General features: G+C 41.8%; 10 protein-coding genes across 12 annotated transcripts; 4 read left to right on the forward strand and 6 right to left on the reverse strand.

Moving 5' to 3' along the window:
- The first annotated feature begins 1,342 nt into the window (after positions 1-1,342).
- Positions 1,343-10,127, forward strand: LOC143322225 (muscarinic acetylcholine receptor M2-like). Of its 2 annotated transcripts, none has more exons than XM_076733267.1 (4): positions 1,343-1,454; positions 7,180-7,409; positions 7,594-8,454; positions 9,051-10,127. In XM_076733267.1, exons 2-4 carry the CDS (start codon positions 7,239-7,241, stop codon positions 9,360-9,362), a joined length of 1,344 nt encoding a protein of 447 aa, XP_076589382.1. In that variant the 5' UTR covers positions 1,343-1,454; positions 7,180-7,238; the 3' UTR covers positions 9,363-10,127. The 2 variants fall into 2 exon arrangements, with proteins under 2 accessions (XP_076589382.1, XP_076589383.1); XM_076733268.1 differs by lacking the exon at positions 1,343-1,454 and adding an exon at positions 5,803-5,839.
- A 2,397-nt stretch (positions 10,128-12,524) lies between these two features.
- LOC143322056 (S-adenosylhomocysteine hydrolase-like protein 1) lies at positions 12,525-21,458 on the forward strand. Its single transcript, XM_076732944.1, has 17 exons — positions 12,525-12,873; positions 16,853-16,964; positions 17,413-17,550; positions 17,735-17,835; positions 17,992-18,094; positions 18,192-18,286; positions 18,606-18,712; positions 18,801-18,917; positions 19,002-19,065; positions 19,160-19,248; positions 19,362-19,432; positions 19,520-19,614; positions 19,721-19,819; positions 20,541-20,609; positions 20,754-20,832; positions 20,934-21,054; positions 21,136-21,458. The coding sequence occupies exons 1-17, from the start codon at positions 12,583-12,585 to the stop codon at positions 21,140-21,142; spliced, it is 1,758 nt and encodes a 585-aa protein (XP_076589059.1). The 5' UTR covers positions 12,525-12,582; the 3' UTR covers positions 21,143-21,458.
- A 1,476-nt stretch (positions 21,459-22,934) lies between these two features.
- fbxo31 (F-box protein 31) lies at positions 22,935-30,972 on the forward strand. 2 transcript variants are annotated; one of them, XM_076732931.1, is made up of 10 exons: positions 22,935-23,456; positions 25,031-25,102; positions 26,040-26,116; positions 26,292-26,459; positions 26,557-26,631; positions 26,803-26,912; positions 27,117-27,270; positions 27,854-28,227; positions 29,148-29,404; positions 29,448-29,584. In XM_076732931.1, exons 1-9 carry the CDS (start codon positions 23,039-23,041, stop codon positions 29,368-29,370), a joined length of 1,671 nt encoding a protein of 556 aa, XP_076589046.1. In that variant the 5' UTR covers positions 22,935-23,038; the 3' UTR covers positions 29,371-29,404; positions 29,448-29,584. The 2 variants fall into 2 exon arrangements, with proteins under 2 accessions (XP_076589046.1, XP_076589045.1); XM_076732930.1 differs by having other exon boundaries at positions 29,148-30,972.
- A 662-nt stretch (positions 30,973-31,634) lies between these two features.
- LOC143321882 (cocaine esterase-like) lies at positions 31,635-35,769 on the reverse strand. Its single transcript, XM_076732589.1, has 13 exons — positions 35,689-35,769; positions 34,330-34,522; positions 34,101-34,242; positions 33,699-33,832; positions 33,405-33,558; positions 33,202-33,306; positions 33,003-33,101; positions 32,744-32,887; positions 32,571-32,648; positions 32,335-32,482; positions 32,100-32,249; positions 31,923-31,998; positions 31,635-31,818 (listed from the first exon to the last, which is right to left on the reverse strand). Exons 1-13 carry the CDS (start codon positions 35,762-35,764, stop codon positions 31,635-31,637), a joined length of 1,683 nt encoding a protein of 560 aa, XP_076588704.1. The 5' UTR covers positions 35,765-35,769.
- A 2,528-nt stretch (positions 35,770-38,297) lies between these two features.
- Positions 38,298-42,410, reverse strand: LOC143321880 (fatty acyl-CoA hydrolase precursor, medium chain-like). Its single transcript, XM_076732586.1, has 13 exons — positions 42,332-42,410; positions 40,972-41,164; positions 40,743-40,884; positions 40,344-40,477; positions 40,050-40,203; positions 39,854-39,952; positions 39,655-39,753; positions 39,397-39,540; positions 39,224-39,301; positions 38,988-39,135; positions 38,753-38,902; positions 38,576-38,651; positions 38,298-38,481 (listed from the first exon to the last, which is right to left on the reverse strand). Exons 1-13 carry the CDS (start codon positions 42,405-42,407, stop codon positions 38,298-38,300), a joined length of 1,677 nt encoding a protein of 558 aa, XP_076588701.1. The 5' UTR covers positions 42,408-42,410.
- A 2,907-nt stretch (positions 42,411-45,317) lies between these two features.
- Positions 45,318-49,544, reverse strand: LOC143321883 (cocaine esterase-like). The gene is made up of 13 exons (XM_076732590.1): positions 49,469-49,544; positions 48,201-48,393; positions 47,972-48,113; positions 47,570-47,703; positions 47,276-47,429; positions 47,073-47,177; positions 46,876-46,974; positions 46,617-46,760; positions 46,444-46,521; positions 46,208-46,355; positions 45,973-46,122; positions 45,796-45,871; positions 45,318-45,677 (listed from the first exon to the last, which is right to left on the reverse strand). Exons 1-13 carry the CDS (start codon positions 49,542-49,544, stop codon positions 45,494-45,496), a joined length of 1,683 nt encoding a protein of 560 aa, XP_076588705.1. The 3' UTR covers positions 45,318-45,493.
- A 4,105-nt stretch (positions 49,545-53,649) lies between these two features.
- Positions 53,650-73,975, reverse strand: ces2b (carboxylesterase 2b). The gene is made up of 29 exons (XM_076732585.1): positions 73,926-73,975; positions 73,690-73,837; positions 73,455-73,604; positions 73,278-73,350; positions 72,995-73,167; positions 70,466-70,658; positions 70,237-70,378; positions 69,842-69,975; positions 69,548-69,701; positions 69,345-69,449; positions 69,139-69,237; positions 68,880-69,023; positions 68,707-68,784; positions 68,471-68,618; positions 68,236-68,385; positions 68,057-68,129; positions 67,774-67,946; positions 56,505-56,697; positions 56,276-56,417; positions 55,881-56,014; positions 55,587-55,740; positions 55,384-55,488; positions 55,192-55,290; positions 54,933-55,076; positions 54,760-54,837; positions 54,524-54,671; positions 54,289-54,438; positions 54,112-54,187; positions 53,650-54,005 (listed from the first exon to the last, which is right to left on the reverse strand). Exons 1-29 carry the CDS (start codon positions 73,971-73,973, stop codon positions 53,822-53,824), a joined length of 3,792 nt encoding a protein of 1,263 aa, XP_076588700.1. The 5' UTR covers positions 73,974-73,975; the 3' UTR covers positions 53,650-53,821.
- Positions 73,976-74,059: 84 nt separating this feature from the next.
- Positions 74,060-76,097, reverse strand: LOC143321815 (pyrethroid hydrolase Ces2e-like). The gene is made up of 7 exons (XM_076732474.1): positions 75,685-76,097; positions 75,456-75,597; positions 75,061-75,194; positions 74,767-74,920; positions 74,564-74,668; positions 74,358-74,456; positions 74,060-74,071 (listed from the first exon to the last, which is right to left on the reverse strand). The coding sequence occupies exons 1-7, from the start codon at positions 75,711-75,713 to the stop codon at positions 74,060-74,062; spliced, it is 675 nt and encodes a 224-aa protein (XP_076588589.1). The 5' UTR covers positions 75,714-76,097.
- A 2,109-nt stretch (positions 76,098-78,206) lies between these two features.
- LOC143321816 (cocaine esterase-like) lies at positions 78,207-82,252 on the reverse strand. The gene is given in 13 exon segments (XM_076732476.1): positions 78,207-78,390; positions 78,471-78,546; positions 78,648-78,797; positions 78,883-79,030; positions 79,119-79,196; positions 79,292-79,435; positions 79,551-79,649; positions 79,750-79,848; positions 79,947-80,100; positions 80,241-80,374; positions 80,642-80,783; positions 80,871-81,063; positions 82,168-82,252. Coding segments are annotated over 13 exon segments (1,686 nt in total).
- Positions 82,253-86,977: 4,725 nt separating this feature from the next.
- Positions 86,978-124,141, forward strand: banp (BTG3 associated nuclear protein). The gene is made up of 13 exons (XM_076732588.1): positions 86,978-87,333; positions 89,701-89,779; positions 90,146-90,255; positions 90,377-90,576; positions 90,810-90,899; positions 91,089-91,261; positions 92,922-93,161; positions 95,218-95,376; positions 97,855-97,976; positions 99,780-99,851; positions 103,185-103,229; positions 118,766-118,906; positions 122,621-124,141. Exons 2-13 carry the CDS (start codon positions 89,710-89,712, stop codon positions 122,723-122,725), a joined length of 1,527 nt encoding a protein of 508 aa, XP_076588703.1. The 5' UTR covers positions 86,978-87,333; positions 89,701-89,709; the 3' UTR covers positions 122,726-124,141.
- Positions 124,142-142,309: the final 18,168 nt, after the last annotated feature.

The following is a 142,309-nucleotide window of genomic DNA, read 5'->3' on the forward strand; positions in this document are numbered from 1 at the left end:
TACTTCTCAATACTGAGTCTCCATTATACAGTGAGGAGCAAATGAGTGAACAAAGGAGTGATTTTGGCCACAGCCTGTTTCGTGGCTGGGTGCAGTGACTTACAGCAGTTTCCCTTGTTTTCAGTCTTTATGCTAAACTAAGCTAACTGGCTGCCTGCTATACAATAATATTTACTTTACAATAATGAAAGTGGTATCAATCTTCTCTTGACAAGAATGCAAATAAGTATATTGAACTATTTAACCATTAACTATTTTAAAATACTTATCCTTATAATTCAATCTAGTAATACTGTAACTAATCATTGATTATTATTATTTATTTATTAAATATTTAGAATTACTACAAGTAACAAGACTTGCCTGAGGGTTTCCGGATATTGGAAAAAGGAGCTTCTAGGGGACAGGAAACCAAAGACATACAAAGCCAAACACATGTAGTGGAGACAAAACCTCATATTGATTTATACTCATGACAAATGAGCAAACAGCAGAAGTGAAGCTTGTGGACGTGGATGCACCAGTAGAGTTTTCTATGGCATAACTGACTCCACATCAAGCTAATAAAATCATAATATTTATGTGATGTTCAATCACGATGATTACACAGAATCTAAATGTGCAGAAGACTTATACAATTTACATTATATCCAAGCAAATCAACTAACAGACCAATACTGATGTGATCAGTGGGCCATAAGTCTGGACCAGGACAAGCACAATAAATCATGTCATATTTTCTCATATCAAATCATGTTTACATGCCCGGCTTGTGCCTGCTTGCTGGCACTCTCCTCGTTTCATTTGCGATGCTGTTTTTCATTTGCAATATTGTTTAATGGAGAGGGACTATTATTCTTTGTGGTAATTCCATCAAAGTAAGGTCATCCACCAACTGGGGCACACTGCGTCACCGGTTTGGTTAAAAGGTCAAAACAACAGAGTCTTAAAGGTTAACGTCCCGCAGCAACAAAACAGCAGTGCGACCCTCTCCTTTTGTCCTCTTTTTAATAGTGCTTTACCATTTTATTTCATGCCACAGTCACTGAAATGACTCTTCATACAATCGCCCACAGCTTTGTAATGCAGGAGAATATGACGCCTTTGTGCTGGAGAGGCCAGTGCTTTCCATGGTCCTGAAACAAACATCTCTCTCTGTCTCCGTCTGTCTCCGTCCCTTGTTTGTTCAAATTTGCGACCCTAGCTTAAGGAACACCACACAGCAGTCACTAATAGCCCCCATAACCCCTCCCTGCTCTGTCTGTCAGTCTCTCTTTCTGTCTCTCTATCACACAAACACTCTCACACTCACACACACTGGTTCTCGTCAGAGGAGGAGCGACATCAGCGCAGGGTTACTATCTGCTTCTGTCTATGCTGCACTGTGTCGACAGAGGTGAGAGTAACATGGACCAAACTAATGCAGCTCATCCGTGTCACTCCCAGCAGACAAGGTAAGTTCACAGTTCTTTGTGGATTTCTGCCAAACTGCTGCAGGTAAGGACACTTTTTAGAAAATTACCATCACATGTGGAAAAGCTAACAGATTTTAATATCTGAGGCACTTTTAAAGTCAAAAAAATCTTTCTCCTGTGTTTGGATTTTCCCATTTGGTGTGATTTTTTAGGATCATGTGCAGCTTTCATGTCCTGTGAAGTTTAAGCAATGCTAAATCAAATAGACAAATACAACAAAAATCTACACTATAGAAATATAAAGTATTTATGTTGTGGAGACATAATGATGAAAATATCACTCACAGACAAACCAAAAGGAAAATTCCAGGAAAATGTGATACCTTATATATTGATCTTGTATTGACTGAAACTTTACCGTCCATATACAGTTTCAGCTTCCTGAGGAGGTTTCTATTTATTGTAGAGTATATCTGGCTTTCATTGTTCCCCTAAGGCTGCTGTAGAAAGGTTTATCTTCATTTCTGTCCTGAGCTGAAAGGTTTCAATCAGCCAGCAGCATCAGATCCTGACTGGATTCCCCAGTCTCCCTGCTCCCGAGGAATCCCCTATGCTCTATGTTTGTGTTTAAGAGGGAAATTAGATTTCAAACAGGCAGCTCCTCCCTGAAAACTGTGGGCCTACAAGATGAAATCAAGTTAGTTTTTTTAATCTTTGCTCATTAGCCCTCCTACTCCCTTCACTTGCACTGCAGTCGTCTCCCTTAAAAATACCCACAGCTTTTAGAAATGATTTCCCTCCTTTCCCTCCTTTGTGTATTATCTCCCCTGTACCTTCTTATTTCACTTTTATCCTTCCTTCCCACTCTGGTCACTCTGGTCTTCTCTGCAATTTTCTGCTCCATCGCGGTGCTGCGTTGGACGTTCAGTGGTTTTCTCTTCTCTCCGTTACACTGCTGTGCGAGGCCAAAGCTCAGGTTGATGTGAAATTTCCCACTCTTCAGATTCAGGACACTCTTCTCCGAAATCACAGCAAACTTGTGTGTGGCAAATCTGACCGCTATAACATCAGAAACCTTCAAAATGCTGTCTTTAAGAAACAATGTCAAATCTGTCGAATGCTGCTTTTATGAATCAAACAGTGTGTCACTCCAAACGATGCCTGGAACTATTTGCATTACTCTATTTATTTTTTTGAGCATTTTATCTCATATGCATGCATGTTGTGTTGCAGTTGCTTGCTTGAGGTGAATTCCCATCTGCACAAACATCCAAGTCGATTACAGGTTTCCAGTTAGCACCACGCTTGCCCTGACAAAATACAGCAAACAATAAAATACGTTTACGAGATAGAATCTATTTTGCAATGAAATAATTAAAACCTACAACACTTTGATCCCTGTAGTCGTTAAAATGATCCTTTTGATGAACTGTGTGCTCCTGTGTTTCCACACCTGCTCTTGTCTCTGCAAACATGCCCCTTGTTTCACTGTCCCATCTGCTCGTAACTACTGACTCTGACTCTTATTGTTCATGATATCAAAGACACATTTTTAAAAGCTGAGCTCACCCTGCCAAATGAGTCCTACTTTATCCTAGAAGCATATTACCGGTACAGCTGTTGCAGGCTGGATCTAATTACTATGTTTCTGTGGCTGTCAAAGAAATGCTGTTTGCCTCTGTGACTCTCTCCAGTAGCCCTGAATACAAATTAGGGAGGTCTTGTAATGTAGGTCTTATTAGTGTGAATGAAGAGGTGAGGACGGCCTCGTGAGCAGGCCGTGACCTCCTGCTCTAACCCATTCCGCATCATTCACACCAGCTTATCAGACAGCTTGCTAACATATATATATATATATATGTATACACACATATGTAGCAAATTCATTTGTACACCTTTCAACACCAAAGCCATTCAAAGTGCTTTATATAAGACAAAAAGGCATTAAAACAAGATATAAAGGAAGCAATATAAAGGCAATATAAAATGATAATATGAGTAAGATTTACTGTAAAAGGATCACAAGTAAAATAGAAGATTTCTAAGCTCCTAGTTAAAAATGCAGTAGCATCAGAAAGGTATTAATCCATTCTTTTAAAGGACTGAGAGTTTTAGCAGATCTCAAGTTTTCTGGGAGTTTGTTCCAGATAAATGTCGCATAAAAACTGAACGCTGGTCCTCTGTGTTTTGCCTCTGGGGACAGAAAGCAGACCTGTCCCACACCATCTGAGAGATCTGGATGGTTCTTAACGGAGCAGCAGATCAGAAATGTATTTTGGCACTAAACCATTCAGTGTTCTATAAGCCAACAGAATAACTTTAAATCAATCATTAGACAAACAGGAAGACCGTGTTAACAGGAGAACCGGACTCTGCTGGTCTGAGTGAGGACTTGTGAATCAGCTGCAGCTGTCTGATCAGCCTTTTAAAAAGACTTGTAAAGCGAGTGTGATAGAGGTCCAGCCTGCTGATGACAAACTGAAGATCATTTTTTTCTAAATCCTGCAGAGACATAAGCTCTTCAATTCTTAATATAGAAAAGATAATCTTTTGGCACATACACTTTACTATAAACTGAGTGGCGGCATGTTGATGTTGTGTATAAGGGGCCCAATAATGGAGCCTTGGGGAACTCCACATGTCAGTTTTGTCTGCTCAGATATGAAATTACCAGTTAGCACAAAGCGGCTCCTTCATATAGGATCCTAACCAGTTTAGGACTGTGTCAGAAAGGCCCACCCAGTTTTCCCGTATGTGGAGTAATATATTGTGGTCGATTGGGTCGATCGCAGCGCTGATATCCAATAACACCAAGACCTTTCCACTGTCTGTTTATAAGTGGATGTCATTCAAGACCCTAACAAAAGCAGTCTCTGTGCTGTGATGTGGACTGGAAAACATCAGAACAACTCTTCAGGGCCAAGAGGATGTTAGGCTGATAAAAAAAAACAGCCCTTTCAACAATTTTGTTTTGGTTTGATATGGTTATGTAGTTATTCAGTAGTGTGCTGTTTTTCAATTCACAGCATCATTTAGTAGATAGAGGTTCAGGTGCAACTTACACAGGAAGGTTTATTGTTAGAGATGTAACTAAGAGGGAGGTGGGGGGAGACGGAGGAGGCAAACCTTTGGTGGCCTTGATCAGTCTCTTCAGGTGTACGTTTATCAGCTGAAGAATTTTCTCTTCTCTACCACAGACGATAGCGCCTGGAAAGCAGCCGGTTTTAGCTGTCTTACCACTTATGTTTCTGATAAGCATCTCCCACATCCCAGTTACAGGTTGAATTGTCTCTTTAGATGCAGTTTTTTTTCTCTTGTGCGTCACTTTTTTATCTTTTCCTGTCAGCTGCCACCCTTCATATTACTCCCATGTCCAAACTTATCTGCAGCCAATTCCACTTCTGTCTCAAGGACATATTTTAACCTGTTTTGTGGTTATAATGATGGGGTTGACTGATCTGTTGATATGGTCTGGCGTTTATGTCTACCCTTGGCTGTCTGCCAGATGTTTGGGTCGAAGCTGGCTGAGCTGAATCTATAAATTCTGCTCTCTCTGTGGAAATACAGTCTTAGATTCATCTTAAGGTTTTACGCATAGATTAGCCCAGCAGGTAGAAATCCCATTAGTAACACATGAATTCACAGGTTGCATTTTGATGAGTGAGAATGGTGTTATTTAGAGACAGATACCCATTTAAATCTTGTCAAGTTGAGGTCTGATAAGCTAGCACACTGGCAGGAGACACTGGCAGAGTGTTGACAGGGCTTACAGGGGTTTAACATTAATCTCACTGTTCTGATGGTTTCTAAAAACAACAGTTTGTAGAATGTGATATTCTGATAACAGGTCTGTACGTTCAAAATGATGACTTTTACTTGATGTTGGTGCTTTTACTGAGTAGGACCTGGACTCTGCTTAGGAGGACACTGCATTGACTCACATTAATTCCCAGAACCATTACTGCCACATGCCCTAAAGTATGACATCTATTAAGAGAGACTCTGCATTTATTACCATGAAATTTAATAGTTTACCTTGTGGGGACCTGCTTTTTGTCCCAAAATGAGAGGTGAGTCCCTTCGTGTGTGTATGTGAACAGACTGTTGTCCTCACACAAGCAACATCAATACTAATCTTACCCAGCAACTCTAAATTCACTGAGACCTTTCTTTTTGTCTCTCTCTCTCTCTCTCTCTCTCTCTCTCTCTCTCTCTCTCTCTCTCTCTCTCTCTCTCACACACACACACACACACACACACACACACACACACACACACACACACACACACACACACACACAGAGCTCTTTCTCATCTGCGACAGAAAAGGCCCAAAATGGGTCTTTGATGAGTAAGTGATAGAGTTAGAGATGCTGTAATGAAGTTTCATCTGGCTATAAGAGCAGGAAGGAAACATCTCTCAGGTACAGTATGATGTTATCATGTGGCCTAATGGAGTCACTTACAGGGTTTTAGTAGTAAGCAACAGCCCTCGTGGTCTCAACTAAGTGTCTTTATATTGATTTTCTGATCACAAGGCATCAGTTAATCACATTGTTTTGTTGTGTATATTTTAGGTCTACTGCTGGTCTTTCTTGATCTTTAACATAATAGTAACTGTAATGATGCTTTACCTTAATTGCGGTGTTTTGCCAGTTGTTTTGCTTGTCTGTTTCCTGTGGCCATCTTGAACATGTTACCCATTATAAATTCAAAAGAAAAGGTATCCTCACATGCACAGCATATATTGTTTTGTAGATGCTTTTATCCAAAACACCAAACAGCATCATGAGTGCCTGGATTTTTAGTGTGGGTGGCCCCAGTAGAGATCTGTCCGTACACTCGCTGAAACACTCTTTCATAACTCACAGAACAGGTAGTTGCAGAGCCAAAAAACAGTCACCCCCCTTTTCTCTCACTCAGAAAATTATTCTGCAAATAAAGCGTCTGTAGCCTCAGAAAACCTGCCCTGTCTTGTCATTAAAACCATGGCTTCTGCCTGGACATCTGTCTCAAAGAGCACACAGAGGCACATCCATGCACACGTTCATACCTTCCTGAATGAAAATCCAATTTTCAAACCAGGGAGTACCTATTTCATGTCAAGGGGCAGTAATGTCGTGAGGAAATGACTCATCTATGCCTGTAGGATCAAGATAACATATTGACATTTTTGAATTGGCTATCGTGCACAGATTAGATACTCTCAAAGGGCATTTTGTGACTTTCAGATGATGTAAATGGGCTCTCTAAAGGTGTAGGTGACCTCGATAGATGATCCTGTTCAACCTGTCGGGTCAGCTTTAATCACAGTTAAGACTTCTGAGTTATTTAAAATGTGGATGAAGAGAGCAGCTCAGCCAAAAAAAAGAAAAAGAAAAAAGAAATTAAAATTAAGTAGTAAAATAACACAAACCAGTTTTACAGATATAAGATCAGACCTGCAGATTTCAAACCTTTTTCAAGCCCGTTTCAACGTGTTGTTCGTGATATGAATATGTGGGACACTGCTGTGTACTTTTAAACACAGCTGCTGCAGCCTGTATTTGCTCACCTGTCCATCTTTCACACGTGGGCCAAGCCGTAAGCTCAAAAACATTGAAGCACCTGCCAAGTGTTTACTCGCTCACAGTCACGCATGACTTTGCATCTGTAACTGTGCAGACAGATAAATGCACACACACAAACAGGAAAGAACTGGCATCGCAAACAGGCAAAATAGTTGCAAAGAGGCTTACTGTGTCATAATCTTTGTGTTCACCAGGTACAGATATCATTTGAGCCTGAAGCATCTGTGAGGAGGATATCCCAAACCCAGACAGCATGGAGGTTCTGAATTCATCCCACAGTAACAACACCGGCAGTGGTGATAATGCCATCCTCTTCTCTGGAAGTCCGTACACGACTGTGGAGATTGTACTCATCATCCTGGTGGCTGGATCTCTGAGTCTGATCACTGTAATTGGAAACATCCTGGTTATGCTCTCTATAAAGGTTTGGGTTTTCTTTTTTCACCATTTATAATTAATGAGCGTGTTTCAAACCTCCACCTCTTACACCTAGACTTAGAGATTGGAATGCGGCCTGTGCATCCCTGTGCAGAGTGGTAATTAAATAGAAATGAGAAAAGGCACATCACATGGCATCTGACAGCTTGCTCCATATTGTTTCTCTAAAGGTAAACAGGAACCTGCAGACTGTCAACAACTACTTCCTGTTCAGCTTGGCCTGCGCAGATCTCATTATTGGCATCTGCTCCATGAACCTCTACACGGTCTATATTGTGATTGGCTACTGGCCCCTGGGACCCGTGGTGTGTGACCTGTGGTTGGCTGTTGATTATGTTGTCAGCAACGCCTCAGTCATGAACCTCCTCATCATTAGTTTTGACCGTTACTTCTGTGTCACCAAACCGCTCAGCTACCCAGCACGCCGCAGCACCAAGATGGCAGGCCTGATGATCGCCGCGGCCTGGGTCTTGTCCTTCATCCTGTGGGCTCCTGCCATTTTGTTCTGGCAGTTCATTGTGGGCGGGAGAACCGTGCCGCCAGGTGAGTGCTACATCCAGTTCTTCTCGAACCCAGCGGTGACATTTGGGACAGCCATAGCAGCTTTTTACCTACCAGTGGCCATCATGATCCACCTCTACTGGCGCATCTCCAAGGCCAGCCGCAGCCGAGTGAGGAGGGACAGCAGGAAGACTTCAGGTACCAGTCTGGGAGAAGGCCCCTATCACAGCCAGGAGGACGGATGTGGGAGCCAGAACAACTGCATATCGGCAAGAGAAGCTCAGGAGGAGGCTGGAGATGGGAAAGAGAAAGAGCAGCAGAATGGAAGCGGACCCCGCAAAGAAGAAAGAACCGACCAGGTGGACTCCACAGCAGACAGAATCCACGTGTCAACATCTAAGGACACTGCTGTCCCTGCGTCATCACAGAAGGACTCAGACGGTGGGAAAAAGACAAATCAAACACAGCCACCTTCCCCGGAGAACTCAGCCGCTGACAGACAGAGTTTGGTCACGAGGACACTGTTTAAGGTAAATTTGATTGCTGTATAAAAGCCTGTACGTTATGATTCAAATAACAAAATCACAAATTGGCCCAGATTTACATCTATCAGTTTTTTTTTTTGTTTTTTTTTTAGCATTGCAGGTGGTGTATCACTGGGGATGCAACATCTGTTGGTTGGTCCACCAGTTTGGTCCAGACTGAAATATTTAAACTATTGGATGGATTGTCATAAAGTTTTGTAGAGACGTTCATGAGCCCCAAAAGATGACGCCTGATGATTTTAGTGATCCCCTGACTTTTCCTCTAGCACCACCATGAGGTTGACATCTGTAGTTTGAGTTTGAGTGAAATGTCTATTGTAATATTTGCCATAAATTCACTTCACACATTTGTGTTCCCCTCAGGATGAACATGGTAAGATGTTGATGTGAGCATTCAGTTTAAAGTAACGCGATGTGTAGGCTGCAGACTGATTCCCATATCAACTCTGTAAGGTGATAATACATCAAAGGTGTGTTTCTAGCTTGTTCTGCTGCCCCCAGGTTGCCAAAAAAAAGGTCAATTAATGTTGCTTTAAAAATTCTGAATGTAAATTTCCTCGCCTCCTACTCTGATTTTGCAGGTAACAAAGCAGAGTGCTGTAGCAAAGTGGAAAAAGAAGGGCATTTCTTCCAGAGAGAAAAAGGTGACGCGCACCATCATGGCCATCCTGGTTGCTTTTGTCGCTACATGGACACCGTACAATGTGATGGTCCTGATCAACACCTTCTGCTCCATCTGCATCCCAAACTCCCTCTGGACCATTGGCTACTGGCTCTGCTACATCAACAGCACCATCAACCCGGCTTGCTATGCCCTCTGCAACGCCACCTTCAAAAACACCTTCAAGCATCTGCTTCTGTGCCAGTACAAGAACATACGCACAGCACGATGAGGGCGAAAGATACAGACTCATGTTTGTGACAGAGTCAAAATAATGTGATATATCTTGCAAACTGAGATGACACAAATATTAGAGTGGACGTATTATTAAAATCAACTCAGTGTTCTTAGTGTGCACATTTATTTTTCAATGGTAGAACATATTTCCACTGCCACTGAATATGAAACTGTGTTGGTAAAATTGTAAAACTGTACATTTATAATTCTACCACACCCCTAACTTTTATTGATTAAAGAAATATACATGCATTGCATAATAATTCTCAAGGCAATGTATTCAGTGGGAATGCAGTTTATTGTGAAAAAGGCACATTTGACTGGGTGTCAGCTGGGGTTTTGCTTTGACAGGATGCTTTCCTCTTTGCTGCTCCCTCCCATAAGCTTGTGCAGTATGTTCTTTGATATGCAACCTGTTTTTACCCCAGTGGTGATGGTTTTGTAACCAAAACAGTGATTTTAACTCTAGAATAAATGTATAGTCTAGTCTAAGAAGAAGTTAAAATACTATAGAAAAAGACACTGTATTAATAACATGTCATTCCATAAAGTGTTATGGCCAGCAAAGAGCTGTGAAACCAGTCAAATCAGCCAAACTGGAACATTCTTCTCTTTGAACTGTTTCAAAAAAAGAGATAATAAAAAATAAAAGAGTATTAGCTGCTGTAAATGGATGTGTGTGTGTGTGTGTGTGTGTGTGTGTGTGTGTGTGTGTGTGTGTGTGTGTGTGCGTGCGTGCGTGTGTGCATGTTTCCTCTCTGGTTAGATTTACTCGTATTAAGCGAATGACATCTGTAATCCATGTTGTGAAATGAACCCAAATGTGATATTCGTCCATATCTTCATATCTTCCCTTCTTTCCTCATACGTTAATACATGTTTTCCGTAAATAAAAGCCATAATGACAGAACATTTTGTGTGGTTCTCTTTATCATGAGATGCCGTAAATGTGCTCAGAATTAAACTGCCTAAGTGCACAGAGTAAATGCACAGAGCCTGATTTATTGGCTTTAGCTGGACATCACAACCTTTGCCCAGTAGCTGCTGGGCTGCTGCCTGATGGGAGGAACTACTCACTGCACCACTAAAAACACAAAGTGCAGCACTGCAGCAGTGTGCACACTGGAAGAAACAGGGGAAACCCTCAGGAGCACAGCAGCATGTCTGAAAACAGAGCTGCTGTTCAGTTAGTTTGCAGCGTTGTTACTAACACTGCTGAACTGAAGATGGCTGACACAAGCTGACATGTATCACTGCAAAGTGTGCCACAGGAGCAAAAGAGGACATGAATCAGAGCTCTGCTTTCATTCTGCCAAGTTTGAATGAGGCAAATGACTGTAGTGTGCAAATATGAGAATATATTTGTTGCTAAAATTTAGCTAATTATCTAACTAAGCTATGCTATTTCTGTCCTTTGCTGACTGACACTCACTATGTTTGTCTAGAATGTTCCCTCAATCAGGAACGAGAACTAGAGATCATATTACGATGATGTTGACGCTTTGACCCATGAGTAGTCAGTTTCATGACTGTATCATGCATGGCGGTGATGCAGTTGGCAAAATGTGCAGCTGAGAGTAGAGATGCTTCACAGCAAAATGTGAAAGAAAGCAGTTTTATTTAATGCTAAGAACACATATTTAGTACAATCAGCATGTCTTTTCTCCAGATGCCTCTCTGGTTTCCTTCCTCCCTTCTTTTTTCTGCAGGCGTCTCTACATCTGTTCTTGCCCCATGAGAAACTCACTTGACTCAATGATTTCTGCTCAACATTTAATGGGACATGCTGAACAGAAACTGAATAGTAAGTAATAAGTACTAAGAAAGTGGAAACTACAAACAAAACCAACCAAATCAGCACTAAAGGCAACCAAAAACAGTCACTCAGTTCAAAACAGTACAGCTTTCTTTAAAATGAGCGTAAAAGTTGTTACCTGACCACAACACCTAATTGAAAGTCGTAGTGAACACCTCACTGGAACCTAACAGGGACATTTTTATAGCCTTACCACTTTAACACCGGAGTCTGAAATTCCTGCACTGAATAGAAATGGGGAACAGAGAAAGATTTAGAGATGACTTGATACAGTATTAACTCCCCCTCCTGTTGCTCCTCCCTGTGGACTGAGTGCCATAATCCTCTGCTGCTTCCTGTCAGACACAGAGAAGGAATCAAGCTGAAATCCTCCCACAGTCTTCACACGGTGGAAAGAAAGGACAGAGGGCTTCTCTGTCTCAGCTGTGGGAAACGTCTGTGGAAAGCTGTGGAACTGTTGCGCCCTCTACTGGAGCAAATGAATGACTCCTATTGATACTGGAAGAAACCTGAAATGTTAAACTATGCCCAGTTTGCACTATTGCAACATGCAGTTGTTAAACCTTTGAGATGTGTCAGGAACTGTGAACGTTGCAAAGTGTGACGTTCTGTGTGTTTTTACTGCAAGCTGTGCAGGAAATGAACAGATAGAAATTACAACAACAAAGTCCTAAATTTAAAGAACAGGTGCACAGTTTTTCATGACTGTCTTAAAACAATAGTCAGGTACATTACACAGCTTTTGCTCTCTGTAATCATTCCTCCTGTTCATACAGGATATTAATAGATCCCTTCTCAGTGTGATTTCAATGGGCCTCTCGTCTTACAGTCTGTCAACAGACGAGCAAAGGGACGTCACCAGTCACCATGGGGCCACTATTGATGCTGGTCAGGTTTAATGTAAACATGTAACCATGCTGCTTGTTTATTATGTAAGCCTCTGTTTGCGTTGCACTTGTGGTCTTGTGTTCATTGTGATTTCAACCGGTGTTATCAAAGACAACACAGAAGTGGCTCCACAGGTCTGAATGCCTGAGGTCTGGAGTGCTTCTTTGTAACATAAACAGGAGACATACTGGCACAAAAGACTGTATGAGGGCATATTTTGACATCCACCTACATGGCACCTGAAGTGAGTTACAATCCTACTTTTCCAGGTTACATTTCCCTCTGTCAAAAAGCAATGCTCACATCAGTGTTTACCCTGTACACACCGCATCCCAGACTAATTATCCACTTTACATTTGGGCAAAGTAACCCAAGGACTGATGCTGTTTAGTGTAAACAGACAGCTTGCAGGAGGAAATATTAGACATATGTGGGCAGAGTATGGCTGAGCCGCCACCTGGTCCACTGTCAGATCACCTAATTCACTTCATTACCAGCTTTCAGTGGAGTCATGGCAGAAGAAAAGGACCAGACAGGAGCCTCCTGGGAGGACCTGCCACTGCCTGATGAGTATCCTGAACCACATACGGAGGAGAGAGTTGCGGTGAATGGAGAGGCAGAAGAGGACGTTTCTGCTTCCGCCGCAGAGGACAGCACCAAGGATCAGCCAGCGAAATGCAGCCCGAACCTGCTGCTGATGCTAAAAGCAGCAGAGAGCAGGTGGACTCCTCAGAGTCAGGACAGAGACGGGGAAGAGTCTGGGGCAGGAGAGTTGGTGGCTGAAGCTCCGAAGACTGACATGGTGAGCAAAGACACTGATCAAGATATTCCATATAATATGTGCATCTGTAAGCGTGCCCCACAGGAAGCGTGCATCTGCATACACTCAGGCTGTTAATGATTTAGTTGCCTGTATGAATGTTTGACCAGCAGTCCTGCACATATATTGCACTTGTTCTATCTCTTTGGAAAGACACAGCAGACTTAAAGGTAAAGTATGCTGATTTTACACTGTCTGTAAGTCCAGTGCAGAGTCTCAAGTCCTCTCACAAGTCTTGGGAAGTATAGCTGCCTAAGTAAGTAAAAAGTTGTATAAATCTGTCTGTGGCTCCAGAGGGAGCTGCGTAAACTTGAGTCAGTGTTAGCTGTGGCTGAAGACTAAAAGGCTGAAAATGAAATAAATCTTGATGTGTGGAGTTAGAAAGAGATGAGCTTACCAGACCTCCTCACATCCTCTTGATCCCAGGAGATTGAGGCAACATTAGCATAGCACACCTGAACCTCCAACCATCGTATTGTAGATAATGCAAGAACCGGGAAGAAGATGTGTGGAATAACAATATTTCTGGTTCTGCTGCATCAGTTTTTTGTTGCGTACGATGCCAAATTTGTGGAGAGCTCTTGTAAACAGATAGTGGGGTGATTTATTATTGCACTTCAGTGTAAGAGACTGGCCAAAATCAAAGCGGCAGAGGCCAGTATATCCCAACTTTGTGTTCCTAATATGGGTCAAGGTCCAAAAACACCATATCTCACATTTCCCATAATGTAGCCAGACAGTATATTTTATTAGACCCTCGCTGGCTTCTTTAAAACTCCGTGCCCACAGTTTGTAACACAGACTTTCTGTTATAAATCTGACTTTCCAAGCTGAATCTGAGGTCACCCTGATGACATCATGATGATATCATGTTTTTTGTGTTTTGTTTTTTTTCTCTGACTATAGAAAGCTCCTCTAGGAGATAAACGCAACTGTTTACAGATTGTGCTGTACTTGGATGAATCAGCATGTGTAAAACGTGTGGAGTGACTCTTTAAGAGACTTTCTGCGACACTGCAGAGCTGCTTAAGTCATTTAATGGACAGAAAACAATGACAGCATACAGTATAGTGCAACCGTCTGATTTATTTTAAGAAACAGAAATATAAGACCGTCCCTGAATGCTTGTGCTTTTTCACTTTGCTACTTCTTCTGTCTCGACAGCTGCTCTCTTCTTTCTCTCTTTCACTCCCGAACTCTGTCATGAATGTAGGTCTGTGTATCCCTTTAAAGTCTGTTTAATGTATACCCTGAGAGCAGAGTGCACTTCACCATATATATATACTCACATTCATCTGTGGACTCTACGAACACTTGACTGAGCTTCTCTTTCCTCACAGCTCTTTTTATCCTTTCTCTGAATCTCAAACCTGTTCTTCTGTATTTTCCCAGAGTTCCCCTCTGCAAGCCTCACAAAGCAGCTGTTTGTTTCCACCTTCTGCTCTCTCTGTCTTCTCTCCACCTGTCACCTGGGCCTGTTGAGCGAGGGTGTGACATAAAGTGTCGCTCTGTGAACTCTCTGATCAGTCCAACAACATCAGCCTGCAGCTCTGCAGAGTTACTGTGTTGTGTCAGTTCAACAGCGATCTGCCAGCATGAAGAAAGTGTACAGTCTAGTGAACATAACTAAAGCCAAGGACCAGGAGGCAGTGCAGTCCATCTGCATCAAGGTATCACTGCTTTTGTTTTGCAAGTGCTGTTACTCTCTTACTCTCTATCTTTCCAGCTTTCTCTTGGAAGCCATCGATCAGGTCTTCATGTTGAATTAGGTGGATATGCTTGAAGTCACTAAAACTGAGAATTTTCTTGAGTTTTATTGATTCCAAGAACAGAGAAGAATAATTTTAAAACATAATCAGACATTTTAAGGCTTTTTCAGGCTACAATCAAAGCACAGATTTTATACCAAGGAGACTTTTTTAAATGTTAAGATCCACTGCCACTATAATAATTATTGGCTTTCATTGCACTTTCACAGCGGCTGAATTCAAAGTCGTTTTGTAAGATTGAGATTGCTTTGTGATCATAAAGTTAACTTTCACTCTGCTCCAAGTCACAGCTTAATACCTTTGTGTTAATGATTAAGCAGCTGCTTGAGTAAGTGCCTCCTGTATTCAAAAGATTGTATTCAAGTGATCGAATAGAGTTAAATATTTGACAGTCTGTCCTTGAACAGGCAACGGTGCTTGAAAATGTTGGGGTGTGAATCTTGTTTTTCACTGATTCATCTGAAATTCAGGATTCATTGTTTTCAGATGAAATCAACCAGGTGAGTGAAATGGATCAACTTAGATTTTACTAGCCAATCAGAGTGGAGCTTGTTAAAGGACAGTTATGAAGAAAATGAAAAAATGCTTTGTGGTCAAGTCACTAAGGCACAAAAAGTGTACAAACTATACAAATTGAATCACTTTTGCAGTGTATTTTTGTTTGTTTTGTTGCCTTTAAGTATGTGCAGTAACACCTTTGTGATGTCATATAATATGAAACAAATCTAATTAAAATCAGAGGGAAGCAGAACGTTGAGAAACTCCCACAGAGATCTTTATTACATCGTTCATGAGCATCTCAGGTTTAATTGCGCCTAACGAGGATTTAAGGACTCACACACTTAATCCTTATTGATAATGAGGCCTTTGCCTAATTAAACTGTGATGAATGTTATTAGTTATGAGTAGAAGATTCAATATGGAGACTTTTACAATAGCCACATGGAAACAAAGCTTAAATTTATCATCGTTATTTATCGTAACGTTGGGAGAGGCTGCTGCTTTTATGACAGGTACCAGTGGGGCGTAGTGGGTGGAGGTGTTATCCTCGAGTGCATTATATTGAAAGGTGTTCCTAATATTCTGGCCCTGTCATGTATGGAAATGGCGTGGACAAAATATGAGATCTCACTGAAATGCAGTCCAGTTTAACACTGTAAACTATAACCTCTGCCACAACTTATACATACAGTATATTTCACGTGTCAGAATCTGTGGAGAGATGTCCAGATTTTTAGGGCCTAGTATGGGTCAAAACTCCCCCCAAAAAAAACAAACTTATTCCTACATCATTCCATTGGAAAGCATCTTTTGTTAGATCTCACTGGAAAAAAATCCACATGCTCAAACTCCACCCTCAGTTTGTAAATAAAACAATGACATCACTGTGGTATAATCAGGGTTATTTTCTGATGACAAAGTTAATCCAGAGCCACAGATGCTGTTTTCACCAAGTGGGTTGTGCTCCCTGTGATTAAACCGATCTGTATGTGTAACATTATGTGTGTAAACGCCTGATCCAGCAGTGTGTATAATAGTAATAATAGACTTGCAGCAGTTCCATATGAAAATCCTTTCTGGGTGTAGATCTGCAAACTAAACCCTGCAATAATCCCATCAAAAGCTCCAAACGCTCGATGCATATGTTTATTGTTTGGAGGAGGGGTCAGTGTCGGGGTGTGTCTGCGCTGGTCGGTGTGTGCGTCCGTCTGCCCATGTGGGTAAGGGAAAGAACAAAAGCAGAAAAATCCCCCATAATAAAACCAGGAGATCGTAGTAGGAGGGAATAAGCCCACAGTTAAGCTTGCAGCAGTTTTTTGGAGCTGGACATGAAGCTCGGGCTCAGGCAGCAGTGTCAGGCGAGCAGCCAGCGAGCAGACATGGCCAAGTGGGATTCCTGTGGCAGCAGCCCGGCCTTCCAACAGCCACACTGGATGGTGAGACAGCAGCAGATACAGGGATGAGTCAAGCGAAGAGATGGAGATCTGTGATAGTGACAGACTGTGAGCAGAGAGCTAGTGGTTTACAGCAAAATCTGCTGTGAAGGGCGGTGCTCGTCTGCAATTTTGGCTGCAATGACTGCATGAAATTGATGAGACTTGATGCATGTGACCTGCAGCAAAGCAGCAACTAATATATTTGGTACTTTTGATCTTTTCTTTTGTTTGTGTCTCCTTTTTTTTGCTCCACAGCAAATACAGTTCTCTGACCAGAAGCAAGAATTCAACAAACGTCCCACCAAGACCGCTCGTCGCTCTCTGTCTCGGTCCATCTCCCAGTCGTCCACAGATAGCTACAGTTCAGGTTAGGAAACACAAAAAAACACACACACACACGCTCATAAGTCCGATCACATGTCTTTGATATATAAACTGAGCTGGTTCTGATCCCTGCAGCACGAGAACTACAGGCCCAGAGGATTAGCCTCTGTGCTTTCTCCCTCAGCTGAACCTTAATTAAAAGGAAAAGTCTTCTGAAGAATTAAGTCTCTTTAATTTGGTCCTAATCGGCTCTGTAAGCCTTTCTCAAACATGTCAATCACTGCCAGACTTCATAGAGCCTTCAAAGGCTCAGAGAAAAGCCTCACCTAGCTAGAGTCTGACTCCTGAAGCAACAATTAAGGCCGGAAAACTGGAGCCAATTCATAGCTGTCAAGCTTGCCAACAAGTCATGTGACTCCGCGTTTGCTTTTGGACATTACATCATATCTTCTGATTGTTTTCATACACAATTCCTAATTTCTGTGTTCTAGTGTGCAGCGACAGCTCTGAGGATGAGTCTTCTCCAAGAGACAAGCTTCAGAAGACCTCCGAGGGCCTCTCTGACTTCTGCATCAAAAACATCAAACAGGCCGATTTTGGACGTAAAGAAATAGACATTGCAGAGCAAGGTAAAGAGGACGAGTCATCGAACCGGTGCTTATGTCCTCACTGAGAACTATCATTCACAGCACTCATCCCAAAAAACTCTAGAGAAAAGAAGTTAGGCACAAGAAGAAGAGATAAAATGAGAATACTTAGCCTTGAATAAATGAATGTGTGCGTTCATGATTGGTTGGTCTTTGTGATATTTAGAAATGCCAGCACTGATGGTCCTGAGGAAAAAAGCAGGTGGGGAGAAACCTCTGGCCGGGGCCAAAGTACTGGGCTGCACACACATCACCGCACAGACAGCGGTGAGTTCAACACACACTGGAAACACAAGGTCTTATCAGGGTGTGTTATTATAAGCTGCATTATCATTCTCCCTTCTGCTTTAGAAATAAAACAGTTATTAATAAGAGCATGGAATTGGCAGGAGGTTAACGTGTTTTGTTGTGGGTCTCCTGTAGGTGTTGATTGAGACTCTGTCTGTGCTGGGGGCTCAGTGTCGCTGGGCGGCCTGTAACATCTTCTCCACCCAGAACGCCGTGGCTGCTGCTCTGGCTGAACGAGGTGCGACCGCAGTCTGTGCAACCTGACGCATCTGTTTGTTTGTTTTTTTTGTGCTTCCTTACTTCCTCTTTTCACCATCACCTGCTCTTTATCTCAGGCATCTCAGTGTTTGCATGGAGAGGAGAATCAGAGGACGACTTCTGGTGGTGTATTGACCGATGCGTCAGTGCAGACACCTGGCAACCCAACATGGTACTGAGATTAAAGCATATTTTTTCTTCTCTCAGGTTTCTTTCTGAATGTAATGACACTTAATTTTGAGGTATGTGGATTTCTGAGTAAATAAGTCATTACATGTGAAAAGATATCTTGTTACTTTTGTTATTAAATGCAACTTTTTGGCACTGAACGACAGCCTATAGCTCTAAAAATCAGCATTCCCCAAAGCGACTGGATGGATAAGGTTAAAGGTTTACTCTGTCTTTGGGTGAACTGCATCCATTGTGTTTAACATCCACCACTGGAAAAGGTTTCACCGATGAAGAGCTTAGCTTGTGTTCCCACTCTTCAGATTCTGGATGACGGAGGCGACTTAACTCACTGGGTCTATAAGAAACACCCAAACCTGTTCAAGAAGCTGAAAGGCATCGTGGAGGAAAGTGTCACAGGCATCTATCGGTTAGTGTCACGCAAAAATTGAGTGATGTTCTCACAGGTTCACAAAGTCTTTCTCCTGCTCAGGTGTGTGTCTTCGGCTGTGTTTCAGGTTATATCAGCTGTCAAAGGCAGGCAGACTGTGTGTCCCGGCCATGAACGTCAACGACTCGGTGACCAAGCAGAAATTTGACAACCTTTATTGCTGCAAAGAGTCCATACTGGACGGGTAATGCATCATGTGGTGAGCGTTAACAGGTAACACTGCTGCAGTACAGATCAATGGCCTGACTGTATTGAACTCCTCTGTCAGGTTGAAGCGAACCACTGACGTCATGTTTGGAGGAAAACAGGTGGTGGTGTGTGGATATGGTGAGGTCAGTGAGAAAATCAATGTTTCCGGTGCTGCTGTGCACATGTTAGGTATCGAAGAATTGCAGCTCTTCCAAGCTCTTTTCTCTCTTCTTGCAGGTTGGCAAAGGATGCTGTGCTGCCCTGAAAGCACTGGGTGCTGTTGTGTACGTCACAGAAGTGGATCCCATTTGTGCCCTTCAGGCCTGGTATGAGTGGAAGCTTTTATCATCACAGACGTGACGTGTGTCTCTTTCAATGGCACGTCGTGACAAAACCTTGCGACACATTGTAAAAACCTACTTTTCTCCTCTTCTTTTAGCATGGATGGCTTCAGAGTGATTAAACTGAGTGAAGTGGTCAGACAGGCGGACATGGTCATCACCTGCACAGGTAACTGCTGTCCTCTACAAAGCAGTATGAGCTTGTATTAAGAATATAAGTACAATAATATGATTGCGTGTGATTAATCTCTGTTAGGCAATAAAAACGTGGTGGGGAGGGAACATCTGGAAAAAATGAAGAATGGCTGCATAGTCTGCAACATGGGACACTCCAGCACTGAGATAGAGTTGGTATGAACATTAACCATGTGTGTGTGTGTGCGTGTGTGTTATGCACGTTTTTATGTGTGTACACCTCGACGCTTGTGTGTGTAAAACATGGACTCTTGCCTCTCAGGCGAGTCTGCGGACTGCAGAGCTGAGGTGGGAGCGCGTGAGGCCTCAGGTGGACCATGTTATCTGGCCTGATGGCAGGAGGATCGTCCTGCTGGCTGAGGTGACGATAGTGTGGTTATTGTTATTATTACTATTATACACCAGCACCAAGAGATAATACACAGAAACCTAATTAGTGTAAAGTAGCGTGCCATGAAGTCTGAATTCTTACGCTCTTGGCACAAAGCTTTAGCTAAATTTCAGGCTGTCGTCAGCTTGCACTGGCTAACTGAACGAATGCCACAGTTTAATCTCAGACTAGCAAAAGTTTCACATTCTCTGAGTTAAATATAATCTCAGGAGGAAAATGGTACACATATCTGAACAAGCTGTCACTGGTTAACTTTACAGACTTCAGAAAAGGTTGCTAGACTCATTAAGCGCAGACTGACAAATGTTCTGCAAGTCTGTATGTATTTCTTCATGATCTTTAGCCTGTCTCATTTGGCCTTGAGGATGTCGCCACGTCATAAAAACTGCACTTCTGCGCTGCTTTTGTCACATCAGAACTGAGTTTTCCAAACTGTTTCACAGTGCAGCCCTGCAGCTCTACTCATGCATGTCTGATCCAAGATGAGTTGAGCACAGAGAACATTTACCTGATCATTGTTAAAGGGTCTGCTGTGCTGCAGTAGAGACAGAGAGACATTTGAGGACTATTCTACATAATTATTTGACATAATACACTTTCCTTTCATGTCTTTTAGGTCATTATCTGTGGCTGCTGTCACATCACAGTATGCTACTTCAGTTTTTGAGAGCTTTTTTTAATGCTCCCTCAGGGTCGTTTGCTGAATCTGAGCTGCTCCACGGTGCCGTCACTTGTTCTCTCAATCACCGCTACAACTCAGGTATCATCATGAGTTATATTCAGCAAAATACTGCAGCATCTCTTTTTAATACTTTTCTAAATGTACCACAAAGGAAGTGTCAGTTTGAGGTTAGTGCCAGCCACCTGTAGTCGTAACAGAGACTTCCACTGTAATGTATGTCAGGCACTGGCTCTCATAGAGCTCTACAGCGCTCCAGAGGGACGCTACAAACAGGACGTCTACCTGCTGCCAAAGAAGATGGGCAAGTGCTCAGCTTCAATATCCCAAAAATATTAGACCTGCCTTGTATTTCATGTTGTTATATTCAAAACTCATAAAGCCCTGAATGATTTATAATTTCAGATGAATTTGTGGCCAGTCTTCACCTGCCGATGTTTGACGCTCACGTCACAGAGCTGACTGACGAACAGGCCAAGTACCTGGGCATCAGCAAACATGGACCCTTCAAATCCACCTACTACAGGTGAGGGTTTTTCTTACACACAAACAACACACACATACGATTTATTTATGTATTATTTATCAGAAATCATTTTTCAAACAGGTATTAACCCTCTGGAGATAAAGCTGAAAGTCAGACGCTTCGGATGTGCTGTTGTGGATTTTACTGTGGAAAAGCCCTCACAGTCGTGCAGACACTGACACCCTCTACAGGCTGAATCTTCCTCAGTATCATGGAGACACAGTGGATGAGGACTTCAAACTCTTAATTTAGTTCACTATGTTTCCAGTGATGTGCAGTTTCATGTCTCGTTGCCTATAATCCTGATTAAAATCTAACATTACCAAACTTCATATTAACCTCACATGAATCCTCTAGTGAAGCTCACACAAGATAATAAAAAGATCAGTTTTGCTCTCACAGCACTTTCATGTGTCTCTGTCTCGTCATTTTAATATAACAAAAACAGGAAAGAATTGTACATTTGTACCCCTCAACTGTATAAAATGTTAACATTTTTTACTTTGTTGTCAGAAAGAACATCAAATTGTCTGTGGGAAATGTATTTGTTTGTTGTCATGCTACCTGCGTTGATCATCACACATTCATGTGGCTCCGATGACAAGTTTAGAGCTTCACAGGGAACTAATGAATCTGCTGCTCTCTCGGTCGCTTGACCCCTGGATCACAAAACAGGCCCCACCCGAAATCAAGAACGGCATTAATGGGAAATTAAGTGATATGTAGACAAAGTGACGACAGTATCTGGTGGGCCTCGTGTTGGTCCCCACTGACTCAAACTCCCACATTCCAAGATGAGGAGTGGAAGTTTTCAGCCCACAGTGCAAGAGACAAAGGACAAAGAAGACACTGACTTTGCCATTCTCAGTTAAAATGGATATTAATCAATATGCTACAACAAAGTAACATGACGGCTGGTGATGATAATGCTCTGTCCGGTCATTAGTCAAGTGACCTAAATTTCTCCATAGTAATCGGAGCAATTTACACCCCTGGTTGAGTATTCCCACCGTTACCCAAACGTTATGTCAACTTTAGGCATTTGAAATTTCATACATTTCTTCCACATGTGCTGTTATTTCATTATTGTGCACCCTAAAAAATATTACAATGGAAAGTAACTTATACTTTTTTTTTTTTTTTTTTTTTAACTTTTACTTGAGTGGGTTTCTCTAATGGGTTTCTAACTTTCACTTTTACCGGAGTCATTTTTATGGGACTAATTGTACTTTTACTTGAGTAGAGATTTTCTGTACCACCACTGTATTTACTCATTAGTGAAATGCAATTATGAGGTACTTGTTCTTGGGTATTTCAATTTCATGCAATATTACAGCCTACTTTTACTCCTGTACAGGTAAATATTACTTTTGACTATCAGTCTTATGATTATATATTTATTATGCTTTCATTGTTTTTTTATAGAAAGTTTTTTCATGTCTTAATTGAGGTATACACTTGTGGATTCTATTGCCATTCTGTGGCTCATCTTTGTCATTTATATGGCCTAATACTGCCACCTAGTGGCACTGTGGCTAATATTCAGACATTTTCACAATTGTAATTAGTATTTTTATTAAACATTTTGATTTTTATTTTATTTTTTCCACTTAACCGGAGTTTTTATGGTGCCACTAGTTACCACAGTTTTTTTTGTGTGAAAAAAAGTTTGCAAAAAAGGAGGACTTTATTTCGCACATATATTTAATAATATATTCTGTTAACTGATATATATTCCATGTGATGGTCTCCTGTGGCAGCTAATGGGCCCCTTCTGGTAAATTTTTAGATATTTTTTACAATAGTGAATAGCATTACGATTTTAATATCTTACACCACGTACGCTGCTCCGCGCTGTACGTGCGCAGACGTGACGTCGGACGAAACGTTTCTGCCCATGCTCGCAAGGACAGGAGGAGATCAGCCAGACTGCGGCGGCTGGATGTGTTGAAGTGATGTAATGTTGCCTGTTTGGTGACTACGGATGGCTGTTTGTGCCAGGCTCTGCGGAGTGGGTCAGTCGCGGAGGTGCAGGAGGCGACAGCGGCAGAACCAGCAGGATCAGGGGAGCGATTCCGACATGGACGAGGAGGAAGAGGAACGGATCGTGGGCCAGCGGCAAGGCGACGTCGGCGGCGGAGGCCCGGAGAGCGGCGTCGCCACTGCAGGGCCGAGTGACGCTTGTGAATATGGCAGCGGTCATGTCAACAGAAGAGGCTGCGGAGAGCCCTCACACACGGGACCCCCGCACCCTCAGTCATTAGCGGATTTACCGCCGGAGCTGCTGGTGGAAATCTTCTCGCTGCTTCCCGGAACAGCACTGCCAAATGTCGCCCTCGTCTGCAAGAAATTCAAACAGATCCTGAGCACTGAAACCATCTGGAGAAGGCGGTGCATTGAAGGTAAGTATACCGATCTGTGCACGTTCAGACGGTCTGCCGATACACAAAGCCGCGTATTAACGTCAGACCAGCTGATCAGAATATGTGGATAGATTCTTTTTGTCAAGCTCGGCGCACAGTTGCGCTTCATCGGAAATGCGTTCCCCCATTAAAAGCATTTCTGATCAGCTGTACGGAAACCGTGGAGGGAATTAGCCCTGCGCCCTTAAAGAGATAGACCGAGGCCTCTCACTGTTATCAGGCCCCTGTCAGCCATTCTGTGCAGCTGATGAGACTGACCCAGCCTGCCGGGGGCCTTCAGCACTATCTGATCACCAGCACCCCTCAGTGCCACTCAGGGGACTGCACCATGGCAACAAATATGTCTCATAACATGTACACAAGTACACACAAGGACTGTGTACAAGTACACAGTTGCACCACCTGATATTGTCCTCGCTCACTTTTTAAATGGCAAGTAGTACTGCTGAAACCATTAGTCAGTGTAATTTTACGTCATTATATACATTGTGATAGAATAACTTTTCTGGTAAATGAAATTAGAATTTGTTAATAAAATTTATAATAAACTTAACTGTAATAAACTGCACTTTTCAAAACAAACTTACAAAGTGATCCGTGCAGTTGAGATGGGATTGAAACACTTCAGAACTGAGGCAAACAAAAGCAAACGCTTAAAATACTTCTGAATAAATAACAGTGAAGATGAGAACAACAATGATAAGAAGAAACTGATAAGACATGTTGAAAATAAGTGGTGGAAGGATGGTAGCATTAATAAAACTTTGTTTTTTTTAAACATACGTTTTGTGTTGTTAAATATCATCATATCGCCAAGCCATACCTGAAGTCATTTATCAGAAAAATACTAAATATTTGCTCACTCCAGCTTCTCCAGTTTGAGGATTTACCACTTTCATCAGTTTCAATTGAATATTGAATTGAGTTATTTTGAATGTTGAACATTTGATTTCATATCATTGTCATTGTATAGATTAAATGATTCATCTATTAATTGGAAGGATATTCAGTAGACTAATTAAAAATAAATAAATTTAGTTGCAGCAACATGAGCAGGTAGATTGGAAGAAATTTTAGGGAGATGTGATTTTTAAAATTTTTACATGTTTTTTTTGCACAATTGAGCCCAAATATCAGGCGTTTACGTTAAGCCAGGAAGCCACTCGTACGTGTGGTGCAGAACAACAATTAAGAACTATTTAAGCAACTGAAAGACAAAAACAAAAACAAAAAGCTCCCCAGGAGACCTAACATGGAAATGTCCTTCATTGGTGTTCTTGTGATGCGGCTGCTCATGTCACTTTGTCCTCAGGCCGCCTGAGAAATCCTATGAATCATTGTGAATGGGACGTGTTCGGGTCACAGTGGGGACTTTCCGTCTACTGTGCAAATTTCCTGTTTAGTTTAGAGCGATATTACTCAGAGTTGTGCTACAAAATCCGGAGATATTGATTAAAATCTGACTGCATGAGCATTTCCATCACCACTAATGCTGATCCACATTATTTTACACACAGTAAATGATGATAACAATGGATGTTTTCTCTCCGCAGAGTTTGGAATGAAGGATGATCTGAGGAAAATGGAAGTGGGAGGAGTATCCAGCCAGGACCTCTATGTTAAACGTGAGCTTAACTGCTGAATAAACTGCTTTCCTGTCACCCATGAACTGATCCAGTGAAGTATTTGGTTCAGTCCTTCTCCATCGGGCCATTTAACATTTCCACCCTCATGTTTCCTTGTGTGTGTGTGTCCAGGTAGATCTCCCTCATGCTGTGATTTGCAGCAGATGAGAAATAATCCCAGCACATTGCTTTTTTTTGATATGAACGAGATTTATCTTAAACTCAGGCTGTTGATTTTTAATGAAGTCTCTCCTATCTGTTCATTTGTTTGTCAGACATAGAGACATAGAGCTCATTTTGCCACAAAACATGCCAGACAAAGCGGTGGCACCTTTTGGCTTTTGAATAAATGACTTTGGCACATTATTGCGTTCACTTGGACCGAGCCCGCCTCGGTCCCGGTGGCTGCTCTACACATGCCTGTGTTGTGCCCGTCCAGGTGTCAACCCACGGGTGAAGTCTGGGCGCTTTATGAAGCTCCTCCCGGACTACGAGCACATGGACTATAGAGACGTGTACGCACACTGTATGTACATGGGCCTCAGAGTGGATGTCTGCAGCATGAGGGGTTGTGAAAGTGGGAGTCTTGCTTTCATTTCTTAGCAAACGGTTGCAGCAGTGGTAATGCATCATGTGTGCACGGTGAATGTGTTAAGCACTGTTTGCCTTCATGTAGTATGAAGTGTGAAGCGGAAGGCTGGATAATGTGTGCTGAGTGTGTTGTTTGGACAGGAACGTGGTCAGTTTACACTCTCTTCCCTTTGGGATTACGTCTCATAGACCCCATCGTGACAGACACTAAACCAAAGCTTGAGACTGTGCCTTTTAACATCTCCGTTTGAGTTTTAACCTTGCACAGTGGAGCTCGTAGTGAAAGATGGGTGCAGCGTTGCAGAAACTGATCTGTGTGGTGTGATGTTGTGGTCTTGTGTTGCAGTGCTTCACCCGTACAGACATATCTTGGGCTTGTGGCAGCCTGACATAGGGCCTTATGGTGGATTGCTCAACGTTGTAGTAAGTAGCGTTTCTCAATCGAGACATTTGCATTAAGATGAGGAAGAATGACAACAATTTATGTTGCTTGTTGATCTCTGCTGCTTGAAACAGTTACAAAAAAAAGTCATGTGGCAATGCAGCAGCAGCTTTGGTAGAATTTGATGATTATTTAAAAGGGTGATGAATTATTCAGGTGGATGGACTTTTCATCATTGGCTGGATGTATTTGCCACCTCACGACCCCCGTGTGGAGGATCCCATGAGACGACGGCCGCTCTTCCGTATCCACATGTGGGAGAGCAAAAAGGCCACCGTGGAGTGCATGTATGGACACAAGGGTCCCCACAAAGGAGACATACAGGTACAGCACAAAAGCTTCTCTGTGCACCAAAGATGATTTTAATTTGAGGTAAGAAGCTAATAAACCTTTCATATATGTCATATTGTATTGCTTTCAGACTGTGAAGAAGGATGAATTTTCAACAAAATGTAACCAGACCGATCATCACCGCATGCCTGGGGGCAGACAGGAAGTAGGTCAAATCAGATAACTGATACTACGTCACACCTGTTGATGACCTGTTATAAATATTCACTTATCTTGCTTGTTTTTTATGGCCACATACTTTAATCATGTCAAAATCCAAAGAGTATTGTTATACTGTCATGTAACTGTAATTTCATGTGTTTGCGTGTGTGTGCAGGAGTTCAGGACGTGGTTGGAGGAAGAATGGGGCCGTACACTGGAAGAAATCTTCCATGAACACATGCAGGAGCTCATCCTGATGAAGTTCATTTACACAAGTCAATACGAGTATGAGTCTCTTCTTTACATCACACTTTGTCTGGGGCTCAAATCAGGTGTCAGTGAGTGCCGGTAGCTCTTACAGGTTAAACAGCAATGTCAAGAATGTCTTGCTGTGTGAAGACATAGTTCTGATTTCTCTTCTGGATTCATGGATAAGCGTCCATGGAGGCTCAGGTAAAAGGCTGTCTTTTGTCTGGCTTCTTTTGACAGTAACTGCTTGACGTACCGGAGGATCTACCTGCCTCCTCCGATGCCCACTGACCTGCTGCAGCCGGGCCTCTTCAAAGGCACTTATGGCAGTCACGGCTTGGAAATAGTCATGCTCAGTTTCCACGAGACGTCTGCGAGAGCCACCAAGCTCACTGTAAGTTAATGAATAATCCTTATCAGAGTCTGCGCTTGTCTTAGGAAGAAACGTTTTCTAACTAATAGAAATGCATGCCAGACCTACAATATAAGGTAACTGCAGGCTGAGTACCTATGATTTCTACTGCTTTCCTGTGAATCATTAAATATCCTGTAAATGTTCTCTAGGTCATTCCCCCCCCAGCAGCAAACTATTCAGCCTTTGAATAGCGCATTCTCACATTTGACATAGAGGATGTACAACTCCGAGTCCAAAACCGTTGGGACCCTGTGTAAAACATAAATAAAAACAAGATGCAATCATTTGCAAACAAACTGTTTACTGACAGTGGTTTTATAAAGAGTTCCTGAGTCCATGTAGTAATATCTTTTATACAGTCATGTGTTCACAAAGTGGTGAACCTCGCTCCAGTGAGTGTATGGCAAAAAGTATGAGCAAATTATCACCATATTTGTGTGTATTTATTATGTATAGTATATTTATGTTTTACACAGCATCCCAACTTTTTGTTGGGTTGTAACTTTGACCCACCAAATTCAGCTGTTAGTGGTGCAGACTGTAATGTTACTCCTTCATGCAGGGGGACCCCAATGTTCCTGCAGGGCAGCTCACTTTGGATGTCGACCTGAGCCGACCTGTGGTCCTCCCAGACTTGGAACAACAGCGCAACATAGAGGAGCTGTCCCGGCTGGTACTGGGCATACAAGAAGAAGTACAGAGAGAAGCAGAAGAACAGGCCAAGGGCACTTCTGCCACAGTCAGAGGTGCAGCAAAGGGGGCCTGTGGTAGTTCCAGTGCAGCGGAAGGGATGGAGGCAGACCACGGTGCCTCTTCAGACAGCTGCCTGCCTGGCCCCAGCAGCACCACCACCAGTCCTCCTGAAGCCCAGCCCTTCATCCTGCCCCTGGAGGTTACGGCTCGGAACGAGGTGTACCCTCGCACCTGCAGGGAATGGTAAGAACTCTGATAAAATGCATACAGTGTAAATTCCACAGTGTACAGGTGGATTGATTGTAGCTGCCTTTGCCCCAGTCACCGCAGTGTTAGACACATTGTACCTATTGTTCCCAAGCTGCTACGAATTGCTATGTTGTTGAAAGTTCATGGCCAACAGGATGAAATCATATCAGTCTCTAATGAGTACCTGTCAGTGTTGACCACAAGCTGAACATCTGTAAACCTTTAGAAATCATGTTTCATGCTGTAGATTACCCTGTTACCATACACGTAGGAATGATCATGGTGGTTTTGGCTTCCACAATCTATTAAACTGGCGTGGTGCAAAATGGATGGGTGGTGCAGAGTGCCTGCTTAGGTGTTTCAACTCAAGGTAAATAGTTTGATCAGTCTAGTTGACATAGTACAGTCTTCTGCCTACATTCGTCTTGCAGCCTGCATTATTATCATCCTAAAGCAAGTGCACCGATTTCACTCAATGAAGCACTTCTTATATACATTCATAACGTATAAGTTAATAGTAAGTTATGTTGGAATGAACAATATTATAATTAATAACAATTATAATTAGAATCACATGAACTTTTCAACCGACTCATGAGTTTAAGCATTAGCTTACATTAGCTAGCTACATTTATAAAATCTGCTAGCAAGAGTTGTCATTTTAGCTGACAAATCCATAAAATCTGCCTCTGTTATCACTGTAAACTCATATGCGCAGTGGAAAACGGAAAGCTTGACAGGCCTAGTAACAGTATCTACGGAGGGCGGGGCTTAACAAAGGGTTACAGATTCCCAGTTAATAAATTAATCTGCATTCACTGGAAACTAATATTCAGCATTTATTATGGATCAATAGTTAAAGTGAAACACTGCAGCCATCAAATTATTGATGAACTGATGTTCTTCCATTTCAGCTTCTATGGGACAGGCCTGATCGCTGGGCACGGCTTCACAAGTCCAGAGCGCACCCCGGGGCTCTTTGTGCTGTTTGATCAGGACCGTTTTGGTTTCATCTGGCTGGAGTTGAAGTCTTTCAGTCTGTACAGTCGCCTGACGGACCACCTAGCCCACGCTCATGCCCCAAACATGGAGCGATTTGAGGCCATGCTGCGCAACATGCAGTCCTGGACATCCTGATGCACCACGCTTTAAGTCCCCTCTCACAAAGCATATTTACAACCATCAAACATGAGTCACCTCTGTCCTCCACTGACATCGTCACTATCGCGATAGCTCATGATCTTAACTCTCCAGGTTCAATCTGTATCTGCATCACAACACATTGGGTTTTACTGTCTAAATAAGCTAGTTATGTCACCCCATGCACTTTGAAAGGGCCCCAAGTCACCGTTTATCACCTCACCTCAGCATGATAGTAGGTTATGTTAACATTACTTATTTATTTATTTATTCCCTGCAGGAGATAAGGATGGAGATTTCATACCACTTACTATGAATCAAACTGTACGTGCCTCTGATTCTAAAACCATGTCTGTACTTGTTTGTGCTTGAAGAAGATAAAGGTGTCCAATGTATTCTACGATATAGTGTTATACAGATTTTAGTGCCCAACGTATCGATCTGCATGCTGCATTTAATTTAGATTGAATTGCATTACACTCATAACCATTATTATGTTTTATTTTCATGAAGCAGCATGCCTCTTTTTTAATTTTAGTTGTTTTGCTTTAGAGACTTCAGAAGTTTAAAGAAAAAAAAAACAACAGCATCTCAGGTGTTTTTCAGGTGTATGAAGTTAACTCATTTGATTAATTTTGTCCAGTAGAAATTGGAAATTGATTAAGTTGTACAACTAGGCAGTTCTCTAATCATTGATAAGAGGGGATTTGCTGTCTCATCAAACACTGTAGCTATGCTCTATCAGCCATCCTTGGGCAGACTGATGTGTTTTCCCTTTGAACTTAAGAGATATCTTTTTCACTGCTTGGACTCATGGTCTTGCATCAAACATACTTTTGTCGTCACACCCGACATGATATTATGTAAGTTGGAAAGATGTATTGTACTGCAATATAATAATATAACCTATACATAAGCTGCATTTAATTGAAATTATACAGTTTATGTGCTTATATAATTATGATCTGAAAGCAAAACGTCTCTTACCTTTGAAATGTATTGCATTTGTTTGTTTAAATGGCTGACATGACGTTTGCCTGGCTTTATACCTGCAGAGCTATTCCCTCCAGTTTTCCAATTTATTTCGAAATTGAGACCAGGCTAGCTGAACACAATACAAGCTAACAGCTCAAAGTGCATCTCAAAGTACCAAGTAAGCGTCTGTATGTCTCATTACGGCCTGATGGTGTTGCCCAGTAGCTATCCTATTCCAAGTGCACTTTTCTGGGCAGTATAGTGAATCATTCGAAACCACTGGCCAGCACTTTTCTATCAGACTGCAGCTTTACTAACATTTGCAAAAAGAAAAAAGTCCGCTAAAGTATCATCAACTTAATTTTTTCACATTTTATTAATTTCCTCTGAAATTTCTAGCATTTGTTTTATACACTCTCCCACCTGTAATCCCTCTGTACCCAGCTATTTGAATGATTTGCCTTTGAAAATGTTGCTTTGTACTATTTTCAATGCCATACGCCTGATTTTATGGAAAATGAACTAAGTCTGACCTATTGAACTGCTCACATCGGACTTCAGGGAGCTTTTCAGCTTTTCTCAATAAGAATAATAATAATAAAAAAAACAGAAACCTGAAAAGTACATTATTGTCAAGTCTGTTATTTTTCTTCTATGGTTTGTATGTGTGTCCCATTCCTGCAATGCAAGTGATTCTCTCCTGTTGCTACAGTACATTACACAACCCCGGTGAGCTACGAAGCCCAATATAGCAAACAAACTGCTGTTGGCACCATCCAGTGTTACTGACCCATGATCACCTCTCAAACTGAAGTGCTGGACCCATGAAAAACCCTGGTGACAAACTGGGCTGGTAACACACATTAACCCTTTCACAACAATGGCCAGTGTGTGTGTTCCTAACTTTGCTTCTTTATTGTGCTTGTGAAAAATTGATACAACTGAAAATTGATATAAATGAATAGTACAAGATCTCAGACATCAGCTCCAAAAGATTTCATTTGATCTTTGAGCGAGATCATTAAAGAAAAACTACATATGCAGACAAACACAGTTGAGGTATCTGATGATGTCAGTGCCTTTCTACCACATATGTCCTTTTGAGCTTTTAGATTTTATAAAAGTATTCCCTGAAGCAGTATGCATGGATTCAAAATGAACTGTTAAAATACCCTACTGTCGCAACACATAACTTCATTCATTATTCATATTACATTAGTTTCAACAATGGTTTAAGACAGGATCATTAAAAAAAACTTAGAATGGAAAAAAAAGAGGCGACTGTTCTACAGCTCGCTGTGTTCCTTCTCACTAAGTTGTCGGATCTTCTCCGGGAGGGTCTGAGTGAAGAAGACAAACTGGTCCTTCTTCAAGTGCTGACCTGCTGCCTGATCCTTTGCACCAATTTCCAAGTAGCCTTCTTCTGCTCCATACTTTGGCCAATGGACAAGACCTTTCCCATTAGGAGACCTACACACACACACACACACACACACACACACACACACACAATCAGAAACAAGTTTGTCTTATCTCTGTGTGTATGATAACTTTGAATGGGGATTAATTCCTACCCTGTGCGAGCAAAGTTGCCCCAGTATCTCATCATGGTTTTGCTCAACTGCTCCTCCTCTTCAGAGCATGCACCTTCTGTAAAATAAAGATAATCTGGTCAAACACTTTGCACTTTCCAGAAGCAAACCCAGCTCTCTGATGGGCTGTTGAAATAGTGATTTTTAGATTGAATTTACCTGGTAATTTGACATGAGTAGTTGTAAAGCACAATCCGAATACTGTGACGATTTCATCTGTATGGTCACTCCTAACAAAGCTTGGCCGTTTTGCCTGCAGGAATTTGGGAGGATGGAGGTACTCGTACAGGTACACGGAGGCGCCTGCATCTAGTAGTGGACAAATGAGTGTGATATTATGTTTTTATGAAAGTTTCTGACAGAAAACAGATTAATTCTTGTGTAAATAAACTACCTCTGTGGGCATTGGCAGCCTTGATGGCTGGAATGGTAGCCATCATATCTCCCAACACCTCAGTGAACCCATCTCTATTTTTCACATGATCTTCACCAGTTCCAACATATTCATCCAATATCAAATCACGTATGATTGCATGTTTGGGCTTGAGAGAATGAGCAACATATCAGTCAGAGAAGTTTGAGCAAAAAGAAACAGAGTGGCATTGTACTGTCAGGCAGTCTCTTTCTTACATCAGGGAAGAAGATGGAAATCACGTTCATGAACTGCTCCCGATCCATTCCCTCTGTCCAGTTTGGAGGAGCAAAGAGCTGAAGGACAACACAGCTGCTATTACCATTTCAAACAAAAACACTTTTTTATGACCTTATGTGGGAATCTGAAACAATTCAACATCCACACTTACATTAGCAAGTAACCAGCTCCCTTCATGATCATTAACACCAGTCATGAACGGCACAGTGAGAAGTTCATGTTTATGGAGCAGCTCATCCACAGGTTTTCTCAGGAAGTGTCCATCAACATTTATGGGATATCTCACTTGTTCATTCTTGAGAGAATAAAATGTTTAATATGGAAAGTTGAGATAAAGACAACATAAAAACAGCTACATCATAATAATCTCATCAAGTCAGTCAGTGTCAGTTCTACATACAATATCTCACCTGTGCAATAGTCACAATAGCACTGATATCAAGGTTTTTGATGCAGTCAGCCATCTTCTCTGTGCTTTCGAGGCTACAGCCAGATACATTTGCTATCATCTGAGGACAACAATTCAGAAAACAAAGATTTTATGATATCTTCAATACTGTGAACAAAATGAAGATACGTAACACACACAAATAAACACTGATAATCCACCTGAGTCACTGGCAGAGGATTATTTGCTGCAAGGACGTCCATTGCAGCAGTGCCACTCTCAGCAATGGCACGGTGGACCAGGCCATGAGACAGTGGTGAGAGAAGCTGTTGATTTAAGTGACAGGAAAGAGGAAAGGTTCTGTGAGCAGCAAAACTGTGCAATACTTGCAAAGACAATGCTTTATCTGCAGAATGATTCTTACTAGGAGGGATATGCTCACTCCACCAGCAGACTCCCCAAATATAGTGACTAAATCAGGGTCTCCTCCAAAGTTGTGAATGTGCTCTTGGGTCCACCTCAACGCTTGGATCTGGTCCAGCAGACCAAAGTTCCCTGACAAGTGCTCATCTCCAGTGCTGGATAGAACATATAACTGTCATCTGCCAGGCTACGTTTACACCAGCTGGTAAAAGTAACTGCAGTTTTGAACTGTTGTCACATGTGGCACAGATAGCATGTTTATTCTAACTGTGCTTAGTGACTTGTGGCTTTTTACCTGAGAAAGCCCAGAAGTCCCAAGCGGTACTGGATGAGAACAACAACCACATCCTGGTATGCAGCCAGGGCAGAGCCGTCATACATTGAAGCTGACCAAAAAGTAAACCCTCCACCATGGATCCAGACCATGACCTGGTAGGAAATAAAACACATTTTTACTTTATTCTAACTGAGCTCATAAGAATATCAATTAAACTACATTAAACCTCAGAAATAATTAAATCTGTCTAAAGCACAGATCTCATGGTGACAAATTGAGTATTAAGAGGAAATCCCTTTACAGTCTGGCCATCATAGATTCTTCAAAAGCAATCAAGCCACCTCATCCAAGAACACGATCCAAAGCTGAATCTTAGTGAGGGAGCAGCACCACTCCAAACCTGCAGCAAAGGGTTCTTACTGGGAGCTTGGCATTGGGAGCTCTGTTTGCAGGAGTGAAAATGTTGAGGTAAAGACAGTCTTCCGAAATGTCTGGGACATCTGCCAACAGCATACCCAGTTGATCGAGTAGATCGTAAAAAAGCTGTTTATTCTGAACACACCTGAAAAAGAGACATTTCTGTCAGTACATACTGAACATTATTTGTCCGAGTGCAGTGTGCAACAATTGAAGGGCATGATTGCCTTACATGGGTGGCTGCTGGGTGGCGTCCCTCATTCCTTCCCATCCCTCCACTGGTTGAGGTGCAGCCAGTCTCAGAGCAGGGCCTATGGGTGGCTTGGCAAATGGGATACCCAGGTAGGCATGGACCCCAGTCTCCTTCCCCTTCACACTCACATATGCACCTCTCAGGCTGCCGAGCTTTGTGTGGACTTCAGGCGCTGTCAGGATATTAAGACTTAGTCAGAATCATAATGTGACACTTCACACTTGATCGAGTCAATTTCGAATTCCAGTAAAAAATATCATCATGCAAATATGCAACACTGTATTGCTGGTTGGTGGTGGCTTATGTTGCAAGTGGCAAGTGTTACATAATACAACAACTTTCCATTTGACTGTTCCTGTCTCCAAAGCAATTTGACCATGTCACCTGGGTTTTGGGGGCAATTTCCTTCCCAGCTAATTTTTTCACAACTGGAGATGCAATTTTATACAATTAACGATTTGTTCAACAATTTCTGACAGATTAATCATCAATGGAAATAATTGTTAGCTGCAATTCTAAAGGTGACAGTAGGGAAGCATACCTTTTTGATTTTTGGTAAACACCTTAGTATTGTAGATGGCTTGCTGGATCAAGTTAAACAATAATTGTAAAGACTCCCATTCACCTATTCAAACTGGCTCTGTGCAGGTCAGGGTGCACAGCTACACCCTGGGTCCACTGTGGCCCATTGAATACAGTTCTGCAATGCAATGATGCATTTTCAGTGTGTTAACATCCTAAATCAACACAAAAGGTTTAAATGATTTGACTAAATTACATGCTGGGTGTTTATGTGAAATTATGCCCTCATGGCTCCTTTTTAAAGTTGAGTTGATCTAATCTGTTGGCTAAAATTAATGTGATGAATACAGTGTTGTTGCAAAAGAAATAATGGTGAAAACTAAAAAGACCAAGGTTGTTAAAAAAACATGGCTCCATTCTGGCATTTTTCTACCACACTGAGTAGCCTGTGATATTTGTTTATAAGGCCACAGTCATTCCCATATTCATGATGTCCTGCATGAGCCTGAAGCCAGATGACAAACCTAAATATTACAAGTTGCAACCTGCCTGGGTCTTTGGGATATGAGTTTCACCTTTGGACAAAGTGAGCTTGTCCTGCATGGAGATCAAAGGTAGCCTTGTGTAAGGTGCAACAAAAAGTGGCCCATCATGTTTAACTACTGGTTCATACTGTGAGAGATGCATTGAAAAATGGGTATCCTGTCGTTAGAGTGTTGTAACTCGAATTAACAGTGCAGTCAGATCCACTAGAAGTAATGTGTTCTTGTAGACGCCGATATCATCATGCAAAGAAGGCAGGTTTGTCCTACTTACCATGTGGGTCTGCAGCAACACAAAGAAATAAAACAGATGTCAATAAGAAAAAGGTTTGCCCTGCACGGAACTTCATGGTGGTCGTCTGCATGCTAACTGAAACACTCTGCTGGAAAAGCGCAGAAACGATGTCACCTCCTCTGAACCTCCCCCTTATAACACTGACTGAGACAGTGCTCCACCTAATGTTACGATATGATACGAGTCATCAGATTTTACACCACAACAACCAGTGATTAACAGATATCAGATCCTCCGCCTCCAAACATCACCCTGTCCATAGATGCCAGTATGGGTCAAAGTGTTTCCTGTTGAAAGGTTTCTTTCATCTTGTCTTTTTGTAAACTAAAACAAAATACTGGACTTGACTGTCTTGGCCAAATAAATATCTTATCACGGACTTGCAAAATTATTACACTTCCATTAAGACCAAGACAAAAGTAAAAATATTTTGTTTGCAGGAGAGAGGAGCATCTCCCATGAGCCACACATATGCAGGTGATATTTGGAAATCTAATTGTTCAGACTCCCTGGATCTACGGGCTCTGATCAAATACCTCAGAAAATTCAAAGTCAGGCGCATCCCTCACTCACACATCAGTACTGTGTTTGGTGCACCAAAGAGAGTGATTCATATTGATCAACCTGAAAGATGCATATTTCCACCTTCCAAGTTATCTACATACAGGAAATATCTGAGGTTTGCTTTTTGGTGTGTCTCACAAGTTCAAAGGGCTTACTTTTGGTCTGTCGCTGAGCCTTAGAGAGTTTGTGTGGTGACTGAGGTGGTTGATTGACAAACATAAAGTCTTCTCTGAAATTGAGGTGTACTTGACTGCGGCTGCTGCGTGTCATGTGGGGTTTGAAGGCAAAACACCTTGCCAACATCCTTTGGTCTGCCATTTTATGAAAGGGGCACAAAGACTCCTCCCTGTCCCCAGCCTGCTGGTGCCCTCACAGGACTTTGCAGCGGTTTTGGAAGGGCTCTCTGGTCCTCCATTTCAACCACTAGAGGAAGTGAACTTGAAAAATTTGTCTCCTAAGACAATGTTGTTGCTGGCTTTGACTGTTGCTAAACGGGTTGGTGACATTCACTAGGTCTCAGTGCATTCTTCGTGCATGCCCCAGGGCATGTCGGAGTGTCAATCAAGCGTAACCCACTGTTGTGCTTAAGGGGGTTGGCTCAAGCTTTGCTATTGACCTTTGGGCCTTCTCTTCACTGCCTTTTTCTTCCTCTGACCAGTGGCTGCACATTCTGTGTCCAGTTCATGCCTTGGTTTCAGAGAAACGACCATTCTTTGTATTGTTGGCCAACCCCCATATGGCCAAGCCAATTACAAAGCAGAATCCCACTGGACTGAGGGAGTGATTTCTCTGTCTTATATGAGTCTGGGTTTGCAGGCACGGGTGGGACTGCAAACTCAGTCCACTATTTAAAGGAGTTTCCATCCAGGACATCTGTGCAGCAGCAAGCGGGTCTTCATGCCTCACCTTTGTAAGGTTTATAAGGTGGACATCTCTGGCCAAGGTAGTGACGGCATACAATAAACAGCCCTATTTGAGTGCTGTAGTAATCCATATTACAGGAAGCACTGCTCGAGTAAGTAAAGAGAAACAACAGCCCACCATTACTTTAAGACAAAAAGGTCAGTCAATCTGGAAAATTTCAAGAACTCTGAACGTATCTTCAAGTGCAGTCGCAAAAACCATCAAACCTTTTGATGAAACTAGCTGGCTCTCATGAGGACGGCCCCAGGAAAGGAAAACCAAGCGTGACTTCTACTGAAGTTCATTACAGTTAGCAGCCTCAGAAAGTCAATTAATGGCACCTCAGATTAGAGTCCATGTCAATGCTTCACAGAGTTCAAGCAGCAGACATATCTCAACATAAACTGTTCAGAGGAGACTGCATGAATCACGTCTTCATGAATTGCTGGACAAAACAAAACAGAAAACATGACCCAAGAAGCCCAACAACAGGAAGAGGATTGCTTAGACCAAGAAAAACAAGAAATGAAAATCTGAACTTTGGTTTGATTAGTCCAAATTTGAGATGTTTGGTGTCAACTGCTGTGTCATCGTGAGATACAGAAAATTTAGTTCAATTGAATTCAATGGACCCATGAAAAACCCTGGTGACAAGCTGGGCTGGTAACACACATTAACCCTTTCAAAGCAATGGCCAGTGTGTGTGTTCCTAACTTTGCCTGTTTTTTGTGCTTGTGAAACATTGACACAAACCAAAAATAACTGAATAGTACAAGATCTCAGACATCAGCTCCAAAAGATTTTATTTGATATTTGAACAAGATCATTAAAGAAAAACTACATATGCAGACAAACACAGTGGTGGTATCTGATGATGTCAGTGCCTTTCTAACATGTATGTCCTTTAGATTTTATAAAAGTATTCCCTGAAGCAGTATGCATGGATTCAAAATGAACTGTTAAAATACCCTACTGTCGCAACACATAACTTCATTCATTATTCATATCACAGTAGTTTTAACAATGGTTTCACAGTGTGTGTGATGCAGCATTGGATGATTTCTTTAAGACGGAATGAATATAAAAGACTTGAAGGAATGGAGAAAGGAGAGGCGACTGTTCTACAGCTCGCTGTGTTCCTTCTCACTAAGTTGTCGGATCTTCTCTGGGAGGGTCTGAGTGAAGAAGACAAACTGGTCCTTCTTCAAGTGCTGACCTGCTGCCTGATCCTTTGCACCAATTTCCAAGTAGCCTTCTTCTGCTCCATACTTTGGCCAATGGACAAGACCTTTCCCATTAGGAGACCTACACACACACACACACACACACACACAGAGTCAGAAACAAGTTTGTCTTATCTCTGTGTGTATGATAACTTTGAATGGGGATTAATTCCTACCCTGTGCGAGCAAAGTTGCCCCAGTATCTCATCATGGTTTTGCTCAACTGCTCCTCCTCTTCAGAGCATGCACCTTCTGTAAAATAAAGATAATCTGGTAAAACACTTTGCACTTTCCAGAAGCAAACCCAGCTCTCTGATGGGCTGTTGAAATAGTGATTTTTAGATTGAATTTACCTGGTAATTTGGCATGAATAGTTGTGAAGCACAATCCGAATACTGTGAAGATTTCATCTGCATGGTCACTCCTAACAAAGCTTGGCCGTTTTGCCTGCAGGAATTTGGGAGGATGGAGGTACTCGTACAGGTACACGGAGGCGCCTGCATCTAGTAGTAGACAAATGAGTGTGATATTATGTTTTTATGAAAGTTTCTGACAGTAAATAGATAAATTCTTGTGTAAATAAGCTACCTCTGTGGGCATTGGCAGCCTTGATGGCTGGAATGGTGAACATCAAATCTCCCAACACCTCAGTGAACCCATCTCTGTTTTTCACACGATCTTCACCAGTTCCAACATATTCATCCAATATCAAATCAGGTATGATTGCATGTTTGAGCTTGAGAAAATGAGCAACATATCTGTCAGAGAAGTTTGAGCAAAATGAAACAGAGTGGCATTGTACTGTCAGGCAGTCTCTTTCTTACATCAGGGAAAAAGATGGAAATCACGTTCATGAGCTGCTCCCGATCCATTCCCTCTGTCCAGTTTGGAGGAGCAAAGAGCTGAAGGAAGACACAGCTGCTATTACCATTTCAAACAAAAACACTGTTTTATGACCTTATGTGGGAATCTGAAACAATTCAACATCCACACTTACATTAGCAAGTAACCAGCCCCATTCATGATCATTAACACCAGTCATGAACGGCACAGTGAGAAGTTCATGTTTATGGAACAGCTCATCCACAGGTTTTCTCAGGAAGTGTCCATCAACATTTATGGGATATCTCACTTTTTCATCCTTGAGAGAATACAATTTTTAAAACTAAAGATGAGATAAAGACAACATAAAAACAGCTACATCATAATAATCTCATCAAGTCAGTCAGTGTCAGTTCTACATACAATATCTCACCTGTGCAATAGTGATAATAGCACTAATATCAAGGTTTTTGATGCAATCAGCCATCTTCTCTGTGCTTTCGAGGCTACAGCCAGATACATTTGCTATCATCTGAGGAAAACAATTCAGAAAACAAAGATGTTGTGATATCGTCAATACTGTGAACAAAGTCAAGATACATAACACACACAAATAAACACTGATAATCCACCTGAGTTACTGGCAGAGGATCAACGAGTAAATCCACTGCAGCAGTGCCACTCTCAGCAATGGCACGGTGGACCAGGCCATGAGACAGTGGTGAGAGAAGCTGTTGATTTAAGTGACAGGAAAGAGGAAAGGTTCTGTGAGCAGCAAAACTGTGCAATACTTGCAAAGACAGTGCTTTATCTGCAGATGATCCTTACTAGGAGGGATACGCTCACTCCACCAGCAGACTCCCCAAATATAGTGACTAAATCAGGGTCTCCTCCAAAGTTGTGAATGTGCTCTTGGGTCCACCTCAACGCTTGGATCTGGTCTAGCAGACCAAAGTTCCCCGACAAGTGCTCGTCTCCAGTGCTGGATAGAACATATATTTATCATCTGCCAGGCTACGTTTACACCAGCTGGTAAAAGTGACTGCAGTTTTGAACTGTTGTCACATGTGGCACAGATAGCACATTCATTCTGACTGTGCTTAGTGACTTGTGGCTTTTTACCTGAGAAAGCCCAGAAGTCCTAAGCGGTACTGGATGAGAACAACAACCACATCCTGGTATGCAGCCAGGGCAGAGCCGTCAAACATTGAAGCTGACCAAAAAGTAAACCCTCCACCATGGATCCAGACCATGACCTGGTAGGAAATAAACACATTTTTACTTTATTCTAACTGAGAATAAGAATATCAATTAAACTACATTAAACCTCACAAAGAATTAAATCTGTCTAAACCACAGATCTCATAGTGACAAATTGAATATTAAGAGGAAATCCCTTTACAGTCTGGCCATCATAGATTCTTCAAAAGCAATCAAGCCACCTCATCCAAGAACACGATCCAAAGCTGAATCTTAGTGAGGGAGCAGCACCACTCCAAACCTGCAGCAAAGGGTTCTTACTGGGAGCTTGGCATTGGGAGCTCTGTTTGCAGGAGTGTAAATGTTGAGGTAAAGACAGTCTTCCGAAATGTCTGGGACATCTGCCAACAGCATACCCATTTGATCGAGTAGATCATAAAAAAGCTGTTTATTCTGAACACACCTAAAAAAGAGACATTTCTGTCAGTACATACTGAACATTATTTGTCCGAGTGCAGTGTGCAACAATTGAAGGGCATGATTGCCTTACATGGGTGGCTGCTGGGTGGCGTCCCTCATTCCTTCCCATCCCTCCACTGGTTGAGGTGCAGCCAGTCTCAGAGCAGGGCCTATGGGTGGCTTGGCAAATGGGATACCCAGGTAGGCATGGACCCCAGTCTCCTTCCCCTTTACATTCACATATGCACCTCTCAGGCTGCCGAGCTTTGTGTGGACTTCAGGCGCTGTCAGGATATTAAGACTTAGTCAGAATCATAATGTGACACTTCACACTTGATCGAGTCAATTTCGAATTCCAGTAAAAAATATCATCATGCAAATATGCAACACTGTATTGCTGGTTGGTGGTAGCTTATGTTGCAAGTGGCAAGTGTTACATAATACAACAACTTTCCATTTGACTGTTCCTGTCTCCAAAGCAATTTGACCATGTCACCTGGGTTTTGGGGGCAATTTCCTTCCCAGCTAAATTATTCACAACTGGAGATGCAATTTTATACAATTAATGATTTGTTCAACAATTTCTGACCGATTAATCATCAATGGAAATAACTGTTAGCTGCAATTCTAAAGGTGACAGTAGGGAAGCATAGCTTTTTGATTTTTGGTAAACACCTTAGTATTGTAGATGGCTTGCTGGATCAAGTTAAACAATAATTGTAAAGACTCCCATTCACCTATTCAAACTGGCTCTGTGCAGGTCAGGGTGCACAGCTACACCCTGGGTCCACTGTGGCCCATTGAATACAGTTCTGCAATGCAATGATGCATTTTCAGTGTGTTAACATCCTAAATCAACACAAAAGGTTTAAATGATTTGACTAAATTACATGCTGGGTGTTTATGTGAAATTATGCCCTCATGGCTCCTTTTTAAAGTTGAGTTGATCTAATCTGTTGGCTAAAATTAATGTGATGAATACAGTGTTGTTGCAAAAGAAATAATGGTGAAAACTAAAAAGACCAAGGTTGTTAAAAAAAACATGGCTCCATTCTGGCATTTTTCTACCACACTGAGTAGCCTGTGATATTTGTTTATAAGGCCACAGTCATTCCCATATTCATGATGTCCTGCATGAGCCTGAAGCCAGATGACAAACCTAAATATTACAAGTTGCAACCTGCCTGGGTCTTTGGGATATGAGTTTCACCTTTGGACAAAGTGAGCTTGTCCTGCATGGAGATCAAAGGTAGCCTTGTGTAAGGTGCAACAAAAAGTGGCCCATCATGTTTAACTACTGGTTCATACTGTGAGAGATGCATTGAAAAATGGGTATCCTGTCGTTAGAGTGTTGTAACTCGAATTAACAGTGCAGTCAGATCCACTAGAAGTAATGTGTTCTTGTAGACGCCGATATCATCATGCAAAGAAGGCAGGTTTGTCCTACTTACCATGTGGGTCTGCAGCAACACAAAGAAATAAAACAGATGTCAATAAGAAAAAAGTTTGCCCTGCACGGAACTTCATGGTGGTCGTCTGCATGCGAACTGAAACACTCTGCTGGAAAAGCGCAGAAACGATGTCACCTCCTCTGAACCTCCCCCTTATAACACTGACTGAGACAGTGCTCCACCTAATGTTACAATATGATATGAGTCATCAGATTTTACACCACAACAACCAGTGATTAACAGATATCAGATCCTCCGCCTCCAAACATCACCCTGTCCATAGATGCCAGTATGGGTCAAAGTGTTTCCTGTTGAAAGGTTTCTTTCATCTTGTCTTTTTGTAAACTAAAACAAAATACTGGACTTGACTGTCTTGGCCAAATAAATATCTTATCACGGACTTGCAAAATTATTACACTTCCATTAAGACCAAGACAAAAGTAAAAATATTTTGTTTGCAGGAGAGAAGAGCATCTCCCATGAGCCACATATATGCATATTTAGAAATCTAATTGTTCAGACTCCCTGGATCTACGGGCTCTGATCAAATACCTCAGAAAATTCAAAGTCAGGCGCATCCCTCACTCACACATCAGTACTGTGTTTGGTGCACCAAAGAGAGTGATTCACATTGATCAACCTGAAAGATGCATATTTCCACCTTCCAAGTTATCTACATACAGGAAATATCTGAGGTTTGCTTTTTGGTGTGTCTCACAAGTTCAAAGGGCTTACTTTTGGTCTGTCGCTGAGCCTTAGAGAGTTTGTGTGGTGACTGAGGTGGTTGATTGACAAACATGAAGTCTTCTCTGAAATTGAGGTGTACTTGACTGCGGCTGCTGCGTGTCATGTGGGGTTTGAAGGCAAAACACCTTGCCAACATCCTTTGGTCTGCCATTTTATGAAAGGGGCACAAAGACTCCTCCCTGTCCCCAGCCTGCTGGTGCCCTCATAGGACTTGGCAGCGGTTTTGGAAGGGCTCTCTGGTCCTCCATTTCAACCACTAGAGGAAGTGAGCTTGAAAAATTTGTCTCCTAAGACAATGTTGTTGCTGGCTTTGGCTGTTGCTAAACGGGTTGGTGACATTCACTAGGTCTCAGTGCATTCTTCGTGCATGCCCCAGGGCATGTCGGAGTGTCAATCAAGCGTAACCTCACTGTTGTGCTTAAGGGGGTTGGCTCAAGCTTTGCTATTGATCTTTGGGCCTTCTCTTCACTGCCTTTTTCTTCCTCTGACCAGCGGCTGCACATTCTGTGTCCAGTTCATGCCTTGGTTTCAGAGAAACGACCATTCTTTGTATCGTTGGCCAACCCCCATATGGCCAAGCCAATTACAAAGCAGAATCCCACTGGACTGTGGGAGTGATTTCTCTGTCTTATATGAGTCTGGGTTTGCAGGCACTGGTGGGACTGCAAACTCAGTCCACTATTTAAAGGAGTTTCCATCCAGGACATCTGTGCAGCAGCACATACCTCACCTTTGTCAGGTTTATAAGGTGGACATCTCTGGCCAAGGTAGTGATGGCATACAATAAACAGCCCTATTTGAGTGCTGTAGTAATCCATATTACAGGAAGCACTGCTCGAGTAAGTAAAGAGAAACAACAGCCCACCATTACTTTAAGACAAAAAGATCAGTCAATCTGGAAAATTTCAAGAACTCTGAACGTATCTTCAAGTGCAGTCGCAAAAACCATCAAACCTTTTGATGAAACTAGCTGGCTCTCATGAGGACGGCCCCAGGAAAGGAAAACCAAGCGTGACCTCTACTGAAGTTCATTACAGTTAGCAGCCTCAGAAAGTCAATTAATGGCACCTCAGATTAGAGTCCATGTCAATGCTTCACAGAGTTCAAGCAGCAGACATATCTCAACATAAACTGTTCAGAGGAGACTGCATGAATCACGTCTTCATGAATTGCTGGACAAAACAAAACAGAAAACATGACTCAAGAAGCCCAACAACAGGAAGAGGATTGCTTAGACCAAGAAAAACAAGAAATGAAAATCTGAACTTTGGTTTGATTAGTCCAAATTTGAGATGTTTGGTGTCAACTGCTGTGTCATCGTGAGATACAGAAAATTCAGTTCAATTGAATTCAGTATTCCTTTATTAGTCCCATGAGGGGAAATTCCAAATTACAGCAGCAACAATAAAGGACGTAATACAACAAGTGCATGCAAAGTAAAAACAGCAGTATGTACAAAAGAGTGGGAAATTTAAATAAAAAATGAAAAGAGATGTCATCCTAAAGAGAATTGTACAAAATCGTATTACTATTTACAGACTGTTCTGTACATGTTTTATTGCACAGATTATGTCACTGATTACTTGGAGCAGGTTTTGTTGTGTAGTCTGACAGCTGCAGGGAGGAATGACCTGCGATACCGCTCCTTCACACACTTCGGATGCAAAAACAAAAAGCAAACACAGGCTCTTGAAATTCTAAAAATATTGAAGATAACTGAAAATGACTTGAAGTTCTTCCCCAGCTTTCTTAGTTTAGTTCAGTTTATTAACAGATCCTCACTAGCTGACACTTTGAAGGCCAGTTTATCTTCCTGGTGTCAAAACATACATTGTATAAGACACATACAATAGTAATTTAAACAAGAAAAAAACAAACAAACAAAACCCATGACTCATGATCACCTCTCAAACTGAAGTGCTGGACCCATGAAAAACCCTGGTGACAAACTGGGCTGGTAACACACATTAACCCTTTCACAACAATGGCCAGTGTGTGTGTTCCAAACTTTGCTTCTTTTTTGTGCTTGTGAAAAATTGACACAAACCAAAAATAACTGAATAGTACAAGATCTCAGACATCAGCTACAAAAGATTTTATTTGATATTTGAACAAGATCATTAAAGAAAAACTACATATGCAGACAAACACAGTGGTGGTATCTGATGATGTCAGTGCCTTTCTAACATGTATGTCCTTTAGATTTTATAAAAGTATTCCCTGAAGCAGTATGCATGGATTCAAAATGAACTGTTAAAATACCCTACTGTCGCAACACATAACTTCATTCATTATTCATATCACAGTAGTTTTAACAATGGTTTCACAGTGTGTGTGATGCAGCATTGGATGATTTCTTTAAGACGGAATGAATATAAAAGACTTGAAGGAATGGAGAAAGAAGAGGCGACTGTTCTACAGCTCGCTGTGTTCCTTCTCACTAAGTTGTCGGATCTTCTCCGGGAGGGTCTGAGTGAAGAAGACAAACTGGTCCTTCTTCAAGTGCTGACCTGCTGCCTGATCCTTTGCACCAATTTCCAAGTAGCCTTCTTCTGCTCCATACTTTGGCCAATGGACAAGACCTTTCCCATTAGGAGACCTACACACACACACACACACACACACACACACACACACACACACACACACACAGAGTCAGAAACAAGTTTGTCTTATCTCTGTGTGTATGATAACTTTGAATGGGGATTAATTCCTACCCTGTGCGAGCAAAGTTGCCCCAGTATCTCATCATGGTTTTGCTCAACTGCTCCTCCTCTTCAGAGCATGCACCTTCTGTAAAATAAAGATAATCTGGTCAAACACTTTGCACTTTCCAGAAGCAAACCCAGCTCTCTGATGGGCTGTTGAAATAGTGATTTTTAGATTGAATTTACCTGGTAATTTGACATGAGTAGTTGTGAAGCACAATCCGAGTACTGTGACGATTTCATCTGTATGGTCACTCCTAACAAAGCTTGGCCGTTTTGCCTGCAGGAATTTGGGAGGATGGAGGTACTCGTACAGGTACACGGAGGCACCTGCATCTAGTAGTAGACAAGTGAGTGTGATATTATGTTTTTATGAAAGTTTCTGACAGTAAACAGATTAATTCTTGTGTAAATAAACTACCTCTGTGGGCATTGGCAGCCTTGATGGCTGGAATGGTAGCCATCATATCTCCCAACACCTCAGTGAACCCATCTCTGTTTTTCACACGATCTTCACCAGTTCCAACATATTCATCCAATATCAAATCACGTATGATTGCATGTTTGGGCTTGAGAAAATGAGCAACATATCTGTCAGAGAAGTTTGAGCAAAATGAAACAGAGTGGCATTGTACTGTCAGGCAGTCTCTTTCTTACATCAGGGAAGAAGATGGAAATCACGTTCATGAACTGCTCCCGATCCATTCCCTCTGTCCAGTTTGGAGGAGCAAAGATCTGAAGGATGACACAGCTGCTATTACCATTTCAAACAAAAACACTTTTTTATGACCTTATGTGGGAATCTGAAACAATTCAACATCCACACTTACATGAGCAAGAAACCAGCCCCATTCATGATCATTAACACCAGTCATGAACGGCACAGTGAGAAGTTCATGTTTATGGAACAGCTCATCCACAGGTTTTCTCAGGAAGTGTCCATCAACATTTATGGGATATCCCACTTTTTCATTCTTGAGAGAATGAAATGTTTAATACGGAAAGTTGAGATAAAGACAACATAAAAACAGTTACATCATAATAATCTCATCAAATCAGTCAGTGTCAGTTGTACATATGATATCTCACCTGTGCAATAGTCACAATAGCACTGATATCAAGGTTTTTGATGCAATCAGCCATCTTCTCTGTGCTTTCGAGGCTACAGCCAGATACATTTGCTATTATCTGAGGACAACAATTTAGAAAACAAAGATGTTGTGATATTGTCAATACTGTGAACAAAATGAAGATACGTAACACACAAATAAACACTGATAATCCACCTGAGTCACTGGCAGAGGATCATTTGCTACAAGGACGTCCATTGCAGCAGTGCCACTCTCAGCAATGGCACGGTGGACCAGGCCATGAGACAGTGGTGAGAGAAGCTGTTGATTTAAGTGACAGGAAAGAGGAAAGGTTCTGTGAGCAGCAAAACTGTGCAATATTTGCAAAGACAGTGCTTTATCTGCAGAATGATCCTTACTAGGAGGGATGCACTAATTCCACCAGCAGACTCCCCAAAAATAGTGACTAAATCAGGGTCTCCTCCAAAGTTGTGAATGTGCTCTTGGATCCACCTCAACGCTTGGATCTGGTCCAGCAGACCAAAGTTCCCTGACAAGTGCTCGTCTCCAGTGCTGGATAGAACATATAATTATCATCTGCCAGGCTACGTTTACACCAGCTGGTAAAAGTGACTGCAGTTTTGAACTGTTGTCACATGTGGCACAGATAGCACGTTCATTCTGACTGTGCTCAGTGACTTGTGGCTTTTTACCTGAGAAAGCCCAGAAGTCCCAAGCGGTACTGGATGAGAACAACAACCACATCCTGGTATGCAGCCAGGGCGGAGCCGTCATACATTGAAGCTGACCAAAAAGTAAACCCTCCACCATGGATCCAGACCATGACCTGGTAGGAAATAAAACACATTTTTACTTTATTCTAACTGAGCTCACAAGAATATCAATTAAACTACATTAAACCTCAGAAATAATTAAATCTGTCTAAAGCACAGATCTCATGGTGACAAATTGAGTATTAAGAGGAAATCCCTTTACAGTCTGGCCATCATAGATTCTTCAAAAGCAATCAAGCCACCTCATCCAAGAACACGATCTAAAGCAGAATCCTAGTGAAGGAGCAGCACCACTCCAAACCTGCAGCAAAGGGTTCTTACTGGGAGCTTGGCATTGGGAGCTCTGTTTGCAGGAGTGTAAATGTTGAGATAAAGACAGTCTTCCGAAATGTCTGGGACATCTGCCAACAGCATACCCATTTGATCGAGTAGATCGTAAAAAAGCTGTTTATTCTGAACACACCTGAAAAAGAGGCATTTTTGTCAGCACATACTGAACATTATTTGTCTGAGTGCAGTGTGCAAGAATTGAAGGGCATGATTGCCTTACATGGGTGGCTGCTGGGTGGCGTCCCTCATTCCTTCCCATCCCTCCACTGGTTGAGGTGCGGCCAGTCTCAGAGCAGGGCCTATGGGTGGCTTGGCAAATGGGATACCCAGGTAGGCATGGACCCCGGTCTCCTTCCCTTTCACACTCACATATGCACCTCTCAGGCTGCCAAGCTTTGTGTGGACTTCAGGCGCTGTCAGGATATTAAGACTTAGTCAGAATCATAATGTCATAATGTGACACTTCACACTTAATTGAGTCAATTTCCAATTCCAGTAAAAAATATCATCATGCAAATATGCAACACTGTGTTGTTGGTTGGTGGTAGCTTATGTTGCAAGTGGCAAGTGTTACATAATACAGCAACTTTCCATTTGACTTCAGGTACAGTGAGCAACATGCAAGACGTACTGTTCCAGACGTAGCTGCAATTCTAAAGGTGACAGTAGGGAAGCATAGCTTTTTGATTTTTGTTAAACACCTTAGTATTGTCGATGGTTTGCTGGATCAAGTTAAACAATAATTGTAAAGACTCCCATTCACCTATTCAAACTGGCTCTTTGCAGGTCAGGGTGCACAGCTACACCCTGGGTCCACTGTGGCCCATTGAAAACAGTTCTGTAATGCAATCAGTGATGCATTTTCAGTGTGTTAACATTCTAAATCAACACAAAAGGTTTAAATGATTTGACTAAATTACATGCTGGGTGTTTATGTGAGATTATGCCCTCATGGCTCTTTTCTAAAGTTGTGTTGATCTAATCTGTTGGCTAAAAATAATATGATGAATATAGTGTTATTGCAACAGAAATAATGGTGAAAACTAAAAAGACCAAGGTTGTTAATAAAGAAGTAAAACATAGCTCCATTCTGGCATTTTTCTACCACACTGAGTAGCCTGTGATATTTGTTTGTAATGTCACAGTCATTCCCATATTCATGATGTCCTGCATGAGCCTGAAGCTAGAAGACAAGCCTAAATATTACAACTTGCAACCTGCCTGGGTCTTTGGGATATGAGTTTCACCTTTGGACAAAGTGAGCTTGTCCTGCATGGAGGTCAAAGGTAGCCTCGTTTAAGGTGCACAAAAAAGTGGCCCATCATGTTTAACTACTGGTTCATACTGTGAGAGATGCATTGAAAAATGGGTATCCTGTCGTTAGAGTGTTGTAACTCGAATTAACAGTGCAGTCAGATCTGCTAGAAGTAATGTGTTCTTGTTGATGCCGATATGATTGTGCAAAGAAGGCAGGTTTGTCCTACTTACCATGTGGTTCTGCAGCAACACATCGAAATAAAACAGATGTCAATAAGAAAAAATTTTGCCCTGCACAGAACTTCATGGTGGTCATCTGCATGCGAACTGAAACACTCTGCTGGAAAAGCGCAGAAACGATGTCACCTCCTGTGAACCTCCCCCTTAACACTGAAGGAGACAGTGCTCCACCTAATGTTACAATATGATATGAGTCATCAGATTTTACACCACAACAACCAGTAATTAACAGATATCAGATCCTCCGCCTCCAAACATCACCCTGTCCATAGAGGCCAGTATGATTACTGATTACTTGGAGCAGGTTTTGTTGTTTAGTCTGACAGCTGCAGGGAGGAATGACCTGCCATACCGCTCCTTCACACACTTAGGATGTAGCATCCTGATGATGGAGCTCCTCAGTGCAGTGAGTGTGTGTTGGAGGGGGTGGGAGTCATTATATCATGGAGGACAGCTTGGCTGTCATCCTCCTCTCCCCCACCTCCTCCACCAGTTCCAGAGGGCATCCCAGGACAGAGCTGGCCTTCCTTATGAGTTTGTCCAGCCTCCTCCTATCAGCTGTTGTGATGCTGCTCCCCCAGCAGACTACACCATAGAAAATGGCAGAGGCCACAACAGAGTCATAGGAGGTCTTCATGAGTGCCCCATGTACCCCAAAAGACCTCAGCCTCCTGAGCAGATAGAATCTGCTCTGTCCTTTTTTGTAAAGTGCAGTGGTGTTATGAGTCCAGTCTAGTTTGTTGTTCAGATGAACACCCAGGTACTTACAAGATGTCACCATCTCAACGTCCCTTCCCTGGATGTTCACTGGTGATGGTGAAGAGTGCGGGCGCCGACGGAAGTCCACAACCAGCTCCTTGGTTTTACCCGCATTAATCAGGAGATGGTTCTGCTGGCACCAGGCCACAAAGTCCTGGATGAGTCCTCTGCATGACCTGTCGTCCCCATCTGTGATGAGGCCAACAGAGAACTTCTGCAGGGGACAGGTAGGTGACAGGTGGGAAAAGTCAGCTGTATAGAGGGTGAAGAGGAACAGTGCCAGCACCGTTCCCTGGGGGGCCCCTAGACTGCAGAGGACAGTCCGTGACACACAGTCCCTTGTCCTCACATACTGTGGGCGGTTGGAAAGGTAGTCCACTATCCAGCATGTGGAAAGCTCCAGCTTGTTTCTCAGGATGGCTGACCTGATGGTGTTGAAAGGACTGCTGAGGTCCAGGAAAAGGACCCGAACAGAGCTCCCAGGTGATTCCAGGTGAGATAGAGCTCGATGGAGGAGGAAGATGAGGGCATCGTCCACTCCGATGCTAGGCTGGTATGCGAACTGCAGCGGGTCCATGGACGAGCTCACCAGGTGGCGCAGGTGGGCAAAACCAGCCGCTCCAGGGCCTTCATGAGGTGTGATGTTAGGGCCACTGACCTGTAGCAGCTAGGGTCCTTGGGATGTGGGGTCTTTGGCACAGGTACCATGCAGGACGTCTTCCAGAGGCGTGGCACCTTTCCCAGTCTCAGGCTCAGGTTGAACAGATGTCCCGAATTTGTGCCTCCCACTATGAAGCATGAAGGAGGACACCTTGTGATGGTGTGGAGATGCTTTGCTGGTGACCATCAAAATTTAAGGCACACTAAGTCAGCTATCAAAGGCTGTCAAAGCATTCTGCAATGGCATGAGATCCCATCTGGTTTGCAATTAGTGGGACCATCATTTGTTTTTCAGGAGGACAATGACCCACAACATACCTCCATGTTTTGTAATGGCTATTTGACCAAGAAGAAGAGTGATGGGGCGCTGCAGCAGATGTCCTGGCTTCCACAATCACCCAGTCTACTCCCAGTTGAGATAGTCAGAGATAAATTGGGTGGCAGAGTGAAGGAAAAGCAACCAACAAGTGCTCAGGATATAAAGGAAGTCCTTCAAGACTGTTGGAAAAGCATTCCAAGTGACAACCTTATGCAGCTGGCTAAGAGATTGCCAAGAGTGTGCAAACCTGTCAGAAAAGTAAAAGATGGCTTTGAAGGATCTCAAGTATAAAACCTACTTTTCTTTGTTAACACTTTTTGTTCACTACATACATACATACATTCCATATGTTTTATTTAATAGTTTGGAGTTAGTCAGCATTAATCTACAATGTAGACAATAATAAAGAAAAGGAAAAAACATTATTGAGAGTGATGCATTACTCATAGGGAATTTTGACATCAAAGGACGTAAAGTTTCGAAAAAGGGTAGGACTCAAAAAACAAAACGGAAATGCTTTGTCAACATTATCGTTGCATCAGTTTCACACTTAGAGTTTTTTGCTCAGGTCCAAATCAGTTGATAAGTTGGTGAACATTTTCTCCTTTGTTTTATTGTCTTTTGACATGGAGAAAAATCCAAGCGTGCCAAGATGTAGCACTAGAGGCTTCATGAGAACAATCACTTCATTCATTGGACAGATGTGTCTGGGATGGGAGTAAGAATGTAAACAGAGGAAGAAGGTTCCGAAAGAGGTCCACTGGCCAAATCTAACGTGCCACCAAACCAACCTAAAACAGGGATGAGTCAGGGCTGCTAAGAAGATTGTGGCACCAAGTATGAAGAGCACCAAATGGTATGTTAAATTAAGCAAACACGGGCTCTTGAAATTCTAAAAATATTGAAGATAACAGAAACTGGCTTGAAGTTCTTCCCCAGCTTTCTTAGTTTAGTTCAGTTTATTAACAGATCCTCACTAGCTGACACTTTGAAGGCCAGTTTATCTTCCTGGTGTCAAAACATACATTGTATAAGACACATACAATAGTAATTTAATAGTAATAGTATAATAGTAATAGTAATAGTAATAGTAATTTCAAGAACTCTGAACGTATCTTCAAGTGCAGTCGCAAAAACCATCAAACCTTTTGATGAAACTAGCTGGCTCTCATGAGGACGGCCCCAGGAAAGGAAAACCAAGCGTGACCTCTACTGAAGTTCATTACAGTTAGCAGCCTCAGAAAGTCAATTAATGGCACCTCAGATTAGAGTCCATGTCAATGCTTCACAGAGTTCAAGCAGCAGACATATCTCAACATAAACTGTTCAGAGGAGACTGCATGAATCACGTCTTCATGAATTGCTGGACAAAACAAAACAGAAAACATGACTCAAGAAGCCCAACAACAGGAAGAGGATTGCTTAGACCAAGAAAAACAAGAAATGAAAATCTGAACTTTGGTTTGATTAGTCCAAATTTGAGATGTTTGGTGTCAACTGCTGTGTCATCGTGAGATACAGAAAATTCAGTTCAATTGAATTCAGTATTCCTTTATTAGTCCCATGAGGGGAAATTCCAAATTACAGCAGCAACAATAAAGGACGTAATACAACAAGTGCATGCAAAGTAAAAACAGCAGTATGTACAAAAGAGTGGGAAATTTAAATAAAAAATGAAAAGAGATGTCATCCTAAAGAGAATTGTACAAAATCGTATTACTATTTACAGACTGTTCTGTACATGTTTTATTGCACAGATTATGTCACTGATTACTTGGAGCAGGTTTTGTTGTGTAGTCTGACAGCTGCAGGGAGGAATGACCTGCGATACCGCTCCTTCACACACTTCGGATGCAAAAACAAAAAGCAAACACAGGCTCTTGAAATTCTAAAAATATTGAAGATAACTGAAAATGACTTGAAGTTCTTCCCCAGCTTTCTTAGTTTAGTTCAGTTTATTAACAGATCCTCACTAGCTGACACTTTGAAGGCCAGTTTATCTTCCTGGTGTCAAAACATACATTGTATAAGACACATACAATAGTAATTTAAACAAGAAAAAAACAAACAAACAAAACCCATGACTCATGATCACCTCTCAAACTGAAGTGCTGGACCCATGAAAAACCCTGGTGACAAACTGGGCTGGTAACACACATTAACCCTTTCACAACAATGGCCAGTGTGTGTGTTCCTAACTTTGCCTGTTTTTTGTGCTTGTGAAAAATTGACACAAACCAAACATAACTGAATAGTACAAGATCTCAGACATCAGCTCCAAAAGATTTTATTTGATATTTGAACGAGATCATTAAAGAAAAACTACATATGCAGACAAACACAGTGGTGGTATCTGATGATGTCAGTGCCTTTCTAACATGTATGTCCTTTAGATTTTATAAAAGTATTCCCTGAAGCAGTATGCATGGATTCAAAATGAACTGTTAAAATACCCTACTGTCGCAACACATAACTTCATTCATTATTCATATCACAGTAGTTTTAACAATGGTTTCACAGTGTGTGTGATGCAGCATTGGATGATTTCTTTAAGACGGAATGAATATAAAAGACTTGAAGGAATGGAGAAAGAAGAGGCGACTGTTCTACAGCTCGCTGTGTTCCTTCTCACTAAGTTGTCGGATCTTCTCCGGGAGGGTCTGAGTGAAGAAGACAAACTGGTCCTTCTTCAAGTGCTGACCCGCTGCCTGATCCTTTGCACCAATTTCTAAGTAGCCTTCTTCTGCTCCGTACTTTGGCCAATGGACAAGACCTTTCCCATTAGGAGACCTACACACACACACACACACACACACACACACACACACACAGAGTCAGAAACAAGTTTGTCTTATCTCTGTGTGTATGATAACTTTGAATGGGGATTAATTCCTACCCTGTGCGAGCAAAGTTGCCCCAGTATCTCATCATGGTTTTGCTCAACTGCTCCTCCTCTTCAGAGCATGCACCTTCTGTAAAATAATGATAATCTGGTAAAACACTTTGCACTTTCCAGAAGCAAACCCAGCTCTCTGATGGGCTGTTGAAATAGTGATTTTTAGATTGAATTTACCTGGTAATTTGACATGAGCAGTTAGGAAGCACAATCCAAATACTGTGACGATTTCATCTGCATGGTCACTCCTAACAAAGCTTGGCCGTTTTGCCTGCAGGAATTTGGGAGGATGGAGGTACTCGTACAGGTACACGGAGGCGCCTGCATCTAGTAGTAGACAAATGAGTGTGATATTATGTTTTGATGAAAGTTTCTGACAGTAAACAGATTAATTCTTGTGTAAATAAACTACCTCTGTGGGCATTGGCAGCCTCGATGGCTGGAATGGTGAACATCAAATCTCCCAACACCTCAGTGAACCCATCTCTGTTTTTCACACAATCTTCACCAGTTCCAACATATTCATCCAATATCAAATCACGTATGATTGCATGTTTGGGCTTGAGAAAACGAGCAACATATCTGTCAGACAAGTTTGAGCAAAATGAAACAGAGTGGCATTGTACTGTCAGGCAGTCTCTTTCTTACATCAGGGAAGAAGATGGAAATCGCGTTCATGAACTGCCCCCGATCCATTCCCTCTGTCCAGTTTGGAGGAGCAAAGAACTGAAGGACAACACAGCTGCTATTACCATTTCAAACAAAAACACTTTTTTATGACCTTATGTGGGAATCTGAAACAATTCAACATCCACACTTACATTAGCAAGTAACCAGCCCCCTTCATGATCATTAACACCAGTCATGAACGGCACAGTGAGAAGTTCATGTTTATGGAACAGCTCATCCACAGGTTTTCTCAGGAAGTGTCCATCAATATTTATGGGATATCTCAATTTTTCATCCTTGAGAGAATGAAACGTTTAATACAAAAATTTGAGATAAAGACAACATACAAACAGCTACCTCATAATAATCTCATCAAGTCAGTCAGTGTCAGTTCTACATACAATATCTCACCTGTGCAATAGTCACAATAGCACTGATATCAAGGTTTTTGATGCAATCAGCCATCTTCTCTGTGCTTTCGAGGCTACAGCCAGATACATTTGCTATTATCTGAGGACAACAATTTAGAAAACACAGATGTTGTGATATTGCCAATACTCATACATAACACATAATTAGTGTAAATAAACACTGATAATCCACCTGAGTCACTGGCAGAGGATCATTTGCCATGACTCCATCAATTGCAGCAGTGCCACTCTCAGCAATGGCACGGTGGACCAGGCCATGAGACAGTGGTGAGAGAAGCTGTTGATTTAAGTGACAGGAAAGAGGAAAGGTTCTGTGAGCAGCAAAACTGTGCAATACTTGCAAAGACAGTGCTTTATCTGCAGAATGATCCTTACTAGGAGGGATGCGCTAATTCCACCAGCAGACTCCCCAAATATAGTGACTAAATCAGGGTCTCCTCCAAAGTTGTGAATGTGCTCTTGGATCCACCTCAACGCTTGGATCTGGTCCAGCAGACCAAAGTTCCCTGACAAGTGCTCATCTCCAGTGCTGGATAGAACATATAATTATAATCTGCCAGGCTACGTTTACACCAGCTGGTAAAAGTGACTGCAGTTTTGAACTGTTGTCACACGTGGCACAGATAGCACGTTCATTCTGACTGTGCTTAGTGACTTGTGGCTTTTTACCTGAGAAAGCCCAGAAGTCCCAAGCGGTACTGGATGAGAACAACAACCACATCCTGGTATGCAGCCAGGGCAGAGCCGTCATACATTGAAGCTGACCCCGAAGCAAACCCTCCACCATGGATCCAGACCATGACCTGGTAGGGAATAAGCACATTTTTACTTTATTGTAACTGAGCTCATAAGAATATCAATTAAACTACATTAAACCTCAGAATTATTTAAATCTGACTAAAGCACAGATCTCATGGTGACAAATTGAGTATTAAGAGGAAATCCCTTTACAGTCTGGCCATCATAGATTCTGCAATTAAGCCACCTCATCCAAGAACACGATCTAAAGCAGAATCCTAGTGAAGGAGCAGCACCACTCCAAACCTGCAGCAAAGGGTTCTTACTGGGAGCTTGGCATTGGGAGCTCTGTTTGCAGGAGTGTAAATGTTGAGGTAAAGACAGTCTTCCGAAATGTCTGGGACATCTGTCCACAGGCCACCAAGTTGATCGAGTAGATCGTGAAAAAGTTGTTTATGCTGAACACACCTGAAAAAGAGGCATTTCTGTCAGTACATACTGAACATTATTTGTCCAAGTGCTGTGTGCAAGAATTGAAGGGCATGATTGCCTTACATGGGTGGCTGCTGGGTGGCGTCCCTCATTCCTTCCCATCCCTCCACTGGTTGAGGTGCGGCCAGTCTCAGAGCAGGGCCTATGGGTGGCTTGGCAAATGGGATACCCAGGTAGGCATGGACACCAGTCTCCTTCCCCTTTACACTCACATATGTACCTCTCAGGCTGCCGAGCTTTGTGTGGACTTCAGGCGCTGTCAGGATATTAAGACTTAGTCAGAATCATAATGTGACACTTCACACTTGATCGAGTCAATTTCCAATTCCAGTAAAAAATATCATCATGCAAATATGCAACACTGAATTGTTGGTTGGTGGTAGCTTATGTTGCAAGTGGCAAGTGTTACGTAATACAACAATTTTCCATTTGACTTCAGCTATAGTGAGCCATGTGCAAGACGTATTCTTCCTGTCTCCAAAGCAAACTGACCATGTCACCTGGGGTTTGGGGGCAGTTTCCTTTCCAACTAAATTTTTCACTACTGGAATTGCAATTTTGTACTTTTCTTTCCATTGTTTTTATTGGAGTTTTTATTTCTATTCAACAAAACAAACAGTGTTTACAAAAACTAGACACACAACAAAACAAACACAAAACAAATATGACAGCTCTTTCATGAGAGATGAACATTAGGCATAATACAAGAGTGAAACAAGAGGTGGTGGATCAGTCTTACAGTGGACCAGTCTTACAGTATACAAATGTTGCTCACAGCAGTCCTTTTAATAGGATGGAGGAGAGGTCTGGTCCATTTTTCCTAGCTGAAAACGTTAGAATGTTATACAATGTTTTGTTGACTGCTGTTTTCAGATAGGCACTTGGAAGACCTAGAATCAGGGACATGGGGTCCATTTCTGTGTGAATATGAAAAATTCTCTCCATTTCACTTAGAATTTCAACCCAGTATCTTTGAAGTTTATGACAAGACCAGAAATAATGGGTTAAAGTTCCCACATCAGTTTTACATTTGAGACACAGAGGGGAAAGCGAGCGGTTAAAGAAATGCCTTTGGTGAGGGGATATATGTCATCTGTGTAAAATCTTAAGTTGTATTGCTCTTGTCCAAGTGCAAATTGAAATCTTTTTTTTTTGCCAGAGACCTAATAGTGTCCCACTTTTCTTCATCTATGGTCACAGACAGCTCCTTCTCCCACACACCTCTGACCCCCTGCACATCAGTGGTAGAAAAACCATTAAGTACACGGTAAAATGAGCTCAAAGACACTTTCAATTGTTGTTGAAACAGAATTTTCTCGACAGCAGATTTTTGAGGGTGATCAATAAGGGTTGTGCTATGAATGATATAGTGCTTTATTTGCAAAAAGCAAAAGAAATCTTGTTTGGCCAATTTGTAACTGTTAGTAAGCTGTTCAAATGACATAAGCTTATCATCTGAGAAAAGGTCACTGAGAGATTTAATATTTAATAGACCACTGTCGAAGACCAGGGTCTGAAGAACCTAGGGGAAAAGCAAGATTATTTATTATTGGGGTGAAAATGGATGTTATCTTTGGTCTTCCCTCAAGACGGCGGACAAGAGTGTTGATTGTTACAAGATTTGTACCAAAAGCTTTCATTTCTTTAAAATAAAGAAAAGTCACTTAGTCTGCATTGTGATAATGCTGTCTCAATATCCATCCAGATTGAAGTTTTATCCTTAACCCAGCCATTTACAAATCTTAAATGGACACAAAGTTGATAAATTTTAATATTAGGTAAGTCCAAGCCACCCATTTAACTTGGTAGATGTAATACTGCCATCTTAAGCCTAGGTCTACGCTATTCCAAATAAAAGAGCTGAGCCACCCATTTCTATCCTTTGACACCCTTTTAGAAATCAAAACAGGAATCATTTGAATAGGATACAATAGCCTAAGCAACACCTTCATTTTGACCAGGGCAATGCGTCCTAGCCAGGAAGTGATGTCCATCGCTCTAGGTCCTGCTTAATTTTACAAAATAAGGGTGCAAAGTTGGCTTTACATAATTGATCAAAGGATGGGGTGATAAAGATTCCCAAGTACACAAACCCATTGGGAGACCATTTGAAAGGGAAGGAAGGTACAGTAGTTGGTATTGTTGAAAGAGTGCCAAGGGGCATAGCTTCTGATTTAGCCAAATTGATTTTGTAACCTGAGAAACAACTAAATCTGTCAATCACATCAATAAGACCTGGTATGGATGTTTCAGAGGGTGGGTTAGAAGGATTAGCACATCATCCGCGTATAAGGTTATTTTATGACACAGCTGTCCGATCTCTAAACTACGTATTGTGGATGTTACTCTTATGGCCTCAGCAAGTGGCTCTATGGCCAAAGCAAATAAGAGGGGCGATAAAGGGCAACCCTGCATCACCCCTCTGTGAGTATTGAAATATTCAGACCTGAGTCCATTAGTCAAGACCGCTACCTGTGGTCTAGTATATATAATTTTGACCCATTTTATAAAGTTCTCCCCCAAACCAAATTTACCCAGTGTATACAGTAAGAAAGACCATTCAATTCAGTCGAATGCTCTCTCTGCATCAAGAGAAAGCACCAGACCATTAATAGATTTATGTTTAAAAGCTAGGATAGCATTCAACAAACGTCTAACATTGGTGGCTGAATTCCGACCCCTTATAAAACCTGTCTGGTCTTCCTTTACCAGTATTGGTAAGAGATTTTCTAAATGGGAGGCTAAGGTTTTAGAAAGCAGCTTCCTATCCACATTTAAGAGGGCTATGGGCCTGTAGGATCCGCAAGAGTCAGGACACTTCCCTTTCTTTAAAATTAAGGATATACTGGCCTCCTTCAGCGTCTGTAGAAATTCTCCTGTGGTGAAGGAATGACTGAACATATCAAGAAGAGGTTCTACAAGAATATTTTGGAAATGTTTCTAAAATTCACAACAGAGGCCGTCAGGTCTTGGTGACTTTCCATTTTGTAATGTTTTAATAGCTTCTGCTCTTCTGACAAATTTGGTAAATCAAATTGAGCAAAGAAACTGTCCATTAGTTGCTCTGCCTCTGGAGCTTGTTTGGAAACCGAGAAAAATGTATATTGTTTATCAGAGGGGTGGGTGCACCTTCAAGCATCAATAAGCCCAATCTCCTCACATAGAGCATGGAGTGTGTTGGCCTGAGGAGAGGGGGGAGCGGTACTATGTGGAAATTTGTCAATAAGCGGGTTTAATATTAAGTTAAAACCACCACCAACAATAACAGTGGAGTCAGAAAGGAATGGAGCTAAATCCAGAAACATTTTAGTAAGGAAGGTGATTGGGTGGGCAGGTGGAAAGTACACATTCATCATTACAATATTTTGACCACGCAAAAAATTCCTTTGATTATCACATAGCGACCCTTCAGATCCTTAACACAGTCAGGTATTATAAAAGGTAGATTTTTCCTAATCAACACTGCTACTCCCCTACTTGTTGTTGTAAAGGATGAGATAAATACTTGTCCGAATGGCCCTTGTTGTAACTTTAAATGCTCTGTGTCGTCAAGATGTGTCTCAACATCTATATCATCCTTTTTTAGATATGTAAGTATTTTTCTCTGCTTAATAGGGCTGTGGACTCCCCTTATATTCCAGGTGCATACTCTCAGCTTATTCATTATGAGTATTATCCATTGTATCATAGAAAGCATACTGAGCCACGAGATCCAATAAAAATAAAAAAAATAATAGTAAAAATAAAACCAGCAAATAAGGAGAGAAAAAGAAAGAGCTGTGTAATATAACATTCAAAAATAGTAATTTGGCAACAACCCTACTGAACATGTTGGGAAAAACCGTCCTTCTCCTGCCTGCGGCTAAAAGCCGACAGGTGCAACATGCGCTTAACTCGCACCTAGACATAGCACACGATGAAGTAGGACATTTCACCTGGTTGATTATAAGCAGTGGGAAAGAAAGGGGGGTATTGTCACCCACGCCTGAATTTGGCAAGTACTCACATCGCTTCATACGGCACGGTCCAGGCGCAATGTTAAAGAAAAGGGATAGTCTGGTGGTTACAGACATTCAGGGCAACGATTCCACGTAAGTCGCGGCTGCCTCCGGCGTGTTAAATCTCTTCTCCATACCGTTGACAGTCAGCTTCAGCGTGGCGGGATATAGAAGCGCATAATTCTCATTCTTCCTCCTCAGGCAACTCTTCATCTCGTCAAGCCTTTCTTGGCCGCCGTCGCCGAGTAATCATTAAAGAAGGAAACTTTGATCCGGTCTGCTGGCTGATTCGGCTCTGCAGCAAGGCGCCGGGCCGCGGCCATCACTCGTTGTTTATCAGCAAAGTTGTGAAATTTCATGATGACGGATCTGGCGCGTTGGTTAGTGCCCGGCCTCGGTGCTAGGAAGCGGTGAGCGCGGTCCAACTTGATCTTCCCAGTGTTAGTTGTGAGATTGAGATAGGAGGGGAGCCATGTCTCCATGAAAGTGACTGGGGTCCTTTCCCTCCGTGCCCTCAGGCAGTCCGACCAGACGGAGGTTACATCTGCGGCTGCGGTTCTCTAGATATGATCTCCCATGTCGGATGTTTGTTTCTCGAGTTTTGTCACTTTACCTGCAACACATCCATTGTGTCTTCCACGCCTGAGATCCGTGTCTCAGCATCACCAACCAGCGTTGCCAAAGCCTGCATCCGAGATGTTTGTTCGTGTATAGCAGCAAGTTACCGTGTCGACTTTAGCATCCAATGACTTTGTAATGTTGTCAGTTATCTTACTCAAAGCCAAAAGAATACTCGGGTTATCATCGCTCCCGGTTTCCTCAACCTCGGCAGTAGTTTCTCCCTCGCTTGCTTCTTCGGGTTGAACTGCAGCAGAGTCCACAACTCCGGTCGCATGCTTCGCCGTGGCAGTCTTTTTCTTGAGATTAGACTTTGAGTGAGGCATTTTCAAAGAACAGTCTTCCAGGCTCATTATAGAGCTGCTCCTACGCACGCATGTAATGTTTCACCAGGTGAACACGTATTTTAGACTGACATTTTAGGCTAGGTTTATAAGTAGCAGAGTGCATTGGAAAACGGATATTTTAGCGCCTCCGGTTTCAAAAATAACATGTGCAAAAAACATCGTTTTCAAAAATGTAGTCGTTTATACGCCGTCGAGTGCCATCATAACTATGCCAAACCAAAGGGCGCGAGTGTAAACATAGGTGGCTCACATGATGTTAATTTTCAGACCCATGTTGTCATGTTTGGGAACCTAAAACGCCGTGTAACCATGTTTACACGCCAACACATAACCGGCGTTTTCAGAAATCTCCACTTTGACCAGAGTTTTTAAAAATGTTCATTTTCCATGAATAAAAACCCCGATTTTTTTCAGATGAATCATCAATGGAAATAATTGTTATCTGCAGTTCTAAAGGTGACAGTAAGGAAATATATATATTTTGGTTGTTTATTAAACACCTCAATATGTAGATGGTTTGCTGGATTAAGTTCAACAATAATTGTAAAGACTCCCATTCACCGATTCAAACTGGCTCTGTGCAGGTCAGGGTGCACAGCTGCACCCTGGCTCCACTGTGGCCCATTGAAAACAGTTGCAACACAAAAGGTTTAAATAATTTGACTAAATTACATGCTGGGTGTTTATGTGAAATTATGCCCTCATGGTGCCTTTTTAAAGTTGTGTTGATCTAATCTGTAAGCTAAAATTAATATGATGAATATATTGTTGTTACAATAGAAATCATGATGAAAACTAAAAAGACCAAGGTTGTTAAAAAAGAAGTAAAACATGGCTCCATTCTGGCATTTTTCCACCACACTAAGTATGCGGTGGGAAAATGCCAGAGAGCCCTGAATATCAAAGGCTGTGACATTCAGGGATCTCAAGTTTTCAACTGAGTTCAGAGTGAGATTTTGGCGACGGAGAGAGTGCAGGTGTGTGTGTGTGTGTGTGTGTGTGTGTGCGCGCGCGCGCGCGCTGTGTGCTGTGTGTAACCCCCGCCCCTCCCCCTCCTGCTCAGCACGTAAGCACAGAGGCCGCCCCACGTCTTGTAGTTGACCATTCACGTGCGACTTGAGCAAAAAAAAAAAAAAAAGTTGAGAAAAAGAAAAACAATAAACTGGCCCCCAGGCAGTAGCCGGCGGGCTCCGATCCTTTACTTTAAAGAGCCGGCTCTAAGAGCTGTTTCGTTCGCGACTGACACGTCACTAATTCCTCTAGCTGCTCCACTGTTCTAAAAAATAGCGGCACAACTTGGTGGGCGTTATCCTGGTAATTTCTCTGTGTGAGACATACAAGGTGTGGCGTGTGAGCGTGTGAACGGGTTGAGAGCCCTGGATATTTGTTTATAAAGCTACGATTTTCATGATGTCCTGCATGAGCCTGAAGCCAGAAGACAAGCTTAAATATTACAACTTGCAACCTGCCTGGGTCTTTGGGATATGAGTTTCACCTTTGGATAAAGTGCTGTCTTGTATGTAGGTCAAAGGTAGCGTCGTTTAAGGTGCAACAAAATGCTATCAGTTAAAGTGGCCCATCATGTTTAACTACTGGTTCATACTGTGAGAGATGCATTGAAAAATGGGTATCCTGTCGTTAGAGTGTTGTAACTCGAATTAACAGTGCAGTCAGGTCTGCTAGAAGTAATGTGTCCTTGTTGACGCTGATATCATTGTGCAAAGAAGGTAGATTTGTCCTACTTACCATGTAGGTCTGCAGCAACACAAAGAAATAAAACAGATGTCAATAAGCAAAAGGTTTGCCCTGCACAGAACTTCATGGTGGTCGTCTGTGTACGGACTGAAACACTCTGCTGGAAAAGCGCAGAAACGATGTCACCTCCTGTGAACCTCCCCCTTATAACACTGACCGAAACAATGCTCCACCTAATGTTACAATATGATATGAGTCATCAGATTTTACACCACAACAACCAGTGATTAACAGATATCAGATCCTCCGCCTCCTACTATCACCCTGCCCATAGAGGCCAATATGGGTCAAAGTGTTTCCTGTTGAAAGGTTTCTTTCATCTTGTCTTTTTGTAAACTAAAACAAAATACTGGACTTGACTGTCTTGGCAAAATAAATATCTTATCACGGACTTGCAAAATTATTACACTTCCATTATGAAAAAATTGAGTAAAAATAATTTGTTTGCAGGAGAGAAAAACATCTCGCATCTCTTCACTGCCTTTTTCTTCCTCTGACCAGTGGCTGCACATTCTGTGTCCAGTTCATGCCTTGGTTTCAGAGAAGCGACCATTCTTTGTATTGTTGGCCAACCCCCATATGGCCAAGCCAATTACAAAGCAGAATCCCACTGGACTGTAGGAGTGATTTTTCTGTCTTATATGAGTCTGGGTTTGCAGGCACTGGTGGGACTGCAAACTCAGTCCACTATTTAAAGGAGTTTCCATCCAGGACATCTGTGCAGCAGCAAGCGGGTCTTCATGCCTCACCTTTGTCAGGTTTATAAAGTGGAAAATCTCAGTGACGGCATACAACAAACGGCCCTATTTGAGTGCTGTAGTAATCCATATTACAGGAAGCACTGCTCGAGTAAGTAAAGAGAAACAACAGGACATCATTACTTTAAGACAAAAAGGTCAGTCAATCTGGAAAATTTCAAGAACTCTGAACGTATCTTCAAGTGCAGTCGCAAAAACCATCAAACCCCTTGATGAAACTAGCTGGCTCTCATGAGGACGGCCCCAGGAAAGGAAGACCAAGAGTTACCTCTACTGAAGTTCATTACAATTAGCAGCCTGAGAAAGTCAATTAATGGCACCTCAGATTAGAGTCCATGTCAATGCTTCACAGAGTTCAAGTAGCAGACATATCTCAACATAAACTGTTCAGAGGAGACTGCATGAATCACGTCTTCATGAATTGCTGGAAATAAACAAAACAAAAAACATGACTCAAGAAGCCCAACAACAGGAAGAGAATTGATTGGACCCAGAAAAACAAGAAGTGAAAATCTGAACTTTGGTTTGATTAGTACAAATTTGAGATGTTTGGTTTCAACTGCTGTGTCTTTGTGAACAGATGGTATCTGAATCTGTGGTTCCCACCATGAAGCATGAAGGAGGACACCATGTGATGGTGTGGAGATGCTTTGCTGGTGACCATCAAAATTTAAGGCACACTAAGTCAGCTATCAAAGGCTGTCAAAGCATTCTGCAGTGGCATGAGATCCCATCTGGTTTGCAAGTAGTGGGACCATCATTTGTTTTTCAGGAGGACAATGACCCACAACATACCAACATTTTGTCTTCAAAGGACGTAAAGGCTTGAAAAAAGGGTTGGACTCAAATAAAAAAATGCAAATGGTTTGTCAACATTATTGTTACGTCATTTTCATACTTACAGTTAGGTCCGAATCAGTTGATGAACTTGATTAATTTTGTCCTTTGTTTTATTGTCTTTTCACATGGAGAAAAATCCAAGCTTGCCAAGGTGTAGCACTACGGGCTTCATGAGAATAATCACTTCACTCATTGGGCAGATGTGTCTGGGATGGGAGTAAGAACATAAACAGAGGAAGAAGGTTCTGAAAGAGGTCATCCCCAGCTTTCTTAGTTTAGTTCAGTTTATTAACAGATCTTCACTAGCTGACACTTTGAAGGTCAATTTAGCTTCCTGGTCTCCAAAACATGCATTGTATAAGACACACACAATAGTAATTTAAACAATAACAAACACAAGCATCCATTAAAACGAAGAATAAATAAACGTACACAACCCCTGTGAGCTACGATACCCAATATAGCAAACAAACTCTTGTTGTCACTATCCAGTGTTACTGATCCATGATCACCTCTCAAACTGAAGTGCTGGACCCATGAAAAACCCTGGTGACAAACTGGGCCTGGAACACACATTAACCCTTTCACAACAATGGCCAGTGTGTGTGTTCTTAACTTTGCCTGTTTTTTGAGCTTGCGAAAAATTGATACAAACCAAACAACACAAAGCAGCCAATACTCTTGACTTAATTGCGATTCGAAACTGCTGCACGGCTAAGCTAACTGTCTATAGGTATAGTTTGGTTTCATGCATGATTAGGATAGACAGCAGGCCTACTCATGTTGAACAGCAGTGAAGCAGCCTGCTTGGTTTTTTTTTGTCTCCTTGCTGGTACAAATTGATTTCATGTTTAATGTAAATGATTATTGATAAATAATGTTTGATAGTTGATAAATTGGAGGTACATGGTAATCAAATATTGTAAAGCTTAAAACAGTGAATGCTCTGCACTTTAAAACAGTTAAGTTAAAGTTCAAATATTTGAATAATAAATTACTTTATAAATGACAAAACATTTAAAAAGTATGTGAGACATGTTCTATTTGAAAGTGATGATGGTTGTACATTTCTGTTTCTGTTTATAATATTTCCTCCAATAAGAAAATAAAATTGAGAAGAGGAAAAGAGTTGTCCCATTACATCCTTTATGGTTGGCCTGGCCATTTTTCAAGTTTGGGCAGAAGCTGAGCAAGGTAAACCACAGGATAACTTGTCACCCACTCTCGTCCAAACTTACTTGCAAAACCCCCACCAGTCCATGGCTCACCGGTGTAATCAGAGAACAATGGGTGGTGCTCAGTGCAGCTGAGAGAAAATGGAGCAAAACCAGAGATCCCTCTGACCTCAGCAATTATCAGTCTCTCCTGTCTGCATTCTCCTCCCATCTAAAAAGTGCCAAGTCCACTTATTGTCAGGAGAAAATCAGTAGGGCCGAAGACGCTCAGAAACTATTTTCTGCTTTTAACTCACTACTCAACCCTCCACCACCTCCACCCTACATGATCAGCTCCTCACTTACAATAGGCGTGTTCCCCACTGCTTTTATACAAGCCAGAGTTACCCCACTGCTAACGAAACCTATACTCAACCCATTTCAGGTTGAAAATTACAGGCCGGTTTCACTCCTCACTTTCTTTTCCAAGACTCTTGAGCACGGTCTTTAATCAAGTCTCTGAATTCCTTTCTGAGAACAACCTGCATGATCCTAGAAAATCTGATTTCAAATGCAGACAATCTACGGAGACTGCACTCTTATCTGTAGGGCAAACACTATTATCAGCTAGAGCTACTGGTCAGTCCTCTGTTCTACTATTGCTCGACCTATTGGCTGCCTTTGACATGGTTAACCACCAAATGCTCTTCTCCACACTTGCTGAACTTGGCTTCTCAGGATCTGCTCTCGGCTAGAGTCCTACCTCTCCGGGAGATCCTTTGCAGTGTCTTGGAGGGGAGAAGCGTCTAAATCCCTCTGCTTGTCCACAGGGCTACCTCAAGGGTCAGTGCTTGGACCCCTTCTCTTTTCAATATACACCACTGCACTTGGTGCAGTCATTTGCTCACATGGCTTCTCAGACCACTCATATGCTGACAATACCCAGCTCTACCTTTTGTTCCCGCCAGGCGACCCCACAGTCTCGGCACAGATATCGGCATGCCTCGCCGATATCTCGGCATGGATGTAGGAACGGCACCTTCAGCTTAACCTGTCAAAGACTGAGCTTCTTGTCATCCCAGCCTGGTGTAGCCAACTCAAAAAGGCCCTAAGTCTCTAGCTAGACTCTTTTCTTCCATTGTTCCCCGGTCGTGGAATGAGTTACCAAACTCCATTCAATCTGTAGTCCCTCTCGATCTTTAGGAAAAGGCTAAAGACCAAGCTTTTTACTGAACGCCTTCTTTCTTAAATAAAAAAAAAGCTCTATATTCACTCTATGCACTCTATGCATTACTACCTCATAGCACTGCCTCATAGCACCTATGTCCAATTGGACCAGAAATTAGCGTTATAGCAATTACGCTTGTTCTCTCCTGTCTAGAATCTTGCTTGTGATGTATAAAATCTCATAGGTACGTTGCTTTGGAAAAAAGTATCTGCCAAATGACAAATTGTAATTGTAACATAACTGAATAGTACAAGATCTCACACATCAGCTTCATAAGATTTTTTTTAATTGTTGAACAATCAATTAAAGAAATATTACTTATGCAGGCAAACACAGTGGTGAGATGTGATGATATAAGTGCCTTCCTAACACATATGTCCTTTTGAGCATTGAAAAGCTCTAAGTATTCCCTGAATTAAAGTATTCCCTGAAGCAAAATGCCATGGATTAAAATGAACTGTTAAAATACCCTACTGTCGCAACACATAGCTTCATTCATTATTCACATCACATTAGTTCTAACAATGGTTTCACAGTGTGTGTGATGCAGCTTTGAATGATTTGTTTAAGATGGAATCAATAAAAAAAACACTGAAGGAATGGAGAATGGAGAGGCGACTGGTCTACAGCTCGCTGTGTTCCTTCTCACTAAGTTGTCGGATCTTCTCCGGGAGGGTCTGAGTGAAGAAGACAAACTGGTCCTTCTTCAAGTGCTGACCCGCTGCCTGATCCTTTGCACCAATTTCCAAGTAGCCTTCTTCTGCTCCATACTTTGGCCAATGGACAAGACCTTTCCCATTAGGAGACCTACACACACACACACACACACACACACACACACACACACACACAGAGTCAGAAACAAGTTTGTCTTATCTCTGTGTGTATGATAACTTTGAATGGGGATTAATTCCTACCCTGTGCGAGCAAAGTTGCCCCAGTATCTCATCATGGTTTTGCTCAACTGCTCCTCCTCTTCAGAGCATGCACCTTCTGTAAAATAAAGATAATCTGGTAAAAAACACTTTGCACTTTCCAGAAGCAAACCCAGCTCTCTGATGGGCTGTTGAAATAGTGATTTTTAGATTGAATTTACCTGGTAATTTGACATGAGTAGTTGTGAAGCAGAATCCGAGTACTGTGAAGATTTCATCTGCATGGTCACTCCTAACAAAGCTTGGCCGTTTTGCCTGCAGGAATTTGGGAGGATGGAGGTACTCGTACAGGTACACGGAGGCGCCTGCATCTAGTAGTGGACAAATGAGTGTGATATTATGTTTTGATGAAAGTTTCTGACAGGAAACAGATTAATTCTTGTGTAAATAAGCTACCTCTGTGGGCATTGGCAGCCTTGATGGCTGGAATGGTGAATATCACATCTCCAATCACCTCAGTGAACCCATCTCTGTTTTTCACACGATCTTCACCAGTTCCAATGTATTCATCCAATATCAAATCACGTATGACTGCATGTTTGGGCTTGAGAGAATGAGCAACATATCAGTCAGAGAAGTTTGAGCAAAAAGAAACAGAGTGGCATTGTACTGTCAGGCAGTCTCTTTCTTACATCAGGGAAGAAGATGGAAATCGCGTTCATGAACTGCTCCCGATCCATTCCCTCTGTCCAGTTTGGAGGAGCAAAGAACTGAAGGAAGACACAGCTGCTATTACCATTTCAAACAAAAACACATTTTTATGGTCTTATGTGGGAATCTGTAACAATTCAACATCCACACTTACATCAGCAAGTATCCAGCCCCCTTCATGATCATTAACACCAGTCATGAACGGCACAGTGAGAAGTTCATGTTTATGGAACAGCTCATCCACAGGTTTTCTCAGGAAGTGTCCATCAACATTTATGGGATATCTCACTTTTTCATCCTTGAGAGAAAAAAATGTTTAAAACAAAAAGTTGAGATAAAGACAACATAAAAACAGCTACATCATAATAATCTCATCAAATCAGTCAGTGTCAGCTCTACATACGATATCTCACCTGTGCAATAGTCAAAATAGCACTAATATCAAGGTTTTTGATGCAATCAGCCATCTTCTCTGTGCTTTCGAGGCTACAGCCAGATACATTTGCTATCATCTGAGGACAACAATTTAGAAAACAAAGATGTTGTGATATTGTCAATATTGTGAACAAAGTCGAGATGCATAACACATAATTAGTGTAAATAAACACTGATAATCCACCTGAGTCACTGGCAGAGGATCATTTGCTACAAGGACGTCCATTGCAGCAGTGCCACTCTCAGCAATGGCACGGTGGACCAGGCCATGAGACAGTGGTGAGAGAAGCTGTTGATTTAAGTGACAGGAAAGAGGAAAGGTTCCGTGAGCAGCAAAACTGCGCAATACTTGCAAAGACAGTGCTTTATCTGCAGAATGATCCTTACTAGCAGGGATACGCTCACTCCACCAGCAGACTCCCCAAATATAGTGACTAAATCAGGGTCTCCTCCAAAGTTGTGAATGTGCTCTTGGGTCCACCTCAACGCTTGGATCTGGTCCAGCAGACCAAAGTTCCCTGACAAGTGCTTGTCTCCAGTGCTGGATAGAACATATAATTATCATCTGCCAGGCTACGTTTACACCAGCTGGTAAAAGTGACTGCAGTTTTGAACTGTTGTCACATGTGGCACAGATAGCACGTTCATTCTGACTGTGCTTAGTGACTTGTGGCTTTTTACCTGAGAAAGCCCAGAAGTCCCAAGCGGTACTGGATGAGAACAACAACCACATCCTGGTATGCAGCCAGGGCAGAGCCATCATACGTTGAAGCTGACCCCGAAGCAAACCCTCCACCATGGATCCAGACCATGACCTGGTAGGGAATAAGCACATTTTTACTTTATTCTAACTGAGCTCATAAGAATATCAATTAAACTACATTAAACCCCACAAAGAATTAAATCTGACTTAAGCACAGATCACATGGTGACAATTTGAGTATTAAGAGGAAATCCCTTTACAGTCTGGCCATCATAGATTCTTCAATCAAGCCACCTCATCCAAGAACACGATCCAAAGCTGAATCTTAGTGAGGGAGCAGCACCACTCCAAACCTGCAGCAAAGGGTTCTTACTGGGAGCTTGGCATTGGGAGCTCTGTTTGCAGGAGTGTAAATGTTGAGGTAAAGACAGTCTTCCGAAATGTCTGGGACATCTGCCAACAGGCCACCCAGTTTATCGAGAAGATCGTAAAGAAGTTGTTTATTCTGAACACACCTGAAAAAGAGACATTTTTGTCAGTACATACTGAACATTATTTGTCCAAGTGCAGTGTGCAACAATTGAAGGGCATGATTGCCTTACATGGGTGGCTGCTGGGTGGCGTCCCTCATTCCTTCCCATCCCTCCACTGGTTGAGGTGCAGCCAGTCTCAGAGCAGGGCCTATGGGTGGCTTGGCAAATGGGATACCCAGGTAGGCATGGACCCCGGTCTCCTTCCCCTTTACACTCACATATGTACCTCTCAGGCTGCCGAGCTTTGTGTGGACTTCAGGCGCTGTCAGGATATTAAGACTTAGTCAGAATCATAATGTGACACTTCACACTTGATCGAGTCAATTTCCAATTCCAGTAAAAAATATCATCATGCAAATATGCAACACTGAATTGTTGGTTGGTGGTAGCTTATGTCGCAAGTGGCAAGTGTTACATAATACAACAATTTTCCATTTGACTTCAGCTATAGTGAGCAATGTGCAAGACGCACTGTTTCTGTCTCCAAAGCAATTTGACGATGTCACCTGGGGCAGGTAGGGAACAGAATGAAGGGAAGCATAGCTTTTTTTTTTGCTTGTTTTGTTTTTCATTAAACACCTTAATATGTAGATGGTTTGCTGGACCAAGTTAAACAATAATTGTAAAGACTCCCATTCACCAGCAGGTCAGGGTGCACAGCTATACCCTGGGTCCACTGTGGCCCATTGAATACAGTTCTGCAATGCAATCAGTGATGGATTTTCAGTGTGTTAATATCCTATCTCGTTAAATGATTACTTAAATGATTTAACTAAATTCGGTCCTGGGTGTTTATGTAAAATTATGCTCTCATGGCTCCTTTTTAAAGTTGTGTTGATCTAATCTGTAGGCTAAAATTAATATGATGAATACAGTGTTATTACAACACAAATGATGGTGAAAACTAAAAAGACCAAGGTTGTTAATAAAGAAGTAAAACATAGCTCCATTTTGGCATTTTTCCACCACACTGAGTAGCCTGTGATATTTGTTTATAAGGCCACAGTCATTCCCATTTTCACGATATCCTACATAAGCCTGAAGCCAGACGACGAACCTAAATATTACAAGTTGCAACCTGCCTGGGTCTTTGGCATATGAGTCTCACCTTTGGACAAAGTGAGCTTGTCCTGCATGGAGGTAAAAGGTAGCCTCGTTTACGGTGCTATAAAACGCCAACAGATAAAGTGGCCCATCAAGTTTGACTACTGATTCATACTATGAGAGATTTTTTTTTTTTTTTTTTTTTTTTAAAGTGTATCCTGTGTTGTAACTCGAATTAACAGTGCAGTCACATCTACAAGTAATGCGTCCTTGCTGACGCCGATATCATCGTGCAGAGAAGGCAGGTTTGTCCGACTTACCATGTAGGTTTGCAGCAATACATAGAAATAAAACAGACGTCAATAAGAAAAAAGTTTGCCCTGCACGGAACTTCATGGTGATCGTCTGTGCACGCACTGAAACACTCTGCTGGAAAAGCGCAGAAACGATGTCACCTCCTGTGACCCTCCCCCTTTTACCATTGACCGAGGCAGTGCTCCAACTAATGTTACGATATGATACGAGTCATCAGATTTTACACAACAACCAGTGATTAACAGATATCAGATGCTCCGCCTCCGAACATCACCCTGACCCACTGGCCTCGATGGCTCAAAGTGTTTTCTGTCCAAAGGTTTCTTTCATCTTGTCTTTCTGTAAACTAAAACAAAATATTGTACTGACTGTCTTGGCTAAATAAGAACCGTATCATTGACTTACAAATTTATTACACTTCCATCAAGAACAAGACAAAAGTAAAAATATCTTGTTTGCAGGAGAGAAGAAGATCTCACATGAGCCACATATATGCAGGTGATATTTGGAAATTTAATTTTTCAGAGTAGCAATGAGCATATTGTTGCACCTGACCAGAGAAAAGTTTGGACACACCTTCTAGTTCAATGTGTTTTTCTTATTTTCTTCATTGTGGATTAATACCAAAGACATCCAAACTTTGAAATGACGTGCAATTATACAGTAAACAATAAAGAAGAAACAAAGCAAAATATGTTCTCATCATTGTGTCTATGTCAATGTCTAAGTATAAATACACTTGTTGAGTATTCCTTCGAAGCATTAACTTCATGTCAGTCATGGTTGGCCTTTGTGCTGAAGGCTGTTGGCTCAAGCTTTGGTATTGACCTTTGGGCCTTCTCTTCACTGCCTTTTTCTTCCTCTGAACAGTGGCTGCACATACGGTGTCCAGTTGTACTGTACTGTGTCAAGCGACCACTTAAATGATTAAAGAAATAGTACATCTGCAGGCAAATGCAGTGGAGGTATCTGATGATGTCAGTGCCTTTCTACCACATATGTCCTTTTGAGCTTTAAGATTTTATAAAAATATTCCCTGAAGCAATATGCCATGGATTAAAATGAACTGTTAAAATACCCTACTGTCACAACACATAACTTCATTCATTATTCACATCACATTAGTTTTAACAATGGTTTCACAGTGTGTGTGATGCAGCTTTGGATGATTTCTTGAAGACAGGATCATTAAAAAAAACTTAGAATGGAGAAAGAAGAGGCGACTGTTCTACAGCTCGCTGTGTTCCTTCTCACTAAGTTGTCGGATCTTCTCCGGGAGGGTCTGAGTGAAGAAGACAAACTGGTCCTTCTTCAAGTGCTGACCCGCTGCCTGATCCTTTGCACCAATTTCCAAGTAGCCTTCTTCTGCTCCATACTTTGGCCAATGGACAAGACCTTTCCCATTAGGAGACCTACACACACACACACACACACACACACACACACACACACACACACAATCAGAAACAAGTTTGTCTTATCTCTGTGTGTATGATAACTTTGAATGGGGATTAATTCCTACCCTGTGCGAGCAAAGTTGCCCCAGTATCTCATCATGGTTTTGCTCAACTGCTCCTCCTCTTCAGAGCATGCACCTTCTGTAAAATAATGATAATCTGGTAAAACACTTTGCACTTTCCAGAAGCAAACCCAGCTCTCTGATGGGCTGTTGAAATAGTGATTTTTAGATTGAATTTACCTGGTAATTTGGCATGAATAGTTGTGAAGCACAATCCGAATACTGTGAAGATTTCATCTCCATGGTCACTCCTAACAAAGCTTGGCCGTTTTGCCTGCAGGAAATTGGGAGGATGGAGGTACTCGTACAGGTACACGGAGGCGCCTGCATCTAGTAGTAGACAAATGAGTGTGATATTATGTTGTTATGATAGTTTCTGACAGTAAATAGATAAATTCTTGTGTAAATAAACTACCTCTGTGGGCATTGGCAGCCTTGATGGCTGGAATGGTGAATATCACATCTCCCATCACCTCAGTGAACCCATCTCTGTTTTTCACACGATCTTCACCAGTTCCAACATATTCATCCAATATCAAATCACGTATGATTGCATGTTTGGGCTTGAGAAAACGAGCAACATATCTGTCAGACAAGTTTGAGCAAAATGAAACAGAGTGGCATTGTACTGTCAGGCAGTCTCTTTCTTACATCAGGGAAAAAGATGGAAATCGCGCTCATGAACTGCTCCCGATCCATTCCCTCTGTCCAGTTTGGAAGACCAAAGAACTGAAGGAAGACACAGCTGCTATTATCACTTCAAACAAAAACACTTTTTTATGACCTTATGTGGGAATCTGTAACAATTCAACATCCACACTTACATAAGCAAGTATCCAGCCCCCTTCATGATCATTAACACCAGTCATGAACGGCACAGTGAGAAGTTCATGTTTATGGAACAGCTCATTCACAGGTTTTCTCAGGAAGTGTCCATCAACATTTATGGGATATCTTAATTTTTCATCCTTGAGAGAATAAAATGTTTAAAACAAATAGTTGAGATAAAGACAACATAAAAACAGTTACATCATAATAATCTCATCAAGTCAGTCAGTGTCAGTTCTACATACAATATCTCACCTGTGCAATAGTCACAATAGCACTGATATCAAGGTTTTTAATGCAATCAGCCATCTTCTCTGTGCTTTCGAGGCTGCAGCCAGATACATTTGCTATCATCTGAGGACAACAATTCAGAAAACAAAGATGTTGTGATATTGTCAATACTGTGAACAAAGTCGAGATACATAACACATAATTAGTGTAAATAAACACTGATAATCCACCTGAGTCACTGGCAGAGGATCATTTGCTACAAGGATGTCCATTGCAGCAGTGCCACTCTCAGCAATGGCACGGTGGACCAGGCCATGAGACAGTGGTGAGAGAAGCTGTTGATTTAAGTGACAGGAAAGAGGAAAGGTTCTGTGAGCAGCAAAACTGTGCAATACTTGCAAAGACAGTGCTTTATCTGCAGAATGATCCTTACTAGCAGGGATACGCTCACTCCACCAGCAGACTCCCCAAATGTAGTGACTAAATCAGGGTCTCCTCCAAAGTTGTGAATGTGCTCTTGGGTCCACCTCAAAGCTTGGATCTGGTCCAGCAGACCAAAGTTCCCTGACAAGTGCTTGTCTCCAGTGCTGGATAGAACATATAATTATCATCTGCCAGGCTACGTTCACACCAGCTGGTAAAAGTGACTGCAGTTTTGAACTGTTGTCACATGTGGCACAGATAGCACGTTCATTCTGACTGTGCTTAGTGACTTGTGGCTTTTTACCTGAGAAAGCCCAGAAGTCCCAAGCGGTACTGGATGAGAACAACAACCACATCCTGGTATGCAGCCAGGGCAGAGCCATCATACGTTGAAGCTGACCCCAAAGTAAACCCTCCACCATGGATCCAGACCATGACCTGGTAGGGAATAAGCACATTTTTACTTTATTCTAACTGAGCTCATAAGAATATCAATTAAACTACATTAAACCCCACAAAGAATTAAATCTGACTTAAGCACAGATCACATGGTGACAATCTGAGTATTAAGAGGAAATCCCTTTACAGTCTGGCCATCATAGATTCTTCAATCAAGCCACCTCATCCAAGAACACGATCCAAAGCTGAATCTTAGTGAGGGAGCAGCACCACTCCAAACCTGCAGCAAAGGGTTCTTACTGGGAGCTTGGCATTGGGAGCTCTGTTTGCAGGAGTGTAAATGTTGAGGTAAAGACAGTCTTCCGAAATGTCTGGGACATCTGCCAACAGGCCACCCAGTTTATCGAGAAGATCGTAAAGAAGTTGTTTATTCTGAACACACCTGAAAAAGAGACATTTTTGTCAGTACATACTGAACATTATTTGTCCAAGTGCAGTGTGCAACAATTGAAGGGCATGATTGCCTTACATGGGTGGCTGCTGGGTGGCGTCCCTCATTCCTTCCCATCCCTCCACTGGTTGAGGTGCAGCCAGTCTCAGAGCAGGGCCTATGGGTGGCTTGGCAAATGGGATACCCAGGTAGGCATGGACCCCGGTCTCCTTCCCCTTTACACTCACATATGTACCTCTCAGGCTGCCGAGCTTTGTGTGGACTTCAGGCGCTGTCAGGATATTAAGACTTAGTCAGAATCATAATGTGACACTTCACACTTGATCGAGTCAATTTCCAATTCCAGTAAAAAATATCATCATGCAAATATGCAACACTGAATTGTTGGTTGGTGGTAGCTTATGTCGCAAGTGGCAAGTGTTACATAATACAACAATTTTCCATTTGACTTCAGCTATAGTGAGCAATGTGCAAGACGCACTGTTTCTGTCTCCAAAGCAATTTGACGATGTCACCTGGGGCAGGTAGGGAACAGAATGAAGGGAAGCATAGCTTTTTTTTTTGCTTGTTTTGTTTTTCATTAAACACCTTAATATGTAGATGGTTTGCTGGACCAAGTTAAACAATAATTGTAAAGACTCCCATTCACCAGCAGGTCAGGGTGCACAGCTATACCCTGGGTCCACTGTGGCCCATTGAATACAGTTCTGCAATGCAATCAGTGATGGATTTTCAGTGTGTTAATATCCTATCTCGTTAAATGATTACTTAAATGATTTAACTAAATTCGGTCCTGGGTGTTTATGTAAAATTATGCTCTCATGGCTCCTTTTTAAAGTTGTGTTGATCTAATCTGTAGGCTAAAATTAATATGATGAATACAGTGTTATTACAACACAAATGATGGTGAAAACTAAAAAGACCAAGGTTGTTAATAAAGAAGTAAAACATAGCTCCATTTTGGCATTTTTCCACCACACTGAGTAGCCTGTGATATTTGTTTATAAGGCCACAGTCATTCCCATTTTCACGATATCCTACATAAGCCTGAAGCCAGACGACGAACCTAAATATTACAAGTTGCAACCTGCCTGGGTCTTTGGCATATGAGTCTCACCTTTGGACAAAGTGAGCTTGTCCTGCATGGAGGTAAAAGGTAGCCTCGTTTACGGTGCTATAAAACGCCAACAGATAAAGTGGCCCATCAAGTTTGACTACTGATTCATACTATGAGAGATATTTTTTTTTTTTTTTTTTTTTTAAAGTGTATCCTGTGTTGTAACTCGAATTAACAGTGCAGTCACATCTACAAGTAATGCGTCCTTGCTGACGCCGATATCATCGTGCAGAGAAGGCAGGTTTGTCCGACTTACCATGTAGGTTTGCAGCAATACATAGAAATAAAACAGACGTCAATAAGAAAAAAGTTTGCCCTGCACGGAACTTCATGGTGATCGTCTGTGCACGCACTGAAACACTCTGCTGGAAAAGCGCAGAAACGATGTCACCTCCTGTGACCCTCCCCCTTTTACCATTGACCGAGGCAGTGCTCCAACTAATGTTACGATATGATACGAGTCATCAGATTTTACATAACGACCAGTGATTAACAGATATCAGATGCTCCGCCTCCGAACATCACCCTGACCCACTGGCCTCGATGGCTCAAAGTGTTTTCTGTCCAAAGGTTTCTTTCATCTTGTCTTTCTGTAAACTAAAACAAAATATTGTACTGACTGTCTTGGCTAAATAAGAACCGTATCATTGACTTACAAATTTATTACACTTCCATCAAGAACAAGACAAAAGTAAAAATATCTTGTTTGCAGGAGAGAAGAAGATCTCACATGAGCCACATATATGCAGGTGATATTTGGAAATTTAATTTTTCAGAGTAGCAATGAGCATATTGTTGCACCTGACCAGAGAAAAGTTTGGACACACCCTCTAGTTCAATGTGTTTTTCTTACTTTCTTTATTGTGGATGAATACCAAAGACATCCAAACTTTGAAATGACGTGCAATTATACAGTAAACAATAAAGAAGAAACAAAGCAAAATATGTTCTCATCATTGCATTTGTTTCAATGTCTAAGTATAAATACACTTGTTGAGTATTCCTTCGAAGCATTAACTTCATGTCAGTCATGGTTGGCCTTTGTGCTGAAGGCTGTTGGCTCAAGCTTTGGTATTGACCTTTGGGCCTTCTCTTCACTGCCTTTTTCTTCCTCTGAACAGTGGCTGCACATACGGTGTCCAGTTCATGCCTTGGTGTCGGAGAAGCGACTAGTTAAATCATTAAAGAAATATTACATATGCAAGCAAACAAAGTGGAGGTATCTGATGATGTCAGTGCCTTTCTACCACATATGTCCTTTTGAACTTTAAGATTTTATAAAAATATTCCCTGAAGCAGTATGCCATGGATTCAAAATGAACTGTTAAAATACCCTACTGTCACAACACATAACTTCATTCATTATTCACATCACATTAGTTTTAACAATGGTTTCACAGTGTGTGTGATGCAGTTTTGGATGATTTGTGTAAAACGGGATCATTAAAAAAAACTTAGAATGGAGAAAGGAGAGGCGACTGTTCTACAGCTCGCTGGGCTCCTTCTCACTAAGTTGTCAGATCTTCTCCGGGAGGGTCTGAGTGAAGAAGACAAACTGGTCCTTCTTCAAGTGCTGACCTGCTGCCTGATCCTTTGCACCAATTTCCAAGTAGCCTTCTTCTGCTCCATACTTTGGCCAATGGACAAGACCTTTCCCATTAGGAGACCTACACACACACACACAATCAGAAACAAGTTTGTCTTATCTCTGTGTGTATGATAACTTTGAATGGGGATTAATTCCTACCCTGTGCGAGCAAAGTTGCCCCAGTATCTCATCATGGTTTTGCTCAACTGCTCCTCCTCTTCAGAGCATGCACCTTCTGTAAAATAAAGATAATCTGGTAAAACACTTTGCACTTTCCAGAAGCAAACCCAGCTCTCTGATGGGCTGTTGAAATAGTGATTTTTAGATTGAATTTACCTGGTAATTTGACATGAGTAGTTGTGAAGCAGAATGCGAATACTGTGAAGATTTCATCTCCATGGTCACTCCTAACAAAGCTTGGCCGTTTTGCCTGCAGGAATTTGGGAGGATGGAGGTACTCGTACAGGTACACGGAGGCACCTGCATCTAGTAGTAGACAAGTGAGTGTGATATTATGTTTTGATGATAGTTTCTGACAGTAAATAGATAAATTCTTGTGTAAATAAGCTACCTCTGTGGGCATTGGCAGCCTTGATGGCTGGAATGGTGAACATCACATCTCCAATCACCTCAGTGAACCCATCTCTGTTTTTCACACGATCTTCACCAGTTCCAACATATTCATCCAATATCAAATCACGTATGATTGCATGTTTGGGCTTGAGAAAACGAGCAACATATCTGTCAGACAAGTTTGAGCAAAATGAAACAGAGTGGCATTGTACTGTCAGGCAGTCTCTTTCTTACATCAGGGAAGAAGATGGAAATCACGTTCATGAACTGCTCCCGATCCATTCCCTCTGTCCAGTTTGGAGGAGCAAAGAGCTGAAGGATGACACAGCTGCTATTACCATTTCAAACAAAAACACTGTTTTATGACCTTATGTGGGAATCTGAAACAATTCAACATCCACACTTACATCAGCAAGTATCCAGCCCCCTTCATGATCATTAACACCAGTCATGAACGGCACAGTGAGAAGTTCATGTTTATGGAACAGCTCATCCACAGGTTTTCTCAGGAAGTGTCCATCAACATTTATGGGATATCTTAATTTTTCATCCTTGAGAGAAGGAAACGTTTAATACAAAAAGTTGAGATAAAGACAACATAAAAACAGCTGCATCATAATAATCTCATCAAGTCAGTCAGTGTCAGTTCTATATACGATATCTCACCTGTGCAATAGTCACAATAGCACTGATATCAAGGTTTTTGATGCATTCAGCCATCTTCTCTGTGCTTTCGAGGCTACAGCCAGATACATTTGCTATCATCTGAGGACAACAATTTAGAAAACAAAGATGTTGTGATATTGTCAATATTGTGAACAAAGTCAAGATACGTAACACACACAGATAAACACTGATAATCCACCTGAGTCACTGGCAGAGGATCAACAAGTACATCAATTGCAGCAGTGCCACTCTCAGCAATGGCACGGTGGACCAGGCCATGAGACAGTGGTGAGAGAAGCTGTTGATTTAAGTGACAGGAAAGAGGAAAGGTTCTGTGAGCAGCAAAACTGTGCAACACTTGCAAAGACAGTGCTTTATCTGCAGAATGATTCTTACCAGGAGGGATGCGCTCATTCCACCAGCAGATTGCCCAAATATAGTGACTAAATCAGGGTCTCCTCCAAAGTTGTGAATGTGCTCTTGGGTCCACCTCAAAGCTTGGATCTGGTCCAGCAGACCAAAGTTCCCTGACAAGTGCTCGTCTCCAGTGCTGGATAGAACATATAATTATCATCTGCCAGGCTACGTTTACACCAGCTGGTAAAAGTGACTGCAGTTTTGAACTGTTGTCACATGTGGCACAGATAGCACATTCATTCTAACTGTGCTTAGTGACTTGTGGCTTTTTACCTGAGAAAGCCCAGAAGTCCCAAGCGGTACTGGATGAGAACAACAACCACATCCTGGTATGCAGCCAGGGCGGAGCCGTCAAACATTGAAGCTGACCCCATAATAAATGCTCCACCATGGATCCAGACCATGACCTGGTAGGAAATAAGCACCTTTTTACTTTATTCTAACTGAGCTCATAAGAATATCGGTTCAACTACATTAAACGTCACAAAGAATTAAATCTGAATAAAACACAGATCTCATGGTGACAAATTGAGTATTAAGAGGAAATCCCTTTACAGTCTGGCCATCATAGATTCTTCAAAAGCAATCAAGCCACCTCATCCAAGAACACGATTCAAAGCTGAATCTTAGTGAGGGAGCAGCACCACTCCAAACCTGCAGCAAAGGGTTCTTACAGGGAGCTTGGCATTGGGAGCTCTGTTTGCAGGAGTGTAAATGTTGAGGTAAAGACAGTCTTCCGAAATGTCTGGAACATCTGCCAACAGCATACCCATTTGATCAAGTAGATCATAAAAAAGCTGTTTATTCTGAACACACCTGAAAAAGAGACATTTTTGTCAGTACATACTGAACATTATTTGTCCAAGTGCAGTATGCAACAATTGAAGGGCATGATTGCCTTACATGGGTGGCTGCTGGGTGGCGTGCCTCATTCCTTCCCATCCCTCCACTGGTTGAGGTGCAGCCAGTCTCAGAGCAGGGCCTATGGGTGGCTTGGCAAATGGGATACCCAGGTAGGCATGGACCCCAGTCTCCTTCCCCTTTACACTCACATATGCACCTCTCAGGCTGCCGAGCTTTGTGTGGACTTCAGGCACTGTCAAGATATTAAGACTTAGTCAGAATCATAATGTGACACTTCACACTTGATCGAGTCAATTTCCAATTCCAGTAAAAAATATCATCATGCAAATATGCAACACTGTGTTGTTGGTTGGAGGTAGCTTATGATGAAAATGGCAAGTGTTACATAATACAACAATTTTCCATTTGACTTCAGCTATAGTGAGCAATGTGCGAGACACACTGTTCCTGTCTCCATAGTAATTTGACAATGTCACCTGAGGCTTGGGGGCAGTTTCCTCCCCAACTAAATTTTTCACTACTGAAGCTGCAATTTTACACAAGTAATTTTTTGTCCAAAAATTTCTGACAGATTAGTCATCAGTGGAAATAATTGTTAGCTGGAGTTCTAAAGGTGACAGTTGGGAAGCCTAGTTTTTTTTTTTTTTTTTAATTAAGCACCTTATTAATATAGGTGGGGTCCACTGTGGCACATTGAAGTTGCAGTTTTGCAATGCAATCAATGATGCATTTTGTATGTGTTAATATCCTATTTCAATACAGGTTTAAATAATTTGACTTAATTGGATGCTAGCTATTTATGTGAAATTGTGGCCTTTGGGTTCATTTTTAAAGTTGTGTTGACCTAATCTGTTGGTTAAAATTAGAGTTATTACAATAGAAATGATGGTGAAAACTAAAAGTTGTTAAATAAGAAGTAAAATGTGGCTCCATTCTGGCATTTTTCCACCACACTGAGTAGCCTGCAATATTTGTTTATAAGGCCACAGTCATTTCCACTTTCATGATGTCCTACATCAGCCTGGAGCCAGAAGATAAGCCTAAATATTACAAGTTGCAACCTGCCTGGGTCTGTACATCATGAGTTTCACCTTTGGACAAAGTGAGCTTGTATGTATGTAGGTAAATGGTAACCTTGTTTAAGGTGCAACAAAACATTTAAAGTGGCCCATCAAGTTTAACTACTGATTCATTACTGTGAGAGATGCATTGAAAAACAGATATCCTGTGGTTTGAGTGTTGTAACTCGAATTAACAGTGCAGTCACATCTACAAATAACACGTTCTTATTGATGCCGATATGATTGTGCAAAGAAGGCAGGTTTGTCCTACTTACCATGTAGGTCTGCAGCAGCACAGAGAAATAAAACAGACGTCATTATGAAAAAAGTTTGCCCTGCACGGAACTTCATGGTGGTCATCTGTGTACGCACTGAAACACTCTACAAAGAACAGTGATTAACAGACAACTAATCCACCGCCTCTTGACATGACCCCGCCTCCTGGCTGCTATGGTTAAAAGCGTTTTCTGAAAAATTTGAACAAAATCTTGTTTGACTTGTCTGTCTTCATTTTAGGCTAAATAAGCAGTGCATCTATTCCATGCCAAATAGTTACACCCCAATTTTGACATTGATGCAGGGGTTGTGAACTCTAGTTGTTCAGAATGTCAATGCACACCTGATCAGAGAAAGTTAGAACCACAACACAAGTTTGGAGAAGAAGGGTTTCATGGTTGACATCAGAATCAGAACTAGAATTGGCTTTATTTGCAAAGTATGTGTGCAAACACAAGAAATGTGACTCTGGATTTGACATTGGACTGAATGTATTTGCATAGGGAAAAAAGACACACAAAGCAAAAAGGCAGAACAATAAGTTCAGCAGTGCAAACATAGCTTGTGTAACTGAGATAACTCAATATTGGGTGGATAGTGAACATACAGTTTATGTTGTTTTTAACTACAGCCTATGATGGCTTGCTACTTCGGAGGCATATATCCTTGCTGACAAGCAAATGACATTTATGTTTTTTTTGCTTGGATTGCAAAGCGCTGTTTTTTGTTTTTTTTTTGCAACACTCGTGCTGCACGTCAGAATCAATTGCAGAAATGACCCTTTAAATATTGTGCTCCTTTTAGCCTTAAATTCGGGTCAGTGGATCGCTGTCCGTCAGCTCTCGGTCAAACAAATCCATAACGCGAGACCCCATCTCGTTGCCTTTCACAACCAAATTCTATCAAGACTTGGCCAATCAGAATCCACCCCACTACTTCACAATTTTACCAGCAAGCCCCGCTCACTGCCCAACCGAAATCAATGTCCCTGGGCCTCTCTAAATTCGTTTGCACTGACATATTTTGCTGTATTTTTAGTAAGTTAATCCTCACTGTATTGTCTCGAACTTGTAATATTATAGCATTAAGTTAAATTATCGAAAATATGTGGTTTCCATGAAGTGGTAGTGAGCTACATGTACAGTTAATGACGGGTTGGCTCCTTGGTACCAACACTGACGTTATCCATCCTGAGTCCAAGATGGCAATAACATAGTTCACAGTTTCCTAATGTAATTGATATATTTTTTTTATTTTATTTGGATCCCCAGTTAGCTAAAACAGGCCAAAATACATATGTATTGATCAGTCAGTGTATTGGGATTGCTTGCGGAGTATGCTAATTTTGCCAGAGTATTGTGGTATACAAGTTGTGGCATGAGAAGAGCAATTGAGAATAATGAATAATAATGAATGAACTACACTACTGTCCAAAAGTGCAAAATGAATAGAAAATATTATCAAGACATTGACGGGATTACAAATAATGTTTTTTTTATTTGAAATAATAATTTTGTCCTTCAAACTTTGCTTTCATTAAAGAATTCTCCATTTGCAGCAATTACAGCCTAGCACACCTTTGGTTCATTCTAGCTGTCAATTTGTTGAGGTAATCTGAAGAAATTTCACCCCACACTTCCTGAAGCACCTCCCACAAGTTGGATTGGCTTTATGGGCGCTTCTTACGTACCATACGGTCAAGCTGCTCCCACAACAGCTCAACAGGGTTGAGATCTGGTCACTGAGTTGGCCACTTCATTACAGACAAAAAAAGCTGACTGCTTCTTCCCTAAATAGTTCTTGCATAGTTTGGAGGTGTGCTTTGGGTCATTGTCTTGTTATAGGAGGAAATTGACTCCAATCAAGCGCTGTCCACAGGGTGTGGCATGGTGTTGCAAAATGGAGTGGTAGCCTTCCTTATACAAAATTCCTTTTAAGTTGTTCAAATCTCCCACTTTACCAGCACCCCCCCCCCAGACCATCACATTGCCTCCACCATGCTTGACAGATGGTGTCAGGCACTCCTCCAACATCTTTTCACTTGTTCTAAATGTTCTTCTGTGTGATCCAAACACCTCAAACTGGACTCGTCTGTCCATAACTTTTTGTTTTTCCAATGTTCCTCTGTCCAATGTCTGTGTTCTTTTGCCCATCTTAATCTTTTCCTTTTATTGGCCAGTCACAGATACGGCTTTTTCTTTGCCACTCTGCCTAGAAGGCCAGCATCCTGGAGTCGCCAATTCACTGTGGACATTGAGACTGGCATTTTGCAGGTACCATTTGATGAAGCTGCCAGTTGAGGACCTGTGAGACGTCTATTTCTCAAACTAGAGACTCTAATGTACTTGTCCTCTTGCTTAGTTGTGCACCGGGTCCTCCCGCTTCTCTTTCTATTCTGGTTAGAGCCCGTTTGTGTTGTTCTCTGAAGGGAGTAGTACACACCGTTGTAAGAAATGTTCAGTTTCTTGGCAATTTCTCACATGGAATAGCCCTCATTTCTCAGAACAAGAAAGTTCTCTTTTTCTGGCCATTTTGAGAGTATAATCGAACCCACAAATACTGATACTCCAGATACTCAACAAGCTCAAAGGAAGGCCAGTTTTATAGCTTCTCTAATCAGCACAACGGTTTTCAGCTGTGCTGACATAATTGCACAAGGGATTTCTAATCATTAATTAACCTTTTAACACGATTAGCTAACACAATGTACCATTAGAACACAGGAGTGAATGTTGCTGGAAATGGGCCTCTGTACACTTATGTAGATATTCCATTAAAAATTAGCCGTTTGCAGCTAGAATAGTCATTTACCACATTAACAATGTTTAGACTATATTTCTGATTAATTTAATGTTATCTTCATTGAAAAAAACAAACAGTGCTTTTCTTTAAAAAATAAGAACATTTCTAAGTGACCCCAAACTTTTGAACAATGGTGTGTATAAGTCCAGTAGTGTACTTACTGATAGCTTGTGATGAGAAATAACTGTGAACAGCTTTTTCATTTGCATGAGAAGTAGTCATAGACTTCAGCTAAGTTTCATTTATTTCAGATTCATTAGATGGGAGTTCGGGATGCAAGGATAAAAAACAAGGATGCAAGGCTTTATTTTCATATGCAGAGATAAACAGGTTATCAAATGCTGTGCTGTATTTCTCCTCTATAGTAAAACAAACACTAAAAAGTTGAAAAGAATGCATACATGAATACAACCATCCATGCATAGTGAGGAGAGACTAAGAATAAGCATTACACCTATATGATGTGCATTATAAGAGGTCATGCCAAGCATATTGTTTTTTTTGTTTGTTTGTTTTTTTTGTTACTATACATAATGGATCCAAAATTTAAGAGGAGGGGGGGATGAGCATGTCAGCCTGTTTTCTTAAGGCGTTGCCAAGAAAATTAAGGGGGGAGAAATGGCCATAGGCCTGAGCTTGTCCAGTGACAGAGTTCTGGTTAGAGTCTGCAAGGACTTCTGTTCTGCATCATGGAGGGCAGCCCAATAATGACCAGCATCAAGGCTGGATCTGATTCCAGCCTTGGTCCCCAGCTCAAACCCTCCACTCAGACTTCAGACTTCCAGGGATGAGGCACTGATCTGCACTCATCAAGGTCAAAACATGTTCGAACCAAGTTGTAAGAACTGCTACATACTCTATATAATGAATACACAACAACACAGAAGACGGTTATGTAAAGTTCCTCAAAGCTCCTGCATAACAAATTAGTAACTCATCACTTACATCATCTCTAATCAGACTATTTTCAAAGGAGTGCAAAATGAGAAAAATAAGCAACTATCAGTGAACAATGCATTTCCCCTGCAATCTAATGTGCTGGTGCATTGGTATTAGTCTTACTTATTTAACAGCTATGTAGCTTCCCAGTTATTTTTGAAGTTCTCATTTATGAGAGAAGAATTTTCAAAGCCACTTCTCCAGGCAACCAAACCAGCTCACCAACTTCTGCCTGCCTTCTAATCTCTGGTTCCTGTTGCTCTTCTCAGACATGCAGGAGCTTGCATGACAAATGACTGTCACAAGAAGAACACACAAGAGGAGGAGAGCGCCATAAGGAAGAGGAGGTACACAAGAATGAGACACACCATCACCTGCAAGCAGTAGTGCCAGTGGGAGCAGAGCCACAGCCACTATGACTCCACCACCATGGCTGAGTGGAGGGCTGCACTGGTCAGATGTATGGAAAAAGACAGATGCTCCACCTTGACAACTATGTGCACACTGCACATTATCATCTATTCCATGTTTTATTCTAGTAATAATATTATGAATAACTATGTATTATATTTTATTCATTTGAATTATAAGCTATTCTTTTCTATTCTTTTGTGGTATTACATAATATTCCTGTTGATGTGTATATATAATTGATTGCGGTGAACACCCACAGATTGCTCAGATTTCAGTACGGCACTGTTTTTTTTTTTTTTATAATACAATTTTATTAAGATGACGCGATACAAAAAAGTGCTCTTTTTCATTCAAAACACAATACACCAAACCACTGGGGCAAGTTGTAGAGGATAACGGGCCTGACTGCAGACCAGAAGCTTTGGTTTCGGCTCGGTCATGTTTTCACCGGACTGCAGTGCTTCGTGCTGTTATACTTACCGGAAAACAGCCTGTACAGCGGCCCGGCTTAACTCAACCTCTGAAGAAAGCTGCGAATTCAATTTATTCTTCGCCGCTCCTGACATATTTAGGGCGTTGCCAGGTTAAAAGTTTCTTATGGCGCACCTGTGCATTCACTATTAAGTAACGTTAACTCTAAATAATAAACGTTTCTCTCTTCAGTGGTGACAGTCGGCTACTCCGTCCAGAAATTCAAATCAGCACGATTACTTACATCGAATCAACTGTAGATAATATGAAACAATTAGCTTGCTCACACCATATCAACGTTAAACAGTGCCCTTCTGTTGACTGAAAAGTCCTACTCTTAAATCTGCTGATGAGTTTACATGCTGCTTCGACTGTGCTGCTGGCTGGGGGCAGCATCAGTATACGATCTACACCAGAGCTGCACTGAATGAGCGAAGTCTCCATGTGAGGAACAGGCGAAGGGAAGCGCTCATCTCTCGCGAGGAACGACGCCGTTATCGGAATCTCTACAAACAACACGAGAATTCATCATTCACACGGTAATATAACCCAATCTTGCACGGTACATGTGTTGTGTGCCAGCAATGGGGGGAAGAAGCTGAATCAAAATCATATTTTAGTGTTATTTCTTCAAAGAGTTGCCGATTATTGCGTTACATTCAAGCGGCCTTCAGGCCCAACTAGCATGCTAACCGTCACGCTAGCTAAAACAGCGACTCGTTTGCACTGGTTCAGCTTTAGCGTTAGCACGCAAACCTGCAAATCCGATTTGGAAGTACCAGCTAACATTAGCTAGCATGCGATTCTGTTAGTACTAGTTCGGAAGCGTTAATATAAAATGGAAATATTTGCTGAAATGCTGCAGTAGTAACGTTTGTTAGGGTACATTTAGTGAAATTACATTGATGTTTAGCCGTCAATACTTCAAGTTTGACTTACGCAGTTTTATTTTGCCCATATTTCACATCGCTGAGAGACCTCTAGTCAGTTAGCTCGGCGTTGCTGTAGCAAAGTTGAATTTTGGAGCCACATACGAAGCTAAACTCAGATGGCCAGACTAGTAAGACGTTACCAGCGCTGTGTGATATTTTCATAGTCGTAGCAGCGGAGGAGATGGGTAGTTCTCAACATACGCAGGGTTTTTACCAAAATAGTACCCCAACATAACCCCTTTCCCCAATGCTACCAGAGCTAACTCAGTGCTAATAATACGCGAGCGCGTTTTTTAAGTTTCATGCTGGTTACAACGGAGAAGGACATGCTTGTGTTTGTCATCGCGAAATTACTGGAATGTAATCATGCTGGACCGAAATTTGGCCATTGATGTAAAACTAACCAGAGGAACTGACCCAGGCGAAGGCGGGCACAATATGTGTTAGGGTACCATGTTCCCCACCGTTTTGAGAGGGTGACACAGACACTGCCAGGGTGACCCACAAAGAAAATACTTATCGGTCGGATGCAGTCACCACTGAGCAGTTCCTTATACTTTTTAACGTCTTTGTAGACGCTGTGTAAAATGTAAGAAATGCAAATCATTTGCTAACAAGCTGTTTACTGACAATGGTTTTATTAAAGGTTCCTGAACCCAAGTAGTAATACCCTTCATGCAATCATGTGTTCACAAGGTGGTGAACCTCTCTCCACCCTTGCTTGTGAACAACTGAGCCTTTCCAGGATGCCCCTTTCATACCCAAGCATGATACTGTCACCTCTTACCAATGAACCTGTTTACCTGTGGAACTTCCCAAACAGGTGTTTTTGGAGCATTCCACTACTTTCCCAGTCTTTTCTTGCTCCTGCCCCAACTTATTTAAAGTTATATTAGTGAAGTCCATTAATTATATTGTCTTTTTTACTCTTATTAATTCGGTATATGTCAAAAATGATCAGAAAATTATCACATTGTTGTGTTTATGCTGTACACAGTGTCACCACTTGTTTTGGAGTTGGGGTTGTAAAATGGAATCCACTGTAGGCCTGCAGACAGTTGCATTTAGAAACATGGAAATGTATGTTTTTCACCAGACACATGAGATGGACAGCTAATAAAGCATGAAATATGTCTGGACAGGTTAGAATCTGAAATCTCACTGTCGTCACAACTGTCTTGTTTTTAAAGGAAAGTTATCATCATTGGTTTAAATCTTTCTTTGCAACCTCTTTCACATGCCATTAAAGATTTTTTTAGTTTAATATAAAGTCGTATCTTCTCATAATATAATCAGTGTAAAAGCTGAATAAGTCTTAGAGTTAGAGGTTAGTTCATTTGTTTGAGAAGCTCGTCACATTTGAACAGACACAGCAGGGAGATATTCTGCTTTAAGATAAGATATGACTTTATTAATCCCTCATCGGGGAAAATGGTGTTACACACAACAGCAATAGTAGCAGGAATAAAAAATACAAAATAAAAAAACAACTATATTTATGTACATTCTATACAAAAAGGAGTGTAAAAATAATAATGCTAATGGGAAATTGCACATGGTAAGGTATGGATAACTAAGTGCAGTGTTTTGCACTGTTGCACAGTAGTATATATATGTAACACAAAAAATGCATAGGATAAGATAGTGCATCAATGTAATAGCAAGATGTTAAACATAAACACACAGCAGTGCAAACAGTATGTATGTGGATGCAGTGCTACATTAAAACAATGCCAGAGTTGAACAGTGCTACTGCTGAACCCCTGACAGCTGCTTTAGCATTGCTTCTTACAGATGTGGATACAGCAGTCAGTTGCTGAAGGAGCTGCTTAGGGCCCCCGCCACCTTGTGCAGAGGGTGAGACGGGTTGTCTATGATGTCAGCTTGGCTCACATCCTCTCACCTCTCTCCTCTATATTAGTGTGACTTTTTTTGCAGTCTTGTTAACCAAGTTTTCACATTTTCTTATTTCAGCTGTGAACGATGGCTGAACAAGAGTTGGATGAAATTGTACAAATAACAGTGGAGGACTTTAATCAGGAGGACCATACAGGTAAGAGTCCTGTGGAACAGTTTGAAAACTAATTATTATTCTCACTGGATTTTTTTTTTTTTGTACAGATTCCATATTAGGAAAGTGCCGCATCAGGCATGGATATTTAATCATGAACAATTTTAGAAATTTTCATGTAATTGCAATTTTAATGTTAACTTACTTTATGCTAAGTGTGTACTGTTCAACTGTATGATTTAAAATCTGTGTGATAAACACTGCATATAGGACCTGAACTCTGTATCAGCAGTTGTTCAATGCTTCTCACTGGGACTCAAACAGGAGCACAGCTTCAGTCTGGTGAAATCCAACAAGGAGGCTGTCATGTGTTGTTTTGATAATGTCTCTGTGTTTGATTCATTGAAGATGTGCTGGACAATCATGAAGATGATGAAGAAAGGCCTCAGAAGAAAAAGAGGAAATTAAGCAGCAGTCAGGAGAATAGTAACAATAACCAAGACATATCTTTTATTAAGGTACCAGCTCTGTATAATTGACACTGTCAAAGCTGATATATTTTTTTTTTTTAGATATTTAGAACAGGACAGTATTTATTACTTTTTGCAACAAACTACATTGTGTTATTTGTGTTTCCAGAACCTGTTGGTCTCATTCACCGCATCAATCACCCAGCGATTGGAGGGAATTGAATCAAAGTTGCAGGCTCTGGATGCTACATGCAAAGCCCTTAAACGCAAACTGGACAGCATGGTTCCCTGTGCAAAGAGTCCTATCCAGGTTCCTATGGTTGCAGGGTCTCCTCAGGGAGCCACCCAAACTTGGAACAAAGTGCGATGGTAAGGTAACACTGTTGGCACATCTGTTCAGGCTTAGAGTGCATACAAACGGAGATAAAATAAAATAATTCTCAGGCCGAAGTAGATGCCGTCTTTAATGATGCAGAGGCATTGTCCTCTTAGCCATTTTCATTTGTGATTACAGGAATTAGCAGACCACAAAGTTAGTTTAGACTGTACAAAGTATGTATAAATGTGCCATTTAACCAGTCTGTTTTGATTTTTTTCTTCAGTGTTGTTCCACAAACAAATGTGATAGTAAGCAGTGAAACCCCGAAGGGCACTAGCCAAGAAGACACCCCTCTGGAGAACCTGCTCAGCAAGTGAGTGGCTCACATTCATACTTATATGCCTAGTAAAATGTAGAAATCCTTCCAAACACAGCGGCTTCCCTCAGTTTCAGTCCAGGCAATAGAGGCCTGTACAGAACATGAATTTCTCATTTACAGTAGCCAGTGCCATGATCTGTGTGTATGTTAGGCCTACAGATTACAGTTTTTTTTCCCTTTCAGCACAGTGACCAGGAGGCGGCAGAACACAATCCTGGTAAAAGTGCCGGGCCCTGAGGAGAGTCAGGAAGAACAAGAGAGTGGCTCAGAGGCCAGTGACTCTGTTTCTAATGGAGGCCATTCCAGCAATGCACAAAATGGCCAAAATGTGACACTTATCACACTCAATGCAGAAGGTATGACTTCACACTGCTGACATAGATAGAGAAACACACATATTTAGAGATCCAAGCAGCAAAAAATGCAGCGAAACTGCTTGTACCCTATTGTTTTTGTTCTCATCAGGGGTCCAAGCAGCATTGCTCACTGCTGGAGTTCTCATCATTGTTTTTTTCTTCTTATTCATTCTTCTTATAATTTTTCTCTGCTGAAAGTATTTGTCCAGCAAAAACTCTCAGACTCAGGCACTTAAAGTGACACTCATTGACGTCAGAGTGACGCTGTAATATTCAGGTTTACATTTTTGTAGTTATCTGCTTGGCTTCAAGTCAAAATTCTTTTATCATCAAGTGATCTGCATCTGGTTTTCTGCTCTATAAAAAGCAAATTTAGCTATCTGCTTGGACCCTGATTATTGCCGCTTGTGGCTATACTTGTTTTTGCTCTTGTTCCCTTGTAGTCTGTTTTTTTCTTTTAACCTTTAGGCCAGATTTCTCCAGTAATGGTTAAGAAAATACAAAACATGAACATGTTACCTCAACAAAAAGAACATGACTTCTCGTTCGGTGTGGCTTCTCAGCACAAGGAGGGTTAAGTCACCCAGCTCACTAATAACAACAGCAGTGTGGAAAAAAAAAAAAAAATATATGCAGCAAGGTCATCTGTGTCAGCTCTGTAATATGGTAATGGTATTTCTGGGGTAGTTACCTCGAATTATGTTCAGCACCTACAAATGTTAAAAATCTTTTTAGTTTGCGTCTCATTCACACATCGATGGCAGAGTGTGTGTGACAGGGAGCAATTTGGTGTTCTGTGTCAGTTTACACGTCTTTCCCAAAAAAAACTTACTTTGACATCTGGTCTGGAAGAATTGGGGAATGTACTGCCAACTCTGCGGTTAGTGGACAACCAGCTTTATCTGCTGCATCACAGCCACCCCAAAATAAATGCTTTCGAATCATTTTGTTAAAATTGGACTTATTTAACGAGGCTAACGTGAGTCTTTCAGATGGTCTCCATATTGAATGGAAAGCAATCTGCGCTGATGTGTCTGATGTTCATGTCGCTGTGGTTTTGACTCCGGCTGTATCGATAAATGCTTTGTTTGGTCATTCATGTTTCCAGTAGCTTTGCTCATGGTTCTGGTGGAGCCTGAGAGAGAATAGTCCATTTCTAATTGGGAAAACCTAAATTAAGTCCATATTGTTGTTGTATTTGCTGTGATTATTGGTTTGGTTATTTTCAGTCGACTTGGGAAGTTCTTGGTTATCTTCAAAGGCAAACTATTATTCATTTATTTGCAGCTGTGGGTTACCATGATAAAACTGTGTTAGTCAGCATTAGCTAGATGGTACCATGTGGTGTTCAGAACAGTGTGTCTCATGCTTTATTTGTGTGTTTGTTTGTGTGGTGGACTTAACAGTTAGCATGCACTGTGAGCAAGCAGCCAAACCACATATTCTGCTTTTTAATACCTTTAATAATAACACTGTTTTGCTCATAGTTCACCTAATTCCCCTTTACTGCCACAAGGGTGTGCTATTGTATTACATGAAGTATCTCAGTGGCTCTGTACCAGTGTAAGAGTGTGATGCCTATAGAGTAGATTTTTTGTCATATAGATGTATAGATGTGTTTATAACATTTGTAATGTGTTACTTCTCCTGTTTCCTCTAGATGATTACCCAGGGGGCACCTGGTTGGGAGATGAGAATAACCCAGAGATGCGAGTTCGTTGCCCAGTGTCTCCAGCTGACATGCTCCATATCACCACAAACTGCCGCACAGCAGAGAAAATGGCACTGACGCTGTTGGACTACCTGTTCCATCGGGAAATCCAGGCCATGTCGAACCTTTCTGGCCAGGGTAAACATGGCAAGAAGCAGCTGGACCCACTCATGATCTATGGCATTCGCTGTAAGTCCTCCTGCATCACTGACACCATAACCATCTAGTATCGACAAGTGTAGCAATGTCATGCCACCTGTTTCACTCTGTGATATGTTATTGACAAAGTGGAGGAAGACATCCTGCATGTCCTCTGGTCAAGTGTTTCTGAGCGGTTTGAACTGGCCAGTTTTTGATAACTTACAACCCTTATTCCAAAAACGTTGGGATGCTGTGTGAAATGCTAATAAACACAATCAGTTGACAACAGCACAAAGACAGTATATTTAATATGTTACCTCATCCAATTCATTGATTTTTGTAAATATCTGCTTATTCTGAATCTGATGCAACAACATGTTTCAAACTAGTTGGGACGGGAGTAATAAAAATACTGGGAAAGTGGAATGCACCAAAAACACCTGTTTGGAAGATCTACAGGTAAACAGGTTCATTGGTCACAGGTGATAGTATCATGATTGGGTATGAAAGGGGCATCCTGGAAAGGCTCAGTCGTTCACAAGCGAGGATGGAGCGAGGCTCAACACTTTGTGAACACGTGATTGTATGAGAGATATGACTACACGGGCTCGGGAACACGTCGTAAAACTGATGTCAGTAAACACAGTTCGTTTGCAAATGATTGCATTCTGTTTGTATTTACATTTTACACAGCGTCCAACTTTTTTCAAATTGGGGTTGTAATTGGCAAAATGACCCACTTGTGACTGCCAAGGCGGTGTCGAGTAACCACTGTTTATCTCATGATTATTACATGATTTCTGCACTGTTTAAATTATACCAATAAATTTCAGTCAGCCAGGGTTTAAATCCTTGCCCCCTTACTGAACTCTCTGAGACCTTCCCACATTTCATCCCTGTTCCATTACAAAGCGGCACTGAATTGAACACAGAAATAGACTGCAGTCTGTGTTCCCAAGGCGGGTTACAGCAACATGCATTCATCATTGCACACACGCATAAATGTGCAACACATTTTATGACATACCAGACTCTAAATGACAAGCACATGTCTGGGAGAAAGATCCTAATGGAGTCACCCTCAATTCAGTGAACTCTTTGATTCGTGATTAAGCAGCGTCAAGGTTATGATGGTAGGGAGAAGGATATTTATGAAAGTCTGTGGCCTTATGCTATATTTATATGGCTTATAATTCAGTGTAAACGGGGCCTATGTTAGTTGTAGCCTCCCTTCAGAGTGCAGTTTATGCCCCCTGCAGGAGGATTTAGTAAATATCCCCATGACATACATAAGAGTTTGTATACTTGGTTACCTTATTTCCTGTCAGCAGTGTGGGTGTGTAGTTGCAAGCAGATTTGGCCTGACATCGAGGTATGCATAGGCTGGAGCAGGGCCAGTTGACTTTTGGGTGACTCATTCTGCCTGCCTTTCAAAAAAAAAAAGGAAAAGGAATGAAGGAGCAACTGGCCTGCCTGCCTGTACAGGACCCATCAGGTGTGAAAGGGCTGCCGTACGCTGTCATCCCATTATGCCCAGATACCACTGAGTACCCCTTCTGTCTCATTTTCTACCCTCAGGCTGTAGCTGCGTTGTTAATTTTTGTAGAAATGAGCTGTCAAAGAGCTCACGCCCTTTAAACAATTCATAACATTGAGGTAGACAGCCACTAAATACAGCTGCATCCAGTCTCACCTGTGCATATCTCCACTGAGGTGCCGTCTCAGGCTTATGTTTACACTGCTTGTCAAAGGGTGTGGAGTAGACGTAAACAGAAACAGGACAGTTGTTTGCTTACGTTTTCATTAAAATGTACATCGGTTGAAATTGAAGTGGCCCTTTTATAAACACTTTGTTCTCTAATCAGACAACTTAATTATGTCAAGCTTGTATGTACGGTATTCTGTTGCAGTAGTCTGCTGTGACAGACTGAGGACTGTATGTAGACTAAATTGTTAAGAATTTAAGACTGAGTGTACAAAACAAGCCTCCAATATATGCCAAGAAACAAAAGTCACATTTAATAGTAAAACAAAACTTCATCAATAATCACTTGTTTGTCCGATGTTTATGTGAGCACCTTTTGACCTCTCTGTGTACCCACAGGCCACTTGTTCCACAAATTTGGTATCACCGAGTCAGACTGGTACCGCATCAAACAAAGCATTGACTCCAAGTGTCGCACCGCCTGGAGACGCAAGCAGCGCGGCCAGAGTCTGGCTGTCAAGAGCTTCTCCAAACGCACACCTCGCAGTACAGGTGGAGGTAAAGTACACATTATTATCAGGCTGCTATGAAGCATGTATGTTTCTGTGTTGTGTCTGCACCACATGCACCCTGAACAGTGAAGGCTGGAGTTGATTATTTGTCCACTTTGCCACATTAATATGTATACAAGGGCAAGGATTTCCTTGAAACTGCTATATTTGCTACTATATTCAGACGCTGTTATTAACACTACCTTAATGCTATATGACAGCCAGATAGAGACAAATAGAAAGAGAGACTCTGTCAGAGAGACGCTGAATCCAATGTGAAAATGATGTGTAGTGTAGTTCTTGAATCTAAGATGTTTTTCAAAGGTACTTCCTAGGATATTTATTTTTTGGGTTCAAGACAATATTTAGCGTGTGTCACTCTTTATCCAAACATATTGTGAAAAAAAAAAAAAACTCTACAGGGAGCATGAGCCAGAGAGTCTGGCAAATCACAACATGCAAACTAACATGACAAAAAATCACACAGATATGTACTCACAGGTTATCTACTGAGCTTAAACACTACATCATGTTTTAAAAACCGCACTCATGTCAAACTTTGAAGCTTGTGGATCTTTGTCTTTAAGAAGTCTTTGGAACCTTCTGACACCTTTCTTGTGAAATGCTTTGGGAGTGATCACTTTTATCTCTGTGGTCTAAGAAAATGAATACCTACCTGACTCCACTCTCATAAATCTTTATCAGCTGATAGCGTTGCTATGTTTCGGCGGTTGTTTTCCAGTCAAACAAAGTGCACAGTTATGAGAATCAAGAGACATGTTCTGCTCTTTCTTTTGCTTTGGGGGGAGTGACGCTACCACTGGTTTTCAGTTTGTAGTGTTGCATGTTACATTAGCTGGCTTGTAGTTATGAAACGCTGTAACTTTGAGCTGTGATTTTGAACTAGTGCAAAACCAACTTGAAAGGAATGGATGGAAGTGTTTTGTGTCTGCAAACTCTTAACTTTATCATCTTGATAGCCAAAGCTTTCTTATGGTTTTGACCAAAGTTTTCCCTGAACAGCTGTAACTGAATTGTCATTTCCATAAAAACTTACTGGCCCACCTGGGGGCTTTCTGTAGTATTACGCTGGTGCAAATTCTGGCATGACTGAACTACCAGTGAACTACAAGGTACATAATTTACAATGTGCCTTTTTCTCATTGATTGACTGCTTTGCAAAGACAAATGCTTGAAAGGTCCTTGTTGCTCTCTCACTTCCTATCCAGTTACTTTTAAGCAGGAAAATGACTGAATGCAAAGAGTCAACAAACCCAGTCACATGCAGTGAACTCAGGCTGCTCTTATTTCATTAGCTGTATGAAGGCTATTTTAAGACCTGAGTCCAAATGCAGATACAGTGTGTATTGCTGCAGATGGTTGTCATCTGCACACAATGCCTGCTGTCCTTCCCTCCCTGTGAGCCATCACCTCTCACCTCTGACCAGGGAAAAGTAAGACTGCAGGGGAAACCCAAATATCCTGTGAGCACACTCTAGGGGTGGGCCCTGCCTTTTCAGGCCACACACACCCCAGAGTGTTCAACACAAATACTAGTTCAGATGGTCCATGCACAAACATGCAAAATCACTCCCTCCTTAATCGGATCACATGTTAATGGGCAGGAAATAGGCAATTCTTCTGCTTTTTAAGCCATTATTTATCAGTGAGCCAGCAAGTAGAGCTCAGAGCAAAAACCTTCATAAGCCACCTGGCTCTTTCTTCCTAGTCTGGCAAACACAAGTACCGAGGGATTATTTACATAATACAATACATAGCAGTAATAACGACGGATGGGAGACAGCCTTACCTTTCAAAGCAGCATGACACAAAACTGACCTTTTGAGCTGTGTGTGATAAGTGCCATAAGGTTTATGTCATTTAAAACTTCATTCCATGAGTGTTTGTTTGTTTGTTTTATGCCGAAAAAAGCATTTCTTGCAAGAAATGACCTCAGATCCTCACACATCTTACAAGAGAAGGTGTGATGTGGTTTATTTTGTGTACTGTGGTGTCGTCTTCACTGTCACTGAGTGATCTGCTGTCTTTGATTGCTGACATAGTGTCTTGACATCTTTGGGTTGGTTTCGAGCTGCGCTGGGTGATGTGAGGGGTCCATGCAGGAGTTTCAGACTGCTGGTGTGATAGCGGGTGTTTAGACTGAGGCCTTGAGTTTGTGTTTGGCTGCTAGACCATAAATGTGTTTGGATGGCTAACTGGAGAGTCCTTGTTGTGTATTTAGGCCTTTGATAAAGTATAAACATGCCATCATCCAGCAGATGGTCTGGGTATTGGCCAGGTTTTTTACAAGAGGTTGCGAAGGCCCCTTGCATGACCATGTCTGGGTGTGTGTCAGTTTGTGTGTCTGTGTCTTAGAGACCTACTTCTTATTTTTTATGTGTCCTTGAATCTTGTGCACTGTATTCCTGACGTGCCTCCGCTGTACACATGAACGCACCATTGACCGTACTGTCCTCCTAACCAGAGGGAGGCATGGCAGAAGAAGCGGCCCACATTGAGACTGCAACCCAGCAGACCTTGCACTATACACTGGCCAATCAACAGGTCCAGTTCCACCGTATTGGCGAGGATGGACAAGTTCAGGTGGTGAGTGTCAGACATTTTATCCCTCAATCCTTCTCTGAATCCAATCCAAGTATTGTCTAACAGTAAGAGTATGAGCAGCATCCTTTCTCACAATATTTATCAGACAGATAAATTAGCTCCTTTTTTCTCATATGCATAGTTTTCTTGCTGCTGTCATATGAGGGTCCCACAGGGCAGGATTTGTAGTGCTGCGGGACAGATCAGGCCCTGTGACATAGCATTCTGCAGAGATACCTCCCAAATACCTAATTTTAGGGACGTGGGGAACCAGTCGATTAAACTCAGCGGCCTGTTGAAGATCTGAAAGGTATCAGATTTTTGAAGTGACTCTGTGTCTGTGGCATTGATCAAACTGATAAAGTGCCAGTTATCAGTTCAGTGTTTATCACAGAGGTTACAGTAATGAATTGACTGAGACCAGCTTGGCCCACTCTGTTTACTTGTTTGTGTATTCAAACAGCCAGTGACAGATGCACACAAGCTGTGAGACAATGTTTGTCATGATGGGTGTTTCATGAGGAGATAAATGAGATTTCCTTTTCCTAGTGCTACAAGTGCATGTGTGTGAATTGCAAAGTCAGTGTTACCAACTAAAATACGTGATTGTAATTATAACACATTATCTGATTATACTACATGAGCATCAGAGAAGTAATTTTCATTCTGCTGTGAGGTGCCACCTCTGTTCCTGGGTTTATTCACCGTATGTAATGACAGTGCTACAAGGCTACCTCATAATTTACAGCATTGAGTATTTCTGCTGTTAATAGGTTGCTGCATGATGCATGGGTTTGGAGGTAGTGATGATAGGTAACCCGCCTGAGAAAGGAACAAACAGCTATAAAGGATAAATGGTGGACAGACAGGAAGACAAGTTAGGGAGAAGGTGGAAGGGTGGAACAGAATGATTGTCAGGAGCTCACTGTGCAGTTATTACCCTCCCAACATTCTGCAGAGTATTACAGGGTGCAGCTGAGCCTGAAATTTATGAGTCCTGCCAATACAGCAGAGGAAATCAAGTATACTTACTGACGGTGATTCAGTGCTGCAACCATCATCTGATAATGATTGAACTAAAAATGAAAAAACTTGTGTTGTTCCCAGATTACATGTACCACACTAGGACTGCTTAGTTCATTATATTTAATCGTATTTCAGTACATTGCAGCTAAAATTAAGCTTAAAGCACAGGTTCAACCAAAGTCACTGAAACTCAGCGGGGACAGAGCCTGGAAATTCAAGGCAAGCAGGAGATGTATGTTTCATCAGAATGAGACGATTTTGATCAAAAATTACATTTATATCATTTATAATAGATTGTCAGTGTCTTCTTTCCAGATTCACTCAGCAGAGCAGATGCTGAAAGGATCATGAACCAATTTCCATTCCACTTGAGATAAAAGAAGAAACACTTTGTACAAATTTAATCAACATCTTATCTTTGTTTGCCTAAATTGGTCTTGCTGGAACTCGTTTGCCTTTTTCTTCCTCCTTTACAGCTCAGTTAGATTACCATACCACAGGAGGCTCTGAAACAATTCCATAACATACTGACACACACACATTGACAAGAATAGCACCTTACTTCATTTGCATAATTATCACCTTTTTTGTTAAAAATTGTGCCTGATTTTTTTTTTTTAAGACAGACTTGAAAGCTCGTTAAGATATCCGTTAAACACAATTAACAATTGTATTGTAGATTTCATTGTTGATGAGAATGGTGTTCCTTGATTTATTGATCACATTTATGTTAACTGTCCCAGCTGCAGCCGTCTCTCATCCTTCATCTGTTCCTCTCAGATTCCACAGGGTCAGTTGCACATTGCCCAGGTGCCACAAGGAGAGGAGGTGCAGATCACACAGGACAGCGAGGCAAGTGTGTGTGCGTGCACATGTGTGCCTGTGCATGTGCGTGTGTTTGAGAATGAGAGAGAGAGAAAAGAGAAACAACCAGCCACTCCTTTTTTGAGTCATTCTTCCTGCTGTATTGAATTTCTTAGCAAACACATGAGGAGTCTCCAAACAGAACCTAACTGTTACAGTGAAGTCACTCTTGAGGAAGAAGCGGTTAGCTGGGAAGAAAAATAACATTGTGTGGGAATGTCACTATGTTGTGTTGGAAGTCTGGTTTGTAATTTGGTCGACTTCTGGCTGACTGATGACTTGCATTATTTGACCGGCTATTTGAAATAATCATTATAGTTGTGTGGACATGTACGTTCAGCAACTGCACCCTTGATGGCCCTCAGACATCAATCAATGCCTATGTGATTACAAGTGTCTTATACAGTGCATTATGTAGGTCAGTAACAAGACCTGCGTCCAGCACATTACTCCACCAGGCTGCAGTATCCTTTGAAGAGGCCCTTTGTCATGTTGAAAGCTCACAAAGTGTTTCTTCAGAAAACTAGGGTTGATCCTCCTACAGCTGTGTGGAAGAAGAAGAATTCTAATTTGTAGCTACACCCAGTTCCCAATGATTGATCAAATTTGGGATTGCACAACTCACATTTTGGAGACATAAACTATGTCTGAGTCTACCTAAAAGAAAGAAAAGGAAGTGCAGTTTAATAGAGCATACTGTTACTTTTCATTTGTTGCATAAGTACAGTAAGACGAAAACTTTCATGTGTCCTTTGAGCCTTGTTTGTCTCTGTCTGCCCATGCAAATAGCCATCCCAATGAAGCATAACGCACCCGAGTCATACCTGACAACATTTAAGTCATTAGTGAATTTTAGCAAAAACAGATGTTTCCTATAGAGCATCTTAATGTTTATATATCCTCCTGCTTATGCATGGGGTTATGACTGTAGTTTCCACATAATGCCCAGATGTCTAATGTCCCCCACCAGACATGCACGCCGCATGCACACACACAGTGTCGGCCTGCCAGTTGAAATCAAAATCTAACTCCAAAACCACGCAGACTGCTGGAGAGGAATTTCCACATCAGCATCATTGTTAGTGATTTTTCGAGGATGTGGGAGACCGATTCATCTCAAGGCGCCAGTCTGCGTACACACATGCACACGTAATCACATACTGTATATGATCCGTGCCACAAATGCAGGGACATGCATGAGGGGCTACACGAGCTACATCCGCTTTTTTGATTAAAGATTAATCCCAATCTGAATGAAGCATGTTAAAAGGCTTGGTTAGCAGCTCATGTCACAAGGCAGAAAGAAGCTAACCTGGACATTAGGCTTCTCCGGTTTGCACATGACACGTAGCTTCATTTTGACTGTAAAAAATATCTAATCTAGTCTAGTCCTCAACAGTCAGAATCATCAGATCCTCATATCTCCAGAGAGCACACACTTATTGTAATGGTCATAACTGAGGAGTTATCTTGCATGTAGCATGCTGCCTATATACTCGTCACCAAACTAGTTAGGTAAGATTGGGTCAGATGCATAGATGGTGATTTTTATTCACAGGGCATCCCACTACTTATATCATTCAGCATGAATCATTTCCACAACTTCAAAATTTCATATGGGTCATGTAAACAGCATATTGTGGTTGGACTTCCCGAATTCTGCCTTATTCTGAAATAGAGCATTTTCCGATTAAGATGGGCAATATGCCAGTAATATTTGGGTTTTAGGACCATTCTTTGGATATGCACTGTTTACAGCACATTCAGAGTGTGTCTCATTGGGGTTTTTACCGCACCTTGCCACACACGTCCTCCTGTCTGCTTACGGTCAGCTCTGTGTGTTGCCAACAGTTTGCATTTGGGGGATAGAGATGTGTGCACAAAACAAAAGGCATCATTTCTGGACAAAACACACACCTACTTTTAAACATTTTGAAAGATTTGGATGTCAGCAGGTTTTTGGATATGCACAAATATTGCAACACCGACCTTTTCAAAAAGGGGGTTGAACGAATGAGATGAGAATTCAGAGACTGCACGGCTGCATTGGGGAATATTGATTTTCATTAGCCATTTAAACACCTTAGTGGGAATATTGTCTTTTTTTGGAATAAAGGCTCTCGGCCTCTCCATCTCTTATCTAATTTGGTCTAACTTTAGCAGTTCTCGACTACTCATAATTATGTAGCCACAACAACAAAATAAAAGTTATTATTATTAGTAGTATTTCTTCTTCTTGCAGCTCAGCCAAAGAGGGCTGCTGCTTGGGCAGCTTCAGCGTGGCCGTGTGCACGTCCTTACATACACGCAGGACACTTATGCAAAAGCAATTGACACCTTGACCAAGTGTTTTTCTCATTTCCTATTGAATGTTGCTAAAGGACACTCAGAGGAAGAAATGCATGATTGAGTGAGAGAGACCGAGTGAATTGGAGGCAGAAAAGCTCTAAAGCCTTTCCTGCTCTTTGTGGCTGAGCCCAGATTTTCTTCTCCTCTCTCCTTCTTATTCCATGATATTGTTTGTTTTTTGGAGTTCAAAGCTTAGCAACAAAATCCCACTTCTCCCAACTGCCACTCACAGAATATGTTTTCATTAGGAATGGGCCCCTTTCATCAAAGGCATTGGTTTTAGCATGCTTGAAAAGGAAATGAACTGTTTTAGAGATTACACTGCTCTCTGGCCATATGGCAGCTCAGACAGCACTTGATATATACATGAAATACAATTAGCAAGAGAGAACAGCTGAAACTTGGGGTTGGCTAAATATGGCTTATATGATGTGCTCTCTAATGTGGTCTTGTTAACATCACTGTGGGTGTTCAGAAACTTTATGATGGTCATTGCATCTTGATGAGACAGCGATGGGCTTGTGCCTGTGCGAACGGGCATCTGTTTTTGTTTACGGGAGCATCGATGTAGCCAGAAATGACAGAGTAGTTGACGTATACACAAAGACATTGCATCCCCTTCTCTCCCTCTCTCCTGTCATTTTGTATAAACTGCCAAACCCTGCATGCTCAAAATCCTGTAAAAACAATTCTGACACATCTGAGATATTGATATTGTCATGCTACACATTGCGTAGTCTCCACAAGAGTTCAGTTTGACACTATTTAAGGGCTTGAATTACCTTGGGACAATACAGGTTTTAGTAATCCGTAGTCCACATGGGTTAAGGCGAATAGGAGGGCAATGAAATAGGAAAGATGTGTCTTTTTTTATGGCTTTATGTTTGCTAGTTAAAAAAGCTAAATATATATGATGCCAACGTATAGTATGGCATCAGCCTTTTGACGTGACATATCACTTCTCTATTTCAGGGAAACCTCCAGATCCACCAGGTACACGTTGGTCAGGATGGACAGGTAAGAACACTTTTTTGCAGGAAGTAAATGTAAATTAATCAAATAATAAGTAAGAGTTATAATTAATGCTGGCTGTTCATGATAAACCATGTATGTGCATCACTTCTTACTTTCGTGCATAAATTACAAATCCCTCAAAAACAAAGGCTGGATTGCTAAATGTGAAGATGTTTGATTTTGTGTTAAAAATAATGGTGGCCTGCTTTATACAGTAGTCAAATGATTCGTACTGCTGATGCCTCATGCAGGTGAAACAGCTCCAAGACCGCTCGCATCATTTTGTAAAAGCAAAACCCCAAATTCATGATTAAAAAAACCTAAGCATCACCAACCATTGTCAAATACTCGCTGAATATCACATGTTCCATTTTGTGAAACTGCTTAATCTCTAAAAATCCTTTGTGATGCTGCATCGCCTTTCTTGAGGAACCCTGTTACGCTCAGCTCAGCAAAAGTAAAACGAGCCAACCACTCAGGAAGAGTGCAGAATTCCAAAGTGCGAGACCTCCCTTGTCAAATCATCTTCAGTTTCATGGCCATAAAATGAACAATTTCCCAACAGAACTAATAACATCTACATATTGTCAAACTTTCTCCTGTCTGGCAAAATCATTGGATATTTTTGCAGCAAGCATGCACACACTTGTGAATTAGTACTGGAGGTGGGCGAGCAAAGATGATTGTGCTTGTATGCTTTCACTGACTAAGTATTTTGTACTCTCTTAATGTCTAATTCTCATATTAACTTATTACTCCACCTACCTGCCCAGGGACTATGGGTGGGAAAAAGGCAATTTGCTCCAACCTGGTACATTACATCTTTCCTTGTTTTATAAACAGTCAGAGGTTTTTTTTGTCCCTCTTCAAATAATGAAACATGAAACATGGCCCCAAACTCTAAGCGCTGTCTGAGCAGGCTCTTCATTCTTCTTCTTCTGCAAATCTGAAGAGACGTCCTGTCCCAACCATAACTCTCTGTCAGTGACATGACTGACTAGTCCAATTAGGATGAAGTCTGTTTTACTAGTAAATGTAACATGTCTAACATAAAATGGCAGCCACCAATACCACTTTTTCCTTGCTGATACAGAGCACAGATACTAGTACTTAATAATACCATTAGAGTTCTAACATGCTGAGTACACACACGTTTGTATCTTTGTCCCCATGGTGACATTGTCTTTGCCCTAACCCTAACCCTAACACCATGAATCAGGTGGCTTTTTCGGTGTCAGTGAAGCGTCTCTTGATGGCTGCAGCTAAGGCTCCCGTTGTTTTGATGACATGGTCCTCATCTGTTTCTTTGGTCAAAAGTCTCTGTAGCACGATCACAGCAGGACTCACATCTGATGCCAAAGCATCAGAGGAGCTCACTTGTTAACTCTCAAATGGAGCCAGAACAGATGGAGTCTTTTCCAGAAGTGTCCACTGGTGAGTGCTGAGATTGTCAGGGAGGTCATATTTGGACCCAAATATTCCCAGAGTCTCTCGATGTAAGACTGTTTGGTAATACTGTTTCTGTGATGTGGTGACAGCTGGGAATCTCATACTTCGGCTCCAGTACACTGAGAAGACGACGAAATCCCGTATTGTCTATAACTGACAGCAGCTGGTCATCAGGAGCAATGTACTGGGTTAAGAGCTTATGTTGTCCTCACTGGCTGTTGGTTGTCTCTGGACTCTTGCTTCACCAGCGTTTGCTGTAAATTTGCCGTTTCCTGCTGCTAGCAGTAGCAGACTCCTTGAACTCTGCGTTGTGTTGGTTCTTTAGATGTTTTATTAAATTGCTTGTTAAATGAGCAACTTTTCACCCCGCCTCCTCTTTATAGTCCACAGTCTGCTCTACTTTTGTCATCATCACCTAAAATGTCTCCAAATTGCTGACATTGCTCCTCTTCCTCTGAATACCTGCTCAACTAATGAGAAGTTAATGCCATGTTATGATATTGGGTGCTATTGTTTCGGAGTAGTTTTATGATATCTACTGCCTCCTAAAGAAACGTATAGCCAAATTTTTTTTTCTGGATCTATTTGTGGAATGATTGCACAACAGCTCTTGTTTGCCCTGTTTTCACCATTTTGTTTTTCCATGTGACTGCACCTGGAAGATGCTGAATATTTGCACTTCTGCCATTCAGGCTAGTGAACCTTGGTGACATCTGTGTTTGGTGATGTCACCGGTGTCATGTCTGGTGTGCTGTCGCTGTGAGTGCAGCATCCCTGATGTAGGGCTCATAGAAAGAGAGACAGATGGTGAAATAAAATGCAAAAGAAGCCACATACAGAACAAATCAAACCATTCAAATACTTGTATTGCACATCACACATCACCTAAGAAATAAGGACTCACTATTTTAAAAACATAACGTACTTCCACTATAGTTTGGTATTTAAAGCCGCACTGTGGAGTTTTCCTGTCAACAAACAAAATTTCTGTTCACATACAGTGTTAGTCAGAGCTCTAACAAATACGTTGAATGCATTGCCGAGCGTTCTTCGTCTGCTCTGTCTTTGCTGTCCCTTTGCTGCGTGTCTTGGCATTTACCACCACCTGTAAATCAGTGTTGGTATAGAATAGTGTGAAACCAGATGAGCATAAAAGCATAAAAGTTGTGCTCCATAGCACCACTAGAAGTCTGAAACTCCACAGGGGTTGTTTCAGCTCATTGTTATTAATATATGATGCAAATATATTAAATTAATGAAGTTAATCTGTTTTTCTGTTGTCAAGTGGACGAGCATCTCGACAAACACAATAGACATCTCTCAATAGCTGGTTGATACAATCTACCATACAGTTTGATACAATAATGATAAGCGTCTGAGAAACACACACACACACGTTCTCCTGGTGTCTATGACTTTGTTCGTCCCTCTCCCCTCCTCCTCCTCTCTCTTGGATGTTTTGGACCGAGGGCCCTTCCTGTTTCTCTGTTCTTTCCTCTGAGATCCAAGCGAGTCTCGATCAAAGCAGAGCCAGCCCGTGTATGACCATTGCAGGCCACATGTGGACGCCTGAAGACCAACACATAATTTTACATTCATGATTTCATCATGTTTGTCCAGAAGTAAAGCTTTAGGGAGGGAAGTTCTTTCTCACGCTGCCCGTCTGGTGGTTAAACTGTTCTGTGTTATTTTGTTAGGACAGGTGTTTTTGTGTAACAGCCAACAGAGGCCCTTCATCTTATAAAAATGTGAGTAAAGGCTACACATACTCACCGTTGGGATCATTACTAGGAAATTACACATTATCATTCATGTTTTAAAGGCAATGAATTCCGCATGGCCCCCTAAGAAAAGTAGCTACACTGTTCATTACCTTTGCATTACGCCCATAAAACAGTTGCGTTACCTGCATTAACTGAGTTGCTAAATGTTTCAGGGCCAACGCTGTGTTCAAACAAACAAAAGCATGGCATGACAAAACAACCGCCTATCCTCATTTGTGTTGTTTTATGCTGCACCTGCACCACAAACGTAGAGTTGTCGTAGCTCAACATGTGCTGCAGGGCAGTGCAGCCTCACCAGCAGGCATGGCGCGGTGTTGGCCATTCAAAGACATGCACGTACACAATCCTACTGGATTATTTTGTAACATGAACAACATCTTTCTGCTGTTTACCCATCGATTGTCACAACAGAGCGTTAAATGATTATCGCTGTGATACCTTTTCAGAGTTGCAAACTTGTGATAAACCACTGTGGTGTGTCTCAGCATCTGATAAGGCTCCAAACTCATGGAACTATTACTGAAACCAACCTCATTGGATCATATTTCATCATTTCACCAGTATCTTAAACAACACCCCTGCCAACACAGCCCCAGGTTTATAGTAAAAATAGCTTTAAATTCAGATTTTGTGAGTTGTTTTTGCCACTTTGTTGGCTCAGTCACATGCACTCTGCATATAATTCATAAACTGCTGGCATGAACTGAAGGCAGAATAAGACAAAGGAGATTTTTCCATCGACGTTTTCAGAGCTTAAGAATGTAATGCAAGTAACAACCTATTTGTTCATTCAGTAAAGTAATGCCTTACTTTCTTCCAGTGCAGTAGGTAGTAATGTGATTACAATAACATTACTGTCAGTACATTACAGTGTCTGTACACTGCACCTGAAAACTTAAGACAGTCATCACCCTTTCTATGTAATATATCAAAATCTGGGCAGGAGTAGTTAAAAGCCACCCATTGTCTGGAACAGTATGTTTTCAGCTGCTCGGTTCTCCATTTTATAGTCTGATTAAGAACTCAGTCATCCATTTTATTCATAGGTTCAAGGCACCATTAGCTATCTGTGTGCGCACACTTTTATGATGCGTTAATGCATCTGCTTTATACAAGGGTTTTTTTTTTGTTGTTGTTTGTATTGTTTTATTGGCTGTTTGGCTCTGTATGTGTTTTCAGTTGATTGAGGTCGTCACCACACATCCTCGAGCTCCTTCCCGCTCTCATAAACACACATGCATGCTTGTGCCCTCGATTGACCCGCTCGCTGAGACGCAGCATTCCTTTCTGTCTCTCTCTAGGATCTTGGAACAAGTTTTGGCAAGAGTTTGGTTTAGATTTTGCACCGCAACACACATTTCCAGCAGTTATTCATATCAGTTCACAGTGTACATGAATTGTTTTTGCAGATCTCCATCAGCTTTATCTCATTTGGCTGTTGTTTGGGATTTTCTGTCAATGCCATACAAAGCACGCTTTAACGGTCCAGTGTGTAGAATTCGGTGGATCTATTGGCAGAAATACAACTTAATATTCATAATTATGTTTTGATTTGTGTAGAATCACCTGAAAATAAGAATTGTTGTGTTATCATTACCTTAGAATGAGCTCTTTGTATCTACAGAGGGAGCGGGTCCTCGACCACAGATTCCGCCATGTTGTCCCTCCATGTTTCTACAGAAGCACAGAATGGACAAACCTAACACTGACTCTAGAGAGAGCCTTCCCCATTTTTCGTGTTTTTAACAGTCTCTCTAAGTTTTCCTATATGCTTGGAAGGGGAGGGCGCGACGAGGAGTATCCAGTTGGTTGCAATCTGCAACCTCACCACTAGATGCCACGGAATCCTACGCACTCAACCTTTAGCATCAGCACTATTTGAAACTGCAGTGTGAGACAGGCACTGGTTCCTTGGAGATAGATACCAAAGCGTCAACAGAAAGAGAACAAAAAAACTGCACAAAGGCCTCTATTCCCTTGGCAGTGTCTGGGAGCCTAGTCCAATAAAAAGCTCTTTTATTTTCCCTTTCTTTTTAGCTCATGCTTTGATTGGGTCTGTAAAATGATATGAGTGCAGTGCCAAAACAAACACACAGTGACTTATTCTTTAAACCTCATGTTGCAGGTCGAGCTTTTCACACACATGCAGTGGTACACTGCAGTGGCAGTGTCTCCTCACTTCTAAACTCTCATATTTTCATGGAGCAGAGGGCAGGCAATGTGAAGGTCATCTCTTAAGACGGATGAATCATGGAACGAACATAAAGACACTCAAGGGAAACAAGAGCCCAAACAAGTATGATATTAGAGATAGTTTTAAGCAGATAATCCCTGCATCAGAATGACATACTATGTCTTTATCATGATTGCTGTAATGTATCTTGGACCAGAATTTGTTACGAAACACTGACAAAGATAATTCAGATCAGGCTTAATCCTGATGTGCTTTCTTAAAAGTCAAGTTTGTGTATTTACAGAGAGGTCTACATCAAACAGGCTGTGTAGGATATCACTGTTTTTCTAATCTGACAGAACAGCTCTGAGGCTGTGTTAGTGTAACTCAGCATACGCAATTCATCAGACTTTCTCTGGGGCAGTTTTCCTCTCCTCCCCATTTCACGGTCTCTTCTTTTCATCTTCTGTGTGCTATGTAGCTGCGGCTCTACCTGTCTTTAAAGGCCTCCTGCCGCATCCAATCACTGTTGGTCACATTAACTGTCAGACACACTCCTGGTTGAATCTTGGCTGCAATAAGATCCAATACATAAATAAAACAAAGTTGTCTCGGGCGCTGACTTTTAACAGCTCCAGAAATTTTTGCGCTCTTTGGCTCCATCAGGGTCTCTTAATTTATGCGCATGTTTTCCATGTCTGTCTGCACCTGGCTTATTTTGTGCCTCTCTGCAGTATTTGTCCCATAGAGATTCATTATCAAAATCAACAGTCTGAGATGGCCTGGCTCTCATTTCAGATCTCATGAGTCATATGAGCTGGGTCTGGCCACAGTCTGAATTCGAGATGTGTCTCATTTACTGGACAAAATTTCAAACTAAAAGGTGTCAGGTTGCATTGAGAAGACGAGTCTCAACCGGGCAGAAGCTTCGTTATGGAAGCAGTTTAGTAATTACCTCTGCTGGTTTCTGTCCCTCTCCACTCAGGATGGTACGGGTTAAATTACTGCTGCACATGCCAAATCAATCTTTTTGTTTGTTTTTTAATAAGTAACATGTATTGTAAGTTCTCTCCTCGAAGCTGTCATTATATTGCCAACAAACAGCTGACTGTCCATAGAACATAGAGATATGATAGTTTTCCTGAGCAAGAATGACTTTATATCAAGGAAAAGACATTACACATCACACATTACATGCATTGTGTTCATTGGCAGTATGCTTAGAAAAAAAGTGGTGTTGATATGTCTTGTCAAGCATTTGCAGTACAATTACTGCTGCTACAGTTAGTCCTGTGCAATCATGAAATCAATACATTTTGCACTCATTAAGGAAAAAACTAAAAATAATCTTTTGCTCACAGCTTGCCAGTTGTGTGTCTCAGTGTGTCAGTCTTTGAGTTATCATCATGTCATGCTGTTCTGTAAGTAAACTAGGACTAAGCATGCCATGCTTACTGTTACATAATGGCTCCAGAACGAATTTACGCAGCAGTTTTTCAGTAAGAGACAAGCGAGAGGATTTGGGGCCTTGTTAAAGGATAAGGTGTCAAACCTATACTCCAGCTTTACTGACAAAAGAAATTGAGGTGTCTTTGTAGTTGAGGAGACAGGCTGTGTTAAAATGTTGAGAGGGCTGCAGACTGACCCCTCCGTCTGCCCTCTGTCCATCAGTCATGCTCAATATTCTCACTGGAGATTTTACTGCATGCCATGAGCCGCGCAGTGTGCTGAACACACACCTCACTTTTCACTCTGTTAGTCTAACTCCTCATGCACACATTGAATCTGTGCAGTTTGGCTGCAGATGTTTGTGTATCCGCTTCCACATCAGCCTTTGCCAACTTAGCTAAACCTAGTGCAACTGTGCCAGCTGAAAGTCTGAACCAAATTGCATCCAAAGTTCTCTGCTGGCCCATAAAATCCCTCTCATGCAGACGGAAGAGAAGGCAGACTCATGAAACTATAAAATAACTAGTCTTTTACTGCACTCCCTGTCTGTCATAGCCTCTTATCTAGTGCCCTACTCCTTCTGCGCTGTGATCTTACCCTGCACTGATGCAGACCAAATGGAGGATTGGAAGATGAAAGGAGCGACTGATGAGGAGGAGGGGAGAGAGAAAAAAAGATGAAGAGAGGAAAGCCAAGAAGGGAGACCGTCTGAAAGAGATGTTTTTGTCATTCATGATTGAAAACTGAGACCAGTTGAGCTGTGAATGGTGCAAAAACACCCTTGCTTTCCCCTTACCCATCTTTGCTGTTACTCTCCTTTCTGGAAGCAGTACAAAACAAAAATAAGGTAATAATAAAACCTACACGAGAGCAGCGACTCCACTGTTGAGTAAGGTCAGTTTCTCAAAGACTCTCCCTGTCAGACAGCTTTAAACCCGTGCCGTGTCAGTCTGAAAAATTCAGTTCATCTCAAGAGACCACTATAAAGCTTCAACAAATTTACTGATCCTGTCATCTGCCTGCGTCATGTACAGATGATGGACCTGAATGCCGCCCATTGGGGCCTGATTGTCAAGAGTCTGAACACAGTCTCCCCCTACCTCACTTCCTCCCCCTAGTTGAGCCTCTGCCATCCCTTTCTGTCAGCACATGTTGCGGTGCATCTGTTGGACCCTCCCAAGCGGCCTTCTTCATGGCCAGTGTGGGAACTGGGTCACAGAACTGAGTCCAGCTCGGCACTCGTCCCTCAGTCTGTGCTGCCAGGACCTGTAAACACAGAACCTGTCTATAACCAGGAAGAATACAGACGGTACACATTGAGTGGCGGTGCAGAGAGGGATGAAGGATATGTAGAGGAGTTGATGACGGAGAGGATGAAAAAGGACAATGAAAAGTGAGAGAATTAAGTGAGGTAATAGAGATGAAGAGGAAACAGATGAATTCATGTGTTTTGACTTCAACTCAATTTAAGTGTTGATGTTCTCACAGTTGTGTCCATTTGGGCTGGAGACATCAGTTCCTCCAATGTCTGTTGTCAGTTAGCCTCGGTTCACGTCTGGTGTTGTGGGACAGTATCCCTTGATGTGTCATTTTTACACACAAAGCAGATACTTGAACAATCTGTAGGGTAAACCTCAGACAACCAGAGTGTGAATTGTGCAGGAAACAAACTGCTGTCCTGAGTGACTCAGTTGTCCTATTTCTCTCTGCACAAGAATGTTGTTTCTTCTAAGCGAGGAGTTGTTGAGATTCCTGTGATTCACAGTGAGATGGGAGGGCAAAAATCAGATGAAAAGATACAAACAAGATGTTTTATGACCCACGTTTAGTATAAGCGGGATGTACGTAAGCTGTCCAGGATTTAGAGGTCTAGCAGTGTATCCTGTTTCAAAGGAGTAGTGGTCTGCTTTGTGTCCTTGTGGCATCATAGCCTGGGGGTAAAGGGTCAGATCGGGGAATCCTTACTTCTGAATGTGTCAGTGGGTGTGTGTGTGTTTGTAAGTCAGCATTTCTGAGCAGTATGGAGGAGGGTACCCCCAGTGGTGTTTTCTTTTGTCTTTGTGGGTAGAGCCCAGGGTCGCTAGCTGCGTGAGTAAGAGGGACCAGATGTTTTAGATGCATTTCAGTGTGACTCACTGACAGCACAGGCCTGCTGCAGCCCTGCCTCTTCATTCCCAGCACCACAGGGCTCATCATCCACCGGTTTCAGCATCAACAGGATAATGATGGGGACAGAAATTCTTAAGCCAATTGTTAGAGAATATCAGAATAAGCATATTTTGATTAACACAGCTAGATTACTCATCAGTTATTAAAATTACTATTGGCATGTGTTTGGCTTGGTTTAATTTCTGCCTGGTTTTCTTTTCTCTTGCACATGTACCACGAAACTGCAGTGAAATGCACGTGGAGCTTTTTCAACACACATGCAGCGGTTCACTACAGTGGCAGCACCTCCTCACTCATATTCTCATACTCTCATTGAGCAAAGAGCAGGTGACTTGTAGCTCAGCGTTTTAAATCGGATGAATCCCAGAACGACACTCAAGGGAAACAAGGCTCAAACAAGTATGATATCAGTGGCTGCATCCAAATGACACATGATGTCTTTATCATTGGAGTAATGTCACGTGACAATGACTTTTTTTTGTCTGATTTTTTTGTGCTTTCCTTTTTTGGCTTGCACACACACCACAAAAATGGAGTGAAATGGATGCAAAGTAATGTGTTTGGAAAAAGGCAGCATGACTAGCAGTCGGGGAGCAATAAAACTTGTTTTCGTGAGAATAATAGCAAAACAGCTTGCATAACTCATGCTGTAACTATAGGTGTTTTTGTAAAATTCATCAATGCAAAACGTTGAAAATGGCAATAAAAAATGGTATTTTCAGACCACACATTCTTCTGGACATTAATGCGACTATTAAATAATTATGCCTTAGAAAGGACAAGACAGATGGTTGAGATGGATGCTGCATGATACAGAGTCCTCGGAGTGGTTTGTTTTGTTTCCTCTTTCACCAATGCTGACGAGTGTATGGGCGGTGAAAGTAATTGTATCTGACAGATGTGATGTCTCTATGAGTTAAAGACTCAAGTGTGCTACATGCTGATGTAAGACGACAGATGTTCTTTCATGGCAGATCTGAGACTTGAAGCAGAGCTGTTGGATTATTGGCTGCAATATGTCAAAGGTGCTAAGTGCGCTGGAGTTTTGGACCCGTTAAGTCTTAAATGTTTGGGTGTACTGTTTTTAAAGGTTGGCCTGAGGTTGTCTGGACACGTTTAGTGTTAAAATTTTGTTTCCAGTGCATTTTCATTTTTTTTGGGATATTTAAAGGGGACTGCCAGAGCAAGAGAAATAAATAAAAAACAGAGTAAGATGTGTCACAGTTGTGTCAGAAAAACAGCATTTGATTTAGGAAACGTGTTGGCTTTCATCAATGTGCATCTCTATATGAAATGACTTGTTAAGATGGGCATTTTGTGCAGTATGATATTTTGTTAGTTGAGTTTTACAACCTCTGTATATCATCTCCTCTGGCTCCAATGAATGAAACAGGATAATTGGAAACACGATAAAGTCATCATCTTAAATCATGAAATTTACCGACATTGTAAAAATGCCTTCATCAATTAGGCAGGCCAAGTTTGGATTTACGCTAGAGAACAGAGAAAGCCTTCAGTGGAATGTTCTTTCTTTTCATTTTTAAGGGGCCTGACTCTTAATTATGGCTGTTATTTTTGTCATCAGTCCCCCTTTGATTTGCTGGTTCTGGATCAGAATTCAAGTCAAGCTGGTTTTGTCATAAAACCTCTCTGAGCTCTGTCTGAATCTGACTCCCAGTCTGCTGGTGGGAGTTGTGGAGCAAAGGATGCAAGGCAGTGTTTGATTGGATGCAGGTGTTGAACTGTGGTGTACAAACAGTGTCCGGGTGTGGGTGGAGATGGGAAGCAGTGTGCTAGGTTACAAGGTTAGGGATCGTGCAAGATGTAATGATTTATAATAGGGATGTATTTTGAAGAATCATTTGTAGACAGGAGATGTCAGTAATGTACATTAATATCACTTCTGAAGTGTAACTGCAAGTGGAGTGAGAGAATTCACAAATCATTGAGGAACAAAGCATAGTACTGTTTGGCTTCCATTTTAACTTCTGGCATTTTTTGATTTGTATCACAAGCCCACTGTTGTCCATTCAATCATATTATGAGCTAATTCCCAGCTGAAATCAAAACAGTCCTCCGACTCAGAGGTAAAATGAAATGCATATGTAACTAAAAGTTAATGACTGCAGTGAGACGCAGTAAGGCCAGTGTGTGCATTTTCCATTTTCCCAGTCTATGCTAAACAAGCACTCAGAACACCGCTGTGTCTATGAGCGTCTTTACAGCCAAGTTGCATCCAGGCCCTCCACCCCACCTACCCACCCGGAGATAGTGTTTCTGCTTGGACATCTGTCCAGGGTTGGCAGTTGCAGATGTTGTTGACGGCTGTGAAGTTGAGAGGAAGTTCCAGCCACTCCAAAGTCCAAATGTTTCTTTTTTCATTTCCCTGTTTTGGTTAGTCTTTTTCTTTTTTTTCAGACCTGAAGGAAGAGGAGGTATTCCTTTGGGAATGATAAGAACCAGATTTTTGTGGCTCTCTTTTCGTACAGAAAACCCTGTCTTGTGTGTGTGGATTTTTTGGTTTCCTCTAAAAGGAGGATCTTGTGTTGTTGGGGTATTCCAGCGTACTTTGATTACAGCAAAGTCTTTAAAAACCATCCTCAGACACATATACACACATGCATACTAAGTGGGTGACTTATAGCATTGTTCGATGCACAGCTGAGTTTAACTGAGACCTCCTGTGAGCCTGGGAATTGATGCCAGCCTGCACCAAGTACTATATGTGCATTGTGGAAGCAGATTTTTTTGATTGATGCATTACTGTGAGACAATTACCAAGAATAGAGTTGGAAATTCAGAGGCATTCTTGTATTTCTGAACAACCCATATGTTTTTAAAGCCCTCTTTATTCAAGTTTAACTAGTTTCATATGAGGTGAAAGGAGAGAAAGTACATTTTAAAATCCTCAGACAAGCACAGATGAGGGCAGGGTAACAAAGCCTTGTTTATCCAGTTGGTTATTGTCTTTCAGTCTTGGAATCATGAATGTTTTTTGCATTAAGCTGCTGTTGTTGTTCATTTTTGTGTCTTTCCTCTCCCTTTGCTGTGTTTCCTTAGTGTCCTGGATCCATTACTGAAAGCATTACAACATCAGAAAAAGATTTATTTTTTTCTTTCCTCCTTTTCTCAAGGCTGTGGCAGCTAGCAAAGCCTGCACAGAATTTAAGATGCTCTTGATTGTTTGGTGCTCTTCTCTCCAGTCCTGTGCTGCAGTATCATAACCCTTTTATACTGCTCGTCTGCTCTGCTCTTTGGACCTCCAACATGGGGGCGGACATCCAGCCAGCACTGATAATTCAAAGGTCCCAATCCCTGAAACTTTGAGGTCAACAGTAACTAATGCACTTAACACGGCCCATGTTTCTGACAAATTAAGCTCACTACATCAAATCTAATATACTGGGCTGTATTTTAAGTGAGTCATTCTAGCTCTTCGTTGGAAACTGATACAGTTAGGCAATCAAAGGTAAAACTGTCTAGTTTTCACAGTGTTGTGGGGGCTCATCTGCTCCAAGAAACCCCTCTCAAACATTTCTTACCTTCTTGTATAGTGTGTTAGTAGTTTCTACTAACGATCTTGATTTGCTGATTCAGCCTAATCTACAAGCAGAATTATTTTCTACCTCGTAATGCCTTTCCTTGATACAATTTTGTAATTATTTTTGTTTTTGCATCATTGCCAACCAGTTTAATGATGATTGTGTCCTATTAGCTGAACAAGAGGTAATTATTATTAGTGCTCACTGAATCACGGTGCTCAGTCGCATTTTATATGAACTTCCAACCTTGCAGTAATCAAAACAATAATTTATGCTTATAGGGAAACTGAAATTTATCCTTTAAGTACACTTTCTGGGCATCTTCCGTGAGCTGGATATACATCTCTCCAGTGTAGATTCAGCTTTTGATTGTTTTCGACTGAGTCATACAGAGGATTTGTTCTGACGAAGCGAGTCGTGGGACAGGATGTGGACCCGAGAAGTTCCTGTGTAATCGCTGCAGAGATCTCACACACCGTTCCAACTCTGTAAATGCTTTTGTGAGCCTCTGTGTGCTGCTCCTCACAGCTGAGAATGCAAACTGCTCTCAAATGGAGGTTGAGAATCTAATTGAGTTAGACAAGGGTTTACAATCTCAAGTATCAGCCATGGCAGCTCTTGAACACTGGTAATTATACACTTAGCTACACTAGTTGGACAGTACAGACTTATCATGCTTGAATTTACACACATATATGTACACATACGTTCAGCTGCAGGCAGATGGGCACTTGGCAGAAGCTGCATTTGAGAGAACAGTGTGATGAAGTCTGGGGATAAGAGTGGATCTCTATAGATGTCTGCCATGAAGGAACACTTAAACAGCTGGCTGTGCATTTGGTTTCTCACTGTTCTCATTGAGCTGACTGATTGAGAATTGTTGGCATGGATTTAGTCTCTATGGGATGATGCGTAACTTAAGTATGTATATGTACCTTAAAGGAAAAGTGAAGAAAGAGTAATTTGGAACATTTGGGGAAATCCTCTCATTCACTGGTGCCTATAGACAGTTAGTTTAACTTCCACCAAGCCAAGCTAGCTGTTGTTTGCCTGCTCTTAGACTTAATGCTAAGCTAAGCTAAGCTAACTGGCTTCTGACCTCAGCTTCATATTTAGCACACCAGCACAAGAGTATTGTTCTTCTCTTCTAACTCGCTGCAGGAGAATGAATAAGATAAGATGACAAATAACCAACGTATCAAACTGTTCCTTTATCTGTCTGATTAGTGTTTACACCAGCCCCCCAGGCTAGTGCTCTAATTGGTCAGGAATGTTTTATGGGTCATCAAACACTGATTCATTTGACCCAGCTCTAACAGTCTTCTACTATATTAAGAGTCTGGCTCCCTCAGCCTCGATCCATGTCTGTTCTTGAAGCGTCCTGGTTGTCTGATCGGGTGAGTCAGGCAGACTTCATACACTAATAGCTTCCATCGGGCCAGTCGGGCCTGGCACATTGTGGTGATGAGGCGGCAGATTCTGTGGTGAAACTGGCGAAGTCTCTTAGATGATGAGGCGAGCTCGAGGGTAGTGGGGGTAGGGGGGGACTGTCACTAACACAGAACTTCAAAGCAAAGGTTGGACTGGGGGTTGGGAGGCAGTGTGGGACTCAGGGATTGGAAGGGTTAGGGGGCAACAAACATCATCTGTAATTGAGGTTTGTGAGGTTTGGTTTTTTCTGCAGGCTTGCATATTCTCCCTAAAATATTTAATGTCTGTTGAGTGTGCCCTAGCCAGTCCCAGCACCAAGTGCAGCTGGAAGAAGGCTGAGCTGTAGACGGAGACCTCACATAACATTGCAGGGAAAGCACACAAAGGCGACACGCAAGACAAACCTGTGAGACAGGAGGCAGTGAAAGGGGACAGGAAAAATATCAATGAGGCCATGCTGTGAGTTTATTAAGAATGAACTATACTTCAAATCCCCCCCCACACACACACACACACACGCACACACACATGGAAGCTTATTGTTGGAAAGCACTGGGCCAGGTCTCCGGCCTCTGACAAACACACACAAGCACAAAGCTGAGTGAATGTTTGCCTCCATCTGTCTTTGTCTCTGTGTCTGTGTTGACAGGATGATTGTATGTTAATTTGTGTGTCTGTTGACACATCGGAGTTATGTTCAGTTCATCCAAATTAACAGCAGTGCTCTGCTAATCCCAGAGCATGTCAGTGACCTCGCACAAGTGTATACACGCACGTGCTTTCCTCTGTGTGGTTATAGTCTATCTATAGGTATAGTCTCAACAAACTATAGGAATACCTACACAAGACTCCTGCTGCACTTTGCTGCTCTCTGATTAGTACGTAGAAAATGCAGAGCTCTAATGTTGCATGGCTGTCTTTCAACGCCGTGGGAGATTGGTACCCCCCAGCAGTGTCTCGCACTCAGTCCTCTGCCAGTTCCTTTTATTTCCTTGTCTGAAAGTGGCTCGAATGCAATGAGACCAAATAGAAATGAATCCTAACTAGCATATCATGTTATGGAGGCAAGGAAAACAAAACTTGTAAAAATGTAATTGAATTGAATGGACCATAAAGTTCCTCTCCAGCTCGATGTATAAACAGAGGGAGGGATCAGAAGCAGTGAGAACAGCAGGACTGAAATGCTCGTTGACGTCACTCAGATACCACCGCACGACTCTTTCCTTGCCGCGGAGTTCCTTGGTGTGTTTGTGTGACACTGTACTTGTACACACTGATGGCTGTAATCAATAAAAGAACATAAACACATCAGATAGGACATAAATGAGGCTTTCTGCTATTTGTTTTCATTTGGTTCATGTTTCCAGTAGTGTGTACTGTAGATCATTGCAGAGCCAGATTGTTGCTTTTAAAACGGATGAAGCTGATGAGGGGTGTGTCATTCAGATCTATTACATTTTCATGTGACTGACTGAAAATATTGAGAACGGACTGAAAATGTCAGTTTTGGTGAACTATTCTGTCCCTCCTTGTCTGTCCTAGGTGCTGCGTGGGGCTCAGCTCATAGCGGTGGCATCAGCTGATGGCGGGGCCACAGCAGTAGAAGGCTCTCCCCTTCCCCCTGACATCCAAGTGCAGTACGTTCAACTAGCCCCCGTCGCAGATCACACAGCTGCCGTACAGGTAAAACAACACACACACACACACACACACACACACACACTTGAGCACAAACTCGTCCAAGCTCTTGTACACGTGTACACAAACACAGATTGTTTTTAACTGGTTAGCTTTCAAAGTGCTGGAGTATGCAGCTCTCGTCTGAGGTTGAACAGACTCACTAATCGGAATCAGTCCCGCTACACATGTGTTTGTGTTTGAACCAGTCCATAATAAGTGACTTTGCTCCCCACCTCTTTTCCTCATTCTGATGTACAGATCAGTGATCACTCCGTCAGGGATGCCATTAATCTGTGTTATAAGCTCAGTACTTGGCAGGAGATACAACTCTCAGGATTTTACCTATTTTCGTCCGCTGACATGTGGATGTAACAGTGATGGACTGAAATGTACGCTCAGTGCTTTTGTTTCTAATCAGCACAGTCTGCTTTTAGAAAATTCACTCTATACAAAGACAATCTGCATGTGTATAATCAGCCAGAAAAGGTGCAAAGAAGTTGGACTGGTTAATTTTTGAAGTGTCTTCTGTCAGTTTTACTTAAATAAGTGAGTCATCTGGACAATGTCATGATACTTTAGCGTTACGTCATTATCTGTCAGCTACACACACAGTTTTCAAACCTTGCATTGTGTCCAGGCCCTTGCTTTCTTTAAAAAAGTACTGCAGTGTATGTTAGGAAATGACACGTGAACAGTTTAATCTAAAAGAAGCACAGTTTCATAAATCATGACACAGAATTGGGGATGAAGTGAAAAATACATCCCCTCTATAGCTGAAAATACATGCTCTTTAAAGGGAGTTACTCATAGTTAATTGTCTTTGCACTGAATAATTTAGCTCAATCCACCTAAAACAGAGCTAATCTTTTCTGTCATTTATTATATATTTGCCAATTTTAAGAATCCATAGATGTCTTCTCCCCTTGTGTAATTTTTCTTTTTCCTTCTTCTTCTTCTTCTGAGAAATGAGATGCTGAGGAGCAGCCAGAGTTTCTGGTTGTTGGGTCTGACATCTGCCTCCTTTTTTTTTTGCCATAATGGCTTGATCAGCTTCATAATGATGCAGGCTATATCCTGTAATATTTCATTCATAATGACTGTAATGTTGAAATAGAAGTATGAGTGTAATTTCTGCAATTTAGCTGAACTACTTGCAGGTACAATGGGTCTGCTTTTCCCCCATTGTCATAATTTTGCTTAAATAAAATGCACCTAGCTTTCAGTCATTATGACGGCTGTTTGGACAAACAGTAATTTAACATAATAAAGTGGAGTGGATGGAGTGTTATAAGGAGAAGAGTAGTAATTAGTAGATATGCCTAAAATCCCTTGATGATTGAGCGTGTTGAGGAAGAGCCACATGTGGAATCAGGATGGTGCACAGGCACACGGCACAGTGGCCTTTGAAGTGGTCAGTTTAACCCTGCGAGGAATATGTGTGTAAAAGAACAGCACTTTTCCATTTTCGCTCTGCTTTTTGTTTTCCCCAAATTTGTTGAAGATCACATTTTCTCCTTACTGCATATTTCCCTCAAGTCTCTTACCAAAATAGGTACCGTCTAGTCCTGATGTGAGTCAAGGCTTTGTGGTGTTGTTTTAGTATAAACAGAGAGAACTTCAAATGATTTATGGCTGTGTAAAATACCAGTCCTATCCTGATATGGATCTCCCTGCAGACTTTGCAGCGTGATTGATCATATTCCCCTCCTGCAACATGTGCGCAGGGTGAACGTGACGACCTGCCACGTCTCAGGTTTGTGGATTTCCTAATTAAAACTTGCTCAGTGAGACCCAGTCTTGGTTGTCCTTTCATTCTCTGTAGTTATTCAGGTAATTGGTTTTTTGTCCCTCTGAGCATAGAGGTGATTAAAGCATCCTATATGGATTAATTTTTTTGGGTGTGGATCGTACATAATTGCCACCCCATGCGCTGAATTCCAAGGCCTGTGCTCCATGTTGCTTGGCACAGCGAGCAATCAGACTATTTGTTTACTCAACTGATTTGTTTGAATGGATTTTTTTGCTCTAAAAAGAGCTAATTTTTTCCTAATGTTTGATTGTACACAGATCTCGACAGAGATCAACAAAGTTGGCAGAGGTCTGATCAGTCATCGGCTTTGGGTTGGAGTTGGAGTTTGGGTTCAGTAAGGTCGCATGGACAGAATGAAACCGCTTGTTAACAATGTGTCTCTTGATCAAACAATATTTAAACAAATCAAAAGCAGATTCTCTTAAGATTTCAGTCCCAAAATACTGTAAGGTGTTAATGTGCCAAGAAAGGGACTTTGCAGAATAACAACCCACTTAGATCTATCCAACCATTAATCGATGACAGGACAAAATATGTAATGCAAGCAGTTAAAACACAAGGAAGCAAAGCAGAAGACTCAGAGTGGGATTGATAAATCACAACTCCAACTAAAAACTGAAACTGCATTGTACTTCGCAAAGAATCGTTGAGCCAAGTAGCCTGCGTGGGAGCATAGATACTTGGCTCGGCCTGTCGGGGTGGTACAGACCGGGTTATTATCACAGTTGGGTTTTGATGTCCTACAGTGTAAACATTGCTGACTTTCAGTTCAAAGTTCAGAGGAAGGTTAGCGCTGTTCTTTTTCCCCCCTCCTGAAAAGTGTTGAATCGAGAGAATTGCTCTCATCTGTTTCCAGACATATGGTAGCATTTATATAAGTTCTTGAAAAATTACTTAGGCTTTTTGTATTTATTTATCTCTGCATTTTCCCCCTCTTTATTTAATAGTTTCCATTACACAAACTAGTGAAGTACGGGGCAACACGTAGTAATATTTTTGCATTCCAAAGGGGCATTTCTGCAAATCGGTGATAATACGTGGCTGACGTTTGATGCAGGATGGGCCACCTCCAGCTCAGGCCTGAAGCTGGGACTACAGAACACCAACAGGCTAGCACATTTCTGACAAATCCAAATTCGAGTTTGTGATACATGTGATACAGACCTACTATCCATCAGTACTTCCAAATGGAGAGCGAGGCCAGTACTATGACAGTTCAACATGTTCAGTGTTTCAACTGCTCAGTGAAAACATGGATCCACATGAGTTTAACTTGTCCTCTTTACCGCCGCTGGTTACAGTGTGTCTGCCTCATGTGCTATTACATTGTGTGTGCTGCAGCTGCACTCCATTCAGTACTGTTGTCTAGTGACAGCACGCTGGGCTGGAGGGAGAATTAAATGCTGCAGGTGTGTTTGAGGGAACCTTTGGCGTGCATTCGAGGAAGGAGTGAGTCACTCTTCATGGTCATCATCCAGGACTGAGTCATGAACCTCTCATCTTTTTAAGGGGTTTTTAGCCACACAATACCCCCCTCTGTCTGACACAGACCATAGAGACAGTCGGAGAGCATTAAAATATAAACGGCTCATCTCTTGTCAGGTCTCTCTCCACCTGTCGCTCTGTTTTTTTCTTCTTCTCTCGGTCCTTTCTTCGCTCTAATATATCTCTTCTCCAATCTCTCTTGCCATTCCTCTGCTCCTTCTGTCTTCGGTCCATTCACTGTGGTTGGCTCCCACAATGACACAGGTGTATGTGCTACCATATGGCTTCACATGATACACGCTTCACCTGTGATACAGCGTTTTTAAAATTGCACTGATTAGCCCAAGCAGGATGCTACATAATTAGCAAATGTTTGACGTGTTTTCCCGTTAATCATCTCTCGCCTCTTTCATGTGTTCCAGGCTGCAGAGCTGGCCCCGGCCCTGCAGATGGACATGGAGGTGAAAGAGGCCATCCAGGGGGCCATCAAGGGAGAGAACGGCGAGGTGGTCCAGATTGTCACCTGACGAGTCTCAAGGGAACACCAGAGTTCAACAAACGCATACAGTCTGACAAGCAGTCAAGTCAGAAAGCCTTTTTAACAAATACTGAAGGTCACTGATGAAACACAGGGAAGAAGCGTTTTTCTGTTTTGATTTTTTTTTTTTTCTTCGCCTGCAAACAGCTCAATTCATTGCCAACCAGATGTCGCAATGTGGAAATGTTCGCAGAGAACTTGAAAAGACTATGATACTCCAAAATCAACTGTGGTCTTTGTGGTGTTTTCATCACCAGAAGGACCTGGCCCACCGCAGAATACACAGTGGGATTAGAGTCTATCCAGGGAGGATGCTGCTTATGCAGACCATCACCCTGCCACTTCATCAGCACACATTCTTGTTTACATCAACTTTGGAAAATAGTGGAGTTATTTGGAGTTAAGCCGCTTGGCTAACCCCGAAAACCCCCATGAGGTTTTTTAAAACCCCTGAATCCCACCTCAAACAACCAGTGCTGTGCTCCCTCTCTCGTCATTTCTTGTCACTGTGGACTGCCGTGGAAAGTAGATTCAGCTGAGGACAGCTACTCCTGGTTGTGATTAATTGGGTTTCCTGTCACTCTCCGTGATCTGGCCTGCACTATGTCTCCCGACTGTGAACCCTGCCCTCCTTTACTCCGCTCAGCTTGTTTTCACATTGCTTTAGCCGCACAGCTTTGTTTATTTGTTTGATTTATCTAATTGTAACATGCTGAAATTTGGGGAGCTTTCATTTTGGAGGTAAAGACCATGAAATAGAAGAGATGGTGCCAGTGGTAGACAGTACAAGTGACTTGTAGACTACCAAGGAGACCTTGAAGTTGTTTATTTCCCCTAGTTTTTTTCTGTGAAAGATACATTCATGAGAATAAAACATGTTTGTGGTTGCCATAAAAATGTGTTTTTATTTTGGTTTCTTTTTGTATTTTCTTTTTCTTTCCAACAACTGTGGTCATCAGAATGGCTTCAAAGATTTCCAAGACATGACTTTGCTTTCATCCACTAAAAATTGACAGTTGAAGAGAGCGCGAAATGATAGTTTGGTTTTGAGGTCTTGTTTCATGTTGAGCTAATTTATTTACCATTTTTGAAGTAAATATGTATCTTGTCAACTTCAATAACCATAGGATTCAGCTACTGTACTGTCAGCAATCCTGACAAAATAAACAGAAAAAATGAGCTTTGACTTCGCCTCAACAAGTTTTTGTCAAAAGACTGTAATTAATATGTTGGCCTCATTATAACAGTTTCTGAACTTTAATTACATTTCCTCAGAATCCACTTTGTGTCCGCTGTATGGTTCTGTTTTCCTGTCAGTGAAGACGGAGAACGTGTTGTTGTGTCGGAGTGTTGCTCTGTTAATGATGAATATCTCCGCAGTCAGCAATAAAAAAGATAAGCTAGACACTCTGAGGCTGTGTGTTGGTTTGGGGAAGTTTCCCATGCTCAGTGTGATGTAATAGTATATTTTGGAGTGTAGGAAAGAACCAGGCGACAAAATGAACTTGATAAAACAACATCCACGGTCTTGGCAGCTTCCTCTTGTTTCCTTTCTGTCTGTTGTTGCTGTCTCTGACCCCCTTTACGCCGCCTCTTCATCTTGTCCATTCCCCTCACTGACTCTCCTACTTATTCCTCTTCTCCCACTATATTTGTGTTCTCCCCTCTCTCCTTTGGAAGCCGTGTTAAAGTCCATTTACTCCTCCTTTAAGCGATCCACTAAGCTGGGCTGAAGTTTAATGGGATAGACTGGTGGGTCCGTCCCTTCTGAAATAATCTTGGTGTAGCTGAGTTCAAATGTTGGCTTGGACAACAGTGTCTCCCCCCCAGTGAACCCTCCATTAAATCTGGAGCTTGGAAGGGAACAGGCCCTGCTCGTAACAGCCTTTTTCTCTTCACTTTTACAACCCTGGGCTCCATCCAGGAGCTGGAGTGGTTACCATAGCGACGGCCCCTCTCTCAGGCTGCCCCTAAGATAACCTGCTGAAAACAGAAATGAATGATAGATGGAGAGATGAGATTGTTTGGAAGCAGAATGCATGTTTGGGGAGAAGGAGCGGAGTGATGGACAGAGACCAGGCGGTCCTTCTCTCAGCGGCTCTGTGTTCTCCTGCTGGCATCTGCTACAACAAGCAAGTACCAACCTCTGCTGCTCGCCCGGCTTTTGCTTTGGCTGCGTACCTTCTTCCCCTGCTCAAACTTTTAACAAGGCCAGAGGCGTTATCTGAGGATGTGTAAAGATGAGCGAACATATTTGTTGGAGCGAAAATGTCCAAACACGATGTGTCTCCAGGATCATAAATCAGCAACTGTTAATCTTGGGGAAACAAAGCTCCCCACAGCCAGAATCTCTCTGTCTCGCGCCAATGGAGAGATTACACCAGAACAGCAGTGTCACAGTTTATTCACTTTTTTTTTTTTTTTTTTTTTAATTTCTCACTCGCCGAATACTCCAGAAGATCACAAACAAGGCATTCGAACTTTGCCTATACAAGCGTCTCTGTCCTTTGTGTTCCCCGTTGCATGTGAGCACACAGCTTTATGGACATTAAATTATGGGGCTTCTGGATGTTTACATGTGTGGCTCTGTTCGTAAATACAATAGCTTAACTGCCCTTTTGGTTTCTCAGATAAAAAATGACAACCTGCTGAATAAATATTTCTTGAACGTCCAATATTTTTTAAAAGTGTTTCTTTGTATATGACTTGATGTATTAGTCTGCTAAGTTCTCCTTCCCACAGCTCTCGTAAAATAATTGTACTATTTTTTTTAGATCAGTAAATATCTAAATATCAGCAGTACAAGTAATATAACAGATGGTAAAGGAGAGTGATCCAGGAGGTCAGAATGGAAAGAAGACAAAATCCAGTTATCTGACAACAGGCATCTTTCAATATTATGGTATAGATGGGAATTTTCAGTCCAAATCGGGATTTATTACACCAAGAATACTTTACATTTTAGTTCATGGTTTACTGGAAGATATATTTTGATGTATGATTTGTGTTTTTGTACTTCTTATGGAACTGCCCTCACAACTCAGAGCGATTTTATGAATCTGGCTAAAAGTTACGAATCTCTCTTTACAGTGCATCTTAACACAACAACAAAACTTGTGTGCTGTTTTATTACGTGACTCAGATTCAAATTATATGTGCTGCACCTCAGTAATAAAAACACACAGGGAACTATTAACTATTTAGCCGTACATTGAAGCCAGCTGATTCTCTGGCATGTTGGGCAGTTCATATAACACTTCAGCACGTTTTCTCCACTGGCACAGCACCATAGAGGGCACTTTAATATGGTTTCTTGCACACAGGGCCACATTAGAGGATCCTTTACCGTGTTTTATGTACTATAGGGCATCCATGAGGGCACCTTTTGAACACAGGAGCACCAGAGTCCAGCAGCTCTGCACACAGCTATTGTTAATCTACTGTAGTGGAGTATTGTACAGTGATTGTTAATAATAATACTATACAGTAACTTGAAAATGACAATAGACTACTTACACAAAGAAAAAGAACATGATACTGACCACCGGCAATCACTGTTGCTTAACATTAAACCTATTTAGCGTATGCATTAATACGTGCAGGACATTATATTAATTATTGTGAAATGATTACTAATAGTAGGAACTCTCCATTATATCTGTATCCTGTACCTGCTGCCATGGCAAACACATATTTGTGCATATTCAGCATGGTATTTCTCATATCACTGGCGCTGTTGTCATTTCTATTAACCTTAACGTCACTTATCCCCCGTATTAACTGGCACGCGGCTTTTAAAGCGCGGTGCACGCGCCGAACGTTGGTGTCACCTGGAAGCAGGTCCCGGCGTTGAGGGATAGCTCTAATAGCTTCTTTTAACTGGGGCTTCAAATATATGAATCATAACTCAGCCAGAAGCAACAGGGAATTCCTTGACTCATGAAAAGTAGTAAAAACCGTGAGAAGTGGATGCGCAGAGCACAGCTCAAGCTGCGTGGATGGGAGGTACTCCCGCAGTTTTGGGACCAGATGTGAGCGAGAGGAGGGGTACAAACTCTTCCAGACAACGGCAACAAAATGTACTTCCTGGTCAAAGACTTTGGTAAAAACAAACTACGTGAGTTGACGGCTCCGACCACCGATTGAATGCTTCTTGTTTCAACGTGGAAGGTAAGTCGGACATTTATTGGCTGCCTGCGTCGCTAATTGAAACGCGCGTTACGTCGATGAACTGAAGGTGAACTGAAGACGTGATGACGTGTGGGGGGAAAACTGCTTTTGACGGGTTGCTTTGTGATCTGCCTCTCGGCTGCGCTCTTCGTTGATGTTTACTTGTATTTGACCGCCGGTATTGTCATTAAAACCGAACCAAACCAGTTCAAATGCTGTGGTGGGCTTTCCACAGTGATGTGGCTCACTGTGCGCCTCAGCTGGCACACCAAACGTTTCAATGTGAAGAGGGAAGCAAGTGCATCAAGCCAAGAAGCCCTTACCATATGATACATAAAAGAAGTGATTAAGCCAGATGGATCAGCCTTTATGGTAACACTTTATAATAAGGATACAAATAATAGTCTATATTTAACTAATGGATGATTCAATGCATGAATTGGGCTAATGCACGCTGTATCATGAATACCTGTTCATCAGCATTTAACCATCAAGCCACTCTGACTTGAATGATATGAATATATGAACTGATATGTGATCTTTTCTCATAGAAATATGAAGCTATTTGTTGATCACACTGGCCATCACATGCAAACACTTATACAATACACACTAATATGGTTGTATAAACTTTTTGTTGATCATATATCAATTAATGTATGAATTAAATGCGAATTAACATTCTTTAACTGAGGTTCTATTAAGTCTATTCACTCGACTTCATTTGTTAATGGTGAGCAACAGGAATTCATGGTACATCCCATGTAAATTCATGCATTAAATCACTCATGCAGTGAGCCTTTCAATCAGAACAGTCCTGCTGTTTCTGTCTATAACCCATGCAACCTCGTAGGCCTTCCTTTGGGAATCAATGCCTGTACACATGGGGGGTTTATGGTTACTCCAAACTACATGATACGATTCATTGGAAGGAGATATTATCAGTGTTTGGTGTGTGTTGTGGTGTTGGTTGCAAGAACTCATGTCTTGGATAATTAGGAGGCCATGTTTGTTTTATGAGCCACAGTGCCATAAACATCAAATCTTCCTTGCAGATATTAAGTGTGTGAACCAGAGGCATTTACACAATGAGCACTGTGGTCTGTTTGAGCAAGTGACTGTAACACATTTTATTAGCATTGAAGCCTGTTATGAATACATTTCATACAAGTTATTCCTAATGTTTACTGTAAGCTGCCAGAAACTAGTAAGGTCAACAGTGCTGCTGCCCCTATAGCTGGATCCTTGGGAAGACTTTCATACAGTACAATATGAATATTAAGGTAAATTTGATGGAATGACCTTGTTGGCAATACCTGAACCACAGTATCTGACTGTGCATCTTTCACCTCAGCTATTTCTCTTTCCTCGTCATGGAATGCTCTTTGGCAAATGGCAGCACACTGAAAAATCCAGATTGATACTATCTGTGTAAATATGCATCACGGTAAGGATGACTACAGTTTGAGAGACAGGTATTGTTCTGTACAGTATAGGTCAGAGACGGAAATTACATCTTTCAGTGTATTTCTGTCCATGCTTTTTGAGTTAGAACATGCCAGAATGGTCCTTTGTTTCAAAAGACATTAGGGACTGAGAGAGGTCGTCCAGTTTGGACCGAGGCCGACTCTGATTCCATGGGAGAACGACTGCGTTTGTTAACGCCAGCGAGCTCTCACGTGATGAAAGGAAACTCCAATTTGCCTTTCACTGAGCAGACATCTAAGTGTTCTGAGAGAGGCTGTGTTTGATTTACCTCCTCTTATCTTGTTATGGTTATAAATATGATTATGCCAGATGTGGCATGCAGTACAAGGCTTTGTCTGGAGCCATAACTGGTTAATATCTCAGAGCATGTTTTCTTACAGTCCAACCGTGGCAGGAGGTCAGCCCAGCAAAACAGGGACTTAGAGGTTTCTGGATCTGTTGAAGACCAGTGTCTGACACTGCATCCCACCATCTCTGGATGTTTTCACACATTAATCTATCAGGAGTCAAGAGTGTCACTGTGTGTTTGTGTGTGTGCATGGCTCACTGACTCATATTAATTTACATTGTGTTGTATGGAGGCAGAGAGATGAGTCTTATTGTGTTTTCTGAGTGTTTAAGAGGCTTCAAAAAGAGAGCTCTTTGTCACCTATTTGGTGAATTAGCACACAGCTGAAAATCTCTTTTTCAGATTCTGGGGTTGTGCCCTGTACTGTAAGCACAGAGTCTCAGGCCAAGCCATTCACTGGCTCACCTAATCCCAGTCTGCATGAGACAGGCTGCCATGAAAGTCACTAGAGGACAAGAGACAGAAAGGCCTTGTTCCGTCTTTAAACATGTCTCTGGCAAGACAGGCTGGATAAATGACAGCAGTATAGAGAGATAATGAGTTTTCACGTTCAGAGAATGCCAAGACAGAGAGATCAACGGGATTGGACAGATTCAGCATGTATGACTCAAGCAAAGTATTATGAAGAGATAAAGACCTTTTCCTGACATTGCAGTGGGCTGGGGAGTGAACAAGATGATATTTGGATGGGAAGATGGATTAAGACAAGTTTTAATGGGGGGAAAGATTTGCACAAGGAGATAGGGGAGAGGAAGAAGACAGCTAAAGATCTACGGTTTCAGCTATGGACTAATCCAAGGCCCACCAGCCATCACAAAGCCTGCGTACTGTGTGCTGGTCGTGGCAGGTGGTTACTGAATAGTTGACCGATTTTTAGCACAGAAATATTCTCGTAACAGCAAATCAACAATTACAGCTCTCTTTGAAAAATCACATGATACATCCATTGAGGGGAACTGAATTTCCTCTAGTTTATCATTCTTATTATATGTGCTAATATCAAGTGGAAAGTGAGAGGAAAGCTTGAGATTGACAGATAAAAAAATGATACATTTTAATAGCTGGTTATGTTTTTTATGCACTGCATGGCCTCATACAATGTGTCTCTCTGGAAATTATGTTTGGAAAATACCATACATTACAAAGAGTAGGTTTTTACCTTGCACAACAGCACGTCAAGTTGTGGCTCTTGTGTTACAGAGTGATCCTGTTCCTTTAAGAGAGTGTTGCATTATGGGTTGTGTGTAGCCTTAATGTTGCTAGGCTAGCCCATTTCTCTCTCTGTCTACACTGAAGTCTCCAGCCAGACCACTTCAATCTCCTGGAATCATTTTCCTCCTCATGTTGTGAGTTTTTCTGCCACAAAGGAAATAGATTGCTGAAGAATATTTTCTTATTTACCACAGAAATCGGCCAGAGAGAGTCTTCAGTAAAGAAGCCATTGAGTATTTTGTTGGGAAAGGTCAGCCCAAAAGGGAGAATGTTTCTGTGCTACCAAATCCACCTGCCTCTAATGCTCGAGAGTCTGAGTATGTTTTCTTGTATTTTTCTTATTTTAAACTTTTTTTTAATCTGCTCAAAACACAGAAATGCAGTCCCACAACATAACCTGCTTAATAGGCCTTTTCCACAGCAGACATTTTGACTTGAAGAAGGGCACTATAAGGAAAGTACAGGTGAAACACACTCCATCAACAACGTCCCAGTAATTGAAATAGCTCACCTAAATGGAATGCAGTCATTTTTAATGTTATCAATTACACCTGTGCTTCTGCTGCTGTGAAAACCTCAGTAAACAGTTTCCTAATGAGTTTATGGTCTCAGTCGCTAGTTGCAAGCCTTTTTCAAAACAGCAGGTATGTTTATTTTGTAAATTATGGTAAAGTAGGGTAAAGGGTGTGATTGTGATTGACAAGTTGCTACCACAGCATGTCCTTGGGTTCTTAAATCCAATCAGGATAGTGGCATAACAATGAGTATAGTCCTCAGCTCCACCCTCTCGTCCAAATATGGTCACTTCTGGCTCCATAAAACAACATGGCGACGGCCAAAGTTGTGGCTTCAAAATGGTCATCTGCAAGCCAACGGGTGACGTCAGGGTGGTGGTCTATTATACAGTCTATGTTCTCCACAATCAAGTGATTTCTCTTTAAACAGTCAAACAGCTTTCATGAACCAGATAAAGGTTATATGTAGGTTAATATCAGTCGGTGTTATGTGGCAAAATGGAGATCTCTTCACAGGACATTGTTGAGGATCATTTCTTTTATCTCGCAGTCCGTTGTGAGAGAGGGTTTCTTTGACTTATAGGTCATGCCCGTCACATTCTGTCCGTCTCTCAGCACCTTCATGCCTTTTCTGCAGCATGTCACGTCATGTCATTCTCTGTTTTCCTTAATGACCTCCAGATAGTGCTCGGCCAGACTGAGAGAAGGGAAAACTAGAAGCAGATCCTCATTAAATCTTTCACACTGGGAGAAATCATATGCACTGTTTTAGCTTTAAGGCACGAGAAGCACAGGGAAGAGGATGTGATGTGAACCTCTCAGCTCAAGCTGTCTTTTGGCTGGGCTGTTGGTGTTCAGGTCTAATCAGAGTCCAGTGCGGTAAGATGGACAGCAGTTCAGGGTTGTGCCGTGATAATGATGCATATAAAGAAAGGGGAGTGGAGGACAGTGGAGAAAAGGCAGGGGGGCTTCATTGCCTTCCAGCTCTGACAATTATCTTTGCAATCAGCGCTGAACAAGACCCTTTTCATTTCAAGGACCCGCCCTGCGTGCACCACTCAGCTCAACCACACTCAGCTCAGGGAAATGAGGTGAATGTTGTTGTACCCAGCTGTGTCTTGGCTCAGCAACAGTTTAGTGCAATTAGAGAGTGAGAGACAAGATCAGGAAACACCCAAAGGCCGCATCGTCACTGCTGATTAACATGATTAAGTGAGTGTGGCTGGCAGTGGCCCTCAGATGGCCTATGGAGGAATCAGATGTAAACTCGAAGGATTAGCAAAACTTCTGCACTGACTGAACTCACAGAGCCCAACACAACATCACATTCAGCCTGTTTGTTGTGAGGGCGGAAGGCCGCAAAGCACCAGTGAGCAGATACAAAGTGTGTGCTGGCCACAGCCTGCTGTTGTACACCTGTGTCTGTGGAGAGAGCACATTCAACTAGAAAGACAAAATAATGTTGATTACCAGAGATTAGGGTGGTACTGTATTACTGTGGTGTTAAAGCTCTGTAGCAAATGTCTCATTGGGTACCATAGGTGTGTGTGTGTGTGTGTGTGTGTGTGTGTGTGTGTGTGTGTGTGTGTGTGTGTGTGTGTGTGTGTGCGCGTGTGTGTGCGCACGTGTGCGTCAAGAGAAAGCATTCATTTTTGAGACTAATTCTCCGCCATCTGGTTCAACTCTTCTTGATCACATGATCGGTGGGTAGAATTGGGTTACAATACAAACACACCCACACACACGCGCACGCACGCATTCTTAAAGGTCACATTAAAGATTTCCTGTTTTTGTGTACGTGTTATTGTCCAAACAAGTTTGAGAGCTTTCTTTTTTTTTGCAGATATATTGTTGAAGCACTTTTTCCTCTTAAGTATCCCTCCATAAATTTTTCACCACCGCTCGTTTTCATGTAGTTGTGGGATGTCGTTAACCTGCGAAACTGGGTTAAAAAGCTCAGAATTAAATAAAGACAGATGCATCCTCAATCATTTTGGTTTACGACGTCAAAGATATTCGACTATATTTCCAGCCACACTGGAGAAGCTTTAGTCATGTTACATTTATTAAAGATCCTTTCAATTGAATCTCATATAGCAGACAAATATCTTTATTAAGCCGTATTTACAGCTGTGGTCCCACATAGCATGGCCTCTGCCTCATTACTCATCCTGTTTTCTTCTTCTCTCGTCCCCAGCGGTGCTCTACACACATGCACAAAAACCTCAGTGATTAGCAACCTGCCAATTATGTTATGATGGATATATCCTGAGGTGAGATCAAAAGGTGGTCAATTATCCATTCAGGTTGTAATCACTGACCTCATTTATGAAAATTGGGTCACAAAGTTGTTATTGATGTTGTGAAAGAATCAATTGCTGTTTAAGAGGTGATAGCGAGTGTGTGTGTGTGGGAGATGAATGAGCAGAGAAGATTACCGAGCGGGCTCTCGCTTTGTCTTTTGGCTTAGAAACATTCCTCGTTCGTGATGCAGAGAGTGCTACCTGAGGATATATTGACAGAAACATGACAGTGGATTCCTGAGAATGCATGTATGTGCGCTGTACAGTGTGTCTGTGTGTGTTGAGGTATTGACCATCTATATTAGGCTGCTCATCTGTGTTATTTTCCAGAATTTGTTCCTATAATTAAAGGCCTCAGTTGGGCAGAGGTCGTTAGAGCGGGAACTGTTCGCGTGAACCGAGAGGTGACTGTTTTAAGAAATTAACTCTGCAATGTTAACAGCAGCAGATTTCACCATTTAACATTCTTTGGATTGTTTGATCTCAGACAGAAGAAATAAAACCAGGCCTCTCATTTGTTACCACAGACCATAGATTCTGTCGTCCTGAAAGATGATTGATAATGAGGATGAGATGATGATCGCTAGCAGATTTTATCGCCTGCAGTGGTAAGTTAGTGAAATAATTAGCTAACTTTGTGTGTTGGTTGTCTCCACTGGATCTTTTCATGCTTCAGTCTGACTAGTTTTAAAACAAGAACCCTGTAAAAGGGTCTTAAGTGTGCACATTATGTGTACATACATGACATCATTCTAAAAGAGTGAGGCCAAAGCTGCATGTTCCAGGGAAAAAGAAAGTCAAGAGAAAAGGTTTTATGGATGAGGACTAAGTGATGTGGACAAAGCCACTTACTGTAAACTCGTATAAACATTTCTCTAATGTAATCTGTGAACCCACAACATAATATAGTTTGCTAATAATATGCCTTGATTTCTTAAGTAATGCTAGGGTACTGCTGCATAGAGTAAGCCATATAGTTGGACATAATGTTTGCAGCAAATGTAAGAGCACATACTGTTTGCTGTTTGCAGTGTTTAGTTAATTCCTTACATTTTTACCCTCGTGTTTTACATTTTAGAAGGACCGCAAACAGACACCGCCCACTAGACTCTTTATATATGGAGTATTGCTCATCCTAGAGCTCAGTGCACTCTGCTTTAACAAGTAGAGAAATCCAAAACTGTACTCACATTAACCGCCGGTGGTGCACCTGATCGCCCATTCTGTTGTCTGGCCTGATGTATTATTTTCTTAATCCTGCACATACCTTGCCAGATGCAGCTGACATTAGGTAATGCCGAGGTGTCTCCTCTGAAGTAACAAACGATAAAAGGCAAAGAAAAACAGATTGCTCAAAAGTCTTGTATTTTCGCAGCTGTACATGTGTCAAGGTGGTCACGAGGGAGTGGTGCATACTGTATGCAGATGGAACCAAGCCTGGAATTAAGATCATGACTTAGGATGTAAACTTAAAGAGAGTCAATATGGTTCAACAGAAAAGAATTCAGTGATATAACACCAGGAGAACAGAAGGCATTTCAGCTTGTTTCAAGGTGTCTCTTCACCTGTGCTAATACTGTTGAGAGTAGAGGCTGTTTAAAATCTGCAATTCTCAGATGGGGACGGCACTTGACTGAGAATAGTGTCCTCTACTCTCATAACTGTACACTACTGTTCTTTGCATGGTGCTGTATCCTGTTTGTGATCTTGTCCTTCAATCTGTCATGGTTGGTGAATGTTATTGCAAGTTAAGGCCGTTATTGTCTTCATTCGATGTCTGTCATGTTTTTTAAGTAAGTAAATGCTGCTTTGATGAACTCACTCTAGATATTCCATCAGGTCTCTTGATTACCTTGTTAAGCCCGGAAAAAATATCATGCATTTGAAACTAAGGTATACAGTAACATTCACTTTTTGTATTCCTTGTCTGTGCGTTAGTGCCTTCTCTGAAGACAGGCCGTTTGAGGCCAAATTAAGTGCTGTCTCTGAGAAGAGACAGCGCTTAATTTGTCTTTCATCACTAGCCTCTATAGACGACCAGGCATCACATTCACAAAAGATGCTTTATTTCTCACCTGGGATGACTCACTCTCTCACTGTTATGCCCATTGCTGCTCTACGCAAATTAAAAGTGAACAAGTTCACACCCTCTCTGAGGGTGTCTATGTGGGAAATGCAGAAAGTCACCAGCTAAAGTAGAAGTGGAAGAGGCAAGATGAAAGAAAATGGATACTGAATGATTCATTACCGAGCAATTTTCCAAATGTGCATGGATTGTTTCACTAGCAAAGTATTCCAGGATCAAAATTGCTTTAAAACTGCATATGCTTGGGTTCTTGGCCAGAAGGATGATAATCAAAATGGATAATCAGAAGTGCAACCACATTCGTTCTGATGCATATCCACATCCGTCTCTCACATTGTGGGCTTATTTGATTTCTGTTTTTTTTTTATCCAGATTTAATGGTTTGTTATTCTGTGTAAACACATGACTTGGAAGTACATGCAAAATACGAACACCCACTGACTTAATTCTTGAATGGATGGATTCCAGTAAGCAACACTGATATCAGATTGGTCATAGTGGAGGCAACTGTCACTGATGTCGTTGAGCCTTAGGGCTTGACAGACATTACCCACATCTAGATTTGTGGTCCTGTTGCATTTTATCTCACTTCAATCCCCTATCAAGTCTGCTCGAGTGCAAATCCGTCTGAATCTCTCATCAATCTGTTCACGTTTAAAGGAGTATTTCAGTATTTTGTGAAATACACTTATTTGCAATCTTGCCAAGAGGTCGATGAGAACACTGATGCCACTTGTATGCCTTTCCTTTAAATATAAAGCTACAGCTAGCAACCACTTGGCTTATCTGAGCATTAAGACTGGAAACAGGGGGAAACAGCTGGAGGTAAAGCTAACAATATACACCTACCTCTGAAGTGCTGTAAATAACACCTTACCTTTATTGTTTTATGTACACATATGGCAGAGTGTAAAAAGTTTTACAGGCTTGTGTTTTGTGATGGACTACATTCCAAAAAAGTCGAGACGCTGTGTAAAAGATAGATAAACATAAAAACAAGCAAGGATGGAGCGAGGTTCACCACTTTGTGAGCGCATGACTGTATAAAGGATATTACTGCATGGCCTCTGGAACACTTCGTAAAACCTTTGTCAGTAAACACAGTTTGTTTTTAGATTATTGGATTCTGTTTTTTATATTTTACACAGCGTCTCGTCTTTTTTAGAGTCAGGGTTGCATTTCTTGGCTGGATACAGCAGTTTTCTGGAGCTTCTGCTGGTTATCTGGCAACCTCACCATGAGGAGACCACAAGGAGTTACTGCATATTAAGCAAACAAGATAATGTGTTAATTATTGAACTTCAGTCAAAGGTGGATATTTTTTTTTCCTTCGGACTGTTTATATGCCTAAGTAGTATTTAGTTTGAAGCCCCCCGAATTCCAGAGTTTTTCCAGATAGATTACACGTTTGTTATTTATGTGCACTGTCTGAATGCTTGATCCATTGCTTGTCTCTTCATAAAAAAAGAACTAGAAGATAAAGGTTTGTTTGACTCAGAGCTTAAAAATAATAAAATAGAACCAGCTATCTGCTACTCTGTGTGCCTCAGTTTAATGACCTGTAATTTGAGCATTTGACTCAGCTGAACACAACTCCTACCATAGATTCATTCTGAAGAGTATGCCAGACGTGAGAGTGGGCCCGCTGGCCTTGTTTACATATTGTGATTTAGCTGAGAGCAGCTCAGGTAATATGAGTGGTTTAGTGGCTAGAAAAAGGAAACATTTGATATTTAGGCATCTTTATGAATCAGTATTCCTACTCAACCGCTGTCAAGTGCTTTGTATGGAGGCCAGCAGGAATGCTTCAATGAGAGCTGAGAGTTTCTGTGTGAACAGTAGTTTTGGCAAATACTTATATGGGAGGCACTCACATCCATGTATTATGATAAGATATGTGATCCAGGTCATTACTGACCAGGGACTCCACTCTCAGACTCCTATGAAGTCACTGCTTGTGTTGAGTGAAAGTATTTTGATTAGACATTAGATCTTGGTCATTACTGATCCATCTCTCTATTAGTTCTATATATCATTTCATCTCTCGCTGCTGTGATTGCTTCCACATGTCAAGCCCCAGGCTCCACAGGCCCACACAGGCCTGCAGTATTTGGAGGTGGGTGGGTGGGAGGGAGGCAGAGGGAGCCCCTGTAATAGACAGTCAGGGAGTCCTCCTGGATGCATCAGTGGAGGGCACACAGAAGCCTGCTGATGAAGAGGTGGGTGGTGGGATAATATGAGGGTTGTTAGGGGAAGTTAGAGGGGCATGCAGGGCAGATTGAGGAAAACGGGGATTTGGACAGACACATCCTCGGGCTTGCCTGGTACTGAGGAAGGAAATCTTGGTCGTATGAATGCACCGAACAGATGCTTCCAGCTAGATCACTATATGTACATGTAAACATCTACTGCATACACACTACAGGAACTGGGAGTACAGTTTGTGTGTTTCCACTTAACGGTGTATATATTTGTATGTGTGTGTGTGTGTGTGTGTGTGTGTGTGTGTGTGTATAGCCTCTGGGAAAGGTGGATTCCCCAGCAATTAGGGAGGGTCTGATGGCAGAACGTTGTCTAAGTCAACTTCAGCAAAGCCCTTCGCCTGATAGTTCTTAAAGACAGGATATGTTTCATACATCCATAAGAAGCACGGGGGAGCTTTGGTTGTCAGTTGTACCCCAGGTGGAGTGTACATCTGCCCAAATGATCTGTGTCGAGAAAAGCACCGGAGAGATGGGGAAAACAGCTGCAGGCGTCCATGAACACACAAAGACAGTCTCACCACTGTTTTTCCACTGAAGAACGTCTTGCAGCACGATCAAATGACAGACGAACTGTTTGGCAGTTTATTTGGCTCGTCTTTCTGGCGAGCCGTCCTGGTGGTGGTGGGAAGCCAGAGGCGTCAGTGGTGAAGGAGACCCCAAACTTTAAAGGCGGAGGAGAAGAGGAGGCCTACAACACAGATCAGTTTGAATTGGCATATTTTGATTTGTGGCATCCTTTTTTTTTTTTTTTTTTTTTTCAGAAATGTTGCTGACTGTTTTGAGTCAGGTCCCTGAGCCCGTTGGACATTTTTCTTTTTGTTTATTATTTGTACGTAATTCTCCACGGGTTGTTGCCAAGTGTCAGAGAGGTGCAAAGAACCACTGCATACCCAAGCCACAATCTCCAATCAGTGCTTTTCTTTGTTGTAATCATTCTTTCTCTCGTAATTGAGAACATTTGTTGGCTTAGCTTGTTTGTTTTGTGAGGTTGCATAGGTAACCCTAAGAATATCGTATGGATTTTTGATTGCAGTCCTGCAGAGACTTCAGTGAACAGCTCCACTCTCAGATAACAATGCTCAGCAATCACCCAGCCGGCTGAGACAAGCGTGTGAACACCATCACGGAGGAGGAGGTTAAAGATATTTGCTTTCTTGGGTGTGAAAAAAAAAAGCTGTAGGGCTATATCTTTCGGCCTCCACAGTTCACGGTAACATGAGAATGGAGTTCACAATGATTTGATAAGGACCAAGTGTTACGCAGGCTTTGGAAGCGCTGCCTTGGCTTGTGTGTCACTGCATTGGCACAGTACTAGAGAGCAGCATCCTCGTGTGCAGCCAATGCTTGTGCTGAACCCAATCTATTCTGTCTGTTCCAGAGATACATCCCCATGTTTGGTCAGGGAAAGTGACATTGTGTAGTACATGGACCCTGAAAAAGGAGGCCCCTGGGCCTTTGAATATAACAGCTTTCCACTACTACACACCGAGCACAGCCAATTCACCTTGATTCAAACCATGTGCATGGAACAAGATAATGCTTTTTCAGAGCGCAGTCGAGAAAGAATAGTGTTTGCACTGTGGCGTGTGCAGTTGTCTTGTCATTATGAATTTAGATTGTGTGTGGCTCGAGGGTCTGACTGGAAAACTCTCATTTTGTGGAGGGGGACCCATTTGCCTTTGAATATTTAGACGGCGAGACCACAGTGGTCATAAACAAACAGTGCTTGTTTGTTTCAAAGCACAAACATGTTGTAGACAATCAGATAACAATCACACATGACTGTGTGTTTACAAAACACACTGCACTTTAGAAGCATTTAGCTGGTCACCTGTGACACTTTCTGTCAGCCACACACAGACTCACCAGTGAAACGCCACTAAGATCTTCATTACGTCCTCATTTCCGCCTATTAGTGATCTCAGACTGATCCGTTCTGGCTGTTGGCACAGAAAAGCATGTTTTCCCCTGCCCCTTGTTATGCCAGCCTTCATTCACGCCCTGTCCTCTCTGGGGCCTAGATGCACACTGTGGCATTTCCTGTGTACTTATTGCATACCTAAGTGTCCCAGGTACTGTGAGCTAATTGCTCACAATGTCTTCCATGTGGAGTTTTTGTATTCTACCATCGTAGCTTTTTGCTATTGAGATGAGAGATGTCCGAGAGTCACCATGTGGACATGGACACCATGTTGACTGAGAAGTGTCTTCATATCTTTCCGCAGATATTCTTCAGTTATCAGTTGATGGGAGCGTCTGTATAGACATTCCGGTACTGGCTTTGACTTTTTAACCTTAAACTTTATTTGCTTTATGACAAATACAAGACGCAGCTCAGAGTCATACTGCATCTTGAGGTAGTGTTGAGTCCAGTTTACTGAAGTCTTCTGTGAGAAAAGAGCGACTAATTCCAGTTCTGCAGGCCACATGACTTTGTCAGTCAATTGAGATTGAGATTTAACGGTGAAAATCCATTTTAAAAAGTTTAGAATTTCCTTTTTCCGAGTTTGAGTTGAGATTTTATCCTTGTTTATGACTGTTTTGTCAAACTCAACCAGAGATAAATCACCAATTGTCACTATCCAGCTGGGCTGAGTTCAGTTGGAATTAAGATGGGGTGCCTAGTTGCTCTGTAATAGGAGTCACTGTCAGCATTTCCACTAATACATCACTCTTTGCTGGAGGCTAGGAGAACGGCATGCTTTTTATGCTCCTGAACCCGTGGCTGATTCAAGGGGACTTGCATGCTCTCACAAGTAACACCGCGTCTACCCAGGAGGCGCAGCGTGAGCAGCACATAAGCAGAGCTGCAGCAGCAGCTTCAGTGCTCCAAATGTGCTGTTCATCCTGTCCACAGCTGCATTGAAATGATTGTCTGTCCTTTTCCCTGCAAGTCTCCAAGTCCTGAGTCCTGCTGTCTTTAATTTACAGCCCCAATTACCCAAAAGTTGGGATGCTGTTTAAAATATAAATAAAAACAGAATCCAATCATTTGCAAACTGACAACAAACTGTGTTTGCTGACAAAAGTTTTTCAAAGTGTTTCTGAGCCTGATCTCCTTCATACAATCATATGTTCATAAAGTGGTGAATCTCACTCCATCCTTGCTTGTGAATGACTGAGCCTTTCCAGGATGCCCCTTTCATACCCGATCATGACACTATCACCTGTTACCAATGAACCTGTTTACCTGTGGAATGTTCCAAGCAGGTGTTTTTGGAGCATTCCACATCTTTCCCAACTAGTTTGAAACATGTTGCTGCCATCAATTTCAGAATAAGCAGATATTTACAAAAACCAAAGAAGCTGATGAGGTCAAACATTCAATATATTGTCTTTGTACTGTTTTCAATTGAGTATATGTCAAAAAGGGTTAGCAAATTATCACATTGTGCTTTATTTATATTTTACAGTGTCACAGCTTTTTCTGGAATCGGGGTCGCAACAGAGACTTTTACCAAACATTTAGCTGTTTTTAGCAAGCAGTAAAACACTAACATCTGTTATCATATTGCTTTTTATTACTGTACTTAATATGTTAATGTCTTGAAGTAAATGCCTAAATAAATGAAAACAGTGTTTGGCCCTTGTTAAGAACACGTCCCTCCTCCAATAGATCGAGCAGGCGCAGATTCACAGAGTAAACAGTGAGAGTCATCAGCTTGAGCCACTGTGTTTTCATTGGCTCCCTCACGCTTTGTGGAGCACTTTGATTGACACAGCGTGGTTGCCATGGCTTTATGCATCATTCCAGAACATTCAGATCTTCTGCTTTCATATTGCTGAACATGCAAATCATATTTATTTCATTAGCTGTGCATCTAGCATGTCCACATATGAGCCTTTTTTATGGCTTCACAGTGATTCCAGTGTTAAGTCACGCACTGTTTTCTTACTGCTGCAATGAATGGGCCGGGCTGTTCTGTTGTCATTTTCCTGATTGATTAGTATTGTTTTGCATTGTCGCATTGTTTATCTCGCCAGAGATTTTCAGGGTTTTCATTCGACTTTTGATGTGTGTCCAAGAGGCACTTGCACTGAGGCAATCCTGCTTTTTATGGTTAGCTTTCTCATGCAGTGGGAAGGGACGTTGGGAATGGGGGAATTGCTATGCTGGGATGTTCTAAGCAATTGTTTATTGGTAATTTCCTTTGTGCCCTCCATTTGTATATGTGTGTGTGTTCTCTCATCCAGATGAATGGATGTGTTTCTTCACATATCAAACTCGTTGAGTGCTTTAGTCAACCAGTGATAGTGTCATTCTTTCACTGAGTGTGTAGCTAATGTCTTTTTTTTTCTACTCTTGTCACTGATAGGAGAGCACCAGAGAGCAGCCGCTGAGAGAGATACCACTCATACAGAAAATCAAAGTAAGTGCAGAATCATGTGTAATGACCAGTTATTATTTTGTAGTGCACGTAGACCTCCTGTACTGTATACATCCTTAGTGGTGTAAAGGTGTGGTTAAGTACCAGAGTGCACCTACGATGTGCGTGCATGCATGCACACACACGATTAACTTGTGGCTCATTTTTGATGGTTATGTAACCACCTATTCCCACGGTGGCAGGTTTACAAACACTAGTCAGCTATATCTGACCACATGTTTGACTGACTTTATTAATAGTTATTATTTATTACGAGGCATTCAGCCAAAGCCATTGGGTGATACCATGCTTGTAGTTGGTTGTAGCCAATTAGCGTGGCATTAAGCAATACAGGAGAATAAACACAAGTAGTTTGTGTTTTGGATGATTTTATTTACATGCTCGTTTCCTTCCTGAACCCCCTGAATATCCAGATGTTGAACATTTCTACCACCTTCAGAATGCAACATACAGTTACAGTAAATGCACAAAACCTCATGTCTCAGCATGTGCAACATGTGTTAGTTTAAGGTTGAAAAGTTAGAAATACACACATTTAGTCAAGTGTGGGTTATACTTTATGTAAAATTCTGGGGTGGGCTGTCTTTGTGAACAGGGAAATGCATTTCAGACCACTATGTCCTATTTAAATAACATCATATGTAAAGAGTGAAGTATGAAGTATACATCTCTGGAGTGCTCAGAGTGAGCAGAGAATGGAAGATTTATTGTCCTTTTGGAAAGATGAATTTTTAATCCGTGATGGGGAACACAATGTTTCTCAGAGCAGTGAGAGATTTATTTCTCTCTGGATTTGAC

The sequence above is a fragment of the Chaetodon auriga genome, chromosome 6 (assembly GCF_051107435.1).
Source record: "Chaetodon auriga isolate fChaAug3 chromosome 6, fChaAug3.hap1, whole genome shotgun sequence".
NCBI lineage: Eukaryota > Metazoa > Chordata > Actinopteri > Chaetodontiformes > Chaetodontidae > Chaetodon > Chaetodon auriga.

Coding starts and splice junctions, on each gene's coding strand:
- LOC143322225 (XM_076733267.1), top strand. CDS start 7,239: ATGGAGGTTCTGAATTCATCCCACAGTAACAACACCGGCAGTGGTGAT. Junction 7,410..7,593: donor TGGTTATGCTCTCTATAAAG/GTTTGGGTTTTC, acceptor GTTTCTCTAAAG/GTAAACAGGAACCTGCAGAC. Junction 8,455..9,050: donor TCACGAGGACACTGTTTAAG/GTAAATTTGATT, acceptor CTGATTTTGCAG/GTAACAAAGCAGAGTGCTGT.
- LOC143322056 (XM_076732944.1), top strand. CDS start 12,583: ATGGCAGAAGAAAAGGACCAGACAGGAGCCTCCTGGGAGGACCTGCCA. Junction 18,287..18,605: donor ACACCTGGCAACCCAACATG/GTACTGAGATTA, acceptor CCCACTCTTCAG/ATTCTGGATGACGGAGGCGA. Junction 18,918..19,001: donor AAAGAGTCCATACTGGACGG/GTAATGCATCAT, acceptor CTCCTCTGTCAG/GTTGAAGCGAACCACTGACG.
- fbxo31 (XM_076732930.1), top strand. CDS start 23,039: ATGGCTGTTTGTGCCAGGCTCTGCGGAGTGGGTCAGTCGCGGAGGTGC. Junction 26,460..26,556: donor CCCACAAAGGAGACATACAG/GTACAGCACAAA, acceptor TATTGCTTTCAG/ACTGTGAAGAAGGATGAATT. Junction 28,228..29,147: donor CCTCGCACCTGCAGGGAATG/GTAAGAACTCTG, acceptor CTTCCATTTCAG/CTTCTATGGGACAGGCCTGA.
- LOC143321882 (XM_076732589.1), bottom strand. CDS start 35,764: ATGAAGTTCCGTGCAGGGCAAACCTTTTTCTTATTGACATCTGTTTTA. Junction 34,243..34,329: donor GCCACCCAGCAGCCACCCAT/GTAAGGCAATCA, acceptor TCTCTTTTTCAG/GTGTGTTCAGAATAAACAGC. Junction 31,999..32,099: donor TACTCATGTCAAATTACCAG/GTAAATTCAATC, acceptor TTTATTTTACAG/AAGGTGCATGCTCTGAAGAG.
- LOC143321880 (XM_076732586.1), bottom strand. CDS start 42,407: ATGAAGTTCCGTGCAGGGCAAACTTTTTTCTTATTGACATCTGTTTTA. Junction 40,478..40,742: donor CTCCCAATGCCAAGCTCCCA/GTAAGAACCCTT, acceptor ATTTCCTACCAG/GTCATGGTCTGGATCCATGG. Junction 39,953..40,049: donor GAGTGAGCGTATCCCTCCTA/GTAAGGATCATC, acceptor TTAAATCAACAG/CTTCTCTCACCACTGTCTCA.
- LOC143321883 (XM_076732590.1), bottom strand. CDS start 49,544: ATGAAGTTCTGTGCAGGGCAAAATTTTTTCTTATTGACATCTGTTTTA. Junction 48,394..49,468: donor TGTTGCTGCAGAACCACATG/GTAAGTAGGACA, acceptor ATATCCTGACAG/CGCCTGAAGTCCACACAAAG. Junction 45,678..45,795: donor GGCAACTTTGCTCGCACAGG/GTAGGAATTAAT, acceptor GTGTGTGTGTAG/GTCTCCTAATGGGAAAGGTC.
- ces2b (XM_076732585.1), bottom strand. CDS start 73,973: ATGGATCGGGAGCAGTTCATGAGCGCGATTTCCATCTTTTTCCCTGAT. Junction 70,379..70,465: donor GCCACCCAGCAGCCACCCAT/GTAAGGCAATCA, acceptor TCTCTTTTTCAG/GTGTGTTCAGAATAAACAAC. Junction 54,838..54,932: donor GGGGCTGGTTACTTGCTAAT/GTAAGTGTGGAT, acceptor GTTGTCCTTCAG/TTCTTTGCTCCTCCAAACTG.
- LOC143321815 (XM_076732474.1), bottom strand. CDS start 75,713: ATGAGGGACGCCACCCAGCAGCCACCCAT. Junction 75,598..75,684: donor GCCACCCAGCAGCCACCCAT/GTAAGGCAATCA, acceptor TCTCTTTTTCAG/GTGTGTTCAGAATAAACAAC. Junction 75,195..75,455: donor CTCCCAATGCCAAGCTCCCA/GTAAGAACCCTT, acceptor ATTCCCTACCAG/GTCATGGTCTGGATCCATGG.
- banp (XM_076732588.1), top strand. CDS start 89,710: ATGGCTGAACAAGAGTTGGATGAAATTGTACAAATAACAGTGGAGGAC. Junction 99,852..103,184: donor AGATCACACAGGACAGCGAG/GCAAGTGTGTGT, acceptor TCTCTATTTCAG/GGAAACCTCCAGATCCACCA. Junction 103,230..118,765: donor ACGTTGGTCAGGATGGACAG/GTAAGAACACTT, acceptor TGTCTGTCCTAG/GTGCTGCGTGGGGCTCAGCT.